The sequence below is a fragment of the Tursiops truncatus genome, chromosome 19 (genome assembly GCF_011762595.2).
Source record: "Tursiops truncatus isolate mTurTru1 chromosome 19, mTurTru1.mat.Y, whole genome shotgun sequence".
In the NCBI taxonomy this organism is placed as follows: Eukaryota; Metazoa; Chordata; class Mammalia; order Artiodactyla; family Delphinidae; genus Tursiops; species Tursiops truncatus.
The window spans coordinates 10,135,806-10,279,984 of NC_047052.1; the positions used below are offsets into that span (position 1 = coordinate 10,135,806).

At 42.8% G+C, this 144,179-nt stretch overlaps 1 protein-coding gene and 1 long non-coding RNA gene across 2 annotated transcripts; one reads left to right on the plus strand and one right to left on the minus strand.

Moving 5' to 3' along the window:
- Window positions 1–5,371: 5,371 nt before the first annotated feature.
- On the minus strand, window positions 5,372–16,706 carry NUDT7 (nudix hydrolase 7). Its single transcript, XM_004310508.4, has 4 exons — window positions 16,586–16,706; window positions 13,938–14,091; window positions 10,994–11,152; window positions 5,372–6,264 (listed from the first exon to the last, which is right to left on the minus strand). Exons 1-4 carry the CDS (start codon window positions 16,696–16,698, stop codon window positions 5,896–5,898), a joined length of 795 nt encoding a protein of 264 aa, XP_004310556.3. The 5' UTR covers window positions 16,699–16,706; the 3' UTR covers window positions 5,372–5,895.
- On the plus strand, window positions 16,106–119,268 carry LOC117309136 (uncharacterized). Its single transcript, XR_004523394.2, has 5 exons — window positions 16,106–16,427; window positions 24,022–24,105; window positions 87,031–87,330; window positions 89,773–89,885; window positions 119,109–119,268. It is a non-coding gene; the product is annotated as an uncharacterized lncRNA (long non-coding RNA).
- Window positions 119,269–144,179: the final 24,911 nt, after the last annotated feature.

Below are 144,179 nucleotides of genomic sequence, written 5' to 3' on the forward strand. Positions count from 1 at the left end.
CCCCTGCCTTCATGGAATGTATAGTCTAGCAACTGAGCTAGTTTGTGAGGACACCCAAGGTTGCTCTCCAGGGAACAGGCACACAGACTCTGCCTGCTTTGTCCTAATCTCAAGGGAATTACTGAGGGAGTAAATCTGATTAACTGAGTTTAGGCTGTGTGTCAATCCAGGGCAGTGAACAGTTGGCTGTTTCTATGTTACTCCAGAGACAGAGGGGAGAGCTAGCCCTCAAACTGGGCGGTGGTTTCAGAAGCAGCAGGTTTTAGTTTTCTAGGGCTGATACAACAATTGACCATGAACTTGGTGGTTTTAGACCACAGAAGTGCATTCTGTCACAATTCTGGGGGCCGGAAGTCCAAAATCAAGGTACGGTCAGGGCCACATTTCCCCTGAAGTCTTTAGGGAAGGAGGCTTCCTGGTCTCTTCCAGCTTCTGGTGTTCCTTGGCTTGTGGTAGCATCACTCCAATCTCTTCTCCGTCTTCACATGACACTTCTTCCCTGTGTCTCTGTGTCTGTGTGTCCTAAATCTCTCTCTCCTGCCATCTATAAGGACACTAGTCATTGGATTTATGGTCCCCCCTAAATCCAGGATGATCTCATTTCAAGATCCTTAATTACATCTGCAAACACCCTATCTCCAAATAAAGCCACCTTCACAGGTACTGGGGGGTAGGACTTGAATATGTCTTTTGGGGGCCCCTATTCAGTTCACTACGGAGGGCTAAGATCGGTATATGTTTACAACAGGTTAGGAGTTCTAGCAAAACTATCTTCAATTTATCATCTGGTCTGATGTTAAGCCATATGGATTTATAGTCAGAAAAAAATATATAGGCAACTTCTCAGAACACTTTATGGGATCCATGGGATGTAGCAGATTTAGAAGAAAAACTCCAGGTTGGTAGAAGGACATGAAATGAGCCCAGAGCAGAATCTGTTCACAAATTAATAAAGAAACAGAAATGAACTAAGAAGGTAGAACAAAATCACCAGAAGAAAAACTTCAAGTTCCACATGGGAAATAAGTGAAAAAGAAAAAGTGGAAACAGAGGTACCGTTGACAATCATGATGAAGTAAGGAACAAAAGCTCAAACATATAAAATGAAAAATGAGGGAAGTTATAGTCAAGGAAATATCAAACCAAGCCTCTACATCTAGAAAATAAACATGTATGGACGTGAATACGAGACCTTTAAAAAGGAGCTTTAAGTTGCTTTGGGGAATATTTCTTCTTCTTCCAGTTGTTTCTAGTGGAATCTCTGACATGACAACTACTACCTGCATCAAAGACATTTCCACCAATTATTGTCCAACTAACCTTTAAACTCTAACTTCTCGGGCTTACTCCTCAGCATGCATGTGGGTCAAAATAGTTCCTGAGCATCTATCATCTTCTGGCATGGTTCAAATTCTTTGGAAAATCTAATGGACTTAGCTCAGCTATTTAAGTAGACCACACAAGTCATAGATTGCTGGCTGTCAAATTAGATGCCACCTTTGGGTTGACCATGGATCCTCGGTCCATTCACCAGAGGCCAGGGGAAGTCAGACAGAGGGGGTCTCATGGTTTGTGGATCTGTTCCTTCCAGGGTCATGGCTGGAATAAGCAGAAAGATATACATATATTAAACAGGTACGCAAAGGGGTGAGAGGAAGCAGTGTCCGAGCTATGAAATAGGGGTGGTTGGAGGAGTTGGCATAGAGGGCTTGACTCTTAAGTCTGAGTGGTGTGCAACCATGGGAAGGCAGAGGGAGGTGGCTGAGTGATGCTGGGAGGGCAGTCAGGATTTCTGAATGGAGTCTATACACAGCCCCTAGGAGGGACCCCAATATGCCACATCAAAGACAGCTGGACCAGGGGCTGATCATGGCAGCAATTTTCTCAAAACTTTGTGCCAGTCTCAGGTAAGAAAGCAACTGGAAACAAGAAAAAGACTTGAATTATATTTATTCATCTTGTCTAAAGGGTGGAGGAATGTTGCCCCATCTCATTTCTTTAACTGGAAAGCTGGCACCATGAAAGGAATTGTTAAATGAGCAAGGATGCCAGCACTCTCATTTATTTATTGGTATGTTCCATTTTAATTAAAATCATCGTAGCTAATCACTCCTTTCACTGTGTGCAACACCAGCTGAATAAGCTGGAGGACATGACAAAGGCAAAAATAAACTCTGCTCTCTCCCAATTTATTTAGTTTTGCTTTCCCTTTCCCACGTGGTAATTCAAGGGAAACATAACGTTAACCTTCTCTTCTTGCCTCCGTCCCTAGGAAATGAGTCTTATGTCGAGTCAGTGGGTGTAGTAGAAAGAACACGGGCTTTGAAATTCATACCTGTGCATTTGGATGTTGGCTCTGTGACCGTGGGCAAATATTGAACTTCTCTGACCCTCAAATTTTCCTACCTAAAAATGGGAATTACCATAGTACTCACTGCAGAGAGTTGGTGGAGGGTTAAACAAAATAATCAAAGTGAAGGGCCAGGTATATAACAGGTGCTTAATAGGAATAGTCCCCATCATCACCACCACCATCCCGTTCACCTGGGTAGCATCTCCTTACCCATCAAAGCTCAGCTCAGCCACTACTTCTTCTGGGATGGCTTCCCTGAGTCCCAAATCTTGTCCCTCTCTGTGACTGTGTGTTTATTCCCATTATATGACTGTGTTTGAGTTTGGGTGACCAGCTGGTGCACACATCCCATCAATAAGCAATTGTGTTTTTTTAAATTGAAATGAAAATAGTATTTTTCTAGTATATAGTGTATTTTCAAACGGCTACCAAGTTAGGAGGACATAAACACTTGTTAACTTGTTTGCCTATAATAACATAACAAACCAAATTATTAGGTGTTTCCTTTGGCCTGGATGTACTGTGAAAAAATTACTGAGATACCAAGGGTACTCATTGTGAACCAAGAACATTCAGGAACTTCTGGTATAGGAAAATGATAATATTCGGAACTAGAGAAACAGCAATGCTTGTTATTATTGTTATGATATAATGTCGCAGTTATAATGATGCCGTAATTACTAACTCGTTTCCCAGGCGTTATTCTGAGCATTTGGGTGTGCTTTAAGTAAAGGGGTCACATGTACTAACTCTTTTAATCCCATCAATAGCCCTAAAATAAAAAGTTTCTCTATCCCATGTTACAGAAGAGGAAACTAAGGCCTATAGAGAATGAGTAACTTGCTAAAGGTTGCCGGATGGACTGATGCTGGAGCTGGAATTCAAATCTAGGCGTCCTGATTCTAGACTCAGACGTAAGCACCTGCTTACCAAGGCCGCAGGGATGCAGAGGAGACAGGATTGAGACGCCTGGCTGGCAGGATCCACAGACCTTACAAACTTTAGGGACTGGAGGCAGGAGCTATTTGGGCATGTTTGTCCAGCACCAGCACCACCACCACCCCCCCGCCATCTTCAGCAATGCTCCCACCCAGAGCCTGCTGACTCAGGGGACTTAGGGAGACACATGCAATTGTGGCCCCAGCTCTGACCCCTGCCCTTGAACATGTCTGTAGGTTCCTGGAAACCTGCCAGGTTACCCAAGCGAGGCCAAATGGAGTTTCCTCTGAGGAATTAGGGACTGAAGCACTGTTTCTGTTGTTTTTCTCTGTCTGTATCAATAAACTCAGTAGGATGGTTATTGTCATAATGACGACAGGATGCAGAAGTAAAGGTTCACATCCTCTTGCTTTTGAGGTAGGGGTTGATCCCCACCGCTATGTTCCTTGAGACTGATTTTTCCAGTGGTTTTGCATATTCCGTGAGATCAGTATTCTGCCAATAACTTCTTTTATTTGAGCCAGACCTCCTAGATGTCTGTCCCTGTAACAGGATATTTAACACCACTAAAAGGGGGTGGGGGCAGTACCTCCATCACTAAGCCCCTTAAAGTGGGTGGCCATGGGTGTCATTCAGCGTGTAGACTTCAGCTGAGCCACCTCCTCTTAGAAACCAGGCAGGTCTGTGGCGTTCGCATGAACAGTTCAGAAAGGTGGCTTTCCACACAGCCAGAGGTCAACCACCTACCCGGCAATTACGCCGCTGTCAGATTGTAAATACACATTTGCAAATGCCTCCAAAATTCTTCGGAAACAGCTCAGGCCTGTTCACGCAGGGCTAGTTACAGAATGTTAATGGGGAAACTCGCCCACCATCTGCTTTCGTGGTTGGAGCCAGATTTGCGCCATTTCAACATTTATGGGTATAAAGCAGCAGATCAAATGTTCTCCTCTGCCAGCTCTCGGAAAATCAAAACTCAGTAGCAATGGACAGTTGCATGGCTGACTGATGAGTTTACTGTGGGCATCACATTTTCAGCTACAACACAGTCTTATTAAAAATGGTCTGGCTTTCTAAAAATCTAATAGTACTCAGGAAGATGGGAACGTGCCATCGTACAATTGAGGTTATGTGGCTTTATTCAAGGCCCCCCCTGATCCGGTGCAGGACGGCTGATACCGTAATTAAACGAGGAAACCCCTGCGAACTCTAAAGCATGATATATGGTGATGCCCACTAAGATGTGGTAGATTTCAAGGCACGCGGTTCAGAATGTTTGTCTCTTTGGCTTTTGATTTGGGGACTGTGCTTGAAATCAGTGTTTTTCTGCTATCATGTTAAGACAGATAATGTTATCTCTCCTGATTGCAGGCCTGTCATAGTCCTTCATTTCAGTTATTTTGGATGATGACTGCCAAACCCCACCAACACCTAAAGTTGTCCTGTGCACGTCCCAGAACTCATATGTTAAACGCAGACCATCCTGAATTCTAATTGCTGGCAACACCCCAGGTTTGGGCGAATATCCAGCCAACCATTTTCAAGTGTTATGGTGTATTATTAGGGCTACAGCTCTGCTGTAACAGTGACCCCACATTACAGTGGCAGAAATGACAGAATTTTATTTTTCTCCCATGTAACAGTCCCAAGTGAGTAGTCCAGGATGGTGGGTTGCTTTGCTCCACAGACTCATTCAGAGAGTCAAGCTCTTACCATCTTTTGGCTCTAACTTTCCTGCAGGAATTGTCTTCATCTGTGTAGTCAAGGCTGGGTTGCAGATAAATCAGGGAAAAGGGAAAGAGAATCCAGGGAATCTGGCTTGTCCCTTAAATTGGAGATGACTGCAAGAACGATTTTCACTCACGTTCCATTGGCTTAAGTTAAATTTCAGAGTTACATTTAACTGCACCAGAACTTAGGTAATGCTGTTTCTACCTGGGCAGCTGTGGGCTCAGATTCAACGCTATTGCCAAATAAGAAAAGGAGGATGGATTTTGATGGCTGGGCAGAAGTTTCTGTCACATGTCACAACAGATAGAGGTATTACCTCCTACAAACAAGATGAACGCCACAAGATCATACATTTAACAAATATTTATTAAGTGCCTGCTATGTGCCTGACCCTTTTTCTTACATGTGTAAGGAAAGCATTGTTAGATATACTGTGGGTGAAATTATGCAACAGTATAAACATATTTTCTACTTAAAAAAAATTTTTTTTAATTCTTATTTTTATTTACTTATTTGGTTGCACCAAGTCTTAGTTGTGGCAGGTGGGCTTCTTAGTTGTGGCACATGAACTCTTAGTTGCGTCATGCATGTGGGATCTAGTTCCCTGACCAGGGATTGAACCTGGGCCCCCAGCATTGGGAGTGTGGAGTCTTATCCACTGCACCACCAGGGAAGTCCCCATTTTTCTACTTTTGAAAGACTTTTGCTTTTTCAGATAATAGAGGGGAACTGGAAAAAAGGCAAGGTTTTTACCCTCATATTGCAGGAAACATTCGTACCTGTCAAATTCCAACAGCTGGCATTATTGTTGTTCTGTGGAAAAGCCCACACAAACACCGTTTAGAGAGTTATTTGAGTATTGGTCTCATAAATCATAACTTGCTTGTAGCACGTTTATGAAGCTTCAGTAAAGACTCTTCAGAGGATGACATCAGATCGTTGAGATTAAATTCAACCTCAAAGGAGGGTTTTTTTCCCAGAATAATTAAGGCAACAAACAAGGCACATTTTGCAGTCATTCCCCGGATATGATAAGTCACACCATCTTCAGGGTTCGTGTACTCAAAGCAGTGAATAATAATATGATGACCAGCGCGTGTCAGGTGATTCTGCTGGTAGACGCTGGGATGCAGGAAATATTCCAGAGGCACCAGGAACACATTCTTAACTTCATCGGGGTTAGGCTTGGCCTGGAAGTTGGAGTCTATAAATCCTACAACAGGGGTTATCAATGTATCTCTCTGAAAGCAAAACACAAAAGATACAAACTGAGAAGTGAAGACATACCGTTTCAAAAAAAGCATGGTTAAAAGCATGCCACTTCTACATGAGCTAAGCTCACAGGCCAAAGCAGTCAGTTACATAAAACTTGCTCCAAGTTTTATGCAAGTTTTATGCAAGTTTTTAAGCAAGTTTACTTGCTCCAAAGTAAACTTTATGTCCCCCTAAATGGGAGTGGTCTCTGCCCTAACTGAGGCAGCATCTCAGATGAGTCTGAAAATGATATTTTTGGGGAACATAAATTGGTACAATCTTTTGGAACAGAGATTTAGTAATATTATAAAAATGTGTTCCCTTTGGCCCTGAAATTGCATTTGTGTGGGTACATCTGTATGATAAATTCCTACCAGTGAGAAAAGATAAACGTACAAGACTGAAGCATTATTTGCAATAGTCCCAAACTAAAGTTATCACTGCTCAATGGGTATTTAGGGTAGATCAATTACGACTATATCCACATAATGGGGTACTATGCAGCCCTTGAAAAGAATGTGATCGACACCTTTCCTTATCAGTATAGACAAGTATGTGCCATCTTACCAATAGAAAAGCGACATCGTATTAATTGTGGCATGTTCCCACTTGTGGGAAATTTTAGATATATATGTGTGTGTATATATATACTGTTTTACATACATGCTTATAAGTGGGGGGGGATTTCTATTTACAACCACTACTGTGCTGAAATGAATGTAGGGTGCCGTTAACTGAAAGATACTACTGAAAATCTTGAGGGGGAGGCCTGGAGTTTAGTGTAGGAGCTGATAAGGGCTGCATGACCTTGAATTAGAAAGTAGGAAGAATCAGGAATTCCTGGGAGAACTCCTAAGAGGAAGTGGGTGGGAAAATCCAGGGATACATTGTGAGGCTGGGGTTCTATAGGAGGATAAACAGGCCTGTGGAAAATTCTGAGGAAGGACAGCTAAAGCATGTTTAAGAACAGTGATGACTGGGACTTCCTTGGTGGTCCAGTGGTTAGGACTCCACGCTCTCAGTGCAGGGGACATGGGTTCGATCCCTGGTCGGGGAACTAAGATCCTACATGCCGTGTGGTGCAGCCAAAAAAAAAAACAGTGATGACTCAGACCATTAACCCAATTAACGGTGAAAAGTCAACGTTTGGACCAGGAGAGGAGAATGGGAGCACAGACTTGAGACACCCTTAGAGTGGGAAATCTGGGGTCATGAGTTGCCAGAGGCCAGAGGCTTTGTTCCAGCAGCAGCCCTCACTGTGCCTGGCCCTGTGTGAAGGCTCAGCCTCTTCTGTCCCAGGGTTCCCCAAAGGCGGCCTCTGCGATGAAGACTCAGATGCAAGTGATTTCTTAAGGAAGTGGTGAGGAAGGGCGCGGGGAAGAAAGACGGGGAGGGGGGGGAGCCAGGCAAGGATGGGGGTGGGGGGGGAGCCAGGCAAGGATGCCGTGGGGGCCTGCGGGGTGTAAAGTGCACCTTCAAGTCTGTCCCACGAGATGAAGGGGCTGGGCTTTCATGCCGCTCAGTCACTGGCTGAGGACGGCCCAGCTGGAAGTAAATCAAGGCAGTGCTGGCTCTCTGTGCATCAGGGGAGGCGGTTCCAGTAGTCCAAGGGCACGGGTCTTGGAAGAAAGCTGCTGGTGTGTGTATCAGAAACACGGCCTGAAATGACTAAGAAGGCACCTGGGCAGAGCCTGGAGTATTGCTCAGCACGCATCCGTGGCTGCTGTTTCCATTCAAAGACCATAACCTTCTCTAGAATCCAACACCCTCCCCCTGATTCTTCACAACAACCTGCCCACGAGGAAGCTTGAACAATGGCAACGGGACAAGAGAAAACTTGCCCAAGGTCACATCCAGCTAACACTTGGCAGAAACCAGGATTCGACCACGGGCCTGCCGCCCACACACTCAAAGTCTATCAAACACGTGTCACCATATCTCCAAGACGGCACACTAGCGGGTGGCTCAAATACGACGGTGGAGAGTTCCCGGCCGCAGCTCAGGTTTCATCCCCTCCCGAGGACTGAGGGCCACACTTGTTAGGCAGGTGCGTGGAAAGTGACTTTGCGTGGCAGTGCCGGCCCTTAAATTGGTATGTCAGAGCCTGAGGAAATGGGTGGGGAAAAAAAATCAAAGCCTCAAAAGGAGATCATGGTTTAAGACTGAATGTTTCAGATGCAGAGTCAGGCACGTTTAACATGGTTCAAGCTTAGAAGAGTAAGAGAGACTGTGGGAATCTGTGGATGAAGCAGCATCTCTGGACATCCGGTCTCTAGAAACACAGGTGTCTGAATTGGCAGGGGAATAATGGGTGGTGCGTGGCAGACATCCTAGGACCCATAAAACTCTGAATTTGGCCATCTGCTGAGTTGAAACGCCATGGAGACAGGCTTCTGCTGTGGACATAGGGTGAGGCAGGCTTTAGGGCCCCTGGAAGAAGCTGCAGGCTATTAGAAGCATCCCGGGAAGTCAGGATACACCACTGAAATGTTACAGGAATTGGGCCTTTGGGAGGCAAAGAAAAGGATCGAGACTGGCAGGTATGGGCCACGTACAGAGAAAAAGGAGAACTGTCCCCCAAGGCCTTTGCAGAGAGAAGTTCATACGTGTATGACAAAAGGACAAGCAGGTTGGGGGCTGGAAGGCGTGGGAGGGTTAACGCCGGGTGTGGGTAAAAGCCAATGACACCCCAAAACATCTCTGGGCATTGCCCTGTGTTCCCTGGGGGACAACATTACCCCCAGTGAAGAACCACTGGGTTAGATTATGCTTCTAAGCATTAAATAAATGGCATTTGGGTAGCACATTTGAAAGATCTGCAAGGTCCAAAAAACAAAATGACCCTCACTAGCACTTCTAAACACAGTACACCTTTCTTGAAAGACTTAGTTCATTCTAATTTCTCGTTGATGTGATCAGCATTATATCAAGAGCAGGTCATCTTAGAAACCTCCTGCCCCGGGAGCATCTGTCCAGGGAAATCTCCTGAAGACCCATAAACACCTGTGGAGACTGTTGTATCCTCTCCCCTCGAGGGCAGGACTCAGTAGCTCCTGGGGACCTTGGAAATGGAGTTACTCTCACTTTGGGAACTTGCAACCATTATGCGTTTTGTCAAGAGTTCTAAAATCAATCCCTAAGATGTGCTGGGGGATTTGCAGACATCCTCTGAAACGGGCTCCCAGTAGAAAACATAGTTGAAGAGGAAGTAATTGACACGTATCTTGTCCTAATCCCATGTTCCTTTTCTCTGTCTCATTTCTTTTTCATCAAGGATGCATTTATTGCCATTAGCTTCTTCCAAACTAAATCTCCCTTGAGTGGTGACCTTTCTACTTTTAAAATGGACCCAACTAAGACATAGCTCAGCACCACCGATCTTCACAAAGGGCGATCTGGTTTTCTAATTTTTAGGTATCAGTGGGATTCTTCCTTTGACATAAAAATTCACCTGGAAGCTGATATTATTTAAAACATAAAAAAATTTACACCTACCTCTGATATGTGATGAGTACAGTTCACCTCTGTGATATTCTTCCCTCAAGCCCATAAACCTAGCTTAACCAGGAGAAAAATATCGGATAAACCCCAATTGAGGAGCATTCTAGAACATACCTGACCAGTACACCTCAAGAGCGTCAAGGTCATGAAAGTAATGGAAGGCTAAGAAACTGTCACAGATCAGAGAATAAGGAGACATGACAACCAAGCCCAACATGGTGTCCCGGATCTCATCCAGGACAGAAAGGAGGACATTAGTAGAAAAACTAGTAAAAGACAAGAGTGGAGTTTAGGTAATGGTAATGTACTAACATTGGTTTCTCAGTTGTCACCAATGTACCACAGTGATGTCCGACGTCAATAATGGGGGGACCCGTGTACGGGTATGCAGGAACTCTCTGATATCTTTGTGACTTTTCCATGAATCTGTAACTATTCTAAAATTAAAAGTTTATATGAATAATGTTATACTGATAAAACAACGGTGTTATCCAACTTCATATTTACTCCTTCTAAAGTCAATTAGTATTTACTTCTAAAGACAATTAGTACAACAACGAAATTGTTGTGTTCAGTGCATATGAAATAAGGTCTGGCTATCTCAGCCCCAGGATTCATTTTGTTGTTATGTTTGTTTGTTTGTTTGGTATACACTATCAAGGAAATCCTGCTTCACACAGAAATGCAGTTACAAGTAGTAACTGTTTTTAAACAGCTTCCCTGGTGATCTCAGGATACTGCTCAATTAATGTGACATGGAGAAACTTGGTTGCACGGTATGTGCAAAAATGAGTATCCTTAGGGCAAAAGTGATACCCTGGTGGCCTCCGAGGGGCTGAAATTTGGTGTGCTCAAGTGTGTATTATTGTTTCAAGAGAATTCTCAAAATAAATGCATACTGGAGAAAAATAAATGTGAACTGAATGTTAATGAAACAATGCTGAGCATCTGCAGGGTTCCACAGCACCTGGTTTGAAACCACTGATGGAGTTCAGCTCTTTCATTTCTGGATGGGGAAGAAGGGGCCCATTCAGGAAGGGGGGCTTGCCTAAGGCCTCTTAGCTCACAAGGGGCAAAGTCCACACATGAACCAGTCTCTTGACTCGGTATAGCACTCTTGAGGGTCATGTTTGGCCAAACATGGAACCCTGAAGATAGTGTATCCACTGTGAGCTCATGAGAGTCTAAGAAACCCAGTTCCATCCCAAGCCTTACATCAAACAGCACTGGTACCAGGCGGCAGACGACCTCCACTTGATGAGGATGCAGCCCCACTTCCTCCTGGGCTTCCCGGAGAGCCGTGGCCACGTCATCCGCATCTGTAGGTTCGTACTTGCCTCCAGGAAAGCAGACCTCTCCAGGTGACCTTCTCAGCTGGATATGGAAAGAAAAGAGCTGCAGTGTGTGATTCCAAGTTTGCTACTGTTCACTCATTCACCAAGTATGCGCTGCATTTCTATCTTGTGCCAGAGACCATTCCCACACTCGTGGTAATAAGTGGGAATGCGACCAAAAAGTAAAGTTTTTTTTTTTTTCTTGAATCCTTTTAAAAAATGAACTTGGAGAACTACCCTCACTTCTGATTTTTCTCTCGTTGCCCTCCAAAGATACCATACACACACAAACAGATTTACATGGATGAGGAGGAAAAGTGGAACAAAAGGAGAATGAAAACAGCAATGTCATCAATAATCTTTACTGAGTGCTTACCATGTTCTCATGCTGCTTCACGTGGATTTCTTTTCACTGAGTCCTCAGAACAGTTCTAGAAGTGACTATTTTTTAAAGTGTTTGTTTAATTGGGGTCAAATTCACATAATATAAAATTAACCCTTAAGAAAAAAAATTTTAATATGTTTTTTCATTGAACTATAGTTGATTTACAATGTTGTGTTAGTTTCTGGTATACAGCAAAGTGATTCAGGTATATATATAGATACAGATATATATTCTGATGTCTGAGATACAGATATATATTCTGAGATACAGATATATATTCTGATGTCTATATCTATATCATATATATATATATCAGATATCTGTATCTGTATATATCATATATATATATATCTCTATCATCTATGTCATCTATCTGCCTATCATCTATCTATTGTCTATCATCTATCTAACATCTATCTATCATCTGTCTATCATCTATCTGTCTATCTTCTATCTATCTATCTGTCCTTCTGTCTATCATCTATCATCTATCTATCTATCATCTATATATCTAACATCTATCTGTCTATCATCTATCTATCTATAATCTATCTATAATCTATCATCTGTGTATCATCTATCTATCTATCATCACCTATCATCTATCATCTATCTATCATCACCTGTCATCTGTCTATCTGTGTATCATCTATCTATCTATCTATATCATCTATCACCTATCATCTGTCTATCATCTATCTATCTATCATCTATTTATCTATCGTCTATCTGCCTGCCTATCTATCATCTATCTATCTATCATCTATCTGACTATCTATAATCTGTCTATAATCTATTATCTATCTATCATCTATCTGTCTATCATCTATCTATAATCTATTATCTATCTAGCTAGCTATCTATCATCTATCTGTCTATCTATCATCTATCAGTCTGTCTGTCTATCTATCATCTATCTATCACCTATCATCTGTCTGTCTGTCTGTCTCCTGGGGCCCTGCTTATATGACTCCAGGGAGGGACACAGCTCCAGTAATGCCTCAGGGAATTTCTTACTCCCACAGCCAAATAGGGCCTAAAGTCAGGTGTAATTAGATTGAAATACATCTTTGAAAAAAAGTGTGACCTTTTCACATCAGAATTTATGGTCTAAGATGATTCTTACATAATAATCGATAGGCAAAGCAACTCCGAGTGAAACCGAGACCCATTTTGGGGTTCTCTAGATTTTCTACATTACTGTCTGTCTGTCTGATAATATTAAAAATATATTTCAGTGCTTCTCTGGTGATTTTGGCAGAGCTGGGGACAGACCCTGGTCCCTGCTTCCCACTGAGTACCTCCCCCTTGGAACTTGGATTTTCATCATCTCATGTGTTTATGTCATTGTTGCCAGACCCAGACCACAGAGAACCCACACATGTCTAATCCCAAACCCAAAAAACTTCAGCTGATTCCTCAGCTTCCCCCTGACCCCACCCAAGGGATACTTCTTATTCTGCTTACAAAGCCTATTTTCTCATTATTGTGGCTTGTTTTGTTTTTTGTACTAGGATAACTTTGAAATGACTGCTTCCCCAGCTTTTCCTCAGAAGTACCCCCAATAGCAGGGGAGAGTGACAGTACCCAGGGGTGTACCCAGGGGGACTCCATTCCCAAGCCCAACATTTCTTTAAAGTGGAACGATTTATCGTAAAAAATCAGGCCACATGTGCTAATGACACTAATGGTGACAGCTGAGACTTCCTGAATCCTTGCCAAGTGCCAGTGCTGTTTTAGGTGCTTTACATTTGTTACCCTGTAGAGCCCTCACAGCAGCCCTATGATGCAGGTACTAATAGCTTGTCCTCATTTTGCAAGTGAAGACATTACAGCACAGAGAGGGTAATTAATTAGGACAAAGTCACACAGCTTCAACAAGACTGCATTCGAACATAGGCAGCCAGCTTAGGGCCCAGGCTATCAACATCAGTGCTCTAGAATTTTCACATTATACCTGGGGTGGGAGTAGTCTAAAACAGTGGCTCTCAGTGGGGGCAATTTTATCCCCTCCCCATCCCTGCTGAAACAGTAGGCAATGTCTGGAGACATTTGTGGTTGTCACAAAAGTGTGTGTGAGTGCGTGTGTGTGTGTGTTACTGGCATGTAGTGCGTAGAGGCCAGGGATGTTGTTAAACATCCTATAATGCACAGGGCAACTCCACCAACAAAGAATTATCCAGCCCAAATGCCAATGGCTGGATAAGAAACCCCGGCCTAAAAGTATTTTAAATTACTTGCTAGCTAAATTACTTATTTTACTTTCCAAAACTTCTCCAAAACAGCCCTGTTATCCTGTGGCTTCATGTACTTCTCGAACATCACAATTTTGAGAGTACAGTTGAGAAGCTAGAACCTCAGAATAAGTGCCAGTGACAGCACTTCCTGGGGTTTTCGCATGTCCTGAGACTTTAATGGAAGGAGCCTTTTTGCCACCTACCTTCTCTGACCGAAGGGTGAACAACAGGTAGAGTTTTCCTTCTTTAGCCAACAACGGTAAAAGGATGGAACATTTGTTAGACAACAAGTGAGAATATTTGGTCCCAACGTCATGTTTTCTTAAGCGGGCCTTAGCGTCATCTATCAAACTGTTCCTAAAATGGAAACAAACCAAACAGTTTAGTAACCAGAGTTATGATGTCATACAGAGTGAAGTCAGTCATAAAAAAAATATATCGTATATTAACGCATATATGTGGAATCTAGAAAAATGGTACAGATGAATCTATTTGCAGGGCAGGAATAGAGAGGCAGACATAGAAAATGGATGTGTGGACACAGCGCGGGAAGGGGGGTGTGGGACAAACTGGGAGATTAGGACTGCCATATATACACTACCATGTGTAAAACTGATAGCTAGTGGGAACCTGCCGTGTAGCACAGGGAGCTCAGCTCGGTGCTGTGTGATGACCTAGACGGGTGGGATGGGGGGTGGTGGGAGGCTCAAGAGGGAGGGGATATGGCGATATACATATACATATAGCTGATTCACTTCATTGTACAGCAGAAACTAACACAATATTGTAGAGCATCTATACTCCTAAAAAAAAAAAAAGTTCCTAATCCTGACAGTGTTTCTGCTTCATTGTGTGTCCTGGCATTTACCATTTTTGAGTCTCAGTGTACTTTTTAATAATATGGCAGCAGTAATAATACCCAAATCACGTGACTGTTGGCAAGCTAAAATGAGACAAAAAACTACTGAGAACACAGTTCCGTATCTGAGTTCACTTCAAAAGCTAAATGAATTTTAAGTAATGGTAAATATTCTTTCAACAGTGCAATAGCTCAGTGTTGAAATCCATAATAATATTCAGGAAGACAGGTTTGCAGAGCAAGTCACTGTAAGGTTAGACCATCGTAAGGTTAAGAACTTTCTCTTAACCTGGCCCTTATGTCACAGTATCAAACCCTTGTCTTCAAATGCCTTGTAACAGTGGTTCCCAAACTTAAGCAGCAACAGAATCACCCAGAGGTCTTGTTACAACATAGATGGCTGGGTCCACCTGTGACTTCGTAAAAGCCAAGTATTTAGATTTATAACCACAAATGATGCCCTGACTCCGTAACTATGGGTCTGTTTTGGTCCTTTTGACAGGTGTATTTTATTGCTGGTTTGTGAAGTGGGTTAAATAGTGTCCCCTCCCCAAAACCACCATTATTTGAAAACAGGATGGTATTTGGAAACAGGATCTTTGCAGATGCAATTAGTGAAGGATTTCGAGATGAAATCATCCTGGATTAGGGTGGGCCCTAAATCCAATAACTGGTGTCCTTATAAGAAGAGGAGACGACACAGAGAGACACATATATGGGGAAGAAGGTTTGAAGATGAGGCAGAAATTGGAGTGATGGTGCCACAAGCCAAGGAATACCTGGGGCCACCAGAAGCTGAAACAGGAAGGGAGGGTCCTTCCCTAGAGCCTTCAGAGGGAGCATGGCCTTGCTGACTCCTTGATTTTGAGCTTCTAGCCTCAGAACTGTGGAAGAATACATTTCTGTTGTTTTAAGTCATCCAGTTTGGGATACTTTGTTATGGCAGCCCTAGAAACTAACAGTTTGATTTTAACTTTTCTATGGTTAGGGCAGTTCTGCATAAGGGGCAAAATCGGGTATTTAAGTGAGGCAGAACTGGTTTCAAAGTGTTAGGAACGACCTCTCTAAGCCCCCCTTTCCTCATCTGTGACATGTTGAAGATATTTGTGATGATTAAATGACATGGTTCTGTGGCTGACACTCAGGGTCCAAGGAATGGCAACATGTTATCATAAATGTCTCAGTCCTTAGGCAGTTGTTGCCAGAGATGTTTGCTATTTTTTGCTTCTTTCTACGAGGCAGGATGATCAATAATGTGGTTGGGTAACAGCAGTGGATGTCAAAAGCGACCAAATGGCCTGAAAAGAGAAATGGAATGCTGTCACTGGAGACTCCAGGGCGCATCCCGTGCACACAAGCCCGCGTCCAGAAAAGGAAACTGTCCCTACCGGGAATGCGAGGGACTACTTAAAAGTATGGCTTTTAAGAGACGCCCAGAACTGACCAGAGGGACCAGCAGAAGCAAAAGTCTGCAAAAACGTCCCCATTAGGGGGCTGGTCCTTGGGGTAATCGCCATAAAAACACCAACAGTAGCAGCCACCCCATTCTGGGCATGGGCTCATCTCACCTTCTTCCCTTGCTTTTCTCATTAAGGTGAAAACACGATCACGTCCTGGCTCAGAGAGGTTACGTAACTGAGACCCAAGATCCCGACCTTGAACCCTGAGCTGCCTGGCGCGGCCTCGCAGTCCCTGAGGTCGGACTCCGGAGACCGGGTGAGCGGAAGAGGGAAGCCCTTGGGGGAGGGGTGTGCACCCACGAGAGCCACAAACGGCTCTGTCTTTGGCGGGAGAAGCTGCGAAGGCCCAGGGACCCTGCGAGCGGCCAAGAGAGGTGAGCGCCCGGAGAGCGGGCTCGGAGGGTGGGCAAGGGGGCTCAGCAAAAAGTAGCCAAAAGGCGCCGGTCATACGTGGCCAGCGATCTGTTCGGCCTCGCCGCGATCAAGGCCGGGCCAGGCAGGGCTCGGGGTGCCAGGGCCGGGGAGGCTTTACCTGACTGGCTTCTGGGGAGGAGAGGATCGCCACATCTTCCCCGGGAAAGTTTGTTTCCGGTAACTCCTCCCGGGGAGGGCGGGGGGTGAAAAACAAATCGCCCGGACGGGCATGCGCAGAGCAGCTCTGGGCCTGGGGCGGGGAGAGGGGCGGGGCCTGGGGACGGAGGCGGGGATGGGGCGGGTTCTAGGGTCGGAAGCAGGACTGAGCCGAGAGCCGTAGGCGGAGGATCGGGGCGGGGCGAGACGTGAGGGCGGGGCTAGTGGGGCTTAAACGTCGCGCCCTCCCGGTCGCGCAAAGTAGCTCTCAGCTTTCCCTCAGATGCTGGAGGTAAGTGAGGCATTCTAAAATTGACAACAGTGAAAAAAGAAAAAAGTGAAAATGCAGTGCTGGTGAGTTGAGGGGATTCTTACACTCGCACTCACTGTTGCTAGGAGGTCAAGTTGGTTCAACTTTTCTGAACAGCAGTCAACACATGACTACCCAGCACGTACGTTGTGCTGGATGCAGCTCCCGCAGTGAGCGAAAAGACACCGCAGAGCTTACAGTCAAATGGGAGAGAGAGACACGAATCAAAAATTACGTAGATAAAGCAGAAGTCCTTAGACCCTGGAGAGCATGTGAGGGAGAAACAGATCAGAAGGCTAACCAGAGAGATTGACAGTGGAGCTGACGTCGAAAGCAGCTATTCTCCAAGTGTGGTCCTGGGACCAGCCACGACCGTCCACATCAGCACCACCTGTGTGCTGTTAAAAATAGGTAGATTCTTGGGTCCCACCCCGGGTCTGCTGGATCAGAAACTGAGGGCAGAGCACAGTGATCTGTACTGGAAGGGGATTCTGATGCGCCGAGAGGGAGAAGGGCAGGGAGAGCGTTCCAGGAAGAAGGACAAGTTTGTGCAAAGACCCCAGAAGTAGCTGGAGAAGACCAGTGAGAGGGAGCCTGGTTTGAGCTGACACTTAAGAGGTCACTTCAGAGGCTGAAGGCTAGGCTGACTTCTCCATCCTGCACAGAAGGTGCAATGCCTGGGGTCCTCAATAATTTCAAGACCCCATGAAAATTCTTTAATTTTAATTTCTTCTAAAGGAAGAAAATGAATACAATAATATGCAAAATATAATAATGAATCCAGCCTGGCTTATATTCATCTTTATACCAATGCAATCTTAAAATAGAATTCATTTTATTATTTTATGGAGGAAGGGGTGTCCATAAACCCAAAATTACCTAGGGCCCATGAAAATCACAATGTGGCTTTGGGTCATGGGACAGTTGGGCCAAGGTTCCCAAGACCTTTAAAACCACTAAGCTTAGGGCTTCCCTGGTGGCGCAGTGGTTGAGAGTCCTCCTGCCAATGCAGGGGACACGGGTTCGCGCCCCAGTCCGGGAAGATCCCACATGCCGCGGAGCAGCTAGGCCGGTGAGCCGTGGCCGCTGAGCCTGTGCGCCCGGAGCCTGTGCTCCACAATGGGAGAGGCCACAACAGTGAGAGGCCCGCGTACCGCACAAAAAAAAAAAAAAAAAAAATGGGGCATTTTGTAGAGTAGAGCCCTGGGAATAGAGGAAAAGGCTTTGGAAGCCACAGCAGATGGAGGTTGACCTTCTTTCTAAAGGAATAGGAATAACAGGTCTGGGTTTTCAGGAAGATCTCTGTGGAATCAGGGTGGGACATGGATTGTGAGGAGAGATTGGAGGCAGTTGGGCGGGGGCAGCTCTTCCAAAAGTCTGCGCTGAAGGAACCAGAAAAAAAATGCTTTAAACCTTCTGAAAAATCCCCATCCATACTACTGACATCAGAAAATCAGAATGTAGCAGGAGTTTGGATTGCCTTCATGTAAAAAGCAGAGTCCTGAGATGCTTTGCTGTATACCAAGGCTATATGCAGGGCATCTACTTTCAAGATCAGAAATACTGCTGGAAAAACACTTAGCTTTTATGGCTTTTGTAATGCTGGAAGCCATAGCACAGGGAACATCACAAGGTGAAATGCATCATAATAAGAAGATATATATATCTGCAAAACAATACAGGATTCAAGATTAATGGGCAATGTCTTTTAGAGGAAATGACTTGTCTCTGTAGCTTTTGCACACAGATTTGTTGGTAGTGACATAATTCTGGAAAACGTGTTGAAGAAAAGCGAAGCTATAAAAAGCTTCAGGCCAGCCTGCAAAGCCAACACCTCCATGTGCATTTCTCTCAAAAAAGCACATCCCAGGGGCCAGGGTGAAGCTTATCTGCAGTCCACCCACCTGGAAACATTGTTGAGCAGCACCTTAAGGCCAGGCCTGGGTGGTACAGAGATAAAGAAAATACCAGCCAGCCTTTGGAGCAAAGGAAGTCTGGGGAAAAGACCTGCAACAATTAGCGTTAATGCCAGATAAGCGCTTTAATGGGGAGGGGATCCAAAGTGCTCTGGGGGCCAGGAGCAGCGGGGAAGCAATTAATTCTGTCTGGGGGTAGGCAGTGGGGTCTAGGTAGGCTGTGGCGAGAAGGTAAGGTATAAGGAAACACTGAGCACTTAGCATTACTTTCCTAAGGAGATAAAGCTCAAGAAATGGGAGTTTCCTCCACTCCTTCCTCAGTTTGCAGAGGGTCTCTAAACTCTTGCAGGGAAGTCTCAGGAGACAGCTTTCAGATTCGTTCTCACGTATCCATCAGGGGATGACGGTTACAACTGCTGGGCTGGGTATTGGAGGAGTAGACACTTCTCCCATCACCTTCATCCACTCCTCACCCCTCCCCCTGGCAAGTCAGAGAGAGTTAAGGAGGCACAGCCTTCTCCCCTTTTAGCAGAGGAAGATGACAGCGTTGTTTGAGGACTAGGTTGAAGTAGAAATTCCTTTATGAATGGGTCAGGGGTCCTCAGCATCAATATCATCTGGGGGCGAGGAGGCTGCCTGGACATCTAAGTGCCCCGAATCCCACCCTACAGGTACTTATCTCAGGGTGGAAATGCATCCAGGAACAGGCATTTGTGAGCAAGCTTCTAGGTGATTCTGTTGTAAGGGTGAAGACACTAGTTTAAGTGCTCCCAAGGGAGACGTTTGATGTTGAGAGGATAAGGCCACCTCCTTTGAACGCTGGGTGATGTAGCATCCCCAGAGGGAAGGCAGCTGGTGCGCACCAGTGCCAGGAGGTACCCTTCCTGGTAGCACTGGAACAATCTTCCTTTCTGGGCTTGGGAGTTGGCAACTAGGGCAGGTCCAGCTCAGGAGAGACTCCAGGGAAGTTGAGTGGATTGTTCTGTACAAAGTGGGCTGAAGTGTACAGATCCCTACTTAATGTGGTCCTTGCTTTTTGGTAAAAGACCCATTAAAAAGGAAAGAGCTTGTGAATTTGGTTCAGCATGTTCTCAAGGCTGAGCGCTCATTCTTGGGCTTGGCATCAAGGTGGATGTTGGAGATATAGGGACACCTGACGGTTGATCCTCGTTGTTGAGGACTTTGATGTCAGATATGGCGGCAAGTAACTTTAGTCTGCACAAGAATCTTCTGGGGGCTAATTAAACATGTAGTCTCTTGGGCTGTGGCCTCATTCACAATACAAATGCATCTGCATTTGCAACCAGACCTTTGCATCATTCTGATATGTCTATACTTTGAAAGGGGGAGAAATGGGACTCGAATCTGAAAAAATAAAAGAAAAGAGTGGAAATCAGCCAGGCCCAGGAAGTCTGGATCAGCACTTCAGCCAAGAAGTCGATGACCTGAGGCAGTCCTTTCTTTTTCTGGCAGCGAGTGTGGACTGGGAACAAAAGGTTAGATAGGGAATATCGGAAAAATTCTTCTAGAACGGCCCTGGATCACAAAAATGTAAATTGCTGGGAATTTATTTCCTGGTACTGCCAATGTGATTTTTCAAAGTAATTCATGACGTTTTCTCATTCATGTTTAATTTTCATTGTGTAACAATAAAACAGATATACGCTTGTATATTAAAATGCCTTAAATCCCTGAGTTTCCGTGATCCAGACCTGCCGAAAGCTGATGGGCGCCCATCTTTCACAGACTTTTCTACCCTTGTTGGGTCTCATTTCCGTACACATTTAGAAATGAGATAAAGATTAGTTATGTTTGATTCCTTTACCGTCATGTAATCTTCGTGTAATGGAACAATCAAGTAGGTTTAATTGCCAGTAACAAGTGTGCTGGGAAATCTGTAATCTAAATGAAGGCTCGGCCTAGGATGCGTGGAATGGCGTGATTGTGCAGCGCGAGGAGAAGCAGTCTGGTCTCAGTTAGCTTGTGAATTAGTTGGGAAATTGGCTCAAGATTTTCCAGTGCATGTGGGAAGCTCAGCCTCTGTGGAAGAAACAGATTCTGCTCTACAGGGAATTCATCCTCTGCGTCCTCACCTTGGCGTTGGGTCTGCCCACCAGGAACTCACCACTCAACCCTGGTTAAACTCTTTTGCTTGTACAGGTTGGTGAGAGGAGATGGAAACTCACATCCCTCCCCAAATCCAGACTCCACCACTCACCTAGCTTGGTGCCTTACCCAACCCATTCTTTCCTCCTCAACAGAAACCATGCTATGTGTGCTCTGCTCACAGGGACTACAGTGTGGCCTGCAGCCTCTCCTGGTGTATCTGGGACAATGAACAGTGCCAGGTGGGCAAAAAGACAGATGGAGACACTCTTTGAGATGCCTTCCGTTTGCTGCTAGCCTCTGGTTCCATGTCGATCCTTTGGCTGGGCTGTCTTAAAGTGACCACACAGTAGTCTTGTCTGGGATGGCGGGCATTGGTCATGGTTTAAGATCTTCAGTGGAAGCCAGAAAAGAACATGGGCTGTCGTGAAGTAATTTCAAGGGTCTGATGGTGGAGGATTGTACTTCTAGCAGCCACTGTCCAGTAGAATTTTCTACAATGATGGAAATGCTCTCGATTGGTACTTTCTAGTACAGTGGCCACTAACCAAATGTGAGAATTGAGCACTTGAAATGTGGCTAATGTGACAGAACTAAATTTTATTTACTTTTGGATAATTTAAATTTAACCACATTTAAATGTGGTTACCATATTAGTACAGTCAAAGGGGTTCTAAGTTTCCTTCTGTCCTGCAACCTTCTTGGAAACATCAGCTCAAGTCCTCTACAGAGGGGGTTACCATATCTTCCAGGTTAAAAACTTACTTTGAGAAAAATTCTTAGAGTTTTTTCCCCAGGGTATTTTGGGGAGATGGAGCTGAAAGCAAGCATCATTACTTCTTTTCTTTTACAAAAGAAAACAAGTAAGCTCGCATACCCCGCAGTGGGCACCCATTCCTATCCCACCACCTATCACATTAGTGAGGGCTTTGAAACCAGGTCTTTAGTTTTACCCAAGACAATAAGCTGTTACCAACAAAAATGCTTATTTGTTTATACCTACTACATGACATGAGTTGTGTTGAGTTATATGTTGGGCACAACGGTTGGCTATCATACCTCTCTTTAAATAATTAATATTGTGGAAGTGGAAATAAAATATTTTCCGAAGTATGTTGCAAGCAACCTTAGACCCACGGGGGCACTGTGGCCAAATATATTTGGGGAAGACTTCATTTGGTACCTCCTCTTGCAGGTATGGAACCTGTTTTAACATGTATCAACTTTAATAATATAATAGCCAGTTACTTTAGCAACAAAAGTGAGTTTACTTGAGAAGAGCCTGAGGAATTGCAATTTAGGACCTGTAACTATGGCAGATCATAGGCAAATCCAGAGAACAACGAAGGGGAATTTGCTTTTATAGGGAAAAAGGTTGGGGGTGGGTAGCTGGGAAGGGCTATAAAAACCGAAGAGTCCATTGGAGGATATTGGGAGCCCAATGTATGGAGGTTTCTCATTGGTGGGGCTGCTCCAGTCTCTGATTGGCTGGGCTGTTGGGCAAAGCGCTTTCTTCTTTCTGCTGGACAGTAAAGCAGACAACACCTTCCCGTGGGAGATATAGGTGCTGTCTCAACCTGTCTGGAGTAATTGACTATGCATGGCAGGGGCCTGAGACCTCCCCCTACAAGCCTGTCCTGCCTCTCATTTTATCTGAAGTTCCTTTAATTCCACACATGGTAAAGTTTTCAAAATATTCAGCTGTAAAGAAATCTCCCTTACTTTGTTTAGCCCAACTTTTCTCTGATGTACTTGGCCACAGACTTCTTTTTGCCCCCATGATATCCACTAATATTGATTTGAACTGGTGTTTTGTTGGTGAATGTAGCTCTTTGGGTGGTGCTACATTAGAGTGATGGGTAAGGAAATAGGGGAAGGATGAATTATTTCCTCCTGAGGGTAAAGGCCAATTTCATGGAGAAGCCTGAAGTTGCCACCATTCCTTATTCCCTCAACCTACTTTCTTTTCTTCGTGGCATTCATCACTAGGTGATATGATACATATTTAGTTTTCCTTAATTCTCTGCTTCACTGCCACCAGAATCTACTCTCCAGGAGAGAGGGTACAGTGCATCTTTTTCCTACTGCTGTGGCCCCAGGACCCACGTCATCAATGCATATCTTTTGACTGAATATGGAAAGGAAGAAGACATTTCAGCTGGGCTTTGAAGGAGTGGAAGGATTTTAATAGGCTAGACATTCATTCTAGAAGGAAGGAGAAACACAGAAGAATAAAAGCACTTAGCAAGTTGTTGAGAAGCTGGCTTTGTTTGAAGACGCAGTGCGATCTCCCAGTGGCAGGAGATAACACTGCAAGGATTCACGGAGGCCAGTACATGAATTGAGAGAGAGAGAAAGAGGGAGAGGGAGAGAGGAGAGAGGGAGCGATAGAGAGAGGGAGGGAGAGAATCACCTTATAGGAGCATCTTCTAAGAGGGTCAAGATGTTGGAGTTACCTCGCTATCTCCAGGAGGTTCTGGCTTCTCTATTGGGGAAGAGAAAGTGCTAGAGGAGTAAGCCACTCTGTTTTCTGGAATTCTGGCCAGGTTACCAGCCCACAAACAAATCCACTGATATATCTGTACCGATGATACACACGCATGAAATACGCCTCGTACCTGCTTTTATACATTTTTATAAGATTGTGCATTTAAAATGAACTTGCTCCATTGTATCTACAGGGAAGCAAAAGACATAGCCTAAAACATGCAAACCAGTGGCTCTCAAAAGTTGCCATCCTTATAAACGTGTCTTGTCCGGATGTTAAGGAGATGAGTCATCCTCTGGGAAAAAGGGCATTGCCCGTCAGGCTGTGTTTCCTCTCTGCTTTGTCATTCAGAATACAGATGTGCTTTAGAGGCAGGGACAAAAAGCAGAACACGTTTCTTTTAATGTTGTTTGTCTTTCTTCCTAATTAAAGAAACGTTTTGTTCCCCGAATAGATACTGTGCAGCTAACTAGGCTAATTTGTACAGCCTCATGGGAAATGAGATGTTCATCGTTTCTACAATGTGAGTCCTGTCCGACCTTGTGTAGAGATTAAAATGTGCATCCTGTTCTCTCTAGGTAAGAAGGTACTCCCCACAGAATCTTCCTCAGCCTTGGCAGCCCCGGAGTTGCTCGTTTCCCCTCCTGGACCCTCTGCCAAAGGTGAGTTTTATGCTCCTTACCCCAACTGAAGGATGGTGAGGTCAGTAGCAACACATCAGCGTCAACAACAACCACTTATGTTTCAAGCCCTGTGTGAGGCGTTGTAGGAAAGTGCGCTCATTGCTTTACATGGACGGGCTTAGTTAACCTTTGTAACCACCCTCCGAGGTAGAGATGCTTTTCTTTTTTGTGTGTGTGGTGAGTGCACCGAGGCAGCGAGCAGATGGACAACTGAGCATCACAGAGCAGGTGTATCTGGGCTAGGATTTGGATATAAACCATTTCACTCCAATGTCCATATCCACTCTATGACATTTTGCTCCTTATTGAACATGGTTTTTAGACTTTTAAGGTCTATTTTTCTGTGTCCATTTGATTGCTACTTAATATATACATACATACATGTGTGTATATGTGAATACATATATGCCCTCTGATGTCCTTTATTTGTGATGTATACTCTGCCTATTAAAAACTGGTCTAAGACGATTTGCTTGATATAAAACTAAAGACAACTGGAGAACATGAATCGTACAAATGGGAAAGAGGAGGAAATTGTACCAGAAGCCAAGGGCAAGGTGGCAAGATGTTCATGGCATTGAAGTTTATCTTTGAATCTCTGGGGAGCTGAGGGAAGGAAGCAAGAAGCCTCCTCTCTTGTTCATTCCATGTCTATGTCCTGCTAATTGTTTCCAAATGACATTTTCCTTGTAGCATGTCCGCAGATGATAGGCTCCTCTAGCTCTGGGGAGGACCAGGGCCCCCATCTCTCTCATAGAACAGAAGACAGAGTGAGAATAGATCAGCATCTAAGTCTTAAGGCTGTGCTGACCCCTGAGGGGTGGGGGCATTGCGTGTGTGTATACACAAGTGTGTGTGTTTAACTAATGATGTTTCCAGAGACCTGACCTTACAAAGTTCTAATTGGCTGCGGTCCTGGACTCAGTACACTAGACAATGCCCTGCAGAGATTAAAGACCATCCTTAGTAGGATCTGATTTAAGCAACTATGCAGTCCACAGAAAGGCAATATAGAACCAGCAGGAGCTTTGAAACAATGGGAGGAGGTTGGCGTTGTTACCTGTGGGGACTGCGCATGGGTTGGGTTTGAGTGCTCTGGAGTCAGGTGAAGTGAGTTCAAATCTTGCCTCAGATCTTGGCTAGACGTTTACCCTGGCTAAGTAAAAAATGAGACCACCTCGAGGGCTGCTTTCACACCTGTTGAGATGATGTATGCAAAATAGAATAGTCAGCGTCTGGCGCATAATAAATGCTTCGTCAGTGGCAGCCTCACACATGCTGATTTGTAGAGATCTTCTTCAGTTGATTGTCACTCATTTTGACACCTTACTACACTTATGGAGATGCAAATGAACTTATTTCAGCTGCGTGTGAAGGCATCACTATTGTTCATCAATTTCTAGTTCTCTTTTTCTTCCTGGATGTATAGGAGACTACTCTCCCCAGCTTCCCTTGCAGCTAAACAGAGCCATGAGACTCGTTCTGGCCAATGAAACGTGAGTGGAAGTGATGTGCACCACTTCTGGTTGAGAGAGTGAAAAAGCCACAGCTAGGGCTCCAGTTTCTGCCCTGCACCAGGGTCTGGGGCCACAGGCTGAGGGAGCTGTGTCCCAAGATGACAGAGCTCTTGTAGCCTGGGGTCGTGAGTGACTGGGTGGAGCACAGCACTCCTCCCCACTACCACCACCACACACACGTGCGCGCGCGCACACGCGCACACACACACACGCAAGGCTGGACATGCTATGTGATCATGAAAGAGACAAACCACTGAAAATCTCTTTTATTTACTACTCAGCCCATTCCATCTTGACTAGTACAGATTCCCAGAATCCAGAGGCAAATTTGATTGGAAACAAATGTCTCCAATTTCTATTGAAATTAAATTCAAGGCTCATAAAATTATGATTGTACCCTTTTGCTTGTACCCTTATTAAGAGATTATAATCTTCTATCTAACAAATACTGATACCATGTTAATCAGAGTGAGGTGTTTTTCTGTAATACTACATGTTCAGCAGTTTTCATTTCTATTGGGTTGTTGTTATTACATTTAGATCTTGGAAACATTCCTTATAGTCCAGTGTGTATCTTACCACAAATCTATCAAATCAACAACATATATATATATATACACACACACAGAGGTATATAAACTATATATATATGTGTATATACACATGTTTTTTGAGAGTTTTATAACTCAGGCTAAAGGGGCTAATGGTGACTCTAGAAACAGCTGAGTCGGGGGTCTGGCCTGGGGTTTTAGGAATGCTCCGCGCAATTCACCGTCTTTGAGAAACTGAGAGGGTTTGCCAGGGAGGATTGTGCATTGGCCCCACCGTGCGTGCAGTAAGGACATCGAGGCTTCTTCCCTCATCTGGAAATGAGACAGAGTGTCCAGCAGGGAAAAAGAAAACCACACCCAGAAATGAAGGAGACTAGAGAATACACTGCTGTCTGGGGCAGTGGTTCTCAAATTTCAGCCTGTGTCATCACCTGGAGGTCTTGTTCACACAGGCAGCTGGGCTCTGCCCTGGAGTTTCTGATTCAGCAGGTCTGGGGTGGAGCTGAGAATCTGCATTTCTGACAAGCACTCAGGTGACAGTGCTGCTGCTGCTTCAGGAACCACACACTGAGAACTGCCACTCCAGAGCCCTGTTTGTCCAGAGGTGGTCTCTGGCTTAATAGCGTCTGTATCACCCGGGAGCTTGTTAGGCTGCAGAGTCTCAGGCCCTGCCCCAGACCTCCGTCCCCTCTTCCTTCCTTTATCCTTTTGTGACTTCGGACCAGATCATCTCCCTAAGCCTCCTTTTCAAAGGAGCCTAATAACAGGATCTACCTCTTACGATTGTTTTGTATCGTTAATGTGCATAAAATTCTTAGAACAACTGTGGGCATATATTCTCCTATGAAGCTTTTCAAGTCTTGGCTTCTATCATGATTTCTTATATGGATGTCTAAACACAAACCGTGGGCTGTGCTGATGGCTGAACCTGCGAATCAATGTCTCATGTATCTCTGTATCTTGATAGCACTTGGCACAAGTCCTTTGGTACCTTAGATGCTCAGTAAGTGTTGGGTGAATGAATGAACATGCAGGTGTCTGTGTGTTCGCTCTACCTTTCAGCAGAAGGAGGGATGTACACACTCAGGTGCTGGGGTGGAAGGAGCTCAGAGCATTGGAGGACCCAAAAGAAGACCGGGGCACTGCAGGAACGGAGGGGGATGGACAGAGAGTTGAAGAGCTCAGAGAGACGGGCGGGGCAGATCATACAGGGCTTTTCCTACCATATTAAGGAACTGGAAATGCAAACCTCTTTTTCAAATTCAGCATCATGAGCACTCTAACAGTCCTCTGAAGATTCTCTCCCGAAACCGCCTCTGAGCTGCCATATTTTTGAAAACTGTGTTTATGTGGCAGCTGCTGCCATGAAGCTTTGTGTTTTGTGATTACTCCTCTCGCTAACAGCTGTCGGCTGCTTCTAGAACTTTGTTTACCTAATTTGGTTAGGCTGGTACGCAGACAAATGGGCTTTGATATGATAAATGGTCCATGAAAGTGAGAGGAGAAGACACACAGCACTCATTTCCATTCTATCCAGGAATAAATAAAAAGGTTACCAGCTGTGAAACACCACCAGATTAGAAGCAGATTTCTGACTGTCAGCCTGCTGGGAGATAATCTTGTCAGCGTGACCTGCAAAAGTGGTAATAATTTGCAATTATGTACCAGCCTTTCTCTTAGGACACACAAACGCTTTCTAAATATTTCCCTGATGTCAGTGAGGCAGAGATGCTGGGATATTATCATTTTGCAATTAAAAAGTCATCTTAAAAGGAAACACTTTAATAACCTTGCTCAGGCTGCGCGTTCGGAAAGCTTCTCAAGCCGGTGGTTTGGGGAGGGGAATGACTACCTGATTGTGTTCCCTGGACACCTGAGAGCTTGGTGCTTGCATGTGTGTTTCCATGGGGGCCTCTTTGTTGAATGCCGGAGCAGGCAGCTTTGGTTTCCTTTACAATGCTGCCCTGTGAGATAGATTGGATGGAGTAAAAGCACTTTAACCCATGCATCCTTCAGAACCGGTCATACCTTACTGAGTCCTGAAGGTCGAGAGGAATCATGGCGGCCAACTCCTTGTTGATGTCACTCCAAGAGCTTTCCACAAGCTTGCTCGAAGAGGGTGTCTTATTCATGGGCTGCTGAGCAAAGTGTTTTCTTTTTTGGTTGTTGGTTCAAAAACTTTTCTAGAACAGAGACCAGGAGGTTTTCCAGTCACTAATGAGAGCCAGGCCTCTGTGCCAGGGCTATGGCAAGGGCTCCTGCTAGGAGCCGCGAGAAATGCAGGTTCTAACCTTGGTTTTGACAACCACTCACACTGCATGCCTTCAGGAAAATCATCTAACTCCCCTGAAACATTTTTTTCCTTTATCTAAAATGCGTATCTTCTAAGAGTGTTGAGAATACCAAACGAGGTAACTGAAGTACAAGCAGTTTGAAAATCACAAAGGGATACACATACCTGGGGAAGGATTTTTATCATGTTATACGGAAAAGAGGCCTAAGCTCAGGCATTCTGACCCTTTTCTATGTTGACCCAGATATAACCGCTGCCCCATCATCCAAGTCTGTTCCCCCTCGAACTGGAGGGGCAAGTCCGTGGTATACATACTCTCTTTCTCTTCCACTGTTCACCCGTCATAATTGCTGTCAGTCATCATCCCAGAACCCATGCAGAGCTGAGTCTGTCTTGGTACAACACTCTTGACAGCCAATTCAAGCTACAACAGTTCAATTACAATGGTCATCTGAAATGAAATGAAACTGTCCCTGGACCTCTAGTACTTCTTGATAGCTCTTCCAACGCCCCTGCAACTTACAAAGGGAGAAGACTGGAATGCCTACGTAGTTACCACCCAGCAAAGCATTGCTTGGCAGAAATATTTAGTCTCTGGGGAGGGTCCCTGGTGGAAGGTGCCAGAGAGTGATGGTCACCCAACGTGGTGTCTGTTTCTCAGCCCTGCTGTCAAGACCTGTATGACTCGTCCTGACCAACAGCCTTTGAACAGAAGTGGCCTGTGTCGCTTCTGGGCCAAAGCATGGAAGATCCTCCTGGCAGCTCTTCCCTGGTTCTTACTACTGAGAAGGCCATGAGTTCCACAGGGCACAGCTACCAGATGGCAAAGTATTCATTATCTCAGGCTGCTGGGGGACAATTTGCTTGGGCTGCTGTAAACAAGGTATCACAAACTGAGTGGCTTAAATAACAGAATCGTGTGATCTCACAGTTCTGGAAGTTAGAAGCTTCAACACAAGGTCAAGGAGGTCAGGGTGTCATCAGGGTTGGTTCCTTCTGACGGCTGTGTGGGAGAACCTATTGCATGCTTCTCACCCAGCTTCTAGTAGTTTGCTTCCAATCTTCGGCATTCCTTGGCTCGTAGAAACATCAGCCCGTCTCTGCTTTCATCTTTACACGGCTCTTTCCCTGTGTGCATCTGTCTCCAAACTTCCCCTTTTTATAAGGGCGCCAGTCATATTGGATTAAAGGCCCACCCTACTCCAGGAGACCTCATCTTAACAAGTTACATGATGACCTTACTACCAAATAAGGTCACATTCTGAGGTTAGGGCATCAATATATGCATTTTGGGGGAACACAGTTCAAACCCAAAACAGTGTTGGCCCACATTGGATATGTTGTATGAGTTAAAAATACACTTCTGTTTTAAGCAACTGAGACTTGAAGGTTGTTTGTTGTATCAGCATTGTCTCACTTGTCCTAATTAACACCAGAAGTTTAACTTATATGCACAGTAAGTAATCAGCTTGCTCATAGGGGGCATGAAGTTGAGAGCAGCGTTCCTTCTGAGAGGTGGGCTCTCCCAGATGTGAGTGCCTTACAGGTTGGTGATGACTCACAGCCTCACAGAAATGGAGCTTCCTGGTTGGCTAACTAAACCAGGTCATGCCTTGGACCCTGCCTTTAGACCATGTCTATACCAGGTCCTTCATGCCTCACTTTTAACTTCCTGAGAAGCATCACAAAACAAAGACGGAAAGAAAAGAAAAATACTCTTTTCTTGGGACCAAAGGACAGATAATCCGTGTATTAGCACTATGCCGTCAAAGAAGGGTCTCCAGAGATCTCCTAGTCCAAGTGACTCAGCTGTAGATGAGGAAATTGTCATCTTGACAGGGGAAGGGGCCCCTTGTCCAAGGTCATGGGGTTAATATGAGGCAGAGCTGGAGAGAGGTATTGGAGCACGTGAGGGCCAAATACATTTTTTGGCTTTGAGCACTCCTATGTTTAAATGTTTGTATTCCTTCAAAGTTCACGGGTTGAAACTTATTGCCCGAAGTGTTGGTATCAGTAGATGGAGCCTCTGGGAGGTGATGGGGTCATGAGGGTGTTGCCCGCATGAATGGGATTAATGTTCTTATATAAGAGACCCTGCTGAGCTCCCTAGTCCTTCCACTTTGTGGGGATATAATGAGAAGTCTGTGACCTGGAAGAGGTTCCCCTGCCCGACTGTAATGGTACCATGATCTTGGACATCCAGCCTTCAGAACTTTGAGAAATACATTTCTGTTGTTTATAAGCCACCCAGTCTGCAGTATTTTGTTATAGGGGCCTCAGCAGACTAAGACAAGCAGCTTATACTTCAGCAATGGGAATCAGTATTAAGTATGACTTTCATAAAGATGAACCAGAAAGATAAGTGCCTTGCAATAACAACTGGGCACTTGAAATGTGGCTACAATGAATTGAGGTGTGCTGTAGTGTAAAATACGCACCACATTTTGAAGACTTAGTAGGAAAAATTAATAATTTTGTTAATTAGGATCACATGCTGAAATGATAGGTGAGATGAAATATGTTATTAACATTAATTTCTTCTGTTTCTTTTTACTTTTTAGACATATGGCTACTACATAATGTAAAGTTACAATGTGGCTTACAATTGTAGCACACATTATATTTTTATTGCTTACTGCTGACTCAGGGTGACTGTTAAAATGCAGATTCCAGAACCTCGGTCTAAACAAAGTGAATAGAATCTCTGGTTTTGTGGCTCAGGATTAATTTTAAAAAGATTCCCCAGTAACTCTGTTGCAGGCTACATTTTGAGCTTAGAATATGCCACGAATTAGTTAGAGATAGCTGACAGCTTGCCCCTTAAGTTCACCATAGTCTGTACCATTCCCTATTGTCTGTCCTCTAGTCATTGAAGCTGAGCATCCCTTTCCATCAGTGTAAGACAAACATTAGCACAAGTGAGAGAAAGATGAGAGGGAAATTTTTTATTTACCTACATCTCAAACTTTGGGAAAAAATAGGAATCATTTTTGTTTCCACAAATACTCCCTCCCATTTTTCTTGAAACACAGAATATGCTAAATGTTTGTTTGGCAGTGCCTGGGGATAGTGGGGATGTTTTCCAGCCTCCTTCATTAGGTTGAAGGAGGGCTGGTCTGCCTGACCTCTCTGGCCATGGAAGTTAGAGTCCATCTAACCAAGGTCCAATGGTCCCTTCCCCCTCTGGTACATGTGATTCTGTCTGCATTGGTGAGAAATTATAACTCTTATTTTCCTTTTTTGCTAAGATTCTTCTCTTCTCTTTTACACTGGATTTCTGGGAAAATGAGAGGAAGCCTTAAATCATGTTTGTGTTTTTCTTCCCGTCGTGTATGAGTCTTTGGCTCCAGGTAATGGTTATTCATTTAGAGGAAAAAAGCCTATTTCACACCCTCCTGGAACTAGGAAAATAGCCTTTCATCATATTAATAAAGTAGAATTAATGAATCAAGAAGAAATATTATCCTGATTTTATACTGATTCTTCTTCAGTATACCAACTGACTTCTATAAATTTAGAAATAGTCTGTGAATAACAGCATAATTTCTATTTGATTTTTAATACCATAAGTAGATGTGTGTGTGTGTAGATTTTGAGATTAAAAATTTTCAGATAAAGGAATCCTATAAATCTGCCTAGAAAACTTGGTAAAAAGAAGATAATTAAGGGAGAAAATAGAAATAACCTGAAATACCACCATGCAGAAATACTTATAGTATTTATATTTGTCTGTAACTTTTTTACATATTTTAACTCATGTGTTCTTTTTTATGAATGATATTTCATTCCTTTCCCATTTCATTTTCATTTTTTTACACTAATTATGATTTCTAGCACTGATATGATACCACTACCATCCATAGTCAGATTTCCTCAATTGTCCTAAAGCTGTGCTTTGTTTTTTTTTTTTTTTGGCTGTGCTGCGCAGCTTGCGGGATCTCAGTTCCCTGACGAGGGATTGAACCCGGGTGGCCGCAGTGAAAGCTCAGAGTCCTAACCACTGGACCACTAGGGAATTCCCTCATAGATTCTTAGGAAGGTGTTTTCTGACATACAAATAGGAGTATGCTACACTATATACAGTTTCATATCCTTCTTTTTATCACCAAACATTGTATAGCATGGGCTTTTCTCCAGATCACTTTTTTTCAAAAATATAGTTTTAATAGTTGAATAAAACTTGCATTTTTGATGGATTGAAGTTTGAGTCAGTTTGTGTTATATCAGTGTAGGCTAAGAATATGATGTCATTAAAGTTATTCTCTCTCAAAGGATGATGATGTTGAGGATGACACTGATGCTAATTACAACCTCTAAAAAAAGTGCCTTTTCATCTCTCTTTCTGCCAGAGAGTAGGAGTCTTTCTATTCCATTTGGTAGAGTGAATAGCTGCTGACTTTTCCTGTATTTAACATGGAATATGAGGCTGCAGTTTACACTCCCAGATGTTTTCTCTGTAGATCAAGTGCCCCCTCATTACATGATCAGTGGGAGCAGCATAAAACAGGATTTCTGAGGGCAGGATACAGGGGTTTAAATCCCAGCTCCACTATTTGTAGGCTGTGTGACCTGGGGCTAGTTTCTTACCCTCTCTGATCCTTACTTTTCTCATCTGTAAAACATGGATAAAACCCTTTCTGCCAGAGAGTACGAGTCTTTCTATTCCATTTTGTAGGGTGAATAGTTCCTGGCTTTTCCTGTATTTATTATGGAATATGAGGCTGCAATTTATACTCCCAGATATTTTCTCTTTCAATCAAGCGCCCCCCTCATTACTCGATCAGCAGGAGTGACATAAAACAGGATTTTTGAGGGCAGGATACAGGGGTTTAAATCCCAGCTCCACTATTTGTAGGCTGTGTGACCTGGGGCTAGTTTCTTACCCTCTCTGATCCTTACTTTTCTCATCTGTAAAATGTGGATAATCCAGTGACTTCCTCCTAGGGCTGTTGTGTGGATTGAATGTGATGATAAATACAACATGGTAGTGAATTCTAAACAAATAGTAAGACTTCAACCAATAGTGGAAATTCTCCCCCTCGTCATCATCATCCTCATCATCTTCACATTTCACTTGGATATTTTCTCTCTCTCTTGAGCATGAAAACCTCTCAAAAAGCAGCTCTCCTGTGACATATATCTTGTCTGACTTTCGCTGGGCATCGTGTCCCAGACTTAGGTGCAGTTGCTTAACAAATGTTTATCGATCATTTCGTACGTCTTTTGCCTTCTCTATAAAGACATTTTTACTTTAAAGACTATGTCCCAGGCATCGCTGCAAGAAACAGCCATTTTGTACATGGTAGTGGTACAGTCACACTTGATTATTTTACTAATTTATTCCTCAAATACACCAACTAATCTGTCTTCTCACATCGTCATATGCACCCACCATGCACTAGGCCAGAACCGAACGCTGGCAAGCTGGCCCCTGCCATCAAGAAGCCCAAAGTCTAACATCTCTTTTGTGTTGGTGACGTGCTCAGCATTCGGCTAGGCTTCTAGTTTCAGCACAGAGCAATTTCAAGACTTTATTTACCTGCCAGACTGCTTTTGTTGGTGGGGGCTGGTAAACCTCCTTTGAGCAGCGGTGTGTTTCTGGTCTTAGCAATTTCAGGAATCTCTGAATGAAAAGGAAGTTTAATTTTGTAGGGGAATTCTGTATTTAAATATACGACACAAATCATACAGTTCAGGTATGTTAGTTAAAGATAAATCAGTTAGCCTGATTGGAATTCCCCATTCTTCCTCTCGCTGACACTTTCGCGTCTCTAAGAAAGCGTGCAGTGGTCCAGTTGTCAGTGATGAGATTGGCAAAGTCTGGTGCTGAGACCTGGCCGTGTCATTGTTGTTGAAGCCAAGTTCGTGTGCCCAGTGCACAGTGAGGCCAAACAAACCGAAATGTTGGAGTTTGGAGTGGAGAAAGGATTATTTACTGCAGGGCCATGCAAGGAGAACAGGGCGGCTACTGCGCAAAAGACCGGATGGGTTTCAGGGAAGAAGCTTTTATAGAAGCAACATTTGGGGGGGAGGGCTGCCGGTGTGTGACCCTCCTCTGATTCTCTGGCGGTGAGATAACAGGATGGCTTTCTGGGAATCTCAGCTATCAGCCTCTGGTTCCAACCAGTCTGGGCTTGTGCTCAGCCTGAGGTTACCTTCCTCTGCCTGGGTGGAGGCCTTAGTTCTGAAGGAAGAACTCAGAGATCCGTATCAGATTTCTCTGCGCAGCTCCCGACCCGCCCCCAGGAAGCGTGGGCGCCAGGTCCCATGCTGCACTATTGTTTCTTTCTGCATTTCCTCACTCCCCTAATTAGTAGCTATTTGAATCTGCCCTTTGGAACTCAGGGAAGGTCTAGGAGGCTGAAACCCTTTTCCTACAAACAAGCAATGGGGGACACAGAAAGGCCTTTGTGCTTGGGAGGGCCTTACAGGGTCCTGCTTGGTCTCAGCCTGCCCGTTTCTTTTCCTCCCCCTCCACCTCTACCCCTTGATTTATACTATTCTTTCTACTCCTTTCCTTGTATCAAAAATAAAGGTGTTCTCCATGGCCCAATTCAAGATTCACCAAGGAACACTTTTTGACAGAAAAAACGAGGTAGCTGCCTCAGGGCTCAGACAACTCCTGTTTGCAGTTATTACTAATTATCTTAACTGTGCAATTAACATCTCTATTTCCTAATTAGGCTAGATAATGAACTTGTGATTTCCATGAGTTAGCCGGGATTTCGGGCCTATCTGAAGTAGCCATCCCCTGCTTTTCTTTTCATCGCCTATAACTGTGAAACTGAAATTTCATTGTACGTTTTTACATTTATTTATTTGTTGTCTGTCGTACCCACTAGAAGATAAACACTACGGGAAGAGGGCTTATGTTGAGTTTACTGCTGTATCTCCAGTACCCAAACAGCACCTGGCTCATGGTCGGTGCTCAATAAACACTTGTCGAATGAATGAATATATTTTCAAGAATTGACTAGTGTACAAGATAAAGGTGGCACCCAACCTCTTGTGTGTCTCTTGCTGAAGAAAACTGTGGTGGCAGCAATAAAAGTGAACCCATCCTTTGCTTCTCACAGGTAGCCTATCAGCGAGTCTATAAGTTCTGTGTTCAAAATACATCTTGAACCCGACCCTCTCCATCTCCATTGCTACTGCCCAAATCTAAGCCACAGTCATTTCCCCACGTGGGGAATGGCTTAGTGTCTCTGCATCCTTCCATTTCAACCTGTTCCTCTGCACAGCAGCAAAAGAGATCTTCTTAAATTTGAATTGCATCTTGGCAGTCTCCTTAAAATCCTTCAAACCCAAACTCTCAGAAGATAATCCAAACTGGAACCAAGGTCTTCGAGGCCCAGCACAACTGTCCCTTTCTTTGTTGGTCAATGTCACCTCATGCCTCTCTTTTTTTTGGCCTGCTGTGCTCCAACCACATTGTTTTTCCCTCAGTGCCTGGAATGTGCCAAGCTCTTTTCCACCCCAGGACCTTTGCAGATGTCCCCTCCACCTGGAATTCTCTCCCCCTCAACTCCTTCTCTTTAGGGTAAGATGTCACCTCTTCAGAGATACCTCCCATCATCCCCATTCTGTTAGCCTTTCCGCCAACTGCTCTTTGTTTTTCTCCTTTGCCTGTTTTATCGCCTTTAATTACTGATTTTCCCTTCTTGTCTGCACCACCAGAGTATAAACTGCAGGAGGGGAAAGGTGGTAGCCATAGCTTCACTGTTGTCTGCCTAGTACTGACCACTGTGCTGATAATTAAGTACCAAGTAAGTGCTTGTATTCATGGCCTGTCTATGGCCACTGTAACAAATTGCCACAACTTGGTGACAAAGCAGAGCAAAGCAGATGTATCGTCTTACAGTTCAGGAGGTCAGAAGTACAAAAGGGGTTTCACTGGGGTAGAACCAAGGTGTTGGCAGGCTCTGGATGTTCTAGGGGAGAACCGTCTCCTTGCTCTTTCCATCTTGTAGCGGCTGCCTTCATTCAGTGGCTCATGGACCCCCTTTTTCCATCTTCAAAGCCAGCAGTGTTGCATCCCTGTGTGCCTTTCTTTTCTAATCATATATTCCTTTGACTCTCTTCTTCTGCTGCCCTCTTGCACTTTTAAGAACCTTGTGATTACATTGGGAATACCTGGATAATCCAGGCTAACCTCACTATTTTATTTTTTGAGTTAAATACTCCTTTTTAAAAAATTGAAGTATAGTTGATTTACAGTGTGTGTTAGTTTCAGGTGTACAGCAAAGTGATTCAGTTATACATACATATAATATATTTCTATTCTTTTTTATATTCTTCTCCCTTATAGGTTATTACAAAATATTAAGTAGAGTTCCCTGTGCTATACAGTAGGTTCTTGTTGGTTTTCTATTTTATGTATAGTAATGTGTATATGTTAATCCCAATAATCTCACTATTTTAAAGTTAGCAGATTAGCACTTTTAACTCCATCTGTAACCTTAATTCCCTTTGCCATGTCATTTAACAAATTCACAGGTTCTGGGCATTAGAAGATGGACACCTTGGGGGACCATTATTCTGCCTTGAATAAATAAATGGCCGACTGTTCTTTGTGGGCAAGTGGCTGCATTTAAACTTCCTTTGTTGTTTCGTGTGCCTCTACCCAAGGCAGGCCAGCGTGCAGGCTCCGTAGTTACTGTTTCGTGTGCCTACCCAAGGCAGGCCAACATTCAGGCTCCGTAGTTACTGTGATAGGCACTTTCTGATTCCCAGAGAAACACAGCAGGCTCAGACGAGAGTTCTTTTAATCATCAGCCTTAGGAGAGGGCCCGGTGATCATTAAGGTACTAGGTGAAGAGTTTTTTTAACATCTAATTAAATATCTAATGTTCTTTGTCAGGTATGAGATTTATAGTTGGTGCCCCTGGAATTGGCACGGTCTCTTCTGGAGTGACAAATGTAGGCATTATAAACGTTTGTACCTAAGGTGATTCCAACCAAGGTGATTAATTTCTGGGAGATTAATACAGGGAAGCCGAAGGCCATGTTTTGCAATCAGGCAGACCGCTCTTGGCCCGACCTGGGTTGAATTCCAGCTTTGGAGTGGGAAAAAAAATATGGGGATAGCACTTTCATGAGCCGCGTACCATGGCTGCACCCTCCCCTCTGAGGTGAAGGAGTGGAATGAAGTAGTTGTTTTCTGGGAAAAGCTGCCGACACCCAGCCTCCCATAATTTCACGTGCTTTTCTCAAGGACAACACAGCAAAGACATTCCATTGCGAGATGGGTTTCTCTTGGAGGAGACCTCGTGTTAAGCTGTCATAGCTCAGGCTATTTTTAGTGATGGTGTTTTAAAAACTTAAGGAGCCTATCTCCCCTCACCAGGCTCAAGCTCAGGGTTGCTATGCAACAGGCCCATCGTCCTGGTGGCTCTCACTCTTTTCTCCCAGATATTCAGTGAACTGGACCTTGGCAGAAACCAAGCAATAGGGTGAGGCTGTCTCCTGGGAAGGAAGAGCAATGGCTTTGGAATCTCTCAGACCAGAGTCCTGCCTTCACCTGCTTCCAGTTGTGTGGCCTTGGGCAAATCTCTGTATCTCCCTGGGCCTCAGTTTCACCATGTGTACAATGGGGATGCTATTAGTACCTAACTCATAAGGTTATTGTGAGGACCAAATGTGATTCTACATGTAAAGTACTTAAAACATGATGTTTTCTTATGGAGTCCAAGCCCATACTGATCGCCATATGACAGGCCAATAAAAAAATAGAGAGACGAGGTGCTGGGGCAAGGAATAGCAGCTTTATTCGGAAAGGCAGCAGACGGAGAAGATGGTGGACTAGTGTCCCAAAGAACTATCTTCTCTGAGTTAGGATTCAAGCTTCTCTTAAGCTAAAAGGGGCAGGGGTGTGGCTGGTTGTTATAAACTTCTTGGTGCCGGAATCCTTTGTTCTTGCAGCTGTCCGTGTAGGTCAGGTCACAGTGTTCCTGGAAACCTCCAACAGGACAAATATTATTCTCTGTTCTGCAGCTTTTTATCTCTATATGAATGAAAAGTGTGATAATTTAAAGGTCAAACCTGGGAGGCAGAGCCTTGAGAATGGGCTATCATGTATATTTCAGGTTTGTTCACAAAACAGCGTCTAAGTTGCACAAAATGAGTGTGATAAAATCACGTGGGTAAAACTGAGGAAATCCTATTGATTAACCCTTTGGTGCCACCCTATCTCTTCTGTTTATTAGAATCTTTCACAAGATAATTTTCTACAAAACTAAAAATAAAACAACAGCAATGCTAGCAGTTAACATCGGTGCGCATACGATGAGTACAAACGCTCATAATTAGACACTGTTTCATTGATTTTCACAAAGAGCCTGTGACTTCCCGGCTCTGCTGCCTGAGCATTGTGGAGAAGCCTGAGTTACTCTGCAAATAAGGTCCTGCTGCCTCTCTATGTGTGTTTTCGGGCCACTGGGACAGAGGTCTGGGAAATTCCTTCGTGAGCCATGGGTGACATCTTTAATTCTCATCTAGAGCTGATAGCCTTGCATGTCTGCCCACCAGTAAAAAGAAGCTCCCTCATCTGTAGAGCTCTTCACAGTTTGTAGAATGCTTTCACATAGATGATAACACTTACTGACTGCTTAATTATGTGCCCACAGAGTGCTGTTTGCTTTTTAAATGTTTTAACCGCTAACCTTCACAACAATCTGATGGGATAGGTACTATTATTATAGAGAGGGCAAACTACTTAGCTAAGGTTACTCAGCTAAGCACTGCTAGATAGAGACTTTATAATTGGAGCTGTTTCAACCCAGGGTCCACATTCTTAACCATGACCCTACACTCCCTTCCATTTGACATTCACAGAAAGGCTGCCCCATGGACAGGAAAGGTGATTTCTCTCTGTCTTGTATCAGATAGAGAAATAAAGTGAAATAAAACTAAGTGCAGGATTACAATTAGAAGTCAGGTTTTGGACATTTAGAATAACAGTGCTTTGGCTCTTCCATCATGCTCCATTAAATAGACTAGAGGGGGACCGTTTTATAGTCTTTATAAAGGAAAAGGGACACTGCATGATCTATAAGGCTACTTCACATTGCACATTCGAGCCTTTTCTGGTTTCTCAAATTTAAATGGATGTAATAACAACCCTTGGCCAGCGGGGGCGCTCTCACCATCAGCTGGGCTGTGCCTTTAACACAGTTTTTCAAACTCTAATGTGCATCCAGATCTCTTTGGGACCCTGTTAAATGCACATTCTGATTTTCTAAGACCGAGGAAGGGCCTGGGACTTTGCATTTTCTGGCTAGTTCCCAGGTGATGCCAGTGCTGCTGGTTCTGGGACCACACTCTGAAGAGCAGCTTTTAGTCTAGTGCAGGAGTGAGGGGCTGAAGAACATTTTGGGGGTTGACTGACAAACAAGCACGTACAGTACGAGAAGTTTTTGTTTCCTTTTCCTTTTTTCTGTCTTGTTACTTTGATACAGACTCATTAATTGACCAAAATTTGGGTTCTGAGCTTTGAAACAAGGTCTGACATCAGAAAAAGGTCTTTGAATACTTTCTCACACCATGTTAAAAAATAAACTCAAAATGGGCTAAAAACTTAAATGTGAAACCTGAAACCATAAAACTTCTAGAAGAATACAAGCAGTACGCTCTTTGACATCGGTCTTGGCAATGTTTTTTTGGATCTCTCTCCTCAGGCAAGGGCAACAATAGCAAAAATAAGCAAATGGGACTGCATCAGAAAGCTTTTGAATGACAGAAGGTATTTGCAAATGATGTATCTGATAAGGGGCTAATATCCAAAGCATACAAAGAAGTCATACAACTCAACATCAGAGAAACAAACAACCCAGTTAGAAAATGGGCAGAGGACCTGAATAGGCATTTTTCTAAAGAAGACCCAGAGATGGCCGACAGGCACATGAAGAGATGCTGGGCATCGCTAGTCATCAGGGGAAAGCAAACTGAAACCACAATGAGAGACCACCTCACACCTGTCAGAATGGCTGTTATCAAAAAGGCAACAAATAAGTGTTGGTGAGGATAGGGAAAAAAGGGAACCCTTGTGCACTGCTGGTGGGAATGTAAATTGGTGCAGCCACTATGGCGAACAGTATGGAGGTTTCTCAAAAAACTAAAAATAGAACTGCCACACGATCCAGCAATTCCACTCTGGGTATTTTTCCAAAGAAAACAAAAACACTAATTTGAAAAGATATATGCACCCCTATGTTCATTGTAGCATTATTTACAATAGCCAACATATAAAAGCATCCAAGTGTCCACTGAAAGGTGAATGGATAAAAGAAGATGTGATATATAAACACACTGGAATATTACTCAGCCATAAAAAAGAATGGAATAATGCCATTTGCAACAACATACTAGAGAGTATTATACCATGTGAAATTAGAGAAAGACAAATACAGTTTGATTTCACTTGTATGTGGAATCTAAAAAACAAATGAACTAACAAAACAAAATGAAAACTCACTAATGAGTACGGAGAACAAACAAGTGTTTGCCAGAGGGCACAGGCATGGTGGTGGGGGGTGAAAATGAGTGAAATAGGTGAGGAAAATTAAGGTACAAGCTTCCAGTTATAAAATAAGTCGTGGGAAGATAAGGTACAGCATAGGGAATACAGTCAATAATATTGTAGTAACTTTGTATGGCGACAAATGGTAACTAGAGTTATTGTGGTGATCATTTTGTAATATATTAAAATAACAAATTACTGTGTTGTACACCTGAAACTAATATAATATTGTAAGTCAATTATACTTCAATTTTAAAAAAAGAAAAGAAAAAGGTCTTTGAAATCACAGGTGCTCCAAAAAAAGAGAAAAAAAAAGAGCAAGAAAAGAAAAAATAAATCCATGGTATACAATCACTATATCACGTGGCCCTGGACTAGGGGAAGAGCCAGAGACAGGAGGCCACAAGTGGAGATGTTTTGCTAGGGTTTCTCCGATTAAGGATAAAACAGGAAGTGTGTGTGTGTGCGTGTGTGTGTGTGTGTGTGTGTATGTGTGTGGGGGGGAACAGGGAAGAGGGACTGTTCTAGAATAAACACAAGGGGGTGGGGTTATGGAAATGCCACTGCAAAAGATGACAAAAGATCCCAGTGCTAGTACCGATTTTGCCAATAACACTATGGTCTTCAGGACAACTACTTGTTCTACCTGGTTTGGCATGGCCCCTGGTAAACCACATTTTCCCAGCTCCCATCACATCCTGAGGTCCCTATTTCTAAAGTGACCTTATGTCCTGAGTTTTCTGGAACAATCCTCATTTCAGTATCCTATCTTGGTTTCCAGCTTTGTAGCCAAATCTGCACCCCCACCTTTTGGTTTTGAAAATAAGGTCATTGTAATTCTTCCCCAGCAAGAACACATAAACAGTTGGTTGCTAAATTGATGCCCTGTGTATCTCAGTGGTTCTTAAGTTTTGGGAGTGGGGAGTCATGGGACTTTTGGGAATTTGGTGAAAGCTACGGATCATCATCTCAGAAAAATGCACAGAGCCGTAGATATGGAAAAATGTGCATTTTTCTAGGACGTTTCAGATATCCTCTCAAGCCCATTCCAGTGCAGGACCTAATTGGATCTGTGGACTCCAGATTAACAACTCCTGCTGTAGTTGGTGGATGCTGATGTACACCTAGAGCAATGAACTGTCTTTCTATATACAATTTATCAATATGCCACCCACTACCGTAGCAATTATATTTCTGCCCCAGCTGCAGAGCATAGGTGATTTTTCACCTATGGAGGCAGAGTATATATGGATGGGCTTGTGTGTGTTCTAAACATAAGCAGAGTTTCATTTTGTCAAGTCATACTTTTCCAATTAATATGGTAAGATCGTCTTCTCCACAGACATCAGTTTGCTTGTATGTGAGTTACTCTTAAATAGAATGAGAGAGTCCTAAAAGAAGAATAAGTGGCTTTTCTAATAACAGAACATACATGTTCATAGACTAAGTTTCTAGAACTACAAGGAGCCCTTGAGATCATCTCATCTGAGAGGTGAAAACTCTAATGTCCATGTTATTCAATGAGTGAAATCAGCCTGTTGCATCATTTCAGCAAGGACACATCCTGTCTGTATATGACACAGAAATAGTCTTCGGTTCCACAAAACATGTTCTCTTTGCCACTTTTATTGAACCAAGTGGCTTTTATAGTCTGCCTGCCCTTGTACATATTTTTTTTTTCTATCACTACTTAGAAAATGAAATAGTTCTCTACTATAAGGGAACGACAGAGTCATGTGAGTATAAATAAAAAATCACTTCTACCTCAATCTCAAGGACCAATTTGGGGAGTGTGGCAATGGTGAGAAACTGGATTGCTAGGGCCCCATCTAAAGTGGGTAGAAGCTACACAGCTGTAACAGCTGTGTCCATGAGGAATGCAGATGTATGTGACCCAATCTTCTGACTTTTTAGTAGAAGCTAGAAATGGGGAATTTGCTTGGACATCTCTTACCTTTAAAAATCTTACTATGTTGTTTCTAAGGTTTGTTTGCTTATTTGTTTTTGTTTTTTTTAAAATACTGTGCAGCCCAAAGAAAACTTGTCTGCAAGCCAAATCCTGCCAGTTGGCTGCCGGTCTGTGATTTCTGATGTGGTCCAGGTACGTCATTTCACAGGTCATGATGCTAAGGAGAAAAGTGACATCTGTGTATACTCAGTGAATGGAAGTGTTAGGGATTGAAACCAGGTCTCCTAACTTTCCATTTATTTCGATTCCTCTTGCACTATGCTGTTGCATGAATTTCATTCTCTCTAGCCATTTTGATTTTGTTGAGTGGGTGAGTGAAAAAGTATTGCTTGCCGTATCAGTAAACAAGGGATGTTGCAGCCATCAAGCCGTCACATGACAGCCGCCCTGACAGTGGGCCCTGAGGGAGCTCAGGACAGAAACACGATGCCCACCATCAAGTCATCAGCCACTGCAGCCACCCCCAACGGTGCACCCTGAGGACGCTCAGGATGCAAAAACACAGGATGCTGGCCCCAGAGAGCTGAGGTGCATAGCAAAGGAATGATTTCAATGAGCCCAGACTCTTGCATCTTCCCATACATAGAAAACTGCTGAATTCATTAACTTGAGATGTCTGGTTTTCTTTAGTTAAGAGTCACCTTTTGAAGTTCTGACTCCCCGGTCTTTGTTGCAAAAACTCCTGTATATCCTGGTTCCTCCTTCATCTCTTCAGAGCTATCCCTCAGAGCTACGTGAGAGGCTGAGTCCTGGGCTTAAGTCCTCAGTTTTGTCCCCCAAATAAAACATAATTCTCAGCTTTTAGGTTGTACAATTTTTTTTTCAGTTGACAAGGGGAGGCAACATCCTTAAATTTAAACTGTATGCATGGAAATCTGAATCTTGAAGACATTCTTCAATCAAGTGCCGAAGGTTCAAGGTATCTTAGGTGATATTTAAGTACAGAGCAGTCACGCTCTTTCTGGCAACAAGAACAGGCACTAAGAATCCTTAACACAGCTTTCTTCTACGCTCCACCACGGCATGCTGTTCCCTGCAGATAATTTGCCTTAGAATTTACTGTATTTGGAAAGTCATTAAGCCGTAAATCAGTTACTCTCCAGAGCACCAGATACTGGATTTATTCTAATCAAATAGTTTTGGTGTCTGAAACCAGAGGCTCTTGTAGGCTGCAGAATTTTATTACAGCAGAAAACTTGCAAAGTAGCTCTTTAGCCGGATAAAATCATTGAAAATGGGTAAGGATTTGTCAGTATTTTGATTTAGGGCTTTAATGTGGTCTGGGGAATCGATAGAGCATGATCTTTTTTGCGGACACTCAGAGCAGCAATGCATTGATTTTTCATAACCTGCATGATGACTCTGGCCAGACATTCAGTCCTGGAGGGGATAAACAACAAAAAAGAAAATTGTAAAGAATATTCCTTTCAAAGGTCAGAATGTGCAAGAATTCATGCAAGAATTAAGGTAAAGGAAAAAGGACCCCTAGCCACTGTTTACAGGAGATGGTTAGGACTATGGGAACAGGTGGGACAATCTTCCCTCTTGAAACAGTTTAACTGTGAAGATGTTTGGTTCATGATTAGAAAAGGCCTTGATTGTAAGATCTTTGGGTTCAGGCCAATCTTTTTCACCGGTGTAATCCAGTCACTCAGCATAGGACCTGGTGCCAAGTAAGTGCTCAATATGTATTCAAGGCCCTTTATTTTTAATTTATTAAGTGCTTACTATGTTTTTTGTGGGGGAGGGTTTCTTCAAACTGCCGGAAAACAATGAGAGTGGAAAGTAGCTTGAACACCACTGATGCAAGCAAGCACTGAGCAAAAGCATAATGTACTCTTCTTATTTTTGGCTGCGTTGGGTCTTGTTGCTGTGCGCGGGCTTTCTCTAGTTGTGGCGAGCGGGGGCTACGCTTCATTGCGGTGCGCGGGCTTCTCACTGCGATGGCTTCTCTTGTTGTGGATTATGGGCTCTAGGCGCGCGGGCTTCAGTAGTTGCAGCACGCAGGCTCAGTAGTTGTGACTTGTGGGCTCTGGAGCGCAGGCTCAGTAGTTGTGACACACAGGCTTAACTGCTCCGTGGCAAGTGGGATCTTCCCGGACCAGGGCTCAACCTCGTGTCCCCTGCGCTGGCAGGTGGATTGTTAACCACTGCGCCACCAGGGAAGCCCTGGACATTTCTGATTGCAGCACATCGAGAGGCACATAAAATCTGGTGGTTTCACTTTCTGAAATGCTAAGATTGATCAATGGGTTCCGGTGGTGTCAGCCTGGTCCCTCTATTAAAAAGACTCCCACCAACCTTCCATCCTAATGGTTTGAAGAGTCACTGATGATCTTTGACTAGATACATCATTTTATTAGGAGTCACAGAATGGTAATTTTCCCCCTATCATTTATGCTACAATAATTAGCTGGAATTTACCAGTACTGTTTACTTATAGTGCTTTTTTCTTTTTTAAAAAATTTTGTTGGAGTAGAGTTGATTTACAATGCTGTGCCAGCTTCAGGTGTACAGCAAAATGACTCAGCCACACACATACATATACTCATTCTTTTCAGATTCTTTTCTCATATAGGTTATCACAGAATATTGAGTAGAGTTCCCTGTGCTCTACAGTAGGTCCCTGTTGGTTATCTATTCCATGTACAGTAGTGTGTGTATGTTCATCCCAGTCTCCTGATTTATCCCTCCCCACCACCCACATTTCCCCCTTCGTAACCACAAGTCTGTCCTCAATATCTGTAAGTCTGTCTCTGTTCTACAAACAAGCTCCCCTGTATCATTTTTAAAAATAAGATTCCACACAGGAGTGCTTTTTCTTTAAATTTATATTGTTTACTTATATGTATTAAGAACATAATATTTTAAAGAAACTTTACATTTCAACTGAAATTATGAGTTTGATGTGCTGGTATGTTTTTACATAATACATATTAAATTGCATACATGATTTTCTAAAAATAAATTTATTTATTTATTTTTGGCTGCATTGGGTCTTCGTTGCTGCGCGCAGGCTTTCTCTAGTTGTGGTGAGCGGGGACTACTCTTTGTTGTGGTGCGTGGGCTTCTCATTAGGGTGGCTTCTCTTGTTGTGGAGCACGGACTCTAGGCGCTCAGGCTTCAGTAGTTGTGGTGAGCAGGCTCAGTAGTTGTGGCTCATGGGCTCTAGAGTGCAGGCTTAGTAGTTGTAGCTCACGGGTTTAGTTGCTCCACGGTATGTGGGATCTTCCTGGACCAGGGCTCAAACACATGTCCCCTGCATTGGCAGGCAGATTCTTAACAACTGCGCCACAAGGGAAGCCCCCATACATGAGTTTTGACATATCAAAGGCTCATATGTGCACTGCCTGCATCACCTCACACATGCAATGTCTCTCTTTGTTAATAAGGCTGCAGGTAAAGAGAGGGGATGGAGGTTTACAAGTGAGTACATGGTATGATCACATCTGTGTTTTAGATGCACCACTCAAGGGGCTGTGTGGAGAGAAGAGTGGAAAGGGAATTCGATTTTCAAAATGCTTCTCATTCATTATCTGCAAAGTTCAGGTAATTACACAAATAAGATTCCCCTGCTCTGCCTGCAGAAATGTGGTAGCACAGGAGGTTGGACTGGAGAGAATCACAGTATTGAAAACTTCTGATTTCATGATGGAGGCATCACCAGCCCCTCCCCTCCAAACCCAAGAGCCTGTGATTCTGCCTCATCTCATGAGTGTTTTGGATGAATTCAAGATTTAAGAGGCTTTAGGATGGGAAGTAATATCTTTTCATGGGAGAAGAATGTTATTGTGAAAATGCAGATTGAAAGAGACACTGTAGTTCCTGTTGGGGAAGAAGATTTTCCCTCTGCCCTTCTGAGCTCTTCTGGCCGGCCTTGTAATTAAATTGGCATGAGACAGATTAACGGGAGAAAAACCCAATTTAAAGACATACGTATGGGGGCTCCATAAGAATGTGATTCCCCAAAACAAGTGAGGCAATTGAGGCTAATCTGGCATCTGAGAGAAGGAAAAGGGGGTAGGAGTTTGGGACTTCAGACAATTTATAGGAAGATGGGAAAATGTAAATGTTTGGTAAACACGTTTGCCGTCCTATGTAGAGACCATGGGACACAGGGACTTTGATGAAACAGGCCTTGCTGAGTTTCCCGCAGTCAGCCACACCTAGCTTATATTCCTTGTAAGCCGGCTCTGGTAAGGGCTCTCTTCCTGGGGCAGCACCCACACCCCCATCTAAATTCTTTTAGGCAGTTAAGGGGGAGGAGGCAAAAGCTCTTCCTGAGCCTTTTATTTCTTGAAAAAAAACAGCCTAAAAGAATCCTCATGCCAAAGAGACACATTTTCCAGTGGCAAACTTTGCTCCCCTCCTTTCCTGAAAGACCTCGGTGACAAATCAACTCAGATCTCTCCCCTGCCCTTCTCCAGGAAGCGCAGTGAGCTTGGGTGGCCTATTTTGGCTGGAGACTGTGCAAGTACCTTTTCTCAAGTCCAGAATGGTCAAGCATGATTGCTCACCATCAAATATAGGAAAAAACTTTACATAGCATCAAGACCCAGGGTCAAATATGCAGATGCCTTCAGGGACCCAGCAGGTGCTTGAAATCAGTGACGTAGAGCTGGCAGACTAGTGCACCTGACCCTAAGGGATAAACAGTTACTCAGCAAAACCTGCTAGTTATCAAATGTGTCCAAATGGAATGGGCCCAGTGTCTTTAGAGCTCTGTACTTTTTAAGAAAATCTGGAGTCTTTTGGTGTTATCTCACCAATTTTTGGGGTTGATTGTCTCCTTCCCCCCTCCATGCACCCCTTTAAAAAAGCAGATTCTGTGGGGCATACATTATAACCTCTGAATTAGTGTACCTTTCCATCTGATTTTGCAGCATTTCTGACAGAGAGTACTGTACTCTGCTTGATCACCCCCAGAGCCAGAGGGCTCACTACCTCACAAATCAGCCCACTGCACTGTTAGACAGGAAATGTCTATTTTTTAAATTATGATTGTATTAAGTGTGTTTGAGAATTGTGAGAAATCTTTTCCTTGTTTTACCTATTATGATCCTATTGTAGATACTTTTTTTAGTAACATTTTTATTGGTGTATAATTGCTTTACAATGGTGAGTTAGTTTCTGCTTTATAACAAAGTGAATCAGTTATTCATATACATATATCCCCATATCTCTTCCCTCTTGCATCTCCCTCCCTCCCACCCTCCCTATCCCACCCTTCTAGCTGGTCACAAAGCACCGAGCTGATCTCCCTGTGCTATGCGGCTGCTTCCCACTAGCTATCTGTTTTACATTTGGTAGTGTATACATGTCCATGCCACTCTATCACTTCATCGCAGCTTACCCTTCCCCCTCCCCATGTCCTCAAGTCCATTCTCTAGTAGGTCTGTGTCTTTATTCCCGTCTTGCCCTAGGTTCTTCATGATCTTGTTTTTTTTTTTTAGATTCCATATATATGTGTTAGCATACGGTATTTGTTTTTCTCTTTCTGATTTACTTCACTCTGTATGACAGACTCTAGGTCCATCCACCTCACTACAAATAATTCAATTTCGTTTCTTTTTATGGCTCAGTAATAAGGAAATGTCTGTGTTCAACAGAAAGTCCTTATGGAAAAAAAAAACAACAGCAACCAAATGCCTTAGCCTGTAATTCAGGCTTCTTCCCTGCACCCTTGCACCCAGCATGGCACACACCTTAGGAGTCATCCTCTGCTCCCCAGAATGGCCTATCATTGTCTCCTGAATTTACCATCTATCTTCATAACATCAAGGTTTTGCTTACCCACCCCCACTGTCTAGAATCCCCAGGGCTCCACTCTCTGATATTCTAAATTTAATAGCCCATTTTTAAAAGCTAGCAAAATCATGTCTGCAAAAGCAATGCGCTTCATAAAAAAAGGCAAACTGTGGATTTTGAATATGGTTTGAATAGCTCTTCAAGCCAAGCCTGCCTATTTGAACACTTCAAGTCAAAAGCCTGGTTGATTTAAGGAAGGAATACAAAAATGACAAAATGAAATTTGCAGGTGGTTTCAATCCTAAGTTATATATGTATGTTTTTCTCAGTAAGCTGGCCAAACTTTAGATTTATTGGAGGGAGAGGAAAAGTGAGAAACCCCATAATTTGGCTTGGGTATTGGAAAACATTTCCATGAATTAGGTATTGATTCTTGTAGAGAGTTTTTCCCTCGTGGTGGTTAGTGAGCAGTGTGCAGTAGTGTGCCGAGTTGGCAGGAATGTAGCACACCCTTATCGCCATTTCCTGCCAAGTCCAACACAGATATCACTAGTGGAGCACAGCATGTTTACCATCAGAATGAAAGCTCCATGGGGGCAGGAACCATGTCTCTCTTATAAAGCGGAGTCTCATTTTTCAGGTACAATAGTTCCCAATGCATCCATCTCACCAGTTCCTAGGAGGACAAAGGGATGGCTGGCAAAGGTGAGATTCAGGCATTGCCAGCTCCCTTGTCCTAATTCCATTTTAATACCATCTAACCTCCAAGATCACCACTTTCTCAGCTGGTGTTTCGCTTGAGAAGACCATCCCATGAACAATTTAAGAGAAGGATGGGCAACGGGACCAGGCTGAAGTGATGAAGCCTCATGAGGAGACAGAATAATCTAAGGAAGAAATGGCAGCTTGAGATAGGAAACAGCATAAGGTCTTTGGAGACTAGAGACCTGGGTGGTTAAATTAAATGGTGGATAAACTTTACATGGACTGTTGTTTAATTCTGCCAGGCATCAATTTTCTCTTGTAAGTATTGCCAGGTCAATGATTGGAATATCTATCACAAACGTTTGATTAACCCTGGAGGCTAGGCAGGCAAAATAAAATTCCGTTTTGACCTTAGGGAGCTGTGCACCATTAACTACAAGCGAAGACGTCAGAAAGCAGGGATGAGGGATATTCTGGGCAGCCAGAATTGTGAGGAGTCGGTTGCGGATAGAGTCAATGAGGTGTAGGATACCTCCAGCGAGACGGATACACTATGCCTTGCTTTATTTGTCTTACAGACATATCATTAACTGCTTTAAGGATTAGTGGGGGTAGTTGACCAATGTTGGTCGGCAGGGAGGAAATTTTCCTCTCCCCTTTTAGGTGCTTCTAGCTGGTCTAACAATTAAATTGACACGAGACAGATTAATAGGAGAAAATTAAAAAGTTTAAAAACATGTATACATGGGGGAGACCCAGGAAAACCGAGTAACTTGCCAAAATGACTGACGCCCTCACTTGAAATATCGTCTTCAGCCAAAGACAAAAGAGGATGTTGGGGGTAGTGGTTTGGGATTTAAAAGGAGAGGAAGGCAATTCACGTGGAGGTGGAAAAGCAAATATTTGGTAAACAAATGTTGGCTGGGCCTGCAGAGACAATGGGATGGAGACCGGACTCTGATCTCTAGGCCCAGCCTAGAATTTCCCCACCACACTTAGCCCACATTCTTTGCAGATATCTGTGGTGATAGCTCTGTTCTGGGAACAGGCTCTCAATCTAAGTTCTTTTAGGTGGTTAGGGGGAAGGTCAAAGTTCTTCCCAAGTCTTTTGGGCCCTGATTGTTTTCATCTCAAAATAATCCACATGCCAAAGAGACATTTTGGGGTGGCAAGTTCTCCCCCACCCAACATATTTGGTTTTGGGTAAAACAGTCCGATGCTTGAGAAATATGTAAGGATCTACACTTCTCTGTTTTTTTTTTTTTTTTGTTTGGTTCTTGTTTCCCTTATCTTTATAACCTCATGGGCCACATGATGGATAATTCTGTCTAACAGCCAGTAGCTGCCATTATATCTGTAGCTGGACTTACTGCTAAGCATAATCTTAGCCAAGTTGTTGTTTTTTTCCTCTAGTTCTTTCATGAGCACAGTCACTGAGGGCTGCGTGACCAGGAGTTTGCTTCAGCGCATTTCTGAAAGGAAGCAAAGTAGCACTGTGGATGCGATAGGCATTTTCACATTTTCAAAGCATTCTTTTGGGTAATTCCAACTCCCACCACTTTGCTTTTGGCAGACACTGTAGCTTCCAAGCATGTGGCAAAACCATCTTTTATTTTCATAAAGCCAGAAGAACGTTTCGTAGCGCTACAACGATCAGCAATTTGCGGTCAGTAAATCCAGGGGTCTTGGACCTGTCATTGGTGGATGGCCACTTCCTCTTGAGGGCAGATTTACCTCTGGAAGCTTCTACCATGGCTGGTGATTTGGGGAGATTGGGAGTGACAAGCCCTTTAAGAAGGAGGAAAGGTGAATTGTTGGGAATAGAGGGAAAGGTATTGGTTGGTGAGCCTCCCGGAGTAGAAGCAGACTTAATTTACTCATTAGAAGCATTTCCTGTAATTAGCTGAAAATGGATTTAGGCTCTATTAGATTAGAACTAGATGAAAAAATTGACAGAAATCTCAAAGCAAGTGAAAGAAATGCAGTTCAAGTACTCTCATTAGAGAGCAAATTATCTTCCCTTAGACAAGGTTCAGCCCTAGACAAGACAGAGAGGAAAGGAATATCACCAGTAATCACTGGTTTCACCACACAATTTTTTTTTTCAGAGGCTCATATGTACAGAAGGGGTTCAGAACCAGCCTCCCCCTAATGTGCCACTTTGGCATGTGGATTATTTTGAGCTGAAGTCAGTCAAAGCCCAAAAGGAACAGGAAGAACTTTTTATCTCCCTCTTAACTGCCTAAAACTGTATCCATTTCCTGTATACCTGAAACTAACACAACATTGTAAATCAAGTATAATACAATATAAAATAAAAATTAAATTAAAAAATGATTGTGTATAGAACAGAGAAAAAACAAGGTCCTATTGTACAGCACAGGGAACTATATTCAGTATCCCATGATAAATCATAATAGAAAAGAATATGAAAAAGAATATATATATGCATAACTGAGTCCCTTTGCTGTATGGAAGAAATTAACACAGCATTGTAAATCAACTGTACTTCAATCAAATTCTTAAAAAAGAATTTTGATAGAGGGCCTGGTCCAGGAAGAGAGCTATCACCCAAGATAACTACAAAGGTAGAGGCTCAGTGTAGGGCGCTGGAGGACCTCAGCTGGGCCTGTTTGTTCAAATTCCTCTCTGTGTCCCGCTGTCTCTGCACATGCCATGACGAAGATTGGTTTACCAACCTCCCTGTGAGTTGTCTTCCTTCCCTTTGCAGCCCTCGACCCCTACCTCTTTCTCCTCAGCTCAGGATGGCATATAAGCTTCAGTGTTAGTGTGAGGCTCCCATACGTACAAAATGCAATTTGTTTTCCTCCTGCTCATCTGTCTTATGTCAATTCAATTAGTAGACCAGCCAAAAGAACCTAGAAGGGTAGAGGAAAATTCCTTCCTCCCCTATGGTACCAGAAGCTGTAGACAAGAAGCCAGAGCCAGGAGCAGGACCAGAAGCTGCTCCCCTCCTATGAGCCCAGTTCTCTTGCCGCCAATCATCTGTGTAATCCCAGGCCCTGTGTACCCTTCTGTTTTCCCATCTCAGAACCCAGAGCTCTCCCATTTTGTGATTCTGTGATCTCTTTGGGGAGACGCCTATATACCAAAAAAGATGATGGATAATTACGTTATCTTTCATGTAAGATCCAAGTAGCAAGTGTGAAGGAAGGGAGAAGAAATCAGCGGAGGCTGCAGTGATTGTAACTTGAGTGAAGTGGTGGTGGAACCAGGAGGCATCGTAGGCGATGGTACAGAATTTGAGGACCGTCCTGGGTTGAATCCCTACTCTGCCTCAGTGTTCATATCTGTAACATGGGGTGACAGGGCTGCTTTGTAGACGTAATTGACATCATGTGTATGTATAGAAGTTAGGACAGTTGCTTAACAATGTTACCTAATAGATCTGCCCTACCTTTTGAGCTGCTGAACGTAGCTATGCAGTCTTTGCTACTCCTGCCGTTGAGAGGTAGAGCTAAATCCCCCTCTCCTTCAGTCTGGACTGGCCTGGGCATCTTCTTTTATTTGGCTGTGCCAGGTCTTAGTTGCAGCATGCGGGCTCTTAGTTGTGGCATGTGGGATCTAGTTCCCTAACCGGGATCGAACCCGGACCCCCTGCATTGGGAGCGTGGAGTCTTAACCACTGGACAAACAGGGAAGTCCCTGGCTTGAGCATCTTCTTTTTAAAAAAAAAAAAAAAAAAATTTATTTATTTTTTTGTGGAGGGGGGGCTGCATTGGGTCTTCGTTGTTGGGTCTTAGTTGCTGCACCGCGGGCTTTCTCTAGTTGCGGCCAGCGGGGGCTACTCTTTGTTGTGGGCACGGGCTTCTCATTGCGGTGGCTTCTCTTGTTGCAGACCTTGGGCTCTAGGCATGCAGGCTTCAGTAGTTGTGGCTCGCGGGCTCTAGAGCACAGGCTCAATAGTTGTGGCGCACAGGCTTAGTTGTTCCGCGGCATGTGGGATCTTCCCAGACCAGGGCTCAAACCCGTGTCCCCTGCATTAGCAGGCGGATTCTTAACCACTGCGCCACCAGGGAAGTCCCATTGAGCATCTTCTTGATGAATAGAATAATGTTCTGGGACGGATGCAGCCAGGCCCTAAGGAGCCTTGCAGCTTCTGCCCTGGCTTTTGGAAAACTTAGACTTGCATGGTGAGCCCTCATGCAAGAAGTTTGACTGCCTTGAAATTCTAATGCTAAGGCGGCTCTATGTGCGAGCACACGGAGAGACCCTGAGGCTGCATAAAGAAGGGTGCTAGGCAGTCCCAGTGGTCCAGTCCTCAGCCATTGTGTCAAACCACGGCAAGCCCCAGACATCGTGGAGAAGGGACAAGCTCTCCCCTCTGAACCCCCGTAGAACCATGAGTGATCATAAGAGCCAGCTGTGCTTTTAAGGTGGTGTTACACATGCCAAGTGGCTGCACAAATACTCACATTCACGTTGTTGACATTTAGTAAAGGTGAAGTGTGAGCCAGCATGTCTCTTTCATACCCAAATTTGTATCAATAGTTCTGTCTGAATTATGCTTGGCTCTAAACCCTTGTCTCCCTTTTCTAGTTTCAGTGCAAATAACTACATTGAAATCACAAGGGGGATATAGAATAGAGTGTGTATAAGGAAGTGCCTGGTACACAGTAAATACCTAGTAAAAAGCAAATCAAATAGAAATCTGATTCCTTTGAGAATCTGTCAAATAAATGTTTCATTCATTAAATTGAAGCATTTTCGTAAAACTAAGGGGTCCACTGGGACACAAGTTTCATTGTAACTTAGAATGCTGGGCACAGATCAGCTTACTTCATCTAACCCAGTATTTGTTCCTTCAGATGAGGGAGAATTCCAGGCATGTCTCTATCAGAATCCAGAGTTGGATAAAGAACAAACTCGGGGTGGGGTCCCTGCCACAGAAACGCTTCCTGCATTTTGGTAATCGCACAGGACGCGAAAGAGTCCACACATCCTCAGGAGGAGATGGAGTATTTTTCACTAGAATACAATCGATCACTGGTTCTTTATCTTGTTTTGTCTGACGATTTTCTGGGTTTCTGATAAAAGTTATGGAGCTTCTTTCTGGAAAGATGCACCTATACACACAGAAACAATATGCTGCTTACACCTGTGGAAAGATGGGGACGATCACAGCCCCCAGAGGCCCAGAAGTCTATTTTTATTTATTTATTTATTTATTTGTGGTACGCGGGCCCCTCACTGCCGCGGCCTCCCTCCCGGCGGAGCACAGGCTCCGGACGCGCAGGCTCAGCGGCCATGGCTCACGGGCCCAGCTGCTCCGCGGCACGTGGGATCCTCCCGGACCGGGGCACGAACCCGTGTCCCCTGCATAGGCAGGCAGACTCTCAACCACTGCGCTACCAGGGAAGCCCCAGAGGTCTCTTTTTACGTTGAGAATCCCTGACCAAAGAAGAAGGATGTTATATTTTGATAATACCTTCTTCCTAGACAGACTAGCCCCCATATGTGTGTATGTGTGTATATGTATGTATGTGTTGTTGTTGATTTGTTTGTTTGTTTGATTTGTATGCTTAGGTTGTGTGGTTTAGAATAATCCATCCTCCTCCCCAAACTATCAAGGGTTTCAGTATGGAGTTAAAGTTGTTGTTAAGACTTTGATAAGCTTTTATACAGGTAGGTAATCAGAAGTAATTAGAATGAATCCTTGCCTTCTCATTTGTTTGCCTTTCTCTTGGAGGCTTCTTGATTTTGCTCCACTTATTAGAATCACACTCAACACTTAAGAAAGCATCTGCTTCTGAGGGAAACTCATCTTTATCCTGAAATCAGCTAAGCGAACTTTCCTGCAACCACACTGATTGCAGAATGCAACGCATAATTAAGTGTTTACGGAAAAAGCCGGCAAACAGGGCCGGTGGGAATATGTCAGAGCAGCTCTTGTCTCCATAGCAACACCCGATGAGCCTTGCAGAGAAATGAACGCATTTGCAGGATCACTCATGCAAAATGATAAAGCCGCAACTAACAAGCACACAAAATTAACTGCATCATTATGTTCGGGGCGTTAAATATTTAACATCTCAGCTTTCCACATCGGCATTCAATAATCCTAATTCATTTTTGGTTGTTTCTAAGTTGCTTAAGTGGAGAACAACTGACATCTGTTGATTACATACACTTAATGACTGCAAGGCTCGCTGTTATTTACACAGAATGGTAGAATACATTTTATAAGCAATTAGGAAAATGCGGTGTAATAAATTACATTGGGGTTTTGCTAGCCACGATGCCAGACAACACCCTCTCCTTGACAAACAAGTATTTACCCTTCTCTGAAGTGGAAAAGCATTCCAAACCAATTTGGGCAATGGTCTTTCCTCTTTGACAAGTGTGTTTGGGTTTTAGTGGTCTTGGGGGAAGGGGAAGGTGGGTGCGGTTTGAGGAGCTACCAGTTTTCTGAGGGTGTGTGTTCATTGTGGGTTCTCCTCCCCGGAGTGTGGGGGCCATGCCCTTAACTCAGATGCTTGAGTGTAGCTGGGACCACTGTCCGCCACCTTTCTCCTCATTGCTTGATCTCACGGGGTAGCCAGGAACCAGCATGTCAGGGGTGCCCCCCTGTCCTCCACAAGCTCATTTATTCTGCTGTCTCAGTGACAACAGTATCCGTTACAGGTAATCAGAATATACATGTCCAAAGAAAGTTAGCTTAGTGGCAATCAGTGAGCGCAAACGGGAGGACCAATGTAAAAGAAACTCTGCAAACTAAATGGGGAAGAGAGTCTGGGAAAGCGTGTATCTTTATCTTCTCATCTTATGTTTGGGAGCTTTATGTCACCAGATATGTATTCATAAATATATTTCTGAATAATTGATTTAGCATAATGGCATATTTGTGTGTGTGTAAGTATATTCATATAGACATTGTAGAGTAGTAACACCTATTACCTCTGAGTGACTATGATTTGAAATATACTTTGATGGACAATTTTACATTTATTGTATGTAATTATCATAATAACCCAGTAAAGTATTTAAAAAAAATTTTTTTTAACTGAAGTATGGTTGATTTACAATGTTGTATTAGTTTCTGGTGTACAGCAAAGTGATTCAGTTTTACATACATATGTATATATATATATTATTTTTCATATTTTTTCCCATTATAGTTTATTACAAGATATTGAATATAATTTCCTGTGCTATATAGTAGGACCTTGTTGTTTATCTATTTTATATATAGTAGTTTGTATCTGCCGATCCCAAACTCCTAATTTATCCCTCTCCCCACTTTCCCCTTTGGTAATGATAAGCTTGTCTTCTTTGTGAGTCTGTTTCTATTCTGTAAATAAGCTCATTTGTAGCATATTTGAAATTCCACATATAAGTGATATTACATGGTATTTGTCTTTCTGTCTTACTTCACTTAGTATGCTAATCTCTGGGTCCATTCATGTTGCTTCAAATGGTAATATTTCATTCTTTTTTTTTTTTTTTTTTGCGGTACGCGGGCCTCTCTCTGCTGTGGCCTCTCCCGTCGTGGAGCAGAGGCTCTGGACGCACAGGCTCAGCGGCCATGGCTCACGGGCCTATCCGCTCCGTGGCATGTGGGATCTTCCCGGACTGGGGCACGAACCCGCGTCCCCTGCATCGGCAGGCGGACTCTCAACCACTGTGCCACCAGGGAAGCCCTATTTCATTCTTTTTTATGTCAGCCAAGTATTGTTTTTAAATTAATTAATTAATTAATTATTTTTTGGCTGCGTTGGGTCTTCATTACTGCGTGCAGGCTTTCTCCAACTGCAGCGAGCGGGGGCTACTCTTCATTGTGGTGCGGTGGCTTCTCTTGTTGCGGAGCACGGGCTCTAGGTGCACAGGCTTCAGCAGTTGTGGCATGTGGGCTCAGTAGTTGTGGCTCACTGGCTTAGTTGTTCCACAGCACGTGGGATCTTCCCGGACCAGGGCTCGAACCCGTGTCCCATGCATTGGCAGGCGGATTCCTAACCACTGTGCCACCAGGGAAGTCCCTGTCAGCCAAGTATTTGATCCCCATTTCCACATGAGGAAAACGGGTTCAGAAAAGCTAAATGATTTATCCAAGACTAGCAAGGGGTAGGTGAGGACTCCAATCAAATTTTTTCTCCAAAGATGGCATTTTCCCGTAAATGTGCACATGCTCACATCCACATCTGTCGCCACCTCACGGTTCCGTAGCCTCACAGGGCTGCACAATGCATGTCGCTGGGCCGTGCAGCACCAAGGATGTACCGCACCCTAGCAACCCCGACGTTCTCAAATTGGATGACGTGTGGTGAAAGCATTTCCACAGCTATGGCTTCCTCTCTCTGTCTGAGGACTCTAAAGAGCTTTCTGGGGGTGTTTGTTCTTTCCTCTGAGAGACTGAGGAGGCGGGTGGCGTTGAGCGAAACCACTGGAGAGCAGCGTGTCTCTTGATGTTGGGTGTTGTGCTAAAACCAACCTCCATTCAAGATGAACCTCCTCGTCTTGCCCAGCGCGAGTTCGTGTGCCTGACACAGTGAGACCAAACAGACCAAAACGACAGAGTTTGCAGGAGAGGAAGGTTTATTGCAGGGCTGAGCAAGGAGAAAGGGTGGCTCATGCTCAGAAAACCCCAGTCGCCCCAAAGGGTTTCAGCAAAGCATTTTTTGTTTGTTTGTTTGCTTGTTTTTGTTTTTTTTTTTTGCGGTACACGGGCCTCTCACTGTTGTAGCCTCTCCTGTTGCCGGAGCACAGGCTCCGGACGCGCAGGCTCAGCGGCCATGGCTCACGGGCCCAGCCGCTCCGCGGCATGTGGGATCTTCCCGGACCGGGGCACGAACCCGCGTCCCCCGCATCGGCAGGCGGACTCTCAACCACTGCGCCACCAGGGAAGCCCATCAGCAAAGCATTTTTGAAGGCCAGGTGAGGGAGGGGCCTCCCAGGCAGGTGACCAGCTCACAATTCTCTGGTTGACGACGATGGATCTTTAGGCGCCAGAAGGTCTGGGGTCTACGTGCTCATGATCACCAAGTAGTTAATTTCTTCAATGTGTTGGTGGTTTTTAGCATCTGAAAAACTCAGGAAATATGCATCAGATCCTATTACCTGGGTACTTAAGAGAGGAGCTTCAGCAGAGGATATGGGGGAGGACTCTGTCCAGGGACTTGCTTGGTTACACTTAGATGTGAGTCCTGAAATTAAAGGAATCCACTGAGATCTGAATAAAGCGGAGATGTGTGTGTGTGTGTGCACGTGCACGCACACACATGTACACATACTCGTTGTCTTTCACTATCTTTGCCTTAGGATCTTGTATTTTACAATCTCTCGATCGATGACTACAATTTGGAGCTTGGTTGATGAGATTGTTACGTGATGTTAAGTCCAGCTCTCTGGGGTTGTGACCTGCACCATCACTTTCTAGGATGGCCTATAGCAGGGAATATTGCATTTACAAGCAAGACACATCTACCTCCTTCCTCATATTCATAATGATTTTAGTAAATACTCAATAAATGTTAAAATGGTGGCACCATGAAACAATAACTAAGGGATTTATGTGGATTATCTCCTTTAATCCTCACAGCAGGGCTTTTGGATAAAGAAACTGACAGTGAAATTAACTAACTCGACTGAGGCCACAAAGCTGATGAGAGATGAACAGACAGCCTTTTTCTAGAGCTCACAGATTCCTTTAGAGCCTTGGGACTAAGTTGATGCTAGGTTTAGTTCCTAGTTCTTTTGGAAGAAAATCGGAAATTACCTAGACAGAGATTCAAGTTTTTCATTACCTGCGTTTGTAACATATTTCCGTTAAATGAGATTAAGACCATGATGATACACTTAACAGATAGGCTTGTTCTGTGTTCATTAATTCATTCATTGATCCATAGATATTGTTGAGTACATACAATGAGGCGTCTGTGCTGAGTACGGAGCAAACAAAAGTGAGCAAAATATAGTTCCTTGAGAGCAGCTGGAAAATTATATGGTAACAAAAGGCTTGCCTGGGATATTGTGAGAACCATGAAAAAAGGCACTTCTCCCAAATTTGGGGGTGGGAGTGGAGTTCACCATTGTAGCCTGCAGCCAGTAAGAGAAGCCACAAGGCTATCGCCAACAATCAGGAAATGTGCAAGGGTGGAGGTGATCATTTAAATATACAGTTACTGGATTCTTTAGTAAGAGGCCTAATATTCTTTCAGCTTCTCCCCACCCATGGAGCAAAAACAAAGTCGGAAGCAGCTTAAAACCAGAAAGCCTTCAATGGATTAAAGAGAATTGAAATTCCCAACATTGTGGAGTTAATGCCACTGCTCAGAAAACTCATGCTCCCATGAATGTGTTTTTATAAAAAATGACCAGTGTGGGAAAGGGAAATGATACAGCTATTCTGCAAAACAGTTTAGCACGTAAACTTTCAAAAGTTACACCTAAAAGGAAAGTGAAACAAATAAAGTGAAAAATGAAGTTAAACATATATTTACTATATGATCCAGCCATTCCATTCCTAGGTATCTCCCAAGAAAAATGAAAACATACGTTGACACGAAGACTCATGCGTGAATGTTCATAGCAGCCTTATTCATAAGGTCAGAAAGTTGTAACCACCCAAATGTCCATCAAATGGGGAATGACTAAGCAGCACGTGTTCTTATATACAATGGAACACTATTTGGCAAGAAAAAGGAACAAAATTCTGTTACACGCTACAACATGGATGAACCGCGGAAACATAGGCTAACATGTATATGAAATGTCCAGGAAAGGGAGACCTTTGGAGACAGAAAGGTGATAAGTGATTTCCTGGGGCTGGGAGTGAAAATGAAGAATAACTGCTGACTGGGACAAGGGATCTCTTTGGGGTGATGGAAATGTTCTAAAACCGAATTGTGGTGATCGTTGAGAAATTGTGAAAATTCACTAAAAATCCTTCAATTGTCCACTGAAAACAAATTTATTTTACAGTACATAATTATACCTTTAAAAAACTTTAAAAAAATGGCCAATAGCCTACTAAAATTTCTGTTTGAGTTAGTTGGAGCGTCTGAAATGTCATTTTAAATATTAACGACTATAACAGCCATCTCGGCTGTATACTCTTTTCAACATAACCTTCAAATCTGTTTCATTCTTTGGCTTAGAAAAGAGCACAAGACTTTAAAGGTGGCTCAGGGAATTAGTAAGTCATGGAAGCTAAACATTTTCATCAGGTTAGTTAAAATGACAAGATATATGATTAATAGATGTTTTCCAGCAGATCTGAACTTCTTGTCAGCATTTCAGATTCTGTAGGACTTTCTGGGCCTATGATGGATCTAGATTAGCACTGATAGTTCTTTTCCATAATTGTGTTGTACCCAAGGATGGCCCTGGAAATAAATGACATTCCTCAACCTAGAGCTATGAATTAGCCAAAACAAGACAGTGTTATTTTGGGGGGTATGTATCAAAGTAACATTTCACATCTTTTTTGAAGAGCTCTGGACTGAAAGTCATGGGAAACATTTGAAGAAATCTAGTTTTCTCAAATTTCAGTTCTGCCTTTTAAACCAATTTTCTTGGATCAGGACTGAAAATTCTGCAGAGCAATTTAACTCTAGGAGAGGAACTGATAAGATTAGCACAATTCATTCTCAAGAATCAGGCAGGTGTCACCTGAAATTCACTTGAAATTTCACCTCCTAGGAGAGCTGGGTCCCATGTTCTGTGCTTCCATAGGGGTTAGGAACGAACAGTCGCTGGTTTCTGAGAGGCTTGGTTTTAGTTCTTACTGTTGTTAACTGAAAAAAAAAAAAAAAAGCACAGCCTAAAAGTTAAGAATTATGTTTTATTTGGCAGACTTTTCTGAGGACTTAAGCCCAGGAGATAGCCTCTCCGATGGCTCTGAGGGACTGTTCCAAAGAAGTCAGGGAGGAGCCAGGATATATAGGAGTTTTTGCAACAAAAACCAGGGAGTCAGAGCATCAAAAGATGACTGTTAATGAAAGAAAACCAGACTTCTCAAGTTACTGGATTTAGTGCTTTTGTCTGTATGGGAAGATGCAAGAGTCTGGGCTCACTGAAATCATTCCTCTGATATGCACCTCATCCATCTGGGACCCGTATTCTGTTTTTGTCCATCCTGAATCCCCTCAGTGCACCATTGTGGGGTGGCTGTCTTGTGATGGCTTGATGGCTAAAACATCCTTTGTTTACTGATACGTCAGGTGACACTATCAGTGTGACTTCTGGTAAGTAACTGAATCTTTTCAATCCTCAGTTTTTCTATCAGTAAAATGGAAACAATAATTGAATCTCTTCCAGAGGGTTGGGGTAAAGGATTACAAAAATAATTCATATACAGAGTTTGGCCCAAATTAGGTGCCTCAAATCATGGTCTATTCATCATAGTAGTTGTGGTATTCTGTAGAACCTTCCATCAGAGGTAGGACCACTGTTCTATTATCATCAATTGAAAATATCTAGAATGTGTTCAAATGTGACCACTTTGAGCAGGGAGATTGTTGTTCTATGTCCTCAGCATGAAGCATAGTACCAGGCACATTTTACTTGGTTCAAAATATTTCTCTAGTAATTTAACTGAATCGTGCCTCATTTAATTTTTTTTTACTTTATTTTTTTAATTAAAAAATTTTATTGAAGTATAGTTGATTTACAATGTTGTGTTATTTTCAGGTGTACAGAAAAGTGATTCAGTTATACATACACATATATCCACTCTTTTTTAGATTCTTTTCCCATATAAGTCATTACAGACTATTGAATTGAGTTCCCTGTGCTATACAGTAGTTCCTTATTAGTTATCTATTTTATATATAGTAGTGTGTATGTGTCAATCCCAGTCTCCCAATTCATCCCTCCCTCCCTTTCCCCCCTGTTATCCATAAGATTGTTTTCTACATCTGTGACTCTATTTCTGTTTTGTAAATAAGTTCATTTGTACCATTTTTTTAGATTCCACATATAAATGATATCATATGACATTTGTCTTTTTCTGTCTGACTTACTTCACTCAGCATGACAATCTCTAGGTCCATCCATGTTGCTGCAAATGGCATTATTTCATTCTTTTTTAATGGCTGAGTAATATTCTATTGTATATACGTACCACATCTTCTTTATCCATTCCTCTGTCAATGGACATTTGGGTTGCTTTCAGGTCTTGGCTATTGTAAATAGTGCTGCAATGAACTTTGGGGTGCATGTATCTTTTCAAATTATGGTTTTCTCCCAGTATATGCCCAGGAGTGGGATTGCAGGATCATATGGTAACTCTATTTTTAGTTTTTTAAGGAACTTCCATACTGTTCTCCATAGTGGCTGCACCAATTCACATTCCCATCCACAGTGTAGGAGGGTTCCCTTTTCTCCACACCCTCTCCAGCATTTATTGTTTGTAGATTTTTTTGATGATGGCCATTCTGACTGGTGTGAGTGGTGCCTCATTTTATAGGTGAGGGAAGAAAGCTCAGAGATAGCGAATGGTTTTTCCACGTTGCATGGACGGTCAGGGCAGAGCTACGATGGAACTTAGTACCCCTGGTCATTCATCTGGTGCAACTGGCCTATTTAGTAATAGAGAGTGAGGATTGTGCTAGGAAAAAGGGAGGGGAGGACATTCATAAAACCTTGAACAGCTGCAGCTTCGGGGGGAGTTGGTGGGGGGATTCTTGTCTTTAACTGGACCTCATGCTTGATTGTCTGATTCTCTGTCTCCGTGACACTTTTTACCCACTCCCCCCAAATCCACTTTTCACTGTGCCTACCCAGCCAAACCTCAGCTCAAGGTCAGGGTTGAAATTGTCTTAACCCCAGGCTTCTGAGTTTGCGTAGAAAATCATGTGACTGGACAGGATGCCATCATTGCAAAATTATGGATTCCGGCGCTTAATAAAGTTCCAGTGACATAGGTAGGCACTTGGTATATATATATATATTACAAAAATTTTTTTTTTTCCGGTACGCGGGCCTCTCACATTGCAGAGCACAGGCTCAGGACACGCAGGCTCAGCGGCCATGGTTCACGGGCCCAGCCGCTCCGCTGCATGTGCGATCTTCCCGGACCGGGGCGCAAACCCGTGTCCCCTGCATCGGCAGGCAGACTCTCAACCACTGCGCCACCAGGGAAGCCCAGCACTTGGTATGTCTTGAGAGAGGATGTGAGTGAGTGAATGAATGAACCAATCTTGTTCCACATAAGGACTGAGAAATGGAATATTTCCTGCCATATCAGTAAACAAAGGGTGTCACAGCCACCAGTGATTGGAACAGAGCTGGTGAGCCCTGAGGGAACTTAGGAAGGAAAGAATACCTGCCATCTAGCAGCCATCAGACTGCAGCCACTTCCCACGGTGAGCCCTGAGGAAACTCAGGATGTGAAAATACAGGATACTGGCCCCAGATAGCTGAGGTGCACATCAAAGGAATGATTTCAGTGAGCCTAGGCTCTTGCATCTTCCCATACATAGAAAAGCGCTAAATTCCTTAACTTGAGATACCTGGTTTTCCTTTAATTAACAATAATCTTTTGACATTCCCGACCGCCTGCCCTTTGTTGCAAGACTTTTATACAACCTGGCTCCCCCACTCCTTGGAGCAGTTCTCTCAGGGTTACTTGAGATGCTGTCTCCCGGGCTTGAAGTCCTAAAAATTCCTGCCGAATAAAACATAACTCTCAACTTTTAGGTTGTGAATATTTTGTAAGTTGGCAGGACCCATAGTTGTCTCTGGTCAGCTCCTCTCCCATCCCCAGATTCCTGGAAGGCACCAAGGAGAACAGCTGTGAGCTCATTCTCTGCGGTTCAAATCCGAGCTCCATCATTTCCCATCAGCCCATTCTAGAACAATTAATCTCTCTGTGGCTTTGTGACCTTACCTGGAAAATGGGGTGGGTGGGAGAGTACATGAAATAACTCACGTTAAGTGCTTTGCACATTGCCTGGCACATCAATGAATATTAGCTGATCATTATTACTACTACTACAATCACCCCAACCTCTAACTCAGACTTGGGAAGACAGTCTCGCCCTCTGCTGGAAGGAGAAGCTTGGAGCCATCAGGGGTGAATGAGCTCACATTCCAACTCCTACTCCCAGATTATAAACTGAGGACACACGTGCTGCAATTTGCATTTTAGGAAGATGACAACTTCAAGAGAGTTTTTTCAGGATAGGCCAGCGTGTAGTATTATTTAGAAATTTAATTATAGAAATTTCCAGGAGAAATAGAAATTTCCAGGAGAAATAGAATCTGGGGGTCATCTAAGACAATGCCTTCGCCACACAGCTGGGGAAATTGAGACCCTACGGCGTAAATACTGACAGTTGGCTTTTCTTTTTGTAAGGTGAGTGGCTGATTTAAGCTTTCATGGCCGAAGCATCCACTTCAAAGATGGCTGTCTCACATGAACACTAGTCACAGGCTAGAGAAAAAAACAGCCCTCCGCCCCCCGTCATCCTCAGGCTTCTTTGCTTTGGAAATCTTGGTTGATTTCAATAACTGACCATTTGGCCTCTTTCCCTGGTTTGAATTCCCTATTATGTCTTAAATTCACCAATAAAGGGTGAGCCTGCAAAACCCCAGCCCCACCGTGGACCCAGTACTAGCAGAACTGTGTAGCGCTGGTGCATTCTCTGTCTGTCCGTCTCTCTGTCCCTTGTCTCTCTCTCCTCTTCTCCCCCTCCGGCCCACCTTCCCTCCCCACGTGACTTCGCTGTGTGGCTTCAGGTGTGCCATGTAATTTCCAGCACCTGTAAGTAATAAATCTTTTCCATTTCAAAGTTTCCTGATGGTTATTGTCGAGGGTGTCTTGCAATCATAAGAAGCACAAGGGCCCGTCCAGCCATGACATTGGTTATGATAGGCTGAGACCAGGTGAAGTGACTCCCAGATCGACACTGGGGCCCAGGCATATTGACTCCCGGGGCAGAATATTTCTCATGCTGTGATCTCTAGGCACACAGGCTGGAGTTTGCTCTGAGCTTTAACCTGCCTTGATGCTGGTAAATCGACCACCTCTTCCGTTTTATTCCTAACGGGAGAGGAACCAGGGTGCGTTGTGCAAGCCTGCCCTCTGCTGGATAACACATGTATTGACGCAAAGGGAAGCTCAGGTGAAGTCCACCCGCAAAGCAAGCCAGACATCACACTGAGAGATGCTCTCTCTAAGGAGAAGAGGAAATCCTTGGGTACCTTGGGGTGTGTGTAGGGGCAGTTCCTGGAAGTCTAGTGCCAGGATGGAAAGTGTTGTGCTTTTATTAAAGGATCAGGGGCAAAAAAAAAAAAGAAAGAAAAATAAAGAAAGGAGCAGGGGCTGAGCATGGGAGGATTGCTGTTTCTTTTAAGAGGAATACAGCAAATGCCATTACTTCAGCCACCTCATCATTGCTCTCTTACGAGGTCTCAGGCTCCCAGAATATTGCTAAGAGGTGTTTTGCAGGAGTCCTGCCCTTTTCTAGTTTGTAAATCTTGGAAATTATTTCACAAAAGTCTGGAAGAGGGGATGCAAAGAATAAAGAGTGGATAAAAAAATTGCTAAGTGTAGTCAGCTTTATAAAAATGATGATAAGGTTAGGCTGTGACTTAACATAGCTACGGGTGTTCCCGTTAGGATGTCAAAGAAGAGGGGGGCAGCATCACGATGAACCCTGTGCTTTTCCATCATAGCACCATCCGTTTTGCTTACTGAGCACCTGACTCTTTCTTGGAAAACTGCCAGCTCCACGTTTCCCTTGTTTGCTGCTGTATCTCCAGAATCTAGTCACAGTGCCTTGTATACACGAGGTGCTTGATAATTAGCTATTGCTTGACCGATGAAAAACTCTGTGGACTGGGCTTCCCTGGTGGCGCAGCGGTTGAGAGTCCGCCTGCCGATGCAAGGGACACGGGTTCGTGCCCCGGTCCGGGAAGATCCCACATGCCGCGGAGCGGCTGGGCCCGTGAGCCATGGCCGCTGAGCCTGCGCGTCCGGAGCCTGTGCTCCGCAACGGGAGAGGCCACAGCAGTGAGAGGCCCGCGTACCGCAAAACAAAACAAAACAAAACTCTGTGGACTGCCTCTAAGTCATGCTGGTAGTTTACAGGTAAAAAAAAGTTTCTTTATGTTTTAGAATAAGTACCTGCAAACATGGGTCATCGATTTGGAATTTTTTTAGTGTTCTAGAATATGTTTGTCAACTCAGCCCAAGGACTCCACGGAACTGAAAATGTAAATTGACTTTAATATTGTCAGTGTTGAGCCTGCCAGTTCCTTAAAGGTGAGACTACATGAGTCACAAAGCTTAACTGGATTATTTGTCATCAGCACAAAACGAGTGCTTTTGTTAACTAGGGTTTGACATTGGGTCTGGCACTGAATGGCTATGAGGATGTGGGCAAGTTATTCACAACTCTGAGCTTCTGTGTTTCCATCTGTTAAATGGAAATATAAATAGTAACTATTTCATAGTTTTTTTCTGAAGAATAAACAAGTTTATTTCATTTACTTGGTGCTGTGGTTGATACATGGAAAATGCTTAGAAAATATTATTATCAGAAGAAGAGAAAGGAGAAGGCGAGGAAGATGGCAGAAGGAGGCTGAGAAAGAAATAGTTGTTTCAGGTACAATCTATGATTTCATAATCCTTGCAATGTTGACTACTTGGCATAAGGGTTATTACATTTTGCTAATTAAATTAGTGTTACTTTTATATAGATCAACCAAATTTTAGGACTTAACTTCTCAAATTATCTAGTTGGAGAAGTGATTTTAGAAAATAGTATTTCTTTTTTTTCTTATTTCGAAAAGTAGTGCATTCTCACCACAGAAAAATTGGAAAATGCGGAAAAGCATCACAGAAAAAAAAGTGGACGACTCTTAGTGAGCTACTCTATAACCTTCAAGGCTTTTGCATTTTATAAAACTCTGATCATTAAATCTGTTTTGCAACTTTTTCTCACTTCTTTATCATCACTCTTCTCCCATAACAGTAAAAATCAAGCTTTAGAAGAATATTTAAAGACTGCACAGTACCCATAGCATCCACCTTAATGAAGTTAAGCCAGATTCCCTGTTGCTGGACATTAGGTGATTCCAACATATACTGAATAACAATGAATGTTGTGTGGAACCTCCTGGTGACTAAATCTTTCTGCATATTCTTAATACTTTTATTGGGGATGACTGTTTTGGCAGTGGAGATTCTAGGTTAAAAAAGTACAATCAGTGTCTGTGAGGATAATTTTCTCAATACCACCCATGGTTGAATTCTCAGAGCCAGGTCACAAATAATCCACTGAATCTCAAAAATGGTGAAAGTTAAAGCAAGGTCTGGCATCCAAACTCCAAAATCTGGGCCCCCTTAACTTCCTTGAATCTTTCCTGTGGTCCATGCATCCCAGATCCCTGCTATCCATTCTTAGAGATTTCTGAAGCCCTGGGAAGCAGTAGCAAGCCTGGGCCATGGACCCAGCGTGTGCTGGTAAATGTTTAACCACTGGCTCTGCAGAGGGTGAGGGAAGCCCTGCTTTATAGCATTTTCTAGTTTTTTTGTGGGGAAACACTCCCACCATGACCAATTTTAAGCTACTAACATGGTATCATTGAATGTGAAGTTAGGAAGAGAAGTCTACCATGGGCTCTTGAGAGCTGGAAGGGGCCTACTCCAGCACACCACTGGGTGTCAACGCATAGACAACATGGCCACCTATTCCCCCTTCCTTCCCCAAGGGAGCTGTGAAGTCCAAGGACACTTTTCATTCCTCTTTACCAATTATGATTTCAGGTGCCCAAGAAAGCACCTCACTGTCTGCCCCCCATCCCAGTCTTTTCCAACTTATTGTAGAGACGTCATGCTTCAAGGCAGTACACGTTTCCTTTTCATAATTACTGGTAAATTACATGCAAACATCTCATTGTGATAATAGCTGACTGAAATCTGCTTATACTACGTTGAAAATGACTACTCAAAGATTCTTTCCTGTTTAGATTGTGGGAGGCAGAATAGATGGGTGTCAGATGTCAGAAGCGTCCTTTTGCATCAATTACTTCGTTTTGCAAATTAAAAAATTAAAATACAGAGAGGTCCCTTAGCATGTCCAATTACATTTCAGTTACTTTTTACAAATGTTTCCTGAGCATCCCTGTATGTGTAAGGTTCATAGGGATGGACACAAAGCTCGCCAATAGGAAGTGTCATATATTGAGCGTTTCCAGGTGCCAAGAACTGTGCTAGACAACTTACACATATTACCCTTGTAGTTTAGTCTTCATCATGGAAGGTTGTTTCCATCTTTATCCCACAAAAAAGAAACAGATGTTAGGACTAAATGCATCTCACTGATTACCAACTCCAGGTTTTTCTTCTGAGTCACTCTGTACTATTCTGCTGGGGCTGCCATATTTAAGTATCACAGACTGGGTAGCTTAAACAACAGAAATTTGTTTTCTCACAGTTACGGAGGCTAGAAGTCCCAAATCAAGGTCCAGCAGGGTCGGTTTCTGGAGAGGACTTTCTTTCTAGTTTCCGTCTTCTCACTGTGTCCTCACATGAGATCTTGGGTCTCTCTTCCTCTTTTTATAAGGACACCAACACTATCAGATTAGGACTCCACTCTTATAACCTCTTGTGACCTTAATTACCTCCTAAAGACCCTATCTCCAAACACAGTCACACTGGCAGTTAGGGCTTCAACACATGAATTTTGGTGGGGGGAGGACACAATTCAGTCCATGACATACTCTAACATGCTTCTTTCCCTTCAACAGTTGCAAGTACATATTAACATTAGGGACATACAATGGAATATTACTCAGCCATAAAAAAGAATGAAATAACGCCATTTGCAGCAACGTGTATGGACCTAGAGATTATCATACTAAGTGAAGTTAGTCAGACAAATATCACATGATATTGCTTATATGTGGAATCCAAAAAAAATGTACAAATTAATTTATTTACAGAACAGAAATAGACTCACAGAAATAGAAACCAAACTTACAGGGAATTTCCTGACAGTCCAGTGGTTAGGACTCTGAGCTTTCATTGCTGAGGGTGCGGGTTCAATCCCTGGTCAGGGAACTAATATCCCGCAAGCCACACGGTGTGGCCAAAAAAAAAGAGAGAACAAACTCATGGTTACCAAAGGGGATAGCAGTGGGGTGGGGCGGGGGGCGGTGGTGGAGATAAATGAGGAGTTTGGGATAAATAGATACACACTACTATATATAAAGAGATAAACAACAAGGGCCTACTCTGTGGCACAGAGAACTATATCCAGTATCTTGTAATAACCTATAACAGAAAAGAATCTGAAAAAGAAGATATAGCTATACCTAAGTCACTTTGCTGTACACCTGAAACTAACACAACATTGTAAATTAACTATACTTCAGTAAATAAAGGGTTTAAAAAATTAGGGGCATGAAAATGATCATTGGAAGCCAGCTCCCTGTGCCCACAGTCTGTCATCTCATGTGGCATATATGGTTAAGAAGAAAGGTAGGCTTTACTCACATGTTCAGGATAGCAGTAAAAACAAAGGACCAATTTAAGCCCCAACATAGATGAATCTCCAACGCACCCTATTAAGTGAAAGAAGTCAGACTCACAAGACGACATAATGCGTGATTCCTTTTATATGACATCCTGGAAAAGGTTAAACTGTAGGAGTAGAAAACAGATCAGTGGTTTGTTTTGATCTCTTGGGAGTGGGAGCTGGGGATGCAGGAAGGAGTTCATTTCGGAGGAGCATGAGGGAATTTGGGGAGATGATGGAACGGTTGCATACCTTGACTGTGATGTATGGTTACACAACTGCGAGCATTTGTCAAAACTGATGGAACTGTGCCATAAAAGTTTTTTATTTTTTTAAACTATATGTAAACTTTACTTGAGGAATGTCTGGGCTCTCTGTCAACCATGTGATGTCTTGTGAAGTTTGAGGTCCACCTTTGTCCATCCAGGCTCTGTCCATGTTCCTCTTTGGGTGTATGTTAGAGAGGCTGTTCATACACAGTTTATTTTTCGGTAAACCAAAGTCTTAGTTTTCCATTTATCTGTGACTTTATTATATCTTTATTGATTTCTCTGTCTAGGAAACAGGCTTGGTCCAGGGCAGTTTCATTTAGGTTGTATGGCTTATACACACAACAATCTGTGAGATTAATAGTTATTCCCAATTTCCTGATTAAGAAACGGAGCCTCGCTGTATAGTACAGGGAACTCAGTGCTCTCCGATGGCCTATATGGGAAAAGAATCTAAGAAAAAAGGGAGTGGATATATTTATATGTGTGGCTGATTCACTTTGCTGTGCACCTGAAACTGGCACAGCTTTGTAAATCGACCATACTCCAATAAGAATTTTAAAAAAAGAAAAGAAGGAAAAAAAATCATGGCAGAAAACACAGAGTCTCACGTTTTCTTCAAATAACTTGCCTGTGCTCACACAGGTGCTGAAATGATAGACCAGCATTCCGATTTTGGTGTGGCTGATGTGTCAATGTCCGGTTATAGCTTCCTGATTAATTCGTCTTGTGTTAAATATTCCCAGGTTTTTGTTTAATGACTCAGCGTCCATTAGAATACTACTTAACAGAAACCTCAACTCAGGAGGCTTAAGCTATAAAGAGAACCTAATGGTTTGTGAATTTCAAAGTCCATTAGTATGGTGGACTTTAGGTAAGTTTCAAGCCACTGACCCAACCAACATCATTACAGACCAGCTTTCCTCTTGCCATTTTAGTTTCTATGGAATCTAGGCTGTTAATCTGATGTCTTAATTCTAAGGCTGAATATTCTTTGTGAACCCAAGACAATGGCCAACATCAACTGATGCTTCTTTCTCCAAGCCACACCCCTAGCCCCTGCCATCTTCCTGCACATCTCGTTCAGTCACAAGCCCAACACTGCAATAATTATTGTGGACACAGGCTTGCATACACTTGGTTGGTTTAAGCCAATCCCAAACCTAACCTCAAGGCTGGGAAACACATTTCTGTTCAGAAGGAGAGAGTGCAGGGGGATAATGGGGAAGCTTCCAGAGTATCTGCTACAGTATTCAAGCCCGACTTAAAAGCTAACTCACCAGCCAAAAAAATGTTTCCTATTATCTGTGTACGTGTTGTCAACAACTTTTATTTGTGAAGGCTCAGACAGAATGGGAAGATGCCTTGTCTACCATGGGCATGTGCGGTCAGTTTCTGGAGGGGCACCCTGAGCCTGCTGGGGTGTCATCACCTTCTCAGTTTTGATGGAGGGCAAAGGGCTAGAGGTTGGCTTTGGAGTGTGACTGCTGGTGGGTGTTTGAGGAGCCTTCCTTTTAAGCTGAAGCAGTGTTAGAAGTCACCAGATCTTTTCTTTCTGTATCCACAAGCATCTGAAGCCTGCCATGGATATAATTCTGCTGAGAGCAGAAAGAAGAGATCTGTGGTCACTTTTGTACAATGATTAGAGTACACATTTATTTGGCGTTTTATGCAGCTTTCATTTATGGGATCTAGAAGCAAACAGAATGTGGAGGTGGCTGGGTACTGAGATCCGGATGCAGATTTCTCAAACTACATTCCATTACCCAAAGGTCTCCTCCATCTGGCATGCATTCTAGATCCAGATGGCTTTTTCTTCTTTAATTGGAGACTAGTTGATCTACACTGTTGTTGTGTTAGTTTCTGGTGTACAACAAAATGATTCAGTTATATATATACACACACACACACACGTATATGTATATATATATTCTTTTTCAAATTCTTTTCCATTATGGTTTATTACCGAATATTGAATATAATTCCCTGTGTAGTACAGTAGGACCTCTTGTTGTTTATTTCATATGTAGCAGTTTGTATCTGCTGATCTCAGACTCCTAATTTATCCCTCCCCCAACCCTCTTTCCCCTTTGGTAACTGTAAGTTTGTTTTCTATGTGTATGAATCTGTTTCTGTTTTGTAAATAGGTTCATTTGTGTCATATTCTAGATTTCACATATAAGTGATTGCATATGGTATTTGTCTTTGTCTGGGTTGCTTCCTTCAGATGATTATCTCTAGGTCCATCCATGTAGCTGTGAATGGCATTATTTCATTCTTTTTTATGGCTGAGTAATATTCTGTTGTATACATATACCTACCACATCTTCTTTATCCATTCATCTGTCAGTGGACATTTAGGTTGCTTCCATATCTTGGCTATCGTAAATAATGCTGCAGTGAACATTGGGGTGCATGTCAGATGGTGTTTCTGATCTTCCACTCTGACTCTGTCACAGAGACAGCTAGCTGTCCCCAATATCCATCCTTCGCTTTTTTCTACAACAACAACAGAATAACAGATTAAAGAGCTACATTTCCCAGTCTCCTCTAAGATGACACATGACCATGAAACTAAGTTCTATTCAATGGGATGTAGCAGGAGTGGTGTGTACAACTTCAAGAAACCATTCTTAAAGGAAGGGTCTCTGATTTTTCTCCTCTTTCATCCTTCCTTCTGGCTGGAGTGTTGATACATTGACTGGAACTGGGGTCACCATCTTGGATCAGAAGGTGAGAATTGTGTGCTGAGGTTGCTGGGACAACACAATAGAAAATGTGGGGTTCTTGGTGAGGTGGGGTCATCCTTCCAGCCCTGGACTGCCTGTGTTAGCTATCATGTATAACCATTCCAGTGTTGGCTTTCTGTCACTTGCCCCTAAATGTAATAGAAATAATAGCTAATGGTTAGAAACGTGCCTGGCACCCAGGGAGGCTTCTGTAATTGAACCTAGGCTGTCTGGCTTCAAGGGTCCCAGTTCTTAATCTCCATGCTGTCTTGAGCTTATACAAATGCCACCCAGCAGACTCTGCTGGAGGGACTGTGGAAGAGGAGTTCAGGTCTAGCAGACAGCACTGAGGGAGTTACTAGATTGTAGCTTCTTTCCAAAATTGCTTCGGATGAGGCTAATGCAAATGATCGGAAATAGATGGCTCAAATTGCCATTAAAATAGACACACGGGTTTAAAAGTTGAGAGCAGAGCACGTGGCCAAATGCATAATGTGTTTCCTTGAGCCTGGAAGGTTGGCCCATTGGCCTGAAGTGTTGTATGGCCCGAGAACATGGAGGTTCATCTATTTCTAATTAATTGGGTTTTGTGGTGCTTTTGGAGGGTCTTTGGCCACATGACAGATGAGGAGGGAACCACAGCCAGGACCTTCTCTCTTAAGCTCCCGAAGGCAGATGTGTCTTCAGCGTTTCCAAATCTAATTATTGTTGTAACCTGAGCAAGTTACTTGCCTGCCAGTAGGGTATTTTTCTTGTTTCTATTCCAGGATTTCATATTTGAAAATCTCTTATGAGCCTTTCTAAGCTGGGGCAAGCAATCTTGAATCAGATAAAACTGAAAGGATTCATATTCACATTCAAGGCAACAGAGGCCTGGAAAAAGTTTATCTTCCCTCTTCTTGGGCTTCATAAGTTTGTTTTCTCATTCATTCAATTATTCATAAGAAAGCATTGGCTAAATTCTGACCGTTAATAATGTGACTTTGAACAAGTTACTTTCCATACATTCTCTCTAATTTTTATAACAAATTTCCAATAGATTAAAAGTGTACATAGTAGGTGAATGGAAATGATAGTTGTAGTTATTATTATCATTATTTTCAAAGCCCTGTGCTAGTCAAAGGAAAAAATTAGCAACGGTTAGAAAATATAGGACAAATATGCCATCTTGTCTCTCAGCCTTGACAGACATGGACAATCATTCATTTATTCAAATGTCAAACAAATATCTCTTCAACACCTATTGTTTACCATATACTATGTTGGGAAGTGAACATAAAAAAGTTAAATAAATACTTGGTTCCAGTTTCAAGGACTTTCCTTACAGTCTAGAGCAGTACATACCAATAGATATATAATGTACGTCATATATATAATTTTGCTTTTCTAGGAATCACACTAGAAAGTAAAAAGAAACGTGCAATTAACCTGTTAATTTCATAAACTAATTAATTTTAGAAACCTGTTGTTAATGTATATTTGTTCCATTATCTCGGAACTATCATCATTTCAACATATACTCACTATAAAATGATTCATAAGATATTGCATTGTGAGTCTTCCGAATCTAGTGTATATTTTACATATATAGTACATCTCAAATCAGATGCTAAATTTCTGGAAATCCTTGATCTGTATTTAGAGTTCATAAAATTTTTTTTTTTTTTTTTTTTGGCGATATGCGGGCCTCTCACTGTCGTGGCCTCTCCCGTTGCAGAGCACAGGCTCCGGACACGGAGGCTCAGCAGCTACGGCCCACGGGCCCAGCCGCTCCGCGGCATGTGGGATATTCCCGGACCGGGGCACGAACCCGCGTCCCCTGCATCGGCAGGCGGACTCTCAACCACTGCGCCACCAGGGAAGCCCAAGAGTTCATAAAAATTTTAACTTACAAAGTAGTTCACATACTCAAGTTGTTCCACACTTTCAAAATTTCCATTAAGCAAATCAGCTTTTAAATGTAAATTTATTAAAATTAAGTAAAATTTAAAATCCAGTTCCTCAGTCACACCAGCCACATTTCAAGTGCTCGATAGCCACATGTGACCAGAGGCTGCTGTTCTGGACAATGTAGGTCTAGGGAGGGCAGTGGCCATTAAATAATCATAGTTCAGTTGCAAATACGGTATTTCAAAAGAGTAGTATGTAGTGCAATGAGAATGAATAACAGAGGGATTAACACCTGCCCTGGGAGGTCAGGACACTTTCCTTGAGTAGGAAATATTTCAGCTGAGGTCTGGAGGATAAACGGGAGTTTTACAGAGGAAGGAGGTTAGGAAGAAAGATCTGTGCAAAGGCCCTGTGGCAGGAGGGATCGTGGAATTAAGAGCCAACAGAAGAAAGCAGATTTCATTTACAATAGAACCCAGCTGTAAACCGGTGCTTCCCTGCTCCTTAGGAACTAAACGTGATCAGTCCAGTCCGTTCCTTGCCCATCTCACAGAAAAGGAGATTCCCTCTTCAATAATTCTTCAAATTCCTGGGGGCTTATGGCCTAAAGGGCCATCACAGCTGTAAGACACAGCATTATATAATAGAAATGCAGCAGCCAGGAGGTGACCGGTGTGTGGCCCAACAAGCCAGTGGTAATTGGCTGCTTTCAGCTGTGAGATCTTAGGCCAATTGTTAAGTCACTTAGTGACTCAGTTTATCAGGTAAATGAGGAAAATAATTCTCATCTTGTGAAATTGCTGTGAGAAGTAAATGACATAAATAGCGCCTGGCACCTGGTAGATGCTGGAAGGTAGTTCATGACCTTCTCATAGTCTCCTTCAAGAGTCCCTGTGCATGCTCCCATTATTGTGTTTAATCTAATAGGGGAGGTAGTCAAAACCTTAATTTCCTATTAACTTTTCCGTTTGCTTCTTCAGAACAGGGTCCATGCCTTGTGTCTATCACTGTGCCTGGCACATGGCACGTTGCCCGTGATACTTACTGAAGAGTGTTTAGCAAGAGCTATACCCATGGAGAAGAGGGAATGACAGGTGGGAAAAACTTGTGGGTGGAGGAACTGAGAAATGAAATCAAAAGCGTGAAGTTCCTTACTGTGGACCATTGCTGCTTTTCTTTGCATCTCAAACTCCACCAAAGACAGGTTTTTTTCCCCAAACGTTTTAATAGGCTGAAAGCACCTCGAAGGCAGGGACCAGACATTCTGCATCAGTACATCTTACAGTTTACTATAAATCACTCAAGGGTCTTGTTAGAATGCAGATTCTCAGTGAGTGAGTCTGCTGTGGGGCCTGAGACTCTGAATTTCTAGAAGCTCCCAGGTACTGCTGATGCTGGTGGTCCCAGACCACACTTGGAGTAGGAAGGATCTACATCTTTCCGATGTCCAAAACAGTGTGTCCAAAACAAGATCCCCCAGTATTTAATATTTATTTATTTAACTATAGATGTATGCATTTCTTATTTTTAGAAAGAGACTTTATTTTTTAGAGCAGTATTAGGTTCACAGCAGAGTTGGCCAGGAAGTGCAGAGAATCCTTGAATACCCCCTGCCCCGACCCCTTGCAGTCTTCTCCATATCAACGTCCACACCAGAGTGGTACCTATGTTACAATCAATGAACCTACACTGACGCATCATTATCAGCCCAAGTCCATAGTTTACCTTAGGGTTCATTCTTGGTGTTGTATATTCTTTGGGTTTGGATAAATATATAATGACACGTATCCATCATTATAGTATCACACACAAGAGTTTCACAGCAATAAAGATCTATGCTCTGCCTATTCATTCCTCCCTTCCCGCAACCCCTGGCAACCACTAACCTTGTACCATCTCCATAGTTTTGCCTTTTCCATTATGTCATATAGTTGGAATCACACAGTGTGTAACCTTTCCCGACTGACTCCTTTCACTTAGTAATGTGCATTGACGTGTCCTCTGTGTCTTTTCATGGCTCGATAGCACCTTTCTTTGTAGCACTGAATAATATCCCCTTGTCTGGATGTACTACAGTTTATTTATCCATTCACGCACCGAAGGACATCTTGGTCGCTTCCAAGTTTTGGCAATTATGAATAAATCTGCAATAAACGTCAGTGTGCAGGTTTTCACGTGGATATAAGTTTTCAGCTCTTTAGGGTAAATGCCAAGGAGCATCACTGGTGTATCACATGGTAAGAGTATGTTTAGTTTTATAAGAAACTACCAAACTGTCTTCCAAAGTAGCTGTACTATTTTGCATTCCCACCCGCAGTGCATGGGCGTTCCTGTTGCTCCACGTCCTTGCCAATGTGTGGTGCTGTCAGTGTTCTGCATTTTGACATTCTAATAGATGTGTTGTGGTATATCCTTGTTTAAAAAATTTTTTTAGCATCTTTATTGGAGTATAATTGCTTTACAATGGTGTGTTAGTTTCTGTTGTATAACAAAGTGAAGCAGCTATACATATATCCCCATATCCCCTCCCTCTTGCATCTCCCTCCCACCTTCCCTATCCCACCCCTCCAGGCAGTCACAAAGCACCGAGCTCATCTCCCTGTGCTATGCGGCTGCTTCCCACTAGCCATTTACCTTACGTTTGGTAGTGTATATATGTCCATGCCTCTCTCTCACTTTGCAACAGCTTACCCTTCCCCCTCCCCATATCCTCAAGTCCATTCTCTAGTAGGTCTGTGTCTTTATTCCTCTCTTACCTCTAGGTTCTTCTTGACATTTTCTTTTCTTAGATTCCATATATATGTGTTAGCATACGGTATTTGTTTTTCTCTTTCTGACTTACTTCACTCTGTATGACAGACTCTAGGTCCATCCACCTCACTACAAATAACTCAATTTCGTTTCTTTTTATGGCTGAGTAATATTCCATTGTATATATGTGCCACATCTTCTTTATCCATTCATCCGATGATGGACACTTAGGTTGTTTCCATCTCCGGGCTATTGCAAATAGAGCTGCAATGAACATTTTGGTACATGACTCTTTTTGAATTATGTTTTTCTCAGGGTATATGCCCAGGAGTGGGATTGCTGGGTCATATGGTAGTTCTATATTTAGTTTTTTAAGGAACCTCCATACTGTTCTCCATAGTGGCTGTACCAATTCACATTCCCACCAGCAGTGCAAGAGTGTTCCCTTTTCTCCACACCCTCTCCAGCCTCTTCAATAAGTGGTGCTGGGAAAACTGGACAGCTACATGTAAAAGTATGAGATTAGATCACTCCCTAACACCATACACAAAAATAAGCTCAAAATGGATTAAAGACCTAAATGTAAGGCCAGAAACTATCAAACTCTTAGAGGAAAACATAGGCAGAACACTCTATGACATAAATCACAGCAAGATCCTTTTTGGCCCACCTCCTAGAGAAATGGAAATAAAAACAAAAATAAACAAATGGGACCTAATGAAGCTTCAAAGCTTTTGCACAGCAAAGGAAACCATAAACAAGACCAAAAGACAACCCTCAGAATGGGAGAAAATATTTGCAAATGAAGCAACTGACAAAGGATTAATCTCCAAAATTTCTAAGCAGCTCATGCAGCTCAATAACAAAAAAACAAACAACCCAATCCAAAAATGGGCAGAAGACCTAAATAGACACTTCTCCAAAGAAGATATACAGATTGCCAACAAACACATGAAAGAATGCTCAACATCATTAATCATTAGAGAAATGCAAATCAAAACTACAATGAGATATCATCTCACACCAGTCAGAATGACCATCATCAAAAAATCTAGAAACAATTAATGCCGTTTTTGACTGTGAAATTTAAAAGCTACCAGCTGCATGGTCCTTGTGCTTCCAGCTCTGAATGATTTACGTCTTAATGAAAGGTCCACTAGGGGGAGAAGTTTAGTAGCGTTGGAACTCCGCCGCTCAGCCAGAAGTGGTTTTTTTTCCCCCTCGAAAAGTCGACCCTTCAATAAACAAAAGATCGCTCGCGAAATCACACACCCCTACGCCAGACTGTTTGGTGTGCTTGTCCTGAGTTTTCCGGCGGCACCTTTACAGAAGCGTGGCGGCGCTTCCGGGAAGGGCTGATGTATCTATTCTTCGGACGCGCAGCCGAGCAGAGCGGCGTCTGGGAGCAGAAGCCCTTGCGTTTCCAAACATTGGGGCTGAGGGTGTTTATTCATGACGAGTGAACCAAACTCCCGCATTGTTTAGAATCAGGAGTTGTTCAGGAGATCGTGCTGGGCTCCCAAGGGCTTGCAGGGATGCTGCGCACCGAGCGGGGCTGTTCTCAGCACTGGTACCTGTCCAGAAAGTAGGCACATTTATTTACTCACTGTAGGCTTTTAGCTGCAAGGCGTACTTTCAGTGGTGCTCCAAGTATATACCTCCTAAGAAGACATTTGTCAGAGTGCCAGAAGTTCCACCACTGATGAAAGAGGTTTCGGAACCCCTGGCCCAGGAGGGTCCCTTCCCCAATTCCTGCCATGGTTGTGTGCTGCATTTCTTCAGTTGCCTTTGAATGGAGTCATCTTTTTTAACGAAATAAATTTATCTTAAAAAAAAAAAGACGAGTAGCTATTATAAGTGGAAAATAAGTTCCACTTCCCATTGATAGAAAGCACGTGCAAAGATAACTTCAGCAAAGACACAATGGTATTACTCAGATGGATACCGTGGCCTCCTCAAGATTTTAAGCCTGAGACCTGCTGCCTATTAAGCAAGAAGATTAGCAAGTGATAGAAAGACGTGTTAAAGATGGTTTAGGCCCCGTATGAGGTTTTTCTTTTCTTTGACAAAATAATCAAAAGGCCTGAAAGGGAACAGCTTTTCCCCGATGTGATTCAGTTATTTCATGTCTTGTCTGTGTGCAGCTAGTCTTCCTGTAATCCACCTAAAACCACGTACTCTACCACCAGCAGACCCCTCTAATACTTTGGAAAACACAACTTTATTCTTTTTTTTTTTTTTTAATTTTATTTATTTATTTTTGGCTGCGTTGGGTCCTCATTGCTGCGTGTGGTCTTTCTTTAGTTGCGATGAGCGGGGGCTACTCTTTGTTGCAGTGTGCGGGCTTCTCATTGCGGTGGCTTCTCTTGTTGCAGAGCACGGGCTCTAGGTGCGTGGGCTTCAGTAGTTGGGGCACGCGGGCTCTAGAGCGCAGGCTCAGTAGTTGTGGCACACGGGCTTAGTTGCTCCGCAGCATGTGGGATCTTCCCAGACCAGGGCTCGAACCCGTGTCCCCTGCATTGGCAGGCGGATTCTTAACCACTACGCCACCAGGGAAGCCCCTTGGAAAACACAACATTAAATCAAAGCCATGAAAGCATCACCTGCTAGAAAGATCTCCCTCTGTTGCCTAGAAGTGAGAAGCCGCTCAATTTCTTCAAGAAGAAGGAAGCTACAGATCTACCTCCAAAGCTGTCTGTGTTATTAAAGATAACTCAACACATTGACTAGAACTGAAGAGCATCCCCACCACCTGGCTAGCAGGCTGCATTTCTTTCTTTATTTTAATGTCTCATACTAAAAATAATTGAACTCGTTTGCAGGAACTTTGACTCCTTTGTTTTCCCCACATCCCACATTCAGTTTGCTCCTATGTTGTAGGTTTTGCAATCTGTTCTCTGGTCTGTGTCTCAAGTGATGCTGCCTTAGTCTAAAGTCTCATCTGCTATCGCCTCAACTTGATAACAGTTTCCTGCGTCTGTCTCTCCATCCTTCATTCCATCATCTACATAAAAATGATCCTCCAATAACAGTGCACAGTTTTTGCTGTGATCTTCCCCTGCTTAAAGATTTCTAAGTAAAATGCCCAAGGCTACAAAATTTGTTAAGTGGCAGAGCTGGGATCCAAGTTCATTTGTCCAGTTCCAAAGGCCATAAGTTTATGACCATATCAGTGTTCATTGCCAAAGACGTAAGTTAAGCAACTGAACCTTCTTCTGCAAAGAAGTAATTTGTAGGCTTTAAGAACCCAAATACATCCAACATTTCCCAAGACGAAAATGGCTATTAATTCAACCAGTCAGTATTTATTAAATAAATCTGTACCCTTTTTGTTGAAGGGATAGAAACACACTCACATTGGTTCAAATACTAGGTGATATTTATTAGTTGTACGCTGTTGAGCCGTTTGGGAGGTAGGGCTAGCTTCTGGCCTGGCTGAATCCAGGAACCAGGTCCCTAGGACTCGGTCACTGGCTCTGTATCTCTCAGCCCTGCTTGTATCTGTGTTGCTCCTTCTTGAGCAGCTCCTCCTCTAGTGATGACAAGATGCCTGGTGAAGCTCACTGGCCCCAGGAACCTGCACAGAAAGAGACTACTCACTTCCTGGATTATACTTGCCAAGTTTTCGGCACTGAATCTCATTGGCCTAGCTTGGGTCATGTGACAATTGTGAACCAATCATTTGTGCCAGGGGAATGGTTTATGCTGATTGGCCCAACCTAGATCATGTGCCCATATCTGGAATCAGGGAGTGGAGTTAGGCTCTCTGAAACAAATGGATTTAGGCTGGAGGAGGGTAGTTTTCCCAACGGAAAAAAAAAAGATATGGTTACCAGGAAAGAATGGGGGAAAGCGGGGAATAGATACTGGGCAGGCCAAAGCAACAGGTGCTGCCACCCCTCCTCCGTGCTTATGACTCGTTGTATATTGTGTGGGATGAAGAGGCATTTAAAGCATTGTCATGTTGTCAAAGAACTAGTACTCAGGTGGCAGATAAGAAGCAATAAGAGAACAAAAAGGGGCATTATCTCTATTTTATAGTTCACAATAAGCAGTTAAACCAGGTGAAATAGGAACTCAAAAAGGGGAGGGATCATCTGTGGGAATTAGGGGTAAAATCATTATTGAGACATTCTGGAGAAGAAGGGTCTTGAAGGATGGGCGGAAAAGGTAGGCAATTGCCTCAGGAAAGATATGGGCCCCCTGACCTCCCCTGGTGTCACACCTGTGAATATGTTTCATTACATGACAAGAGGGACTTTGCAGATGAAATAAGGCTAGCAGTCAGTTGATAATCAGAAGTTGGGCAATTCTCAGGCACCGGGTCATCTAGAAACAGCTCACTGCATCTCTTCCCTGAAAGTTCCCCCTTAAAAGGGGTGTAGATGAGAAGGAAAGAGTGGCATCTCTGGTACTCAGGATCAGACAAAGGGTGTTTGTGTCACTTCTGGATATAAGAGGAAGGAGTATGTATTTTGGATCCTGAAATATTGGGATTTCTTAGACGCTGAGAAACAGGATTGGAAGTAATTGAAACTGTGGTTTAAGTGGCCGCCAGCTTCAGAAGCATCTGGGTGTTTAATAAAAACTACAGAATCCCTTTGAATCAGAAACCAGGTGAGCTTAGAAATCTGCATTTTAAGGTAACCTTCTCAGGTTGACTTTGAGGCACACTTGACTTTGACAGTGACTGACTTGTGAGGTCAATGGAACAGAATCTTAAGAATGGAGGACTGGACAGAATATGAAGGATTTAAAATTTTGGCTTTCTGCTTCATTTCCCTTCTGTGCTTTTCCCTCAAACTTTCCCTTCTACTTATTTACTTGCCATGATATTGGTCACACGTTTCCAGGTCTGCAGATGGGTTAGAGGTGGTGTGTGGCAGAGTTATTTAGAGTAGATACACGATGGTGGTTGGTGAAGAAAACATTTGCATTCTTGACTTTCCCCATCTCAAGCCCCTCTTCTGCATTTTAGAACAAGAGTTCTGAGTCTCTGGTCCATGGATAATTTTAGGGTGTTCACAGAGCTTCTGGAGACTAGGCTTCCAACTTGGTATTAGTACATTCGAGAATGTTCTGTGGAAGTCTCTATGGCTTTCTTTTTATGTCAAGGTGGTTTCTGATCCCGAGAAATATCAAAAACCACCACCTCAGAGACTCGTTTTTCTCAGGGACCAAGGTCTGTTCACACAGATTCTTTGGGGAGAACTTGGACACAGTTTGCTTCTAGTTCCATCTTTTAGTGCATTGGAACTCTAAAAGCCCCAGCAGCCAGCCCAACACCTTTCCTGTGTCTTGGGATTATGGAAATATGAAAGGAATTTGCTTTGCTGAGTAATTTTGAGTAACTTGAGCTGTGTATTTGGGGGAAAAGAGAAAAATCTATCAAGCAGTCCTGTGCCCTGCCCTATGGCACAGACAACGTTTCTCCAACCCACATGCCCCCCAAATTGAAATCACTGTTACCCTAAGGACAACGTGTGGTCCAGGAAGGGGTATGCCTGATTTTAGAAAGCCAGACTCATCGCTGGGGCGATCTTTAATAGAAGTCTTGCTTGAACAATGGTTTTTACCCCAGAGTGTGATCACAGCTGTTTTATTTTAGCTAATGCAGCAATTCAAGCAATTAAATCCACATTCCACTGTGGCTATTTAATTTCACGTAGTTCTCCGCGCATTGTCATGAAAGTATTCTTTGAGACTTGCAAAGTCAAAACAGAATGTAGACTTTTTTTCTTCTAAAATAGCCACACTTGCTTCTTCAAGTTGTCTTTTCTTGGTTGATGTCTCGTAAGGATGTCAACTTTTAATCTCTAGGAGTTGAGTTCCATTGGGAGACATGAGATTTATTATTCAGAGTCTATAGAATAAGTGTCATGGCAAATCACAGTCCAGGATAAAGAGGAGGACCTGTTCCTTTTAGCAACAAAATAACTTAAATCAGGGAGTTCATGTTGAAATCTGATATTGTTATAAAATTAAATAAGATGATTATCTCCTGGTTATAACATTATATATGAATAAAAGATTTGATGTTTTTATTGTGTGACTCCCCTTTCCTTATGATTATATATTGTGTAATTATTTTATTCAATCATTCAACAGATATTCATTGCGTTGCTACTATGTGTCAGGAATGGTGAACAAGATGGACACAGTTCTTGGCCTCGTTCCATTTTTATCCTTTCTGGAAAGACCGACAAGGAGCCAGGAAATTTAGAAAATGAATACAAGAATTGGAGATTGTGGTACATGTCAAGAAGGAAATAAAAAGGGGGTGAAATAGGAATGAACTGGGAAAGGAGGTTACTTTAATTAAAAAAAAAATACAACCATAGAAGCTCCCTCTGCAGATGGTATATTTAAGCCGATGCTTAAAGGAAAGATGATTTAAAGGAAAGGTTTGTATATTTATAGGAATAGGGGAAGGGCATCACAGGCAGAGGGAATTGGCAAGGGCTTGAGATGGGAAAGAGCTTGGAGCTTGGTGTGTTTGAAGAACTGCAGGGTGAGCGAAGTGGCTGGAGCACAGTGAGTGAGATGAGTGTGGAGGGAAAGTGATTATTCCTGCTCTTGCCTTATTGAAATGTGATTACACTGTTGGGTCTGAACTTACAGTGGCATAGTCACTGCCATTTTGCTTGCCACTGCCTGGGGGTAAGGTGTGCCCTTTCCAGCAAAACTCAGGATGAGCTGTACTGAGATCATGGCGCTTGGGGTGTTATGAACTAAATGTTTGTGTCCCTCCGCAACCCCCCCCCACCATAGTCATATATTGAAGCCCAAATCTGCAACGTGATGGTATTTGGAGGCGGGACCTTTGGAAAGTAATTAGGTCATGAGAGTGGAGCCCCCATGAATGGGATTAATGCTCTTCAAAGAAGCAACAGGAGAGACATGCTGTCTCTTTCCCTCCCTCCCTCTCTCCTTCTCTCTCTCAGTCATGTGAAGATACAGTGAGATGCTGGGTGGTCTATAAACTAGGAAGAGGATCCTCACCAAGCTTCCGACCATGCTGGCACCCTGATCTCAGACTTCCAGCCTTCAGAACTGTGGGAAATAATTGTCTATCGTTTAAACCATCAGCCTATGGTGTTCTGCTGTAGCAGCCTGAGCTGCCTAAGACGTAGGAGTGAAAAGTACTGCGGTGCTTTAACAAGGGAGCAAATTGAGTGAGTGTTTCTGCTTAGCTGTACTGAGAACAGCAACCAACCTGCAGCGTTCACAAAGTCAGAATCTAACCAAGATGCTGGGGAAATGTCTCCAGCCCTTTGAGCTAAACAGGAGCCTATACCAGGGAAATCTGACGACATTACAGGGTTTATTATTGTTCTATTGATCTCCTATTTTGCCTACTCTTAAATAGAAAGAGAAATGACCTAACTTTGGCAGCCAGCCTCAAGTGTGCTAAAGGGAAGACGTGAAGGGTTCCCACTCTAAGACTTGGGCTAAGGAATAAAGGGGCAGCAGGAATCAGGGAGAAGAAGGGGAGGAGAGAAAGATAATAAAGTCTGCTCAGGACTTCCCTGGTGGTGCAGTGGTTGAGAATCCGCCTGCCAATGCAGGGGACAGGGGTTCGAGCCCTGGGCCGGGAAGATCCCACATGCCACGGAGCAACTAAGCCCGTGCGCCACAACTACTGTGCCTGCGCTCTGGAGCCCGTGAGCCACAACTACTGAAACTCCCGTGCCGCAACTACTGAAGCCCGTGCGCCTAGAGTCCGTGCTCCGCAACAGGAGAAGACACTGCAATGAGAAGCCCACACACTGCAAAGAAGAGTAGCCCCTGCTCGCCGTGACTAGAGAAAAGCCCGTGCGCAGCAACGAAGACTCAACGCAGCCAGAAATAAATAAATAAATAAATTTATTTAAATAAATAAAGTCTGCTCAGTCAGCTTCCCTTCTCTTCTTCAAGTGAGTCGGTTATTACTTAATTTATCAAGAAGATCTAAAAATATTGGGATTGGGCTTTATCCTGCCCATTCAGTTATTTTCACAGAGCACCTACTCTGTGCGAAGTCCTGTGAGAGATAACTTCGGAGATGCTAGTGCAATTTACATACTGACTGTCGCCTCTAGGAGCTTGAAAACGTTGGGGACAGTCGCCATGTCCATGAATAAGGGCCGCGATAACTCAAAGCAGGGACACATTGTTTCTGGAGGGAGGAATCTCGAATGGTTGTATGAAGGAGGAGAAATATAAGTCAGGATTCGAATTATCGGTGGGATGTGGGTGATGGATATGAGAGCGGGAAGGAGTCTCAGGCACAGAGAACCTTGTCGTAGACAAGGCAAGTGGGACTGCATCGTAGGGCTTCGTAAGTATTGCCTGGAGAGCCTGTTACAAATGAAGGTGGTCAGGAACCATCCTGAGAAATTCTGATTAACAAGGCCAGGGTGGGGCTTAGGGATGTGAATTTTAAGGACATGTCACGTGAATCTGATGCAGAGCGTCCAAGGACCACCCCTGGAGGAATGCTGGTCTAGAGGAGAGCCGGTGAACCCCAGAGGTAGCAGTATTTGTTGAAGGGCATTCCTGTAGAATAAACTTGGGAAGGTTGGTAGGAGCCATGCACACAGAAGGTCTTAAATGCTAAGTGCTTTATTTTGCCACATAGCTACCATTTCTTTTTTCTTGAGCAGTCACTATGAACTAGATCCTCAAAAGAACATTGTAAGAAACTTATTTTAGTCCGATGTAAGATGAAGACCCCTAACCTTAGATGAGGGTAAGTGACATGTTCGTTTCCCCAAACAGTAAGTGGCAACACTGGGAATCAAACCCAGGTGGTTCAGTAGGTAATGGGTAATGGGGTCAATGTGATTAGAAATGAGATTGAGAACAATCGTTGGCTACATGATGAAACAGAAGAAATTGATGGTGGAGTGTCTCCTGAAACGGCGCAGACAAGGGTTAGGTACAAAAGACCTGCCCAGTGGAAGAGAGGGGAGATGTCGCAAGAATTCCTGGAACGTTTTGGGCGATTGTATCGCACGGGGTGGAGTGGGCCCATCGCACTTCTCAGTCAGTCACGATTTCATCAAGTTGGCAGAGGCCTTGCATGGCCACTTCCGCAAACCCTGTCCCTCTGGGACTCAGAGTACGTGGGTGTTGTCAGCACTGTTGGTGATGTGCTGACCTCCAAGCCTCTCTGGCACACGGAGGAGCAGTAAATTGTTGAGATGAAGGTGTTGAAGTCAGATGTCTTGGGTTCAAATTCTGACACTCCACTTCACTGCCTGAATGACCCTGGGCTAGTTTGTTTCATCTCTTGGTGCCTCCGTTTTCTCATCTGTAAAATGGAGAGGTAATATTGGCATCTTCAAGCAACGGATATGGGATTGAAATGAAATAACATATAAGAAAGGCTTAGAATCACTTCTGGCACAGAATAAACACTTACTATATGCTAGGATTTACTCATATTGCTACTATTTTTACTATTTTATTTTTGACTTTTATTTTTGTGCCTTCAGCTTCTAGGCATTGTGAATCTTGGACACGCCTGTTGCTAACTTGACAAGCCACAGGCTTATTTGTTCAGCACTGAGAGAAGTTTCCGTATCAAGAGCCTGCCTCTGAGGGAACGGACTGTGGACAGTGGTCAAGGAGAAATTCCTCTTCTGATTAGTTTTATTGCCCCTGTGACATCTGAGGAGTATGAAGTAGGCTGGTAATTCAATCCTAGAAGGAAATTGGAATATTAAAGAAACAGCTTATTGTTGCAATCCCATCAAACTTGCCTCTTCCAGTGGCAGTGAGAAGCTCCATTGTGGGTAAGGTTTCCTTCTTACAAAGTGAGCAACACCCTGCTAAAGGGGAGGGAGTGTCTTCTCTTCTGAATCCTTTTCCCTGGCGCTCTGTGACTGTTATGTCGGTAACTTTTATATATGATTCACATTCGTTTAATGACTGTAGGATTGATATATTTTCCCCACACTGGGCAATGAAACCAGTTATATTTGTTGACTCTCATTAGACTTCTTATTTATGTATAGAGAAGTGGGGCCACTGACCACATAAATCATGGCCATCCCAAGAAGTCTGATGTAAAGAAAATAAGCTGAATTATTTAAAGAGCACCTTCGCAGCTTACAGTTCTCAGAGAAAAGCTAAATGTAAGGTGGGAGCAAAAATATGCGCCTGAGACATATATTTACAACTTGGGGAAGAAGAATCCAGGAGGGAAGAGGAAGTACAAAAACTATGGGCCCGTAGCCAAAACGGAGTTGGTACATTTGAGGAACTGGGAGGCATTTGCGTGTAGTAGGCAAAGGGCAGCGGGCTGTGAGCGAGCAGAGAAACTTCAGGAACCAAGGTATATAAAGCTTGGACAGCCACGGTTTCATTTGGAATATGGTTGAAGCTGTGGAACATTTCTAAGCAAGACTGTAAGATATTATGACTTACATCTTTTAAAAATTCACTCTGGGGCTTCCCTGGTGGCGCAGTGGTGGAGAGTCCGCCTGCCGATGCGGGGGACGCGGGTTCGCACCCCGGTCTGGGAAGATCCCACGTGCCGCGGAGCGGCTGGGCCCGTGAGCCATGGCCGCTGAGCCTGCACATCCGGAGCCTGTGCTCCGCAACGGGAGAGGCCACAACAGTGAGAGGCCCGCGTACCGCAAAAAAAAAAAAAAAAAAAAATCACTCTGGGGTCTGGTAGAGAATAGATTCTAGAGGACAAAAGTAGAGGCAGAAGTTGGTTAGGAGGCTATGCTGTCAGGCTGTGAGTTAGAGTAGATACTCAGTGAATTGTGTAAAAATACTACATAATTCATTCTCCTAACATGCTTGAGCTGAAGAAAACTATGGATTACTCTGAAGTTAGTTGAAAATAAGTCATTGCTACCCCTGGAGAGTTACAGACTCTTCTTGAACTTCAAGATTTCTGAAAATTAGCTTGTGGCGTCATCAGCTCTTATGCCTGTGCGTGGGTGTAGCAGCTTCTGCACACCGTGGTCTGTGCGAACGGACAGCACTGCAGAACAGAGCACACTGACGAAAGGGAGAAGCCTGGTGTCTTAAAGAAAGGAGCCTTCTGTCAGTTGAAGGCCATTTATTAAAAAAATAATTAACCCAGAGGTACAAAGAGGTACAAAGTCCAGTGGAAGAGGGGGTGGGAAACTGGAGAAATGAAAACAAGTCCTGAGGTGTCATGGTTCCCAGCAGGAGTTAAACCAGGTGCTGGGGGGGAAGTGAGGACAGCAGGGCACACACTTCTTCAGGGCAGCTGGATCCATCTTGTGCAAGACTCAAGCCATGGACACGACCCACCCCAAGGGGACTACTTAGCATCAGGCGGCCTAAGCTAATTTGCAAACTCCTGACATTCTTAGAGTAATTGCAAGCCAATTTGGCCAAGGGCAAATGACTGCCAATGGTGAAGTCATTTTGCAGAATTTTCCTTGCTTACCCAAATCCTACAGCTGAAGGAAATAAGAGAAATTTAAGCAGTATATTGGACTCCCAGAGCAAAAGTCCTAAGGTAGAAAATGAACACCAACTTACAGAACCTTAGCCCTTCAGAAACCCATGGATTTAATGAATTCCAGCTTCTCTCCCCAGCTGACCCCAGTTTTCTTCCCTTCATTCCAGGCCTGGGGCTGCAAATTAGGTTTTTTAAAGTGTAGCTGAGCCTGCTTGTTGCCCACAGGCAAAGAAGCTCTGGTCGATGGAGAGGAGTTATAAGGAGGTCTGTTTTAGCTCAGAATTGGGGAAAAAAATGTTTTAGTAACCATAGCTGCCCCACAGTGGACAGACTACCTTGTGAAATAATAATAATAAGAGGTTAACATTTATTGAGCGTATACTATGCGTCAGACACTAAGTGCTTCACGTGCCTTATTTTATTTGGTCCACAGCATAGCTCGTTTTGCAGATGAAGAAACTATAGAAGGATGAAAGTTATGTGTCTGAGGTCACGTAATTATTCTACATCTTATCCCTGGGGTGGGGTTGGTAAACAGAGACTGCACGTTTGAAAGAACGAATGAAGGAATGAATTTAATTAAGTTCCAGAAATAGTTTTTGAAAAGCTACTCTGTGCCAGGCATAGTGTTAGGCATTTGGGAGTAAACAAAGACCAAGATGATCTAGATGATGGCTGGAAGATCTTTCCAGACTAATAGGAACGATTTAGGAGGTACTTTAGAATTTATAAAATTAAACATTTACAAAATTCCCAAAAATGTGGTGACAGCATTTGGTTGCATTTTCAGGTGGAGATGGATTTAGGAAAGACTTTCTGCATGAAAATGGCATTTCAACTGGACATAGAAAGATCATCTGGAGGGAAGTTGGAGACAGCTTGGGGACCGAGGAGTATTCCAAAGTATGGCATTTACCTTTTATTCATGTAATTCATAAAATTCATACATTTTATTCCTGAGTGTGAGGAATTCATGAGTGCTTTTTCTAGGAGGGGGTGATCTGAAAGTACCGAGAATGATCTGCTAGCTAGAAATGAAGAGATTTGGTTAAAAGCAAGAGTGACGGTCAGAGGCCAGTTCGATGTCCAGGAGAGTGGGAACAAGACCCTGGGTAGGAGTGATACGAGTTGGAGGAGAGGGGCAGGCGGCTGGAAGAAAGCTTTTAGAGGTAGCATCAGTGAGTCGGAAGTAGGCAGACTGACAAGGAAGACGGAACCAATGATGCTTCTTAGGTTTTGAAACCGATTAACTTGGAGGATGGTGGTACCATAAGTTAGGGACAGGAGACACTTTGGGGCCCTGAAGTCTGGGAGAAAGAAAAAGGAAGGAAAATTTGATCATGGATTCACCACGAGCATGAAAAACACTTCTCTTGCTTCCCTGCTTTCCACCATGGTGGGGGGGGGGGGTGTTGCTGATTGCTGTGTCCTAGCAGTCTGTGTAGCCAACTAGCATGTGTTAACTATACCACGTATTTCCCAGGTTGCCATGAACAAGACAACTTCAATCCTTGCCCCCCCTGGATTGCCCAAGTAACTATTAGCAGATGACAATTGTGGTAAAATCTTTGAAGGAAGGGTGTTAGCTTGAACAAGGCTTTGGCTAGGCTTCCATGAGAAATGCAGTTCCAGCTGATACCTGAATGCTAATGATGCCTGGAATACACGTTTTAACTCACATGCTCTGTTTTCTTGTGATTGGAGTAAAAAGCAAAAGATGTGGGCACTTGAAGCTGCTTGGACCTATGCACTCCAACTTTCGATGAAATCCTCAATGCAGGCATAAAAGGTCTCATTGGTGGGAGGTGCTGACCACGTCTGTCTTCAATGTCTGCCCTTCCTTCTGTTGGCTGGACCCACTACCTTGTCAGTTGGCCTTAGGTTGCCTGGGTTATTCTTAAATTAAATTCTGAAAACACGCTTCATTTTCTCCGAAGCAATGACTTCGGGGAGACCAGAAATGATGCTGTGGTCAGAGAATGACACTGGAATGTAGGACTGAGGGCTGAGACTCTGGCTGGAGATCACTCAGCCTGCCCACAAATCTAAAAATGCACAGTTTGACTGTGATGCTGGAAAATATCTCCTCATGTGTTGGCTTCTGCCAACAGAAAAGAGAAAGCCCAAATCACGGATGGCAGCAATATTATTAATTCAGGAATCTTAGCGCTCCAGCCTCGCTCATTTTGCCCTAATGATTAAAAAAAAAATCATTTCACAGTGAATTTGTCCTGTGCAGGTTAGTGAGAAAAGGGGAGGAAAAAGGGAAGGAAGGAGGCAGAAGGATAGACTGAGGCCTCTCTCTGGGGACCCTTCAGAAATGCCGTGGCCCCTCCTGGGGCACCAGGCTGAAGTGGATTTGAAGGCTTATCCGTCTGTGCCACTTCTGTCATCTTTCCTGGGATGTAGCCTTGCCGGTTTTGTTGTCGGATGCCTTTTCCTCGTGGTGGAAGTGTGTGCCAAGGTTGATCCAAGGGGCTTGGAACTGGGCTGAGCTTTTCATCCCCACGATCAAAACATCTCAGCACCCTTCAGTTTTCTTATTGTAGAAAACAAAAGCACATTTTTGCCTGTAGAGATCATTGGACCCACCAAGGGGTATTCAGTCTAGTATCAATCCGATAAAATACCAGCCACCGGGGGGGAAAGGGCAATGTTCATATCGAATTCTTCTTGGTTTTCCTTTGTTCATGTATGATCTAGAATTGCTGAGATCTTCAAGGTATCTTTCATTGCAAGTTCTTTTTACAGGTGACATGTGTCTTCATTCATTACCTGAGCACCTGCTGGATGCATGGTAATGGGTTGGGTCTGGTGAGCAATACAAAGTTAGCAGACATACGTTTCTTCCAAGACTATGCGTTTCTTGAGGGCAGGAAGTAAGGTGAACATAAATGCTTCTTTAGGAGGTTAAGATGTGGAGGTTATTATAGCAACAGAAGACCTTTGCTGTTATCCTATCATTTGGCAAGCACTGTGCTATGCTAGGCTCTGGGGACCTCTGCTTTGTCATCAGAGAAATCGCTGTTAAAGCTCTCTGGGGCTTGGGGAGCAAGAATTCACTCCTGGCTAGAGAATGGGAGAGAGTTCCTTGGAGGTGGTGCAACAGAGCTGAGTCTGAAAGAACAAGAAATGGTTTTTATAGGCAGAGAGGGTGGGGTGCGGGATTTGAAGTTGGGGAGATGGCCAGGGTGGAAATAGGAAGGCACCTGGCTGGGCTGAACCTTTACAGAGAGCGGTGGTCATGTATCTTATAGGTATGACTGCCTCTGTTTTAAAAAATCTTTTATTAAAATAGCAATATAAAAACACATATAAATCACACGCACAGCTCAAGGAATGTTCATTAACTGGATACACTCACGTAACCCACATCCAGATGATCAAGAAACAGAACACTACAGGCCCCCGTCCCTCAAGTTCCACGACACACCTCAGGGTAAACTCTCTCCTGACTTTGCACAGCACAGATTCGTCTCGCTTGTCTGTGAATATCATATAAGTGGAATTACACAGAGGGTTGTTTTTAGGTCTCTGTCTTCCTCGCTCCACATCACACTGTGAGATTCATCCTGCAGTTGTGTGCAGTTGTGGTCTGTTCTCATTTGCTGCTGCGTCGTATTCCGTGGCATAACTGTTCGACACTGTACTTATCCACTGCACTCTTGTTGGCATTTGGGTTGTTTCCGCTTCGGGGAAATGATGAATCCACTTCTATGAGCGTTCCTGTATAATGTCTGTGGGTGAACACATTGCCGCATTTCTGTTGAGTATATATCTAAGAATGGAATTTCTGGATTGTAGGATTGAAAATCCCCTTTTAATAACAAAAACTCCCATCTCATATGATTCTAATTATGCTTTTAATATTCCTGGGTTGGGAAATATACAATGATAAATATCTCCTGTGAATTCAATAACACTTTTGAATCAACTGGTATATTATCAGTCACAGAAGTAGATGTCCGTGATGTATGTTGTCTGCAGACAAGGTTCAATGTACATATGGATACACAGACCCCTTGCAATACCTCTGAGTACCCAGTTGGGAGCCACAGACTTAGGTGAATCGTGGGGCGTGAGGCTAAGGAACAGTCGTCCGTTGAGTTCAGTGACGTTGCTGCTTCTCTGCGCCAAGCCTCTAGTCTTAAATCTAGTGGAATTTTTCCTTCTCTGTCTTTCTTTTTCCCTGAGAAAGCACATATGTGCGCCCCTAACTATACTACAGCTAAGACATTATTAGGAAGATGGTGTGACCAAATGGCATGATGATGACTTTGGAGGGGGATCTGGGCTTGAACCCACAACCTGCCACTTATTAGTTGTGTGAAGAAGGTAAGGGATGAATTTTCTATGAGCCTCAGTATACTCATCTGTAAACTGGAAATGAGAATACCTACCTGGGATAAGGATCATGATAATCCAGTCAGTGGCTGTATTGTAAATGTCTAACACTCTGTCTTCTCCCTGAATGATGACTGCAGCATTGTTTTCATGGTCATTTCATCATCTTTTCCTACCTGTGTGTCTTCTCCTTGGGGTTAGGTTCTTCTAGGGGCACGTAGTACTCTTGTTTTGTCTCCTAACGCCTGCCCACCTCCTTATTATTCCCATAACTAAGGAGAAACATTTTTTTACTGAAGTATAGTTAATTTACAATGTTGTTAGTTTCAGGTGTACAGCAAAGTGATTCAGATATATAATACACACGTATGTGTTCTTTTTCAGATTCTTTTTCCATTTTAGGTTATTACAAAATATTGAATATAGTTCCCTGTGCCTGTTAATCTCAAACTCCTAATTTATCCCTCCTCCCCTTTCCCCTTTGGTAGCCATAAGTTTGTTTTCTGTGTCTGTGAGTCTATTTCTGTTTTGTAAGTAAGTTCATTTGTATCATTTTGTTTTAGATTCCACATACAAGTGATATATGATATTTGTCTTTCTCTGTTCTAACTTACTTCACTTAGTATGATAATCTCTAGGTCCATCCATGTTGCTGCAAGTGGCATTATTTCACTCTTTTTTTATGGCTGAGTAGTATTCCATCGTATATATGTACCACATCTTTATCCATTCATCTGTCGATGGACATTTAGGTTGCTTCCATGTCTCGGCTATTGTAAATAATGCAGCTATGAACATTGGGGTGAATGTATCTTTTTGAATTAACATTTTCCCCAGATATATGCCCAGGAGTGGGATTGCTGGATCATATGGTAACTCTATTTTTAGTTTTTTAAGGAACCTCCACACTGTTCTCCATAGTGGCTGCATCAATTTACATTCCCACCAACAGTGCAGGCGGGTTCCCTTTTCTAAGGAGAAACATTTTGATTGCTCAGCCCCACGTGCCCAGGCATCTTTCCTTGTCATATCTAAACAAATATTTTGTGTCCATGATCTATTTTCATTAGCCCTGCTGGTGGCCAGAGCAAATTCGATAAGTTCATTTTAGCCTGCGTACCTGTGGTCGATTATGACTTCACCAGTTCCCCATCTCCCTAGACAGTTGCCTTCCATGTTTTAATCCAGAGAAAAGAATGGTGGACTTTTCAGTCCCATGGCAGGCTTCTGAGGGAGTCATTTTTGGTCAAAGGGGACTTTTTCCATCACTCTCTCAAAACATTCCCTGTAGGAGACCCCCTATGTAATCCACAGAGGGTGGTTTGCACCTGCAAGGTGATGAGCACTGTATTGTGTAGGTAGAATGTCCATGGAGAGATGCTTAGTGGGATGCTTGGGTGGAAATGGGGGGATGAGCTGGTGTTGCCATTAGCAGGAGCTCCACGGTGTGAGGTCAAGATGATAGAGAACAACATTTTCACATGGAATCTCCGCCCTTCAAAACAAAATCTGGTTTCAGAGCTAAGCTAGTGGAGAGTCAGATGGTCTGGTCATTTGTCTGGGATTGAGGTCAGACCCCAAGATGGTGGGAAGTTTCTGGCAATGGTTATGATGAGAGCTGAGGATCGAGAAGGCAGTTAGGAAGGAGTGACAGGTCACACCCTCATGGGGCACAAGAGCGGGACTTCTGGGAATGGATTTCTAGGCAGCCGTAACTTTTGATGAAGAGCAGTCAGATGTAGTTGTGTTTTGAAGCACACAACTCTGGATCCAGTCAGTCCTGAAAATATTCAGAGCGGAGCAGACGGATTCTAACAACTTATTCATCTATTTGTAATGCCTGTTCTGACTGTTGTCCAACTGGCCTTAGACAGCATCAGTCTCCTCCAAGGTGAAAGGCAAGGGCTGCATTTTCTCTACCTTACTAGATATTTCTCTCCTCCCAGCGCTCTAAGCGTAGGTCTCCTGAAACTCCTGTAGACTCTCTCCCTCTCCCCCGCTCTCTGTCTCTCTCTGTGTCTCCCTCCCTCCCTGTGACAATGTAAGTTTCTCTCACGAGCTTTCAACCGTAAATGTCCACCCTCGGCATACAGAATGTGCAAAATTTAAATACGGGGAAAAATCGCAATCACCGAAATCAAATGTTAGCTTCTTGAAAATCCTTCCATTAAAACAATAATCAGAAAATGCTTATCTGCTTGCTTGATATCAACTAATGTTTAAAAAGCATATATCAAAGTTCTCTTGTAATTTCAGGGTTTGGAAATTAAAGGGGAAAAGAAGTTGCTGGGGAAAGTGTGTTAGAGTTTACTGAGCCCCAAATATCTGGAAAACAGTTTGAGATCCTTGGCCAAACTTAGAGCTCTGGCTGGGTTTTCATACCCCTGCTATTGACAGCTAATTTCTTGAGCAATTTATTTACTGTTTTCAAAAAAAAAAAAAAAAATTGGCTGCCTGGAGCCACCTCAGATGTGCAGCCTATTCAGAAATTCCTGAGTTCAAATGTCTTAAGCTTTTCTGTTTCCTTCTTAGCTCTCAAAGAACATTCTAGCAACATGACTGATTATTTGTCTGTGACCTTTCACCAGTGGGCACAAAAATGGAGAGGCCCTGCTTCTGAAGATAAGGCAAAAATGCTTTATCTCTAACGCAGCCTTATTTCTCAAAAAACATTTTAAAAAAATTTTTTAGTGTCAGAAGGAAGAGAAAGCTTAAACTCTTTTGATTTTGACAGTAGAATTTAACTGCTGGTCTCAAGAGGAAATGTCTATGTCTGCTGAAAACTTGGAATCTGGAGCTTGAATCTGATTTCATTTGTAAAAAACCCAGTCATTAGGACAGGGGATTTTTAAGGCAGTGAAATTACTCTGTATGATACTGTAATGATGGATACATGTCACGATACATTTGTCCAAACCCACAGAATGTACAACATCAAGAGTGAACCCTCTTGTGCTACACAGCAGGGAACTGTACTCAGTACTCTGTAATAGCCTGTACGGGAAAAGAATCTTAAAAAAAAAAAAAGAGTGGATATACGTATATGTAAAACTGATTCACTTTGCTGACCACCTGAAACTAACACAACAATGTAAATCAACTATACTCCAATAAAAATTAAAAAAAGAAAAAGAGTGAACCTTCATGCAAACTATGGACGTTGAGTGATAAGGATGTACCAGTGTAGCTGCGCTGATTGTAATGTGGGTCCCACTGTAGCGGGGATGTTGCTAATGGGGGAGCTATGCACGTGTGAGGGCAGGGGGTATATGGGCAATCTTTGCACTCTCTGCACATGTTTGCCATGAACCTAAAACTGGTCTAAAAAAATTAAATCTTTTAAAAAAATCACCTGTTTAGTGTCTGAACTAGACCTTAAATCTAGGTCATTGTGCGTAAGTTGCTCTGTGAATAACTCTTTGTGTTCCTGCAAAAGAAAGCGTGGAGAGGAGGGTCACTAGCAGACTGACCCTGGGAAGCACAGGTGAAGAAGTAGGGTTAGGGGCGGGGGGAGGGGAAAAGCCACTAAGAGGGCCCCTCGTGAGCAGAGCTTCGAGGTGGGCAGAGCCAGTGATGGAAAGCATAGGCACCCTGGGTTGGGAAGCTGTCAGTGAGCTGAAAATAGCCCAGGTCAGGGAAGTCCAGGTGGCTCAGGGAGAGACAGGGAGGCGTTGGCAGACGGTGCTTCCTTACCTTGGGCAAAGTACATCATACCCTAAGCCCCCATTTTCTGATCTTTCACAAGAAGGAATTGCGTTTCCACACTGGGTCCCCCGGATGACGGGTATTCCTTAACAGAACAGTTCCTTGGTCAAGTAAGTTTAGGAAGTATTAGGTTAAACTATGTGTGTGTGTGTGTGTGTGTGTGTGTGTGTGTGTGTGTGTGTGTGTGCGTATTCAACTGCAGAACATCTCAGAGCCTTTAATATCTAAGTGTGGGAGAGCGTGGATGGTGATTTTCTAAGATATTTGATCATAGACCCCCCATTATTGTTATTTTTTTCTGACAACATCTGTTAATGTCCTGAGGGTCTAATGGTCTGCGGTGTACGGTTTGGGACATGCCACACTAGACAGGTACACAAGTCCAGCCCACCTCCAGGGTTAACTGATAAACAAAAATTTTGGTTTCAGAGGACATTCAGAAGGCTGGAATCTGAAGGATTCCTGGCTCCCAAATCCCATTTTCGTCTTTTTTTTATCCACTGGACTTCTGAGTCGGTTTTCTTTTGGCAAGAGCTTTCTGGAGTAAATACAAAACAGGAAAACTAGTATATTTAGGAGAAGGTGCTGGGAAGTCATATTGTGGGCGTGGTAGGGACAATTACAGGGGTGAAGGATCAAGAGAGCTGTGCTCCCAGTTCTACTGTAAAAACTCCTCCATGGCTTTGGGGGGGTGTTTTCAGCCCTCATCTCACCTTAGAATTCCCCGGGGAGCTTTTAAAGGAAGACCTATACTTGAGACTCGCTCCCGGAGAGAAGGATGTGATTGGTCCGAGAGAGAGCCTGGGCATCTCTAGTTTTTAAAAGTCCCTCAGGTGATTCTCATGTATAGTTAGGGTGGAGACCTACTTTCTTGGAAGAAGAGTTTTATTTCTTGTTTATTTTTCTTCAGTGTTTTGGAATGTTGTCAGAGAATCGTATAGGCCAAAATTTGCTTCAATTGTGATAAAAATATAAAGACTCTCAGGATGTGATACTTCCAAGGGAAGACAGAGGGAACTAACATTTGTGATTGCTCTGCTGTGCAGAAGACCCTGTGTATATATCCTTTTATTACACACACACACACACGCACACACACACATCTTGTGAAGAAGGCTATTTTGAAACTGATTTGCTCACAGGGACTCTGAATTCAGTTCCTACTGCTGCTGTGCAAATTCCCACAAGCTTAATGGCTCAGAACAGCACACATTTATTACTTTACAATTCTGGAGGTCAGAGGTCCAAAATGAGCCTTAGTGGGCTACAGTCAAGGTGTTGGCAGGGCTGTTCCTTCTGGAAGCTCTAGGAGGGTCTAGGGGCTTTTCGAGCCCTGAAAGGAGCTGCCTGCATTCCTTGGCTGTGGTCCCTTCCTCCATCTTCAAAGCTAGCAATGTCCAGCTGAGTCCTCCGCATGCTGGCGTCTCTCTGGTTCTCTTCTGTCTCCTTTTTCCCCATTTAAAGACCTTGTGATTACATTTGGCCCATCTGGAAAATCCAAGATAATCTCCCTATGTTAATGTCAGCTGATTAGCAACCTTAATTCCATCTGAAATCTTAATTCCCTTTTTGCCATGAAACCTCGCATGTTCTCAGGTTCCAGGGGTTAGGATGTGGACATCTTTGTGGTGGTGTCTGTCACTCAGCCAATCCAGACACTGAGGTTCCTGCTCTGTGTTTGAAGCTGGGATGATTGTCAGAGCTCAGCCTTCAGGTCACAGCACTATGGAGCCATTTGCTTCATGGTTACTTTCAAAAACATTCCTTAATTGATTTGTGAAAACATATCATGGTGAAACTGGGGGCAAGTCTTTTAACCATTCTGATATGACTTCAGTTCACTGTTCTGTCCATCTCACTGGGATGACATCAGAGTACAATGTATATGGAAACCTACTTCATAAGTAATAAACCACCAACCCCTCTAAGAGATGGTCATTAGCACAGATCACACCAGTGGGGGAACCAGAATACAATTTTTGCTTCATTCACTCAGTAAGTAGTCCACTGGGCCATAAGCTTATTGAAGGTACGGACTGGATCTTATCTATGCTTCTCTTCCAGTCTAACCAATTCCAAAACAGAGGAGAAATTCCACACTTGCTGCAGAATTGAGAAATAGGTAAAAGGCTGGGTGGAAGATTGCTAAAACCCAAGAGGAATGCAGGAGTAGATAAGCTGAAGTTTCTTGCCTTGGGGAATTAAAGAGCTAGAAGAGGCAAATGGAAACGTGCAAATAGTAGAGTGGAATCTAGTATTATAAGAGAAGCAGAAGGAAACAGTTCTGGAGTTTCCAAGGACGGAGATTTCAGGACTGAATTGAGGAAATCAGGCAATGCTTAATTGACACTGTGACATCGGGTGACAGGGCTTTTAAAATTCATGGAACTCACTTCCCATCCCAGGGTAGACATTGCTAATCAATCTTGGACTCTTTCCCACCAAGCCAATGCTTAGGACCACCCACCCATTGTTTGAAATTGACAAGCAGGTTGAGCCCCATTTATCCTATTGGATTCTAGGTAGGATTTCTCTACTGGCAGTTCAGGAGATAAATTTTGCCTGAAACTCACTGATAGCAAAGTGTTATCTTAAGGTCCCCTTGGGCATCTGTAGTAAAGCAGCTCACTGTTTGTAGATTTCTCTGGATGAACGTTCCCAGCAGCACAAAACTTTCTTTATGCCTCAGCACAAATTTTGTTCTGATTGAGAGCCAGGGTTGGAAGGCTCTGTTTATACCCACAACCATGTAATTTAAGGGTCTGTTGCTGACCCCGTTGGTAAGAAGCATGCACTTTGAAAGCACACTGACATATGAGTAACCACAGCCTGAAACAATGGCCCACTTGTGAATCTGTTTGCACATAATTGCTCACTGCTCTGTCGTAAAATCTTGGTGACAATGTGATGAGGTACATTCCCAAGTTTGCTCAGAGGACACCCTGTGTGTCTCCATCCTCGGCATGGCAAGGGAGGATTCCCCAGACAGAAGCTTTTGGGTTAATATAGAGGGCATGAGGAGAGAATAACCCTGGAGGGTGACAGGGCCTTATTCTCTGTTCTGGAAAGGTCTTACTCCTCAGCACTTGAGAGAGGACTTCTCCCATTAAACACGATTCACTTGACCCTGAGTCTGGGACAAAACTGAAGGATAGGATTATGCAGACTCACTTGGCATGGTCTCTTTCTGCTCTGAAACCATGACATGTCGTTTACTTTTCAGCAAAATCATGCAGAAACCTGTGGTCCAGAATATTCACCTGAAAAAAACAAGTCTCTCTTCAGCTGAGGGTTTCCATCTTTTAAAAGTGGAAAGCATTTTTTAAAAAGCATTTTTACCTTCATCATAACTGCGAATAATTTTCTGTGTGTTGCTACAGATATACAGTGTTGTTATCAGACTGACGGGTAGTTATCTGGGAGGATAATCTGTGCTTCCACAGAAAGGAGAACAGCATCCTGACCTGGATCGTAGGCTCCGAAGTAGGAGATTGGTCTGTTTTGGTTTTTTTTAAATCCGTTTTCCTGTTTATCTGCAGGAATTAGACCAATAATAGCCAGGTGATTGCCTCCTATTTTCACTTATCAGCCACTTAGTGGGAGTTTTGAGCTGGTTCTCCAGGTAAGAAAAGTGTAGTGAGGACGCTTAACTGGGCATTCCAGGTACTGATTCTGGCTGATCTAAGCAGAAAAGGATTTATTAAAAGGGTATTTTTAGGAGGGCTAGAAACCAGGCTCCGATTTACACAGAGACAAAGATCAAAACCATGCCCTAGAACTGGTTTGGCAGAAAAGCACAAGCCCTGAATACTTGGACTTACAGCCCTGTAGTTGTGTCCTGGGAGCTCAAGTTTGCTGCAGCCTCTATTGCTGCCTGAGATGGTCCCACTTCCTGGTACCGCTGGGTCCTGTTTCAGAGTCCATTGTGGGTGCATCTGATTGGCAGAGCCTGGGTCACGTGTTCACGCTGTAGCTGCAAGGGAGTCTGGGAAAAGAAGTACCTGACATTTGCAGCTTCTGTAGTGGGACACAGGGAGAATTCTCCAAACTTAGAAGAAAGTTGAGATGCTGGGAAGCCAACAAGCTTGAAAAGTGTCTACCAGAAGGGATTCAAGACAGAGTCACCAGGATGTGCACAATCATAGCTGCATAAAAGATCACTCAGACACAGCCTGGCCCTCTCAGATCTTATAGTTCATTAGAGGGGGTGGGTCACAGCCTGTTCTGACTTATCTTACAGTTATTCTTGCACAATTCAGTAAATAAAGGTATTTGGAGGCTAGAGAAGACAGATGTAACAGCTTGAAAATTATTACAGTATTTTGAAATAGAATTTAGATATAATTATTTGAAAGCAGCACCTGCGTTTTTAAAAATGTATCACAAGAGAATGGTGAGTGGTTGTTAGACTTATCTTCCGTGGCACAGTTTTTTCCCATTTTTTGAGAAAACTGGGCTTTGGAGAATGGAGTATTTGTGAGGAGATGACCCTCTTCTGATGGGTATGTGGATCTCGCATTTCTAAGTTTGTTTAGAGAGATGCCCAATAAAGCCTGAGCCTAAGGAGGAATAGGAGGTGAGGCTACAAGTGAATTTTATTCCTGCTGTTAGTCAACCAAGGAAGAGATCGGTTTAGACAAACCACAAAGGAGACATGGATCTCTCGCTTTTGGGCTCAGTGTTTAGGTAGAGCATATAAGATCTCAGATACGTAGGCATGAACTCCTAGGTGCTGAGAGTTAAAGAGAGGCGAGAAGTTTGGAGTTGCCTTCAGCTACGTGGAGCCACAAGCCGACAGTGAGCTGGTCATTCTCGGTGAACAGGTTATCTGCACTCTAGGTACTCTTGGTTTTGGTGTTGATTTCCCTTTTAGCAAAGTCGGATGCGACTCTTCTGACATTGTCTCAGTTAAGTTATGGAGTATAAAGAGAAGGGTCTTTTGTCCACATTTAGGCTAAAGTATGAGTCATTTCTCCTGCTCCAACCCTACCCAAGGCCAGTGGGGTGGACGCACCAGGACTCCTATAAGAAATATAAATCTTAGGGCAGAGTCAGAGCTGCAAAGTCTAGCTATCCTTCTCAACCTAAATCTCCTTGCAGTGGTGAGCTTGATGGTTCCAAATGTTATAACTGATAAAGACGAGAAAGAGGGAGTTCTTTATATTACATATGAGAAGTGAGGGAGCGTATAGCCCTAGAGAAGATGACGAAGCTCTAAATAAAATGTGGCACTTGCCGCGTCAGCCCTCAGCACTCGGTTGTACCAAAAGCTGGGGAAGAATACTGTTCAACGCCACTACCCTCTGTTCTCTCTATAAAAGGAGAGGTTTTTTTGTTTTATTTTATTTTTTTAACATCTTAAAAGGAGAGTTTTTGTGGTACTCTTTGGAAGAAAGACTTCTCATTCTTTCTTAAAGATGTCGTCCCAAATCACTCTCGCTTCTGATTGGTAGTGGTGGCATTTGGCACATCCTCTGGTTTGGCCACTTTTGCAAGGTTTGCTTGATTTCACAATTGCGGTTTTTCTGCAGGATGACATTATTTGATCTAGTAATTTTCATGCAAATGAAAGATTGAAAGGACAGGCCGCGGAGTGAGATACCAATGTCCTGCATTTTGTGTGGAAATCAATTTAAAGGAGGGCTAAAACCCCAGTGGACAAGACTGTTGACTAGACATTCCTTATAAGAAATACAGTTGAGAAAAACTGAAAAAAAGACTGATGGCTGAGTGCTGACCACAACCCAGACATCTGTCATAGTTCCCCCCCCGCCAAGCAAATCCTCACTGCAGCCTTACAAGGAAGGAATTATTATTGTATTATTGACAGTTTATGGATGAGTTAAACCTGGTAAAACCCTTCTGGTAGAAATCTGCAGAGAGGTTTAGTGTTTTGTCTCCCTGCCAGCCTCTCCAGAGCCATCTCACACCACCTTCTTTCTCCCTCTCTGTTTTCTAGCCACATGGATCTTCTTCCATTTCTTTGGTTTTGCCCAGCCTCCTTCCGCCACAGGACCCTGGGGTGTGCTCTTCCTTTTGGAATATTCTCTTTGTATTCTTACCATACCCTTTGCTTAGTTATTGCCAGTTTCTCCTCCTGGTATCCATGCGTTCCAGCAGGACGTCCCTGCCATTCCAGTTCTACAGCAGGTTTCTACTTTGTAGCACATTCCTCTCCTTCAGGGCCTTCTTCCTGGTTTATAACTTGACCTCATTGAAATCATCCCCCCACACCGTCCCCCCAGGGGCAGCTCCCCCATTAGACGGTAAGCTCCACGAGATCAAAGTCCATGCCGGGCGTGGCTCACTGTGCATCCCCAGCCCCGTCTCACCGAGTGCCATATCACTGGTCCTCAGTATTTGTTAAAGGAGCAAAGGAGGTACATTTAGAGCAACGTTCTCAGAGGCTTACTGATAATTTAGTGGCAGAGCTGAAATTCAGACCTAGTCTCTTGGATTCCAAAGTCAGTAAATAGTGGTGTAAGGATGTGCACTCTGGCCTGAGGACCCGTGTTTGAATCCTAATGGTGTCACTCCCTAGCTTTGTGATCTTGGGTGGATTAATTAACCTTCTGTGACAAAGCTTCTTTATTTTTAAAAGGTGGTTAATAAAAGTAGCTGCCTCAAAGAGTTCCTGTGCCCGGGGCTGCGTCATCACCAGTGTTATCGTACCATCCTCCTCTATTAGGATATATGTAGCCAATGATTATATAGCATGACAAGGGAAGTATGTACACAGTGCCTTGGATGAGGAAGCTCTGAATGCTGTCCAGGGGCATCGGACCAGGATTAACTTCCTAGAAATGTTAGCAGCGGAGCTTGGTCCTAAGCTAGATTCAGAGAGAGGCATTAAAGACCCCTCAGAACCTCCACTTCCGGCAGCCTGGCAGATTGGATTCAGAGGCTGCCTATTGTGGATTGAATTATGTCCTTCCCCCAAGTTCATACACTGAAGTCCTAATCCCTAGTATTTCAGAAGGTGACTGTATTTGATGAAAGGGACTTTAAATAAGTAATTAAGTTAAAAGGAGGTCGTTAGACGGGCCCCAATCCAGTAGAACTGGTGGCCTTCTAAGGAGAGGATTTGGACACAGACATGCACGGAGAGAAGACCATATGAAGACACAGGGAGAATATGGCCAACCGTGAGCCAAGCAGAGAGGCCTCAGAGGAAACCAGTCGTGCCTACACCTTGCTCGTGGACCTCTAGCCTCCAGAATAGGGAGGAAATTAATTTCTGTTATTTAGGCCCCTCAATCTGTGGTACTTTGTTATGACAGCCCTAGCAAACTGACACAGTGACCCTATGGGCAGTGCAAGGCTGGAATTTGGGGTGGAGACCCTCAAACCAGGAAGTGCTGCTTCAGTGTGAACGGGGCAGTAGAAAAGCTGTGCTCCCTAGTTGGGGGGACAACCAGGAGCTTGGTGCTGTTTGGGGGTCTGTATAGGGGAAAAAACCTTCCCAACAGGAAACAAAGTCACAAGTTTGTGCCACACTTGGGTGTATAATCTGAATTTTCACTATCAAGTTGTCATTGGAATTTGATTCACAAAATAATTGGTCTTAAAAATAATGGTGGTGGGCTTCCCTGGTGGTGCAGTGGTTGAGAGTCCGCCTGCCGATGCAGGGGGTGCGGGTTCGTGCCCCGGTCCGGGAAGATCCCACATGCCACGGAGTGGCTGGGCCCGTGAGCCACGGCCGCTGGGCCTGCGCGTCCGGAGCCTGTGCTCTGCAACAGGAGAGACCGCAACAGTGAGAGGCCCGTGTACCGCAAAAAAAAAAAAAAGTGGTGATAGAATTAAATCTAAATATTTCGATAATCATAATAGATGTAAATTTCTTAGTTCATGTGTTAAAAGATAGCAATTCTTAGACTGGGAAAAAAACCTGCCACTTTTTGTTTACAAGAGATATTTTAAATGTATCATAACATGGAAAAGTTGAAAGTCAAAGGATGGAAAAATATATATCAGGCAAAACTAAAATGGTCATATTAATGTTGGACAGAAAAGATTGTAAGGTAAAACACATTATTCGGATTCGTCTAATCCTAATACAAGGAAATCACTAACCAGAAAGGAACTAGAAAGTTGACCCTGAATGTGTATAAGTAACAAGATAATCACAAAATATTTAAAACAGAAAATGGATGGAATTACAAGGAGAAATGGGCAAATACAAAACTGTACTAAGAGATTGAAGCATATTTCTTGTAGATACCAATAGATTAAACAGACAGACATCAGTGAAAATACAGATCTGAGCAACACAGTTATGTAATGGGCACATATAGAAGGCCATATGTTTGGCAATTTTAATGCATCACTTCAAACAGAGCATTGCTCAACTAAAAAAAAAATCCATAGTGGAATTTAGAAAATATTTAGAACCAAATAACAATACAAACACTATATATCAAACACTTGAGGGACAGGCAGACATGGCATTTAGAGTGAAATCTTGGGCTTTACATTAACAGATAAGAAAGATTAGATTCAAAATTAATGAAAAATCACTCAACTAAAGGATATGGGACCATCCACCAAAATGAACCAGCTGATGCTTTGGGTCCTCTGTCTTTGACCTCCTTGCCTCCAATGATGCCTTTCTTCACACTATTCTACTGTCTTTTGTCATTGTTCCATCTTAGATCTTGCCATCTCAAGATCCGTATCTTAAATCTTCCAAGTTAGTTTCTGCCCCGGAGTCTTTGCACTTAACTCTCCCCTCTACCTGGAATCTTCTTCCTCATTTCATTTAGGGTTCTTCCCAAAGGTTTCTTCCTCAGAGATGGCTTCCTTGACTCTTTTATTCAAATAGTACCTCTGACCATCATTCTTTATCCCTAGACTATAGAACATATATGTAATATAATAAGAAATCATTAGTGATACCTATCACCCATCCATCTCTCTCTCTCTCTCTCTCTCTCTCTCCATCCATCCATCTATGTCTATCATTTCTGCTCATTTATTACCCCCGCTGGAGTGTAAGCTCTGTGAGTCCATGGTTGTTGTCTGTCTTATTCACAGTGGTAGCTTCAGCATCTAGAACTGAACCTGGTGACTGATAAGGCTTAGAAATATTTTTGATGAAATCAATGGATGAATTAATCTACGCCATTCATAAAAATACTAAATATCTGATTTGAAGGGAAAAATTATTCATAATTTCTCTCCAATAATTGAATTTCTCCTTTGGAATGTTTTATAAAAGTAAATCTTTTAAGTGCCACGCACAATTATGAAATATGTTCCCGGGACCTTATACTTTTATAAAACCGTAACTGAATGTGTAGTTTTGATGACATTTGACTGGGAAAGCACAGTATTTTTATGTGAGTTGACATTATCACTTTCAAGTCTTCTTCTAAAACATATCCTTGATAAGAAAATCACAGCTGGGGGGAGTAAGGAAGCGCCTTCAGTTCATTTGTTTGGGAATTAATTATTATGTCATTATTTAAAGTATCAGCAGTCTACTTTACCCAAGAAAACGTGTTTTCTATTATATAAAGAATTGTACTGTTTGGCACTGTGCGCACTCTTAGAAGTTGCATTTGTAGTTTATAGTTTTTGGGTAGCACCCCTTAAAATTTGTAATCATATTGTTGAAAACTGTTTTATGGCCTGAAAGTACTATATATTGCGAAAGCTAGGCAGAAAAAAAATACTATCTTTTGTAGCACCAAGCCCTCTTTAAACCAGTTATTTGAATTTTTTTCCTATTGTGGAAGGGACATGTAAACAACAAAAAAATTAAATGTTTGCCCAGAAAATGATGCTTGGTAACATTTAACCATTCCTCTCCCCATCTTGCTTTCAATGGTAGCTCTGGGGCCAACACACTCACTGTGGTTCAGTGTATCTTATTCCAACACAGATTGGCTTGGGTCCCTGCCCAGTTGTCCTGAAGAAATACAAAATCAGGGATCAGCACAAGTTTTCATGAGGCCTGAAGAATTGTTCCCATGTGTATTTCTCCTTCATTTCTTTCCCCCTTCTCGTCCCGATTGTGTTCAAACCTGCTCTCTGGTCCTCTTGCAAGATCTCATCTCAAAAGATCCCCCAGTATCAAGAGAGCTTATTTTTATCTGCTTATATGTTTAAAGTTTGCCAAAATTGAAGGTACCTTGAGGAGGCCAAATTTTTCCTATTGAGAGTTCCCAGAAAGATTTTGCAAGGATTGCAAAAAAGTTTCCCTTGTACCATGTCTCAGAATAGGCTGAGTTATGCTGAAGGAACAACTCCTCCATCTTGATGGCCTCACAGAACAGAGGCTTACTTCTTGCTCTGTCTACATGCTTGTATTAGTCAGGGTTCTCCGGAGAAACAGAACCAGTAATAGACACACATATTTATTATGAGGAAATGGCTCATACAATGACAGAGGATGAAAAGTCTGGTGGTCTACTCTTTGCAGGCTGGAGACCGAGGAAAGCTGATGGTATAATTGAGTCTGAATCTGAAGGCTTGAGAACTAGGGGAGCCTATGGTGTAAATCCCAGTCTGAGGGCAGGAGAAGATGAAATGAGCTCACACATTGAGGCAGGAGAAAAAGGGGCAGATTCCGCCTTTCTTTGCCTTTTATTCTATTCTGGCCTCAATGGATTGGAAGATGCCCACCCATGTTGGGGAGGGCCATCTGCTTGACTGGCTTCATGAGTTCAAATGCTAATCTCATTCAGAAACACCCTTGCAGATACACCTAGAAATAATGTTTAATCTGGGCATCCCGTGGCCAGTCAAGTTGACACATGAAATTAACCATCATGGTTTTTATCGTGGCTAGACTGAAGGCTTTAAGCCACATCCCTGTAAGCCCCAAACTCATACTGCACCGACCATGTAGAATGATTCAGGCCACGTGGTTGATGCAGTTAAGTCACGAACTGCCTCTTAGAGCTTTGTGTCTCTTCAGTTCCAATAGCATTGGCCCATAAAATCCCCTGGCCACACTTACCTTAAAGGGACTGGGCAAATGTCGGTTCAGTGTCTTTCTACCGTGCTCAGAAGGAGAGAGAATTGTTTAACTCTAATGATTGCCTGCCACGCCATACCTAGTTGCTTGGGAGGAGCAGTCTAGAGCACCCTGTTGTGAAGTCTTGAGTACTGTGTCTGTCCTCGCTTATCAAGCAAGGCTGCGATCAGTCAGCGTTATCTGTAATGCCAGAGTCAGGACCGTGGAATCACATGGGCTGGGTAGTTCCCTTTCCTGGATGGCCAGCATCGGTGCTTTTAAGAAGCACAGAATCTCCATGGAGATTTCGACAAATACTACAGAGGCTCAGGTTTCATCACTAAAGTCTTTTTCCTAAAGTTCAACGTTATTCTATCTCTCTAATTTTATCTGTCAGATATGCTCCACCAGAACAAAAGGAGAATATGGCAATAATTTTCTAGTCCCAGCAGTGAGAGAAGAGTATGAAACCTGCTGTAGATATAAATTCTGATAACTAGTGAAGAGTTCTCTGCCTTATGGCAGAAAAAGGAGATCCATGGTTTGGACTAATTATCCCCCTAGGCCAATATAGCGTATAAGATTTCATCTCATATAATAACTCTGATTGATTGGATGGGGCTGCCTCGAGTACTCCGTGGGACGGATACAGGTCCGCATCAGAGCTTATCATGAAAACTGCGCAGTGATTGATTAACAATGTCTGTCATTGGTTCAGTAAGGGTAATAGTGGAACACATGTCAACCGTTTGTCTTTGCTATTCCACATCATCATTTCCCACGCATCTTCCCCTTTATTGGGGATTACATTCTGATCTAACAATTACTAATTTGTGTCCGTGTGTTCCTTGCTATTTGGGTAGGTACGATCTGAATGACAGACATCTATTTTTCAGTCACTAGATAGGTGTTTTCTTCAGAGTAAAGAAAAAACAAAACAAACAAATAAAGCCAGAAACTAAAACCAGAAGTTTGACGTTATGATTTATATTAATCGTTTAGGGGGTTGATTAAATTGAGTCAGTTCCAGAGTCACAATCAACTGATAATGTAAATTCCTTCATGTGAAAATCTGACCTTGAGTGTGATCTTCCCAGAAGACATTCCCTGTTTGGGAAACTGGTCAGCTTACTTCTCTGACATCACTATATTCTTTCTTTCCAAAATAATTCGAAATACTTCAATAATTGTCAACTGGATGGCATCAGAGGTGGAACCAATGTGAAATAACTCATTATGACCAGAATGGAAGAAAAAACACAGCAGAAGAAGTTCAAGGGAAAAAAAAAAATAAGCCAACGTGAAGGGTAAATGATACTCTGCTAATTTATCAAGATTAGGCTGAATATCTCTAAGGTCAGTAAGGAATGAAAGGCTGGAGTATTCCAAACAGCTGCTTGGGCCTTATTTTACCATCAATGTGTGATTTAGGGGCTGAGAAAATACATGCTTTCTTGGCTCCAGAAGAGACATTTAGTATTAGGCTTCTTTCTCCACCTTTAAAGACAAGATGAGGTTGGGCTGTCTTTGCAATGTGATCGTTGATCATTGGAAATAAGTATTTGACAGGTGCTGCAGTTACAGACACCCTTATAAGCAAATGAGAGATGGGCTATATGTCAAGAGAAATTAGGAGAACATTTCAATCTGCCCAGTTACATGACTAAAAGAAAAATATTTCATTTTCTCATATTCTTCATGACTAAAAATTTTTTATAATCTCATAAATCTTCAAACTCATAGTGTATACCAGTAACTTAACCATAAATATATTTCCAGGGTGTAATGATATTTATCTAATGAGACCGAGTCTCTGGCCAGCTGCCTGCCTGTACTATTTAGGGAGCCTTTCCCAAACCCTTTGATTTAACCCATTATACTCCCAAATGCTGCCTAGCGTAATTTAACAATAAATAAACAATTCCACTGGCAACTTTCATTCACATTTTATGTAACATAAATATGTAATTTTAAAGGTCTTATAATACGATCTATACCAATTTAGAATTATAGAAAGTTAGAGATTGATTTCTTTAACATGTGCATTTTCAACAGGGGTAATATTTCTCCCAAGAGGGTGAAAATTGGTTCTTAAATATTAAACTGGTTTGTGGCTCTCCAAAGAGCCACAGCACATACACAGATATACAGTATATATCTGTGGTATTAAAATTTCAGGGAGAAGAGGTATGATTAGGTGAAAAAAAATGTCAGAAAACAGCTTCTCAAGGAGGCAATAATAAAAAGGTTGAGAAACACTGCTCTATCTCAATAATTTTGGAATTAATAATAGCTTTAATAATAACATTTGTTGTCTGTTTACCATGGACCAGGTTCTGTTTTAAGTGTGATACTGAGATTACCTCGTTCTCCCCGCCCACCTCCCACTTCACACTCCTCCTCTCCCCATGTAGCTAGGTGCTTTTGTGTGTTCTTTTACATATGAATGTGGGAGTGCTACACCGAGAAGCACAAAGAGGACTAGAGAAGTAGTCAAGGCATTTGACCAAGCTCATCCAACTAGTAAGAGGCAGAGCTAGGATTTTAACCTAGACTGTCTGTCTTCAACCTCTTAACATGCACTTCATTGCCCTGTCCACCAGCTGCCTGTTCCACAGGTAAAAAGACGAAAGCCCAGAAAGGGCTTGTTGTTCTTCATCACCAGTCGGGCTAATCCTGGACTTAAGACACGTGCTATCCATCCAGGATAGCAACTTGTCCAGGATGTTGTCTAATACCATTTTTCTGCCACTAGGGTTCTTTTGATACAGTGTCCTTCTTGTCTTGGTAGTGGGACAATTGACAATTGACAAAGGCCAGTTAAATCAAGTCAGTTGAGGGTTGTTTAATTCTTCTGTATCCTTGCTGATTTGTTGTTGTTTAATCATGCTATCTATTGTTGAAAGAGAAGGTTGAAGTCTTCAGATATAATTGTGAATTTCTCTGTCTCTCCTTTTCATTCTGTTAATTTTTCCTTCGTGTGTTTTGAAACTGTTTTTAGGTGAATACACACTTGATTGTTATGTCTCTTTGTCAGCCGACCTTTTAATCATTATACCATGTTCCTCTTTATTTCTGGTAATTTTGCTTGTTCTGAAGTGTACTTTGTCTGATATCCATAGAGTCACTCCACCTTTTTTTTTGATTAGTATTTTCATGGTACATCTTTTTCCATCCCTTTATTATTACTTACCTACAGCATTATATTTAAAAGTGTGTCTTGTAGAGAACATATCCTTGGATCTTATTTTTAAAATGTATTCTGACAATAACTGTTTTTTAAATAGTGTGATTAGTCTACTTACATTTCATGTGTATGTGATGATGTGTTTGGATTTAGGTGGACCATTCTGTTTTTTTTGTTTTCTGTTTCTTCCTTCTGTTTTTCATTTATAGGTTTCCTCTTTTCTGCTTTATTCTGGATTATTCGATTTTTATTTTTAGTATTCTATTTTAACTTTTCTATTGAGATTTTTACTGTATCACTTTAAAAGTTTTTTTGTGTTTGTTTCTTTTTTAGTTGTTGATTACAATATAAAATATAATATAGTATAACATGATATAATATAATATACTTAGCTTTTCACTTTCCGCTCAGAATTAATATTTTCAACTTCAAATGGAGTATAGAAACCTAACTACAATATAGGTACTTTTACCTTTCCCCTCTTTATTTATATGTAGTGTATTTATCATATGTATTTATACACATATTTATGTATATTATATGTAATATATATGTAGTAATTATCATATGTATATTTGCATCATATGTATAATTACATCTATAGACATTGAAAACTCCATCAGTGTTATAATTTTTATGTTAACCATCATACATATTTTGACCAACTAAAGAGGAGCAGACTACTTTATTTTATTTACTGAGATGGTTACCATTTCTTGTGCTCCTCCTGCATTCTTGATGTTCCACGTTTCCTCCCAGTATCATTTCCCTTCTGTCTAAAGAACCTCCTTTAACATGTCTTTCAGAGAAGATTCTGGTGACAATGAATCCTCTTAATTTTCCTTCATCTCAGAATGTCTTTATTCCACCTCCATTTGTGAAGGACATTTTTACTGGGTGTAGAATTCTGGGTTGACAGTTCTTTACCTGCAGAAATTTTTAAAAGTTCTCATTCCTCTGGTGTCCATGGATTCTGATGAGAAATCTATAGAAATTTGAATTGTTGTTCCCTTATATGTGCCTTTTTCCTCTAGCTGCTTTTAAGAGGTTTTTCTTTGTCTTTAGTTTTCAAGTCATGTTATGATATGTCTGGGTATGATTATTTAAAAATGTATTGTGTTTAGTGTTTGCTGAAGATAGAGAGGAAAAAATGTAATGGCTAGTTGCCTAATGCTGTTGGAATCATGCTCTCTGGTCAGGGAAAAGGATTCCCTTTCCTCAGTTTTAGGCATCTTCCCAGTCTGCTGCTGCTGTTGCAATGTGACAGGATTGCTCAGCAGCTGGGACAGAAACTTTAAATAAAGAAAAAGGGACTTCTCTTACTGTCTCTGATCCTTGCAGCCCCCTTTCCTAATCCTTGGGTCAGAATACCGGTGTTCACACCAATGTCCACTTCTGGGTTCGAGCTGTGTGTGTGTCTGGGCTGGGTGACACTCAGGAGAAAAAGTGGGGATATTACGACCAGTTTGGTGATACTTCCAATTCTGCTTCCCTGATCTGCCTGCTACCATATATTTCTTAGATAACTGCTCCACACATTCTGTCCAGGGTTGATATTTGCATTCAGTGGAAAGACAGGCTGGAGTGTGATTACCCCAGCTTGCCCAGAACTGATTGCAATCAGTTTTGTTTGTTTCTTTGTTTATATTGAGATATAGCTGATTTATAATATTATCTTAGTTTCAGGTGTACAACATAGTGATTCAATATTTTTATAGATTATACTCCTTTTAAAGGTATTACAAAATAATGGCTATATTTCCCTATGATGTAGAATATGTTCTTGTAGCTTATTTATTTTATACACAGTAGTTTGTACCTCTTAATCCCCTACCCCTATCTTGCCCCTCCCTCCTTCCCTCTCCCCACTGGTAACTGCTAGTTTGTTCTCTGTATCTGTGAGTCTGTTTCTATTTTACTCATTTGTTTTAATTTTTAGATTCCACATGTAAGTGAGAACATACAGTATTTGTCTTCCTCTGTATGACTTATTTCACTAAGTATAATCTCCTCCAGGCCCAGCCATGTTGTTGCAAATGGCAAAATTTCATTCTTTTTCATGGCTGAGTAATAGTCCACTCTGTGTGTGTGTGTGTGTGTGTGTGTGTGTGTGTGTTTGTGTGTGTGTGTGTGTCACATCTTTTTATCCATTCATCTGCTGATGGACACTTAGGTTGTTTCCATATCTTGTAAATAGATTGGTATCGTAAATAATGCTCGTATGAACATTGGGGTGCATGTATGTTTTGAATTAGTGTTTTTGTTTTCTTTGGATATATACCCAGCAGTGAATTGCTGGGTCATATGATAGTTATGTTTTTATTTTTTTGAGAGACCTTTTTACTGTTCTCCATAGTGACTGCACCAGTTTACATTTCCATAGTGCACGAGGGTACCTTTTTCTCCACATCCTCGCCAGCATTTGTTCTTTGTAGACTTTTTGATGATAGCCATTCTGTTAGGTGTATTTTATTTTATTCATTTATTTTTGAATTTTATTTTATTTGTATTTTTTATACAGCAGGTTCTTATTAGTTATCTGTCTCATACATATTAGTGTATACATGTCAATCTCAATCTCCCAATTCATCCCACCACCCCCAACCCCATTTTTCCCCCTTGGTGTCCATACATTCGTTCTCTACATCTGTGTCTCTATTTCTGCCTTGCAAACCAGTTCATCTGTACCATTTTTCTAGATTCCGCATATGTGCATTAATGTATGATATTTGTTTTTCTCTTTCTGACTTACTTCACTCTGTATGACAGTCTCTAGATCCATCCATGTCTCTACAAATGACCCAATTTCGTTCCTTTCTATGGCTGAGTAATATTCCACTGTGTATATGTACCACATCTTCTTTATCCATCTGTGTGTCGATGGGCATTTAGGTTGCTTCCATGACCTAGCTATTGTAAACAGTGCTGCAATGAACATTGGGGTGCATGTGTCCTTTTGAATTATGGTTTTCTCTGGGTATGTGCGCAGTAGTGGGATTGCTGGGTCATATGGTAATTCTTTGTTTAGTTTTTTAAGGAACCTCCATACTGTTCTCCATAGCGGCTGTATCAATTTGCATTCCCACCAACAATGCAAGAGGGTTCCCTTTTCTCCACACCCTCTCCAGCATTTGTTGTTTGTAGACTTTCTGATGATGCCCATTCTAACTGGTGTGAGGTGATACTTCATTGTAGTTTTGATTTGCATTTCTCTAATGATTAGTGATGTTGAGCAGCTTTTCATGTGCTTCTTGACCATCTGTATGTCTTCTTTGGAGAAATGTCTATTTAGGTCTTTTGCTGTTAGGTGTATTTTAAGTGTTCTTTGTTGACTTCTGAATAGCTGACATACATAGAGATTTGCATTCTTAATCGCTTACATTCCCTAAATTTTAAATATGTTTCAAAATTTGATGTGTCTTAAGTTGTAGATTTGTCTACCTTCTTGCTGCTGGATACCTGGGAGTTGTGGAAAGAATTTTAGGGGAAAGAGAAGTAAGATTCATTAAGTTAGTCCTTGCTGCAAAGTCCCTTGTGCACATTTGCCACATTTCATCTTCATCATAGTGCTTTTTCATGTGCATTATTTCCTCATTTTACAGAAGAAGATAAGCAAAGTTGCACAACTCAGTCAAGGGGCACATCCAAGCTCAGGTTTATTTGTTTAATTCCAAAGCCTGAGTTCTTTTCATCATATGATGCTGAGGATAGACTAATTTTATATTTTTGAAATGTGAGTATTTTTGAAAATAGCCTGTTTATTTTAACCCATTAATATTTGAAAAGGCAATCAACATGTTGCTCTTATATTACCCGAAGAGGGCTCACTCTCTTGCTTGGAGTAACTCAAGGACCAACTGTCCTCTGATTCTCTTTTAAGACCTTTGTTAGGTGTTGTGATTTCATTAATAACCACCTGATCCCCTAGTAGAATATTAGCCTGAGAAGTTCAGACTTTCAGTTTATCAAGAAAGAAACCAGCTACATTCCACGTAGAATGTTTAGATTGGACAGGATATCAGGCTCATAAATACTAATTTGTGAGAAGTCACTGGGGTCTGTATGGATAAGTGGATTGACCTTCAGCAAGTACGTAACTGAGGAGCTGACTGGGCTGCCCCTTTGTCAGGAAATCCCAGAAGTAATGGATTTGACATGGTGGGAGCCGTGGATCCACTGTCCTCACTGCCTGATGAGATTGTCCTGGTGGCAGTAACATGTATTCTTTGGCAAACAGCCATTTCCGCAGCCCCAAACCAACAATTCAGTGGTTGAAAGCTGTGTCTTGGGAGGAGTGGCTCTAATTCCTTGGCAGCCTTCCCGGGGTTAGTGGTGTGGAGAAGCCCTATGAAGATTGAGGAAAAGATAGTGAGTGAGGTTAGCAGGTCAGACTGCAATCGTTAGCTTTCAAACAATAAAACAGACAAGAGCGGTACCCTGGGTCTACAAACTGCCTGAATTACATGGGATTGTTTACCTCTGCATTTTCTAGGGAAAGGGGCAATTCTTTAAATTCATCAAGGACCCAGCAAAATTAAGAATCCTTGGTCTATCTGTTATGTCAACAGTGTAGATCTGTGGTCAGTGCCTGTGCTATGTATGGAGGAAATAATCAGTAATAACAGGAAAAGTGTGAGAGGGGCAGCCAAGAGCCTCCACCAAGGGGGAAAGCCACCCATGTGAGGTACTATTAAAATATTAGCTGGTTTTCTTTCTGTGTCCCTACCGTGTTGCAGTTCAGTTGATTTGAATTTGACAATGATGACCCAAAGACCGAAAAAACCATGGCCTTCAGGGAAGCTGGATGAAGGATGGATGGAAACTGTACTATTTTTACAACTCTTCTGTAATTCTAAAATTTTATATATCAAAGGAGGGATATATCTATATCTATCTATCTGTCTATCTATATATGTATGTCCATCCTTTGGAATATGATACAGTCTAGAAGACAAGTTCTATTATCCGAATGGATGAGGCTGACCTTGGAAATTTTGATAGCAAGTAGACCAGGGTAAGCATAGGGCAGTATTTAAGAGCATGGACTCTGGGATTAAGAATTCCTGGGTGTGATTCTCAGACCTAGTATTCACCCACTGTGTGAACTTTGTCATTTTACATACCCGTATTTTACAGATGAGAACACTGAGGCTCAGAGAGTTTAATAATGGATACCTACATCACGTGGCGGTCACGGGACTTAAACGAAATAAGTAAAAAATGCCTGGCACATAGAAAGCATCCAGTGAGTGTTTGCTGTTAATGTGATTATGATCACAATTATTATCAAAGTGGAGACAGGAGATTTTTAGAAAACATGAGCAGGCTGGTGAGATCAGGTAAATTCTAAGCCCTGAGAGCTGATGACCTTCCTTTATGTCAGGTGGTTTCAGGGAATGAAGCTACAGAAAGAGGTGGTAGTCAGTGGGGGAAAATTGGGGGAAAAGTCAATGAATGTAGGATACAAGGAAACAAGCTGGGCTGACAGGGGCCACATTGGGAAATTTCTGCATCTTCAGAGACACAACAGAGAAGGGCAGGCCAATCACTCACGAGACTCCTAGAAGCCCTATATTATTAATAATTAATATAATAAACCCTGAACATCTCATAAGTCTGATTTGTTGGGCATCATCGTTTTGGAAATCAGGTAGGGCTTGATTTCTTTTTTCTCAGATGGGTTTTTAATTCATAGGTACTTTTGAGTAAGACCGTTTCTTTCCCTTTTTATTTGGGGGCTTTGAGATCTTTCTGTAATAGGGATCTGATTGCCATCTTAACGAATTGTTAAAGTTCTGAGAAAACTTGCCTCTCACCCCCACTCCATCCCCGCCATGTACACAATGACCTCTGAATGCTTTAGACCAGCTTTCGAAATGTAACTCCATTAACCCAAATGTGACAGTAAGAAACAAGTCCAAATATTATGAAAACGATGCAGCCGTGACCTGCAATCACTTTCCTCCATTCTAACTGTAGACAAAGCATGTTATTTCCCCCTTGAACTTAACCATGATTTCAACATGATATGTTATCATTTTAATGTCTGTGGTCTTACTCAAGAATTGAGTGATGAAAAACCAAGACACATGAAAAATGGTCCATGGTAAAAGCCTGTCTTAAGAGCACGTTCAGAAAGAGATTACACTAATTGCATCCAGGGGAATGTGGGTTATGAGAGACTAGACTTGTGTTCCTCTTTAGGGTTACTGTCTCTCAGTGTGTTTCTTTATTTGATATGAAATTCTATTAGAACAGAGTTTGCCTGGATAATGAATGTACCGATAACAGAAAGGGAAAACATCATGAAGCCAGAGAACTTCGGTTGAGCGAGGCTGATGATGGTGACTATGGGATGTGAACATGGCCACAGGCTTTGATTTCTTGTTTTCACTGATGGGCACATTTCAGTTTTATATGGTCCATAGGCTTGCTTACAGAGGTAGTTAACGTTAGAACGTTTCTTGATGGTGGTGGTGTGTGTGTGTGTAACAAGGTGGGATAAATCAGAGATCTCCTAGAAATAGGGGAAGACATAGCTAGAAGAAGTATTTTTCAGAGTACAAAGGAAATATTTCTTTTGAACATCCAGGTTCTAGAGATCTGGGGTCATGACAGAACAAAATCAATGTCCTCCAGAAGTAATCTCTCTCATTGGTTTTTTGTAAAAGATAAGCACCTCTACATTTCTTTATTATAAAAATCGTGCTCACTTAGAACATCTGGAAAACAAAGAAAAGTTAGGAAAAAATGAAAAGCCCCCAGCAAATACAACACTGAGATAAACAACGTGAACACATTTTTTTGCAATAATTTCAAGTAAAATAAGTGTTTATTTCTACATAACTGCTGCTATCGTGAATATACAATTATGTATCCTGCTTTATATCCATGGTGAAAAATGTCCCCATATGACTGAAATATTATCTTAAAGTTGAAGGGGAGTGTGGCTCCCACGCATCAGAAAGGCAGGGCTCCCTACACAGCCAGAGCTGGAAGGAAGTGTCCTCCACGGCTGGGCGAACACCCACCATCTGCTAATGCAGAGCATCCTTGCTCGGCATCACAGTCTTGATAAAGGCTTGAGTGGTATTGAAGAGAGAGGTCTCATGGCTTCTAATTGGTGCTGATTGCTAATCTTATATCTGTCACAGTTGAATGACATTGTTTCTCGTCTCTGCCTTTCTTTCCCATTTGATGATTGCCGAGATACTTTCGGCTCTAGGATGCTCTGTGTCTAGACTTAGTATACCTTAGTACCATGGAACATTGGTTCTCCCCCCTCCCCCTTCCTCTCGCCTCCCCCTTCCTCTCGCCTCCCCCTCCTCCCCCCTCCTTCTTCCATTTTCATTGTTTCAATGCCTTTCTCTTGTGTTGTTGCTCTATTCCGGACACTGACATGTTTTCTCATGTTGTGTTCACAATCAGCCTGCGAAATAGGTATTCCTGTTAACCTCATGTGACAGGCAAGGCAAGTGAAGCTCAGAGGGGCGGCGGAGTGAGTGGGGGAAGCTGAGCTCCCACGCTGCCATCCAGTCACTCCTGGAGACAGGCTGCTTTCAAGGAGCTGAGCGGTCATCACCCCGAGCTGGACACTCACTCAGTCAGTCCACCAGGCTAGTCTGTTGGTCACTCATTTACTCACTTGTTGGCTCACTGGTCATGGTAGACCGGATAATGACTCCTAAGATGACCCTGTCTTAAGCCTCAGAAGTCGTAAACATGTTACGTGGCAGAAGGAAATTAAGGCTGCAGATGGAAACGTTTCCTAATCAACGATCCTTAATAGAGGCTAGTATGCAGGTAACCTGTGAGTATCAGGTGGGCCCAATGTAATCACAAGAGTCTTTAAAAGTAGAAGCAGGAGGCGAAGAAGCGTCAGTGTCGAGGTACGGGGTGTGAGAGTCAACAGCTTCTGCTGGCCTTGCAGGTACAACGGGTCCAGAGCCAAGGGTTGCAGGTGGGCTCCAGAAGCTGGAAAAGGCAAGGAGACAGATGCTCCTCTGGAACCTCCTGGAAGAAGTACAGCCTTGCTCACCTCCCGATTTTAGCCCAACGAGTCTGTCCTCAGATTTCTGACCTCCAGAACGGTAAGATAATAAATTTGTATTATTCTGCGCCGTTTGGTATATGGTGATTTCTTACGGCAGTCATTTTCGAAAGTAATACACATGCTGGGTTCTGAGAGAATTATCAGACTCCTGGAGCGTTACCGTATCGATGCCCCGGGGCTCTGTGTGGTCGGTGAGAGCAGCACGGGCTTCTAGCAGGTGTTGGTGTCTGGAGCAGCTGAGTGGTAGCTTCAAGGTTCTGTGGAGTTGCTTGATTTAGAACGGGACTTGGCCGGTTGTCAGGGGCCTGGTTGGGACCAGCTCCTAGCAAGTGATCAGGCGGCGTCTCCAAGTACGAGTCGGTCAGGTTTGAAGGGATGTGGAGTTCTGTGGTCTGGAACATAGGATCAAGAGCAGTGCTGTCCAGTGGGAGCACAAACACCCTATGCGAGTCGGTTTTCAGTCTTCAGAGAATATATTTTATACTTTTTCTCTATCTTCCGAAGTTCAGACTTTTAGAAAAAGGAAGCACATGTTGTTCAAAAAACAGTTATTGATTTTTTTTTTTTTTTTTTTTTTTTTTTTTGCGGTACACGGGCCTCTCACTGCTGTGGCCTCTCCCGTTGCGGAGCACAGGCTCCGGACGCGCAGGCCCAGCGGCCATGGCTCACGGGCCCAGCCGCTCCGCGGCATGTGGGATCTTCCCAGACCGGGGCACGAACCTGTGTCCCCTGCATCCATTTTGAAATGGAATTATATCAGACTGTTGGCTCAGAAAATATAAAAAGACAATGGAAACACACGTTGTTTGTTTCAACATGGTGGAAATAGAAAATAATTCTCAGCAAGAAAACATCACCCAAAGGCAAGAAGCCGAAAGAGCAATAGTGGTTAATATACTAATATAATAAATCTAAGCCTGAATGCTTTCTCTTATGTTTAAACAAAAGAGCAATAGTAATTCTATTCTGTAAGACTATCCCTGGGAGTTATACATGAAAATATTTTTTTTTTCTGGGCAGTATTTGGATTTTCCTCTTCTCTCATCTACTTCTGAAACAATTTAATATCTGGTAACATCTGTTCGCTCAAGCTGTATTTCATACTCGGAACAGAACATGTGGCAGCGTATAAGAACACATTGCCACTGTTGTAAAGGATTCTCTGATTTATTGACTGTACTTAAAACTTTCTATTCTCCCCAAAGGAACAAAATCCAATAAAATAAAAATAAGAAATTGGGGCAAGGAAAGGAAATTGAGGAAGGAATCCACATGATAACTCTGCGGATTAATACATTTCCCATGGCTGACCTTCCAATTTGACTCTAAGTTTCCTAGCAGCGAGTGCAAAACAAACTAACTGAAACCAAAAAGGAAAAGAAATTTAAAATATACAAGGTTCCCAGTGGCAGAAAGTTAGAATAAAAATAATTTTATAAGGGATTTCCACATCACTCCATATTTTTTCTCTTATTTTATGTATCTATTTTTAAAATGCTCTTGTGTTTTCTTTTTTCTTTCTTTTAATTAATTAATTAATTAATTTACTTATGGCTGCCTTGGGTCTTCGTGGCTGCGCGCGGGCTTCTCTAGTTGCGGCGAGCGGGGACTACTCTTGGTTGTGGTGTGTGGGCTTCTCATTGCGGTGGCTTCTCTTGTTGTGGAGCACGGGCTCTAGGCACACGGGCTTAGTTGCTCCGCGGAATGTGGGATCTTCCCGGACCAGGGCTCGAACCTGTGTCCCCTGCATTGGCAGGTGGATCCTCAACCACTGCGCCACCAGGGAAGCCCTTTTCTCTTATTTTAAACCATAGAAAACTTTCTCACTGCAACCAAATCCAACAGCAGAGAACCCATCACTAAGTTCTAAGGTAGTAGTTCTCAAACTCCGACATGCATTGGAAATTCCTAGAGGGTCTATAAAAACAGATTTCTGGGTCCCATCCCCAGTTTCTGAGTCCGTGTGTCCTGGGAATTTGCATTACTAACAACTGTCCAGGTGATTCTGATGCGGCTGGTCCAAGGACCACATTTTGAGAATCACTGCTCTAAAGGAGATTTATAAAGTGATATCTCAGATGAGACACTGAGTAAGCTGTGGGAAAATAGCTTTAAAAGAAGTTCCACAGTGCATGCAAAGGCCTTTTTGACATGTATGGTCCTTGGAAAGATCGTCAACCAAAACTAAAGCTACAACTCTGTGAAGGGGAATTTTACAGTGTGCTCAGTTGACATGGTCTGACAATGTCCAACATTTCTGATGTGCTACTTCATTTCATAGATAGAGTTTAGAGTTCCTAAACAAATAAGTACATAACATATTTCTAAATGTAACTTACTCTTTTTAAATCTTTTTTTTTTTTTTTTTTTGCGGTACGCGGGCCTCTCACTGTTGTGGCCTCCCCCGTTGCAGAGCACAGGCTTCGGATGCGCAGGCCCAGCGGTCATGGCTCACGGGCCCAGCCGCTCCGCGGCATGTGGGACCCTCCCGGACAGGGGCACCAACCCGTGTCCCCTGCATCGGCAGGCGGACTCTCAACCACTGCACCACCAGGGAAGCCCTAAATCTCTATTCTTTTTAAGCTGGGGTTTCGATTAACTCAACCTTTTGAGCCCTCCTTATAGTTCTCTTAATTCAAAAGAAATGCACGCATGCTTTCCAATTCAGGGTTGCTGTCTGCACATACGTGAACACAAAGAGTTTGCTTCCTCTACCTCCAAAAATCCCACTGGAAAGATGATAGAAGGAATAAAACCCCTATTTGCCTAAGAATGGGAGATGGAATGTTCACTGTGTCCGGAGAAGGTCATGAATGTATGGAGGTGAGCATGAGGGTGGAGTCACAGTTACCTCATTTAAAAATATTTTTATTTTGAAATAACAATTGAGTCATGGGGAGTTGAAAAAAATAATGTACAGGGAGATTCCTTATAGGTTCCGTGACGGGAGTTACCCTTAACCCAGGGTTCTCCACTTGCAGTGTCTTGGATAACTAGCACAATATCCAAGCCAGAAAATCAGCCTTGATACAAGCTACAGAGATTACTCAGATTTCATCACTTTTACATGCTCTGTGTGTTTGTGTTTACAGTTTTATCACATGTGTATATTCATGTAACTAAAAGCACAATCAAGACACAGAAGTATTCCATTATCACAAAGATCTCCCTTGTGCTACCCTTTATAATCACACCTGTGCTGTGCCACTCCCCCTCCATCCCTAACTCCCAGCCACTACTAATGTGTTCTCCACCTCTATGAATTTTGTCATGGAATCATTCACTATATAACCTTGTGAGACTGGCTTTTTCACTCAGTTCCCTTGAGATCCAGTCAAATCGTTGCAGGCATCAGTAGCTTATTCTTTTTTATTGATGGTATGGATGTAACACAATTTTATTCCATGGTATGGTTGTAACACAATTTATTTAATCATTTACTTATTGAAGGACATTTGGAGGAAGGGGCCCAGAGCACACCTAGGGCCAGGTGGTAATGGTTTGGTTCAATTTGGGAATTATTCTTTCCTGGAGCCTCAAGACATTCCTGGCTTGGGTTCAGTAGGTTACAGAGTATGAGGGTTGGAGAAGAGGCAGGAATGAGGGTGATTATTGGAAGACCTCTCTAGAGCATTGGTATGGGCGTTAGTGCCGCAGAGTAAACACACTGTGATCTGACATTTGGTGAAGTGATCAGTTGCTCTGTCTGCCTGCTCTGAACTCGTCCATCCTATAGTGAAGCCTGCTTACTCATACACTTCACCCCGAGTTCACTCTGATTCAGGGAAGAGGTCTGTTGGGGGCAAAAACCTACTAAAAAAACTGGAGACTCAATCCAGTGACTTATATTAATTGATGAAGCCCTGCATTGGTAAATATATACAGAAAGTCAAAACCACCAGACGTTTGCAGGAAATCTCAACAATAGAGAAGAACCAAGATGAACAAACAGAACATTTGACTCTGGAATACAGAAATAATTCAAGACACAGAAGAGAAATTTAACAAGCCCTAACTGTATTAGTGACTGTGGCCAAATGAAAAAGAGAAGAAATAAGGGAAATTAGAGTTCTTCTAAATCAGTTGTCTCAACGTGGGGTGATTAGCAGTGTCTGGAGATATTTTGATTGTGATGATGGGGGTTCCGGTGCTATTGGCATCTAGCAGATAGAGGCCAGGGATGCTGCTACACATCCTTCAGTGCACAGGATCGTTCCCGAAGACAAAGAATTACCTATCCTAGAATGCCAGTAGTACCAATATGAGAAACCTTGCTCTCAATTGAAACTATTATTGCTGTAATAGTCTTAAGAAAGAAATGTGCTTTAACACCAGGAAGAAACATTTTTGAAAATCTCTCAGAATGTAAACATGGGAGAACAGTTGACATAGATGATCAGCATACAAGGGTCAAATCCCCAATGACTAGGAGTTCCCTAAAGAGAGAATCGAGACGGTGGAAATGAGGAAATAATCAAAGACATAATAGAAGATAGTTTGCCAGTGCTGAGCAAAGACACCAAGCACAGAGCAGGATGAGAGAATAAAGACCCCAAACTAGATAGAACCCACTTATATTTTAGAGCATTAAGGAGAATGAGACAATTAAAATATTAGGAGAAGCTGGGTGAGGTATATGGAAAGTCAACAATTCATGCAATTTTTCCCTTTAAGTCTAAAACTAGTTCCAAATAAATTCGAAAATGTCTCTAATTTGGTTTCCAATTTTCTCTTTGTTATAATTAACCCTGTAGGGAACTTCCTGTGGCTTGTGGATAGATCTTGACAGCAGACAGTTTGCTTATGGGTCTTGCCTTACTGAGGACTTGGTGCCCAAACCCAGTTCCCTTGTTCCTAGATCCGTCCCCTGTTGTCATGGAAAGGAACCTCAGTGATTATCCAGGCATAGATGTTTATCTTACAGAGGAGGAAACTGAGTTCCACCAGATACAGGTTAATAATCCGAGTCAGGAAGTCTGATTCTCAGATGGTGGGCATTTCAAACAGTACCCACGCCGCAGCGAGCCCACTGTGGGCTGGAGTTTTGTCTGAATCATGTCTCTGTCACCTTCAGTGGGTAATGCCCAAATGAATAGTCTTCCATGATTTTTTTCTGTGCTGTCTGAATAGCCTTCCGTTCATTCATCTAAATGCCCTTGTAGTTCTCTGAGCAGTATAGTTACTAATGTCCATTGCACAGCTCTGGAGGATAACTTCTTATCTTGCAGAACAGAACCTCACAGAGCAAATACTGCAGTGTCTTATACTTAATTAAAATAATATTAATTAATTAATTCAACAGATATTTAATGATTACCTACTGTGTTCCAGGTACTACTGAAGGGGCTAGACAGTGGACAAGATAGATAAGGTCCTTGCCTTCATGGAGTTGACATTTTGTAGAGTCAAACAATAAACTAATGGACATAATATCAGGCAGTTAGAAACGCACGGAGAGAATTAAGTCCGGGTGAAGGGTAATAACTTGCTATTTTAGGTAAGGCAGGCAGGAGAGGCATTGTATCCAGATATGTGATTTTCAGAAAGAAAATCTATGGTCGTCTTATCACCTTGGACTTACTTAGCCACAAAGTTTCAGAAATATATAATCATTTTTCATTAGTTTATCCCTTTTAGTACTCCCTTTGGGAAAGGTAATTGGACTCAGAATTCCACGACTTTTTTCCAGGGCTGTAAGCCTGTGACATGAGACGCACTGCAGGAGCAGCAGAGGTTCTTATCAGAAATGTGATGAACCCCAGAGAGCACTCATATTTTCAGATAGAAAATTACGAGCCTCATGAAAGTGTCTCCATAAATGGTTCCTTCAGCTCCCATTGTTGACTGGTGTGTGTGTGCATTTAGATCTGAAGTGTGTGTTTAAGGTCATGCCTGGATGTTGGCTCAACGATTCCCATCATTTCTGGCTCATTTTCACCCCATAACTGTGGCTGACGAGGTTATGAAAAGAGAAGAGGTGGAAAGGAAGGAGGCAAGGGCCCATATGCTGGTATCTGATGGCCTCCTGGACTCTTGTTTTGGTTCATCATTTAAAGTAATGAGATGAAGGTATTCACGTTTGCCTCTTCCTCTCCTCCCCTTATCCTGTGGATTCTTCCTCCCCACGGACACTGTTACAAGATGCTCTAACGCTTCAGCCAACATCCCAGTTAAACGTCTAGATAACACCAACCCCAACCGCCATCGGCAGTGGCATGAAACGCCCCAAGGAAGATCAGCAGAACTGCCCAGCTAGCCAAGCCAACCCATAGAACCACAAGAAAGAACAACATGGCTGTTTGAAGCCACTAAGTGTTAGAGTGACTTGTTACAAGGCAACGTGTAACCAGAATAGGCGTTACACTTCATTATCCCACTACACTAGATGCTAAGATGGAATTGTGGGGTTTTTTTTTTGCAGCATTGTTTTGAAAACAACGAGAAAAATCATGCCAGTGCTTTGTGCTGGATGCCAACAGGCACCAGAAGCAGCCTGATGCGGGGAGGATTCAAAGACTGCCCTTTGCTATGAGCAAAGCACTTGGATGGCTGTTGAAATTAAAGCCAGTTCCAGGATGGCGTTTCTAGAAAGCTGAGAATCCCTGTCTTGTTTGAGGGGCACTTAGAAAGAGCTGCCTGACAGTGCAGAATTTCGGCTTCTGGTGGGATGAGGGTGGGAGGGCAGGATACAATCCTAGACGCCATCATTAGAGGATATTTTCCCGGAAATCAGTATACCCAAACAGAGGCTAAAAATAGCTGAGCATTGTCTGCTGAGCCAGCTGCTATCAGGGCTTTTGGCTCATGGCCTGGGACACCCCCCAACCCCATTTTCATGCTTTTTCCTCTCTTCAGCATTAGATTCCTTCAGTGCAAGAACTATGCATTCCTTTCGTTTCCTTTAAATCCAAGTAGAACCATTCCTTCTTGGATAGAGTCCTGAGTTTCCAAGGGTATTATGGGTCTACTTAACTGGGAGATGCTAGAAATGCATTCCTTCGGACAGAGAAAAGAACCGTCAAGTAATGTATCACCATAGCTTCCAAAAGCTGTCACATGTAGAATAAAAACTTTGAGGTCGGTGCCGCCGCTCACCTTGAGGTGAGGAGGAAGGCAGGTGTAGAGAGGTTTTGACTTTGCCAAAGGTCACATAAGTGTTAAATGGAGAGTTGGGATTTGGACCCTCTAATTATGGATTCCCAAGATGGGTACCACACAACAGGGTACTGTTCTTGGGTCCTTATTAATGGTGTCTTACATTATGAGTAAGCAGTAGGAGGGCTGGTCAGAGGAGGAGGTAGACCTGGGGACTTTCCAAAGGGACCTGATAGCCACTTGGGGTCACAGTAAACTTGGTTGTTGGGGAGGGCAGTCAGAGGCAGAGAGAATAGCAAAAGGGAGTCAGGGAAGCTTGTGATGGGTTTGAGAATGCACGAGGCATGAGTTTCTAGTATTTTCTCAAGTATTATCTTTTGTTTTCATAATAACCTTGCAAGCCAATAGAGAAAATAGAAGTCAATCTTCCTCTCACTCTTTCTCCTCACTACTAACCTCCCCCGTTTGTGTTTGTGTGTGTGCGCGTGCACGCACGTACCTCCATTACCTTCATTCCTGTGTGTGCAATACACTCTTATTCGTATAGACACAACATAGATGTTAGTGCCTTGTCCAGAGCTCCTCTATGGGGCAGTGTGTCCATTCCCCAGCTGCTGTAAATGTTGCTCCAGGGAGCTCATCTCCAAAGAATTATCTTCACCTGAGGGTAGCCTCTTCACCCAAGAGAAATTAATTATTATCTCCATCCTGGGGGCATTCCAGTGCCTGATAACAGGGTAAAAAAAAAAAAGGCTGACCCTCTTGTCTCACAGTGGGGACTATTGTGAGTTACAGATTTATGTGTTTTGCTCCTGGTCTGTTTAATCTTTTCTTGTGAGTCAGGCTAAGCCTAAGCATAACCCTAACCGTATCCTTGTTCAACCCTTTTCCTTTCTCTCTTGCTTCACCTCCCTTACAGGTTGGTGTCCCTCAGTTAACCACATGCCTCTGAATCCCTGTCTCAGGCTCTGCTTCTAGAGAACCTCATCTTTACATACACAAACGCACACGCACGCACACACACATACATGGATACATACACATAAAATGTGCAACTCCTTACTTTGCAGATAATAGATATGAAGCCACTTAAGGTAAAAAAAAAAATTAAAAAAAAAAGACTTGACCAAGTTCACATGATGAGTTAATGTCAAAACTATGAGTAGGAGCCTTTTATTCCGAATGCAAATCTTGCCATTGTTTCAAACTAGATTGGCTATAGTATATAATAGTCTTGGTTCATTAATTCATGGTTTTTTTGGAGTTGATTGTATATGGAGGAACCTGTAGTTTTACTTGTTTCAATCCTGCAAGGTCTGCTGAAAGTAAAGAAGTCTCACTCTGGTTGATTTCAACAAGAAAGGTGAATATAGGTAACTTAACTGGAAGATGGGTATAGTTTTATACAAGCTTTGCTCTGCAGAGTAAGTGAGAAATGTGCTGGCAGAGAAATGCTTTCTGTCTCCAAGGTCAAACTTCTTTCAACCTGCAGTGCATGGAAATTGTGGAATGGGGCTGTCGGAAATTTTACACATTCATAAATATTGATAGGCTGACAAAGAATTTTAATTTTGAGATGTCTGACTCTGATTATTTCTGAAACATAAACATCTTTTAATTCTCCCCTAAGGCCAAAGATCAAGCTTTGGCTGTCGTCTTTTAGATAAGGCATCTGACTGTTCAGATGTAATCCAGATTTGTACACATTTCTGCCCAGGGAAGCTAACCATTCAGCTGTCAAAGGAATGAGAAAGCTTGCTCTTGCCTGGGACCTCCTTGTTTATTTTGCTGTGTTATCCTCAGCCAAAGCCCGAGGGAGCACATATACACTCTGCCCAGGAATCTCCCACCTTGGGTGGGGGTAGGTAGGGTTCTCCAGAATAACCCTTTCCTTTCCTTTTCCTTTTTCAGATGAATTCTCATCTTCATTTTATTTTTAAATCTGTTAATTTATTGTAGTAAGAACACTGAACACATGAGATTTACACTCTTGACAGATTTTTTTGTGTGTCTTCCTCCATTTCTTTCTTTCTTTATTTTTTAAATTTTTGTTGGAGAATTGTTGATTTACAGTGTTGTGTTAGGTTCATGTGTACAGCAAAGTGAATCAGTTATACATGTACATATATCCACTCTTTTTAAGATTCTTTTCCCATATAGATCATTACAGAGTGTTATGTAGAGTTCCCTGGGCTATACAATAGGTCTTATTAGTTACGTATTTTATATATAGTAGTGTATATATGTCAGTCCCAACCTCCCAATTTATCCCTCCTGCCGTTTCCCCCCTGTTACCCATAAGATTGTTTTCTACATCTGTGGCTCTATTTCTGTTTTATAGATAAGTTCACTTGTACCATTTTTTAAAAGATTCTACATATATGATATTATACGATATTTGTCTTGACAGATTTTTAAGTGTACAATATAGTATTGTTAACTCTAGACACAATGCTGTATAGTAGATCTCTAGGACTTATTTATCTTGCATTACTGAAGCTTTAAGCCCATAATCACTGATCTCTAGAACATACTCATCTTGCATTACTAAAACTTTAAACACCTTTCTGCTCTTTGGTTCTATGAGTTTGACTATGTTATAAATGGACTCATATAAATGGACTCATGCTGTTATCAACAACAACAGACAAGTGTTGGTGAGGATGTGGAGAAATTGGAACCCTTTACGCTGTTGATGGGCGTGCAGAATGGTGAAGCTGCTATGGAAAACGGTATGGAGGTTCCTCAGAACATTAAAAATAGAATCCTTTGCTTTTCAAATGCAATACTTCAGCAGCTTCTCACTGTGCTTGGAATGAAATCCAAACTAGTAAGTACAGCCTGGGAGATCTCACAGTCTTTCTCTCCCTTACCTCTTTTATCTCACATTCTCCTTGTTCACTGCTTCAGCCACCATCATCTTTCAGTTCCTTTAACACCCAATCTGTTTCTGGCTTGGAGGTCTTTGCTCATGCTGTTCCATCTTCTTGAGATACTCTTTCCCCAGATCTACTCTTAGTCTTAATTGAAAGCTCGTCTCCACACAGAGGCTTTTCCTGATCGTGATGGTTAGTCTATGTCAGAGTGCTCTGCTTTACATTTTCCTTCAGGAGTTTCATCATGAAATGCAAATATTTATCTGCTCCTTTAATTGTTGTCTTGAAAGTAAGGACCATGTCTGTTTTGTTTTCATCCTCTGTTTCTTCCTTCCTGCTTCGTTTTGGGTTGTTTAAACATTTAAAAAATTATCTGCCATTTTTTATTCTTTTAAATCTTTTATCTATTTTATCTTTGTAAAGTTTTTAAGTAGTTGTTTTAGGGTTTATGATATGTATATGTGAGTATGTGTGTGTGTATGTAAATATGTGTGTATGTGTATATATATTAGCTTTCCACTCTTTACTGAAAATCGACATTTAACCATTTCAAGTGGAATGTAAACACCTTACCACGACATGCATCATAAGCATCTCTTTACATTACACCATATGCATCTTTTCACATTCCATCATATGCATGTCTTTATGCCCCCCTTTATAATTGTCTCATATAGTAAATCTACATATATTGAAAACCCCAGTAGACAAAGTTTTAATTTTTCTTTGAACCTTCAAATGTATTTTAAGGGCCTTGAAAGAAGAGTAGTCTATTATATTTATTCTTTCCTCTGCTCTTCATGACTGATACTCCACATTTTTATCTGGCATAATTTCTCTTCTTCCTGCAGAACTTCTTTTAGCAATTTGGATAGATCAGGTCCGTTCTAGCTGATTTTTTTCATAGTTTTTCTTGATCGGAGAATGTCCTTATTTCACCTTTATTTCTGAAGGATATTTTTGCTGGATAAAGAATTTGCACTGGCAGTTGTTTTATTTCAAAACTTTAAAAATATTGTGCCATTTTCTTATGGCCCCATGGTTTCTAATGAGAAATCTACAGTCATTTCAATTGTTGTTCCATTATAGATAATGAGTTTACTCTTTGTCTTTTGTTCTTAACTGTTTGATTATGCTGTGTCTTAGTGTGGATTTATTTTGGTTTATTCTTTTTGGAGTTTACTCAGCTTCTTGGATCTGTAGGTTTGTGTCTTTCATCAAATTTGGGACGTTTTCAACCATTATTCTTTAAATAGTTTTCAGTACTATACTATCTCATTTCTGGGATTTTGGTTATGTGAATGTTAAAATTCTAGTCATTATCACATAGATCCCTGAGGCTATGTTCCTTTTTTTTTTTCCCAATCTTTTTGTCTATGTTCAGGTTGGATAATTTCTATTCATCTATCTACAATTTTGGTGACTCTTTATTCTGTCATCTTTATTCTGCTATTAAGTTCATCCAGTAAATTTTTCTTTCAGTTTTGCTTTTCAGTTCTAAAACTATTTGAGTCTTCTTTATATCTTCTATTTCTTTACTGAGACTTCTTATATTTCCTTTTGTTTCAAAGTGTTTGTAGTTGCTTGCTCAAGCTTTTTTATCCTAGTTTTAAAAAAGTCTTTGTCAAGTAATTTCAACATTTGTATATGCTGAGTAATTTTGGATTGTATCCTAAACTTTTTTAGTGTTAGGTTAAGAGACTCTGGGTCTTTCTAAAATCCTTGGAGAATGTTGATGTTTTTCTTTCAGCAGTCAGTTGACCTATTTTTATGGTCAGGCCCCAAGTTCTATCCCACATTCTGTGGGCTATGATTCTAATGTCCTCTGGTTTTCAAAGCATTTTCAATGCTATTCAGATCTGTCCTGCATGCTCTCCACCTAGTGGCCAGTCTGGGTCCTGGGAGGTAGTTTGACTTTGATCAAGGTGCTTGGTGTGCTGAATAGGATCAGATCAATGCCTGCATTGTAGGGGAGTGAACCCCAGAGTTCATGAACACATTTATGGGTCTGTTTTCCTGAGTTCTCTTCTTGTATTTTCTCTTCCGTATTTTCTCATTCCCTAGGGCTCTTCCTTTTTTGTCCTCTGAAAACTAAGGATTAGTCACTTCAGTTGTCTGTGTCAAGGGCCAATGGTGGCGGAACAGAGGGAGGAAAATAAAGGTCCTCCCCACCCTCTTGAGATTGCAACTCCACCAAATTGACAGAAGCATTCTTCTCCATCAGAGTTTTGGCTCCCATGGGCTCCTGCTTCTAGTCACTTCTACCACCCTTACAAAATTGATTGGGGGTGTGAGAAATAGAGAAAAGAAAAAGAAAACAAAACAGGAAATCTCCATACTGTCTTTTGGAGTTAGAAGTTCCTTCTTCAGGGCCTCAGGCCAGAATGAAGTAGCTTCCTCTGCTCTGTCCTGGTGTCCACTGCCAAGTCTAGAGTGTTGAGTTCAAGCCAAAGTATACTGGAGGGAAAAGAAGTGGAAAACCTACCACCAGTTCAGTGTTACCTTAAATTCTGGTTTTATTGCCACAATTTACTTTTCAGAGTCCTCAAATAACACCTTCATGCGTTAGGTCCATGTTTTTATAGCTATATTCAGTGGGAGAGGCAGGGTGGAGTGTGTTTCCTCCATGTTTCCTGGAATCAGAAATCCTTAATTATTAACTTAGCAGGATGTGTAGCCTTCCGGTTTTACTGTTTATTCACCAGTCCAGACAGCTGCCCTGTTTTGTTCTTGGGGAGCAGGAGGAAATGGAGAAACGAGCTACTAAAAAGACCTCTGGACTTGGAAGCTGTGAGATCTGAGTTCTAATTCTAGTGTTGGTGTGGGGTAGTCATGTAATCTTAGACAAGTTAGTATCTCTAGATTGTTGTGTAAAATGTGAATACGGTAATGTTATCTGCCCAACTTACACCCTTCACCCGCATCCAGGGTCATTGTGATAATCAAATGAGGTAGTGGATGGGGTGATACTTGGCACAAAGTGGTATAAAGAGAGAATGAATTCTTCTTCTGTGACCTGTGGAAAGTGGTGAGAGAAGTATTCTGGGGCTGGGGCAGGAGGTGGCACCTCTGCAGGGATGGGCGATCATGCAGCTTGTCTGTGCCATCGGGCTGCCCCCTCCCCCCGCCCCAGGACTCTCTCATCCACTTGTGCACTCTCTGTAGCATCATTCCCAGGTTGCCTTTCTTCCTTCTTAAACTTCTGTTCTTCCTCAGATTTCTGGGCGGTATAAGAAGCATTGCTGGTGATTCAAAGCTAACAGACTAGAAATGAGAGATGGGGAAGGATAGAATACAATAAGGATACAATAATTCTATCTAAGTGGCGTACTTATGAATGGATTAGGATGATGTTGACTCTTTCTCACAGGTTGGTTAGGCTTAGATGATGTACCAAACTCTAAGCGATTAGGATTATTAAGAGAACAGCTAGCTTTCCCAATTTCATTGCATATTTTTGTGAGGTATCTGAAAAGTATCCTTTGAATTGTCAATACTAAATGGAAGGCAATTACAAGAAGAAAAAGTAAGGGGATAGCTTTGTAAAGTATGGTATATACACACCATAGACTATGTTATTAGATCTTAATTAAAATTGCTCAATCACATTGAGCGTTTAATAACATGGATGTACCAGTAAGCTTTTTGCTAGGTTATACAACTTTTCCATCATCAAAGAAAGTTGTATTTGATGATGTCGATGTAGAAAATTATTTAAAAGAAACCTGGAAGAAAACAATTCTTTTTTCACAAAAAGTAGGAAAGATAACAAATTTGCATCGTGCCCACGTTCAGCATTTTGAAGCTTGGACTACGTAGTGATGATAGCTATTTTTTGTTATTGCTCTGCTATTTCTTTAATAGTTATTACCGATGAAAGTGTTACTTGCTTCAGAAGTCACTTCCTATTGTTGACAAATATTCTCTTTTCTCAAGCATACAAGTTACGGAAATAACTACAATCGAATAAAATTAATAATAAGATAATAATAACAACCGATGCTCTTTATTGAATGCTCACAATATAGTAAACACTGTGTTAAGTTCCTTAGGCAAGTGTGGCTGGTCTCAAGTGCAAGCACAGTGTCACCAAAATAACAGTTTCAATTTTTGAAACTTCTTCCCCCAACACACCCTATCACACCCAGACCTCCTGTAGAGGTGCACAGCCCAGCAGAACTTGAGTCATACAGCAGAAGGTAGTGTTTCCTTTTCACGGCCAGCCGAAGTTTCCAATGAAAATGAAAGATTAATGATGCAAGGATCTAAAAGTCAATAAGAAGAAAAGGCCAGGACCCTCCACCATTTGTAAACACTGTAAAGCTTTGTACTGAGCAAATGGCTGCAGACAGGGAAAGCTAATACCAATGCAGTAAAAACCCAGGGCTGACCTTTCAGTGTGTCTGGTGCTGAGTCTTCAGCATTTGATGAATGACTACCTTTTACCCATAGGGCACCGGGGAGTGTGTGGGGCTTTCATGTGGCTGGGACAGCTGTGGGCAATCTGTGTGTGTGGATTACCCTGCTGAGAGAAACATCTACGCGTGGTAGCAGAACGCTGTACTTAGGAGCCAGGAAAGAGATGACTATCAAGAAGCAATTTACATCCTGGATGGAATCTCTGTGGGATTTTCATCTGGACAGAATCGGCTCCTTGGCTTTTGATCTCTCCTTGAAATGAGATCATTTTGTGTCCAAGTTGATATTTACAGGAAGGTCATCAGGTTTCACTGTACATTATTCCTGTCATCCTCATCAGTCATGTGAGATAGGCACTGTTTTTGCTGCCTCATCCCTTTATGGAGAGGCTCAGAGAAGCTCAGTAACTTATCCAAGGTGGCAGAGCTGGTAAGTGGCTGGGCTGGGACTTGAACCCGGGTCTGCTTCCAAACCTTGCGTTGTCACGCAGTGGAAAGTAAACCATAACTATTTTTTTTGGGGGGGGGGATCTTTATCAACGTCTTTTCTTTTCTTTTTTTAAATAGATGTTTATTGGAGTATAATTGCTTCACAATACCGTGTTAGTTTCTGTTGTACAACAAAGCGAATCAGCCATACGCATACACGTGTCCCCATATCCCCTCCCTCTTGAGCCTCCCTCCCACCCTCCCCATCCCATCCCTCTAGGTCATCGCGAAGCACCGAGCCGATCTCTCTGTGCTACGCTGCTGCTTCCCACCAGCCAACTATTTTACATTCGGTAGTGTATGTGTGTCGATGCTACTCTCACTTCGCCCCAGCTTCGCCCTCCCACCCCATGTCCTCAAGTCCATTCTCTATGTCTACCTCTTTATTCCTGCCCTGCAACTAGGTTCATCAGTGCCATTTTTTTTTCTTTTAGATTCCATATATATGCGTTAGCATACATTATTTGTTTTTCTCTTTCTGACTTACTTCACTCTGTATGACAGACTCTAGGTCCGTCCACCTCACTACAAATAACTCAATTTATAAACCATAGCTTTTGATGAAAGTAAAATGTAGTGCTTTCTTAGATTAAGAGCTATTGCTTTTTTTTTTTTTATTAGGGGAGGCTGTAGGGGAAGGGTAGGGTGTGTCTCTTGACTCTGACATCCAAAAAGGGCCACATATTAACCTCTATTTCCCTTTCACTTTTGGCTTAATATCCCCAGTTGGATCAGAAATCCATGGAATGAGTTTCCCTTCATTGTTTTTAAGAAGGAAAATGCCTGCTAAACTTTGACAACACCCTTAACAATTGCCAGAGACCTTCAATTTATTAGTCTTCTCTCGAGGGTCCGATATAAGTTTCCTTTGAAAACTGTCTCCTCATCAATATTCCTAATCCCTTGGTGTTGTGCACACTTGGTGTTGGTCAAAATGCCTCACATATATGAGCTCATTTCATCCTTAAATTTTTATTGGAAGCTTTCTACATGTTAAGCACTGTGTTAAGTGTTGGGGATGTCAAAAGACTTACAACACAGCCCCTTCCTCAGAGTTCAGTTTCTCCCCTACCCTCCTTTTCTAGAGTAGACCAGATACGGGCGCCATTTTGTACAAGGTTATTTGCCTCAGTGTAACCTTCTGTCCTCGCCATCTGCAGCTCCCTTGTCCTCTTTTCACCCCTATCGACATTCTCATATTCACATTCCCTTAAACAGTGTTTGCTCACTTTCATCTCCAAGCTTTTGCTCATGCTCTGTGCCTTTCTGATCTAATTTCTGCCATTTCTCTCTAAGTCCAAATTACACCCCTCCTTTTCAATCCAAGGTAAAGTCTCCTCTCCTCCACGACACTCAGTTGAGAATTGGGTGACCTCTCCCTCCCTCTGAATTTTGACGGCACTTGTCAACATCGTGTGCTTGGTGCTTGGAGTCTATAATGCTACTCGATACAGACACGGTTTCTTCCTTCTCTGTGGAGGTGGTTTTACGTCATAGCTCTAAGTGTGGAAAGGAAGAGACCATTGATAGGTATTCTAGATAGATGTATTAAAATGCTGTTCAATATGCATGATATTTGCTGGAAAGAACACTTAGAATAATGCAGAGGCCTGTGACAGATTTAACCCCAAAATTTGTATCGTTTAGCCAGCAAAATGTTGGTACACGTATTTTTTTAAATGTATTGCCAATATTGAAATTTGGGGAGATTTGGCATAGCGATCCAGATTTCTGGCTTCCCTTGAAAAATCAGAAGTTCTGGGCACGCTTGGCTTCCTTTTTGCAAGGTGACCATCAGCTGAGGTTGAGAAGCAGCTGCCCCTTAGACACGGGCCTCATGCACCCCATTTCCCCACGGCCCCCACCTTGCCCATCACTTCCTCAATATGGAGGTTGACGAGCAACAGTTTGCCAGTCATCACCGCGGTCATTCTGATGATTCCTTACAACAGTGTTGAACAGAAAGTGAAGTATTTCTTGTTAACTCTAGCTCTGTCTAAAGGCCAAAAATAATTCGCCTGAAAGGGCTATGTGTTTGGAGAAATACGAGAAAGGAGCATTACTATGACTGTTGTTGCTATTATTGTTATTCTTGTGTTGTTTTACTATTGTTATTGTTATCTTGGCAGAAGTGAAAAAAAAACTGTGGATTTCATAGGCAAAGTGTGTCTGTGTAGAAACAAAGATAAAAACAAACACAAGCTGCTGTTATTAATAAACCTGACCCACCATAACCTTTGCCAGGTGGTCCTTGCAGACATTTGTGGGGAAGGAAAGGTCTGAAGGTGGGCGGGGCCCAAGTCTTGGCTCTGGCCCGGTTACAAGTGTGTGACCTTGAGTAGGTTGTAGCTAATCTCGCTTCGTCTCCTTAAAACTGGAGTAATAGCCACGGGGTGGTGTTTTATGGACATGCACTGAGATGCATGAAGATGGAATTTTTGTCTGTTCAGTGTGACCCTAGTGCGTAGAACAGTGTGATTATTGTACGTGCTTAATCAGTGCTTATTGAGTGGCCGAGTGACATTTATGAAGTCGAGCACCAAACTTGGGTCATGGAAGGCCATTAGCAAATTTCACCATGTTCCTAAGGAGTTAATCATACTTGTCGTTAAGGGCAGAGACTGGTCCTTTTCTTCCCAGCACCGAGGCCTGCCACCCAGCAGGTGATTAATTCTCATTTGTGGAAGGAAGAGATAACGTCTGATAACCCATCATTCGACAGTCTTTCTTTTTTTTAAATTTATTTTAGTGAAGTATAGTTGATTTACAATTTTGTGTTAATTTCTGCTGTACAGCAAAGTCATTCAATTATACATAAACGTATCTTTCTATCTATCTATATCTCCTTTTTCATATTCTTTTCCATTACGGTTTATCACAGGATATTGAATATAGTTCCCTGTGCTATACAGTAGGACCTTGTTGTTTATCCATCCTATATATACCAGTTTGCATCTGCTAATCCCAAACTCCCAGTCCACCCCTCTCCCACTCCTTTCCCCCTTGGCAACCACAAGTCTGTTTTCTATGTCTGTGACTTTGTTTCTGTTGCACAGGTATGTTCATTTGTGTCATATTTTAGATTCAATGTATAAGTGATATCATGTGGTATTTGTCTTTCTCTGACTTACTTCACTTAGTATGATAATCTCTAGGTCAATCCATGTTGCTGCAAATGGCATTATTTCATTCTTTCTATGGCTGAGTAGTATTCCATTGTGTGTGTGTGTGTATATATATATCCCATCTTCTTTATCCATTCCTCTGTCGATGGACATTTAGGTGGTTTCCATGTCTTGGCTATTGTAAATGGTGTTGCTATGAACACAGGGGTGCATGTATCTTTTCAAATTATAGTTTTGTCCAGATATATGTCCAACAGTGGGATTGCTGGATCATATGGCAAGTCTATTTTTAGTTTTCTCGGGAACCTGCATACTGTTCTCCATAGTGGCTGCACCAGTTTACATTCCCACCAGCAGTGCAAGAGCGCTCCCTTTTCTCCACGCCCTCTCCAGCATTTACTTCAACCGTCTTTCGTACAGACTGCGGCGTCAGCTACGTTAGCCTGCCGTTTTGGTTTGTTGCTCTCTTATCCTCCCCGGGATGGAAGGATTGCCCCTCTGCTCAGTGCAGTATAGATCTATTTTCTTTCTTTATTTTTATAGTTCTGGGACATGGCTAGTGGAGGGTAGTATCTTCTTAGGGATGTTTATTTCTCTTTTACAAGTTTTTTTTTTTCCATTTTCCCAGCTGCCCTTCACGTCCCCCTACTGCATCGGAACCACTTACCAGCTGGCAGATGTGGTGTAGGTAACGGTGAGGGTGATCCAAGCATCTTTAATGATGAAAGCTCAGAGTGGGCAGGTTGACCCACAGAGTCGTGGGGTTTATTATTATATCCAAGCACCAGTCTTGTTTCACTGGAGAGCCAGACTTCAGTAGCACGTTCAGGCCAGCCGTTACTTTGCAATCTTGGCTATTCTCTGGGCGTCTTTTCTTACTTGACATTAATAAGTGGCCTTTAAAATAAGCGTTTCATTACCATGTTTGTGAAGAGGGAAAAAATGAGTCCAGATCTGCCTCAACATCTCCTGCTTAACACTCAGCATGTATTCACTCATGTAACTCTCAGATGCTTTGTAGTTGTCCTTCCAACATCTCAAGTTTATTCTGTACCTTGACTTTGGTCTTCCGAGTCTGCAGCTTGATGGAGAGGGGTAGAATGAAGCCTATAGGTTGCTAGACTTTGTGTTGCAAACTTTCATAAACGCTGACTTGTTTATTCACGGGACCTGCCGGCCTCACGATGTCTGTTGATAACTTCTCCAAAACAACGCTGGGTTCTTTGCGCTACGGTTGCGATTCAGTTTTATTATCTCCCAGGGAAATGCATTCCAGACTCTTGGGGACTGTGGTGGTGGGCTCACTGGAACATTTAATCTCTTATAGCTGAGTTGTTGTTTCTGCTGTTTTTATATATCATTCTCAAAGTAGGTGGTAACTGTGGTGGTGCAATTTGTGTGGTCAGGGATATTCACGAAGTATTCATTGAAGATTTGCTCTGCATATTGTATCATGCGTGGCTTTCTGGAGGCGAGGGGAAATTGGTGATGTGGACACGTAGTAGGTAGTCAATAAATATTTGCTAAATAAAATGTCGATTTCCATTCTTTGATTCGATTGATACATATTTTTAAAACAGTGGTTTTTTTTTTTTTCTAAGAGTAATGTGTGTTTCTTGTGGATCATCTGACATACATGAAAATAGAACCATCTATTCAATCAACAAGGATTAGTTGGAAACATACTCTGTTCCAGGCTGTGTCCTGGGCCCTGGGGATACACCAGTTAACAACAAACAAACACAGTTCCTTGTGGAGTTTCCATTCTTACGGGGAGAAATGCAAGATAGTTCTAGTTAGGCAAAGAGAAGAGAAAAGGACAGATAAAGTCCTAAGTGCCATGAAAGGAGAACAAACCAAAGACAAGTGGTTGAGCTAGAGACTAGGAGGTAACCCCAGGTCCCTCAAATAACTCCTGCCTGAGTTTTGGTGCCTTTCCGTTGGGTGACATGTCTCTGAATTTTATGCAAGTGCCTATTTACCAACATCTGGATTCCATTTGGTTTGATTTTATTTCAATTAATGACCCATGTTGGGTTGTCGAACAAGGTGGGTGTATGCACGCCACCTTGTGTTTTTAGGCTTTTCTAGTTGAGAGGTGGCCACGTTTCCCACCAGGCGCCTTTTCTTCTCTCGACTTGCCCTCATTCCTCAAGCCCACTGTCCCGGAAGAAAGCCTGGCCTGGGCCCAGTGCACCTGGGACAGGCAACCTGGAGCCCGGGCGGTTGGCTGAGCCCAGCTGCACAGACCCACTCGCCCCCACCGTCCTGATCTCCAGACTGTGGGCCTGCCACGGCCGTTTTCAGCTGAAATAGCATGAAAAATGAGTTCTTGCGGTGTTTGCAATATAAATAGCGGCGATGCCACAGGAATTCAAGCACCCCAGGGATGTGCTCGCTTACAGGGCTTTCTACGTCCTGAGAAGACCCTGGGGTTCAGCTTCCCCATCAGAGGGGGAAACGGCTGGCAGTGGCCAAAGGCTGGGAGTGGCCCCCAGGTGGAGGGTTCCATCTGGTGATACCAGCTCGGGACGTGCTGGGTCACCCAAGTCAAGAGAATGAGTTTTGGAGAGCAGGGGGCAGACTTCTTCCAGAAAGGGCCACATAGTAACTACTGAAGGCTTTGCAGACTAGATGGTCTTTGCCCTACTACTCAGCTCTGCCATCATAGCCATAGACAGTGTGCAAGTGGATGGGCATGTCTGTGTTTCAATAAAGTTTTATTTATAAAGACAGGTGATGCCCCAGGTTTGGCCCAGGCACTGTAGTTTGCAGTCACCTGCTCTGAGCCAAAAGGCCTGGATCCCACCTGCGCTTCACTACTTACCTGATGGGATTGTAGGTGGGCTTTCCATCATTCCCATCTGTTAAATGGGTTAATAAAAGCACCTACTTTGTATTCTTGTGAGTCTTTACAAGAAGGGCTCCAAATACTTTCTCCCCTGTGATGGGCACTCAGACCATCCTTGCTGCATGCATCCTTCTTTCCAGGTGGCTCTGGCCTCTGGATAAATGACTCCTTCTAGTCAGGGGAAGCCTTTTTTTCAGAACTTCGACTCATTCTCCTTTTCCGGGATGCAAGTCGTCTCATATCCACATGTCTGAATCTTGTTACCATGAAAAGACAATTGGTCACGAAGGTTTTCCTGATTTCTCTCCTGTAGGTCAGGTTTCACTTCTGTACCTTCCCTTTCCCAGAACTTTAGCTGTGCTTTTGAATGATAATTTCTCCTTTTTAATTTTAATTCATTCATTCATCCACTTGGGACCTCGTCTGTCCATTCTCCCCCTAGCTCACTGCTGCTTTCAATCCATATCTTAATTAGTACTTTTATTAATACATTAACACTTTGTACTAATTTATTAATACAATTAATAACAAGACCCCTGACCTCAAAGCACCTTTGACCATAGGTCAGGGGTACTGTTTTTCTATCCTGGTATCTCGGAGCCTCGCCTTTGGCTTGGCATAAAATATACGCCTGATAAACCATCTTATAATGAATGAAAGGGGTCCACATAATGTTGCTTACTCACCTTTCCAGTCCTCACTATTCTTAGTGGGGAGCCTTGTATACAGTAGGCATCAAGTCAGCACACGTTGATTGAGTCTTGCCTCCGTACCATTTCCTCAGCCTGTAATAGTGTTTCTCTGCTTGAGGAACTTGGTTGCCAAATGGTATTTTCACCTCTCACCTTTTTCCTTCTGGTTGAGAAGGAGGTTCTCATCCCCGGAATGACAAGAATCTGCAAGGAGATGGGTTACGGGGAGCGAGGTGACCGTGGGGTGTGCGTGGTGGAGAGGGGCTTCAGAGCTGTCTGGGTGGCCTGTGGAACCAGACAGGATGATTACCCTCCAGCCCCTGTACTCTAAACTATTTACATTTCCCAGGCAAGACACCAGACTCCTACAGTCAGACTTGACTGCTCCGTTTCCCCCTGCAGCTGACCTGAGAGCTCTGCTGGAATTCAGAAAAGGGCACCCCACTGGGAGTCACTGAGCTTTGGGTTTGAATCTCAGCTCTGTGATTTTGAAAGTTGCCTTTACCCAGGGGGATCTCAGTCCCCTTCTCTAGTAGTGAAAGTACCCATCGTACATAGGTCTGTTGCAAATAAACAAGCAATCAAAAAACCGAAAGCACAGGACACGAGTTAACGCATGTGAAGTGCACTGGCTGGCACGCAGTAGATCAGTCAGTGCCTGCCTTTTTTCTTTTCTCTGCCTCATTTACAAGGATTTGAGTTCTTCCTTATTCTTGGGAGAACTGCAGTGGGAGGCCTTGGCTTTATTAGAGAAGAAATAAAAGTTTGATGAACCTCTGAGCCAGGGTTGTGGTTTTTTAAAATTAATTTTATTGGAGCATGGTTGATTTACAGTGCTGTGTTAATTTCAGGTGTACAGCAAAGTGAATCAGTTATACAGTTACGCATATCCATTCCTTTTTAGATTCCTTTCCTATGTAGGTCATTACAGAGTACTGAGTAGGGTTCCCTGTGCTCTACAGTAGGTCCTTATTGGTTATCTATTTTATGTATAGTAGTGTGTGTGTGTTCAATCCCAATCTCCCAGTTTATCCCTCCCTACCTCTTTTCCCCTTGGTAACCATAAGTTTGTTTTCTACATCTGTGACCCTGTTTCCATTTTGTACCATTTTTTTAGATTCCACATAGAAGCCAGTGTTTTGCAACATTGGCACTGTTGACGTTTGGGTCTAGATGACTCTGTTGAGGGCACCATCCTGTATATTGTAGGTTGGATAGCAGCATCCCTGGCCTGACCCACTGGATGGCAGTAGCATCTACTGCCCACTTGTGACGACCAAAAACGTCTGTGGACGTTGCCAGAGGTCCCCTGGGGGTCCGGCCATCCCTTTCGGGAACTAGTGGGTTAATCAAAGCGTCCCTAGCCTGGCGTGGGAGACAGAGGCGCCTGTGATGGGGGTGGCCCCTGGAAGCGACCTCTTCCCTCCTTCTCAAGGGGCCTGGGCTCCATAGGACCCAGTGCTGAAGGGGACAGAGGCTGTCCTTCCAGCAGCTGTCCTGGGAGAGGAAGAGAGAAACAAGATCCTCAGGCTCGAGGTGTGTCACAGCCCACAGGGCCTTTGTTTCAGGTCCCCGTGTGGGCGGTCGCTGCGTGTGTAACCGGGGGTCCAGGGGCAGCGATGGGGCAGACCTGCCCGGCTGCCCCCACTGTGGCCTCCTTCCCTGTGAGGCACTTCACGGCCTCCTGCTTCTTCAGCTCCCAGAGCTGCCTTCCCTCCCATGAGCCCACACGTCTCCTTCCTGTGTCAGGGCCTCTGTGCTTGCTGTTCCTGCTGGCTTTTCACACGCCTGAGCCCTTCCCACCTTCAGTTCTCAGCTTAAACTTCTGCTCTTCAGAAAGAGCATTCTGTCTCACGCTCCCTGGCTCCCAATACTTCTGCCACGGCACCCTGATTTTTTTTTTTTTCCCGTTTATAGCACTTACCATATTCTGGCATTATTTGATTTACTCAAGTGTATCTGTTTTTCCAACAAGATAGACAAGTTCTGGGGCTTCATGAAGCTTCTAGTCTTGTTGATTTCTGAATCCCTCACACTTATCCCAGTGCCGAGCACAAAATAGATAAACAACACGTGTTTGCTGGATGAGTGAATGGATTTCACTTTCCCTAATCTTGCACAGTGTTATCGAAACAATCTCCCTAAAACGCAGAGACTCTTTGAGAAATTTAACAGTTTTTATGGCCAAAATTATAAGCTCACAGAACATAGTTTAACTTAACAAATTTATTAAAATATACATTTACTTGGCCCACGGAATTTTAGTACATGTACTCTGTATCACCCTTTGGAGTGAGTAGGATCCAGTATGTACTTTTTACATATGTATGTGTGTGCATACATGTATGTGATTGTGTTTTTCGTCTTGATCTCTGAACCAGGAGCTATACTGAACTTTCACCTTAGTTGTAAAAGTAAAAACTAATAGTAACTTGAATACCACTACTACTTGTGGTAATAATAATAACAATAATAATAATATCTAAATGTGAATGAGAGGAATTATGGGAATTTCGACATTAGATCTGGGGCCTACTACAGACCGACTGGATCAGAATCTGGGACGAGGCCTGGAATGTTCACTTTTAACCAGCCTCCCAAGAAATTCTGATGCCCAGCAAAGAATTAGGATCCCTACTGTAGAGGGGAGGGTATAAGCTTTGGGTTTTGAGTTTCAGGCCCCATCCAACCCCAGCCCTTACCGGGTGTGTGATCTTTAAATAAGTTATACCGAGATGCCTCCATAAAAGAGGTTCGGGAACATTTACCTCCCTGGATACTCGTAAGGGCAAAACACCACTTTCTGAGCGTCCTCTAAGTGTCGAGCACTACGGTAAACAGTTTTCGTAGGTGATTTCAATGTACATTTTAATGAATTTCCAAAGGAAGGGAATGATTTCACTTTTCATAACAGGGTTCTGTTGTGAGGAATCTTCTGCCTATTTTATAGATTAAGAAACTGAGGCTTTATCAAGTCACTTGTTCAAGGGTGACACAGACCCATAGCTGCTAGTTCTGGGGCTCATATCAGGTTTTTCTGGCTGTGCACAGAGGATTTTCACCACCGATCATCTTCCCCCGTGGACTGCTGTGCGTAATGCCCACTCCCAGCCCTGAGTCCTCAGTCCTAGCCAGGGTTCTGTTCAAGGATAGCACAGAGAAGAGCCTAATCAGATCTCAACAAGAGGATCTCAACTCTGAAACCGGCGCCAACCTTCCAACATGGCAGGTAGGAAGTGAGTCTGCTGGAATCTCTCACCATCTCTAGAAACAAGGAAAGACACTAAGACCGATCAGTAAGTGAGGGAATGTTGGTGTGTGTTCTGTTCTGGGGATGGGGATACAGTTTCCATTATAATAGCTGTCTTGATATCCCTTGCCCCCAACCCCATTTACTTTTCC

Coding starts and splice junctions, on each gene's coding strand:
- NUDT7 (XM_004310508.4), bottom strand. CDS start 16,698: ATGCCCGTCCGGGCGATTTGTTTTTCACCCCCCGCCCTCCCCGGGAGG. Junction 11,153..13,937: donor TCACCCTTCGGTCAGAGAAG/GTAGGTGGCAAA, acceptor TTCCATATCCAG/CTGAGAAGGTCACCTGGAGA. Junction 6,265..10,993: donor TGGTACCAGTGCTGTTTGAT/GTAAGGCTTGGG, acceptor TTTTGCTTTCAG/AGAGATACATTGATAACCCC.